At 47.0% G+C, this 115,659-nt stretch overlaps 25 pseudogenes; 8 read left to right on the forward strand and 17 right to left on the reverse strand.

Moving 5' to 3' along the window:
• Positions 1–11,304: 11,304 nt before the first annotated feature.
• On the reverse strand, positions 11,305–11,424 carry LOC143936999 (5S ribosomal RNA; annotated as a pseudogene).
• A 95-nt stretch (positions 11,425–11,519) lies between these two features.
• Positions 11,520–11,638, reverse strand: LOC143937200 (5S ribosomal RNA; annotated as a pseudogene).
• A 5,529-nt stretch (positions 11,639–17,167) lies between these two features.
• LOC143937104 (5S ribosomal RNA) lies at positions 17,168–17,286 on the reverse strand (annotated as a pseudogene).
• Positions 17,287–21,006: 3,720 nt separating this feature from the next.
• On the reverse strand, positions 21,007–21,125 carry LOC143936661 (5S ribosomal RNA; annotated as a pseudogene).
• A 101-nt stretch (positions 21,126–21,226) lies between these two features.
• LOC143936368 (5S ribosomal RNA) lies at positions 21,227–21,345 on the reverse strand (annotated as a pseudogene).
• Positions 21,346–21,666: 321 nt separating this feature from the next.
• Positions 21,667–21,785, reverse strand: LOC143936854 (5S ribosomal RNA; annotated as a pseudogene).
• Positions 21,786–23,557: 1,772 nt separating this feature from the next.
• On the forward strand, positions 23,558–23,676 carry LOC143936897 (5S ribosomal RNA; annotated as a pseudogene).
• Positions 23,677–27,494: 3,818 nt separating this feature from the next.
• LOC143936786 (5S ribosomal RNA) lies at positions 27,495–27,613 on the forward strand (annotated as a pseudogene).
• Positions 27,614–43,153: 15,540 nt separating this feature from the next.
• Positions 43,154–43,272, forward strand: LOC143937210 (5S ribosomal RNA; annotated as a pseudogene).
• A 3,545-nt stretch (positions 43,273–46,817) lies between these two features.
• Positions 46,818–46,936, forward strand: LOC143937505 (5S ribosomal RNA; annotated as a pseudogene).
• A 7,947-nt stretch (positions 46,937–54,883) lies between these two features.
• Positions 54,884–55,003, reverse strand: LOC143936751 (5S ribosomal RNA; annotated as a pseudogene).
• Positions 55,004–55,098: 95 nt separating this feature from the next.
• On the reverse strand, positions 55,099–55,217 carry LOC143936504 (5S ribosomal RNA; annotated as a pseudogene).
• A 3,728-nt stretch (positions 55,218–58,945) lies between these two features.
• On the reverse strand, positions 58,946–59,064 carry LOC143936404 (5S ribosomal RNA; annotated as a pseudogene).
• Positions 59,065–59,756: 692 nt separating this feature from the next.
• Positions 59,757–59,875, reverse strand: LOC143936837 (5S ribosomal RNA; annotated as a pseudogene).
• A 12,062-nt stretch (positions 59,876–71,937) lies between these two features.
• LOC143936591 (5S ribosomal RNA) lies at positions 71,938–72,057 on the reverse strand (annotated as a pseudogene).
• Positions 72,058–72,152: 95 nt separating this feature from the next.
• Positions 72,153–72,271, reverse strand: LOC143936505 (5S ribosomal RNA; annotated as a pseudogene).
• A 4,230-nt stretch (positions 72,272–76,501) lies between these two features.
• LOC143936506 (5S ribosomal RNA) lies at positions 76,502–76,620 on the forward strand (annotated as a pseudogene).
• A 4,438-nt stretch (positions 76,621–81,058) lies between these two features.
• On the reverse strand, positions 81,059–81,177 carry LOC143937027 (5S ribosomal RNA; annotated as a pseudogene).
• A 324-nt stretch (positions 81,178–81,501) lies between these two features.
• On the reverse strand, positions 81,502–81,620 carry LOC143936310 (5S ribosomal RNA; annotated as a pseudogene).
• Positions 81,621–84,967: 3,347 nt separating this feature from the next.
• Positions 84,968–85,086, forward strand: LOC143937403 (5S ribosomal RNA; annotated as a pseudogene).
• Positions 85,087–85,407: 321 nt separating this feature from the next.
• On the forward strand, positions 85,408–85,526 carry LOC143937756 (5S ribosomal RNA; annotated as a pseudogene).
• Positions 85,527–85,626: 100 nt separating this feature from the next.
• LOC143936680 (5S ribosomal RNA) lies at positions 85,627–85,745 on the forward strand (annotated as a pseudogene).
• Positions 85,746–98,043: 12,298 nt separating this feature from the next.
• Positions 98,044–98,162, reverse strand: LOC143936454 (5S ribosomal RNA; annotated as a pseudogene).
• A 323-nt stretch (positions 98,163–98,485) lies between these two features.
• Positions 98,486–98,604, reverse strand: LOC143936568 (5S ribosomal RNA; annotated as a pseudogene).
• Positions 98,605–101,540: 2,936 nt separating this feature from the next.
• LOC143936405 (5S ribosomal RNA) lies at positions 101,541–101,659 on the reverse strand (annotated as a pseudogene).
• Between the last annotated feature and the right edge of the window lie 14,000 nt (positions 101,660–115,659).

Consider the following 115,659-nt stretch of genomic DNA (forward strand, 5'->3'; position numbering starts at 1 on the left):
ATAAAACTATCATACATCAAAATAAACCATGTACTCTTTTGCTCTATTTTGCATATTTGTACCGGAACTGTGAGTATGTGACAGTCCTGACACACCATCCTGACTTATTTTTCTTTATTTCTTATTAGAAATGGAGAGTACTATCTCAAAATCCGCTTAAATCTATTCACTTCCATGAGTTCTACCGCTAATTGTACCTTAATGCAAAATGTTCACAAAACCATCCATTTGCTACCAGACATGCTGCACATACTAAGAGTAATGTAACTATCGCTCTCTAACGATGTAAACAGTTTTATTGCTTTTCTGACATTGACCGAGTATCTCTGACATTAACTGAGTATCTCTCTGCACTATGATCTTAATAATAATAATAATAATAGGATTGTGTAATGCAAAGATCAACTAGTCTAATATAAGCTTTCTCATTGGTACCGGCATATCCTTTAAATTTAGACTAACGCAACTATTTATCGGCCATTTTCAAGCTAAGCTTTCAATCTCTTACCTTTGAACTGCGATACTTCCTCCCTACAATATTAAGCCATTTAAATGTCCTATTGGTCGCCTATATTATACAACTCTCTGAAAAGCCTATATGTAGAGAATAAAACTAGTCTTACATCTTAATAAAACAGTTTTATTACTCAACCAGTATCAGCTGTCATGTACTGTATTACTTCTTTTTCTCCACCTTATCTGTCACAGTTAAAACACAGTGACAAAACATTTCTTTTTACCGCAGCAAAATGTGAGAAAAGCAGTGTAAGCCGTCTTTCTGCCATATGCAACCATCTCTCGCTACCTCTATGCAATAGGATTCTCTTTCCAGTGGAAACGGAAAACAGTCAGTGTAAGCCGTCTTCGTGCGTAACAAAATTAATGGAACGATTTACACGTTAGAATTTGCAAGCTACGTCAATTTACTATTAAATAGAGTACCTTTGCATTTATCCCTTGACTTTGCAACTATCCCTTGATCCCTTTTGTGTATTCACTTTATCTCGACCTATATATGCTGCCTCAATATTTTCCTAATTTGTTTTGCTATACTTATTATTATTATATTATAGAGATTACTAATTCTAAATCTTTGTAAACCTAACCATAAGTTATAATGTCTACAGCTAATTTTACGTTAAAGCAAAATTCACACAAAACCATCTTTTTAAAACCTTTTACACACTGCACATTAAGATTAATGCAACCATCTCTCGCTACCTCTATGCAATAGGATTCTCTTTCCAGTGGAAACGGAAAACAGTCAGTGTAAGCCGTCTTCGTGCGCAGCAAAATTAATGGAACGATTTACACGTTGAAATTTGCAAGCTACGTCAATTTACTGTTATATAGAGTACCTTTGCATTTATCCATTGACTTTGCTACTATCCCTTGATCCCTTTTGTGTATTCACTATATCTCGACCTATACATACTGCCTCAAAATTTTCCTAATTTGTTTTGCTATACTTATTATTATTATTTTATAGAGATTACTATCTCTAAATCATTGTAACAAATTATAATGTCTACAGCTAATTTTACGTTAAAGCAAAAGTCACACAAAACCATCTTTTTAAAACCTTTTACACACTGCACATTAAGATTAATGCAACCATCTTTCGCTACCTCTATGCAATAGGATTCTCTTTCTGACTCTATTTTGTGTATTACTTCTTCTCCACATTAACTGTCACACTGATAACCATTTGTAACACATAACACTTGCAACACATTTTTTAACAGCGGCAAGAAGTGGTTGCAGTAGCAAAGCAAAGCAATACAGTTTGATTACATTAATAACACATAATGCAACTATTTTACATTCATTTTACATTCACATCATGCATACATCCTAATGTAAGCTGTCTATCACTTTCAATGTTCATGGTTACTGATACATTATGCCGATGACCAGTGGAAACGGAAAACAGTCAGTGTAAGCCGTCTTCGTGCGTAGCATAATTAATGGAACGATTTACACGTTGGAATTTTCAAGCTACGTCAATTTACTCTTAAATACCCTTTAGCTGCTTAGCTCACACTTTGCTGTATGTAGCCGCGTTTACATGTAAGTAACCAATGGGGATTGACATTTCATGTCCATCTCACATCTCTAATGCAATTTGTCTCTTTGCCATGTCATACTTTGCCAGTTATTATACTTTCTCATCCGATAGAAACCTAGTCGTTGCTGATATTTCATGATTACAGCAATCATCTCATCTAATTGCTATTCCGACATTTTGCCTTGGTATTACTTTGCAACGCTCTATTGAACAATGTAAAGGTAAGCTAGATATTTTGTGTATTTCCACTTAAACTCTACCTGTATATACTGTCTCAATATTATCCTTTCTAATTTTGCTAAATTAGATTATAGAGTTTGCTATGTCTAAATCCAGGTTACCTACTCACCTTTATTACGTATACTGCTAATTTTAGGATAATACAAAACCATCTTATTGCTTCTTTACACGCTGCACATGTTAAGAGTAATGCAATGCTACCGTGAACAGTTTAATTACTCGTCTCACAGTAACTGGTATCTCTCTGCTATAGGAAACTGAATTTGTACTAGAACGATCACTCATCTAATATCAGTCCACTCAGTGCTACCGGGATAACTTTTAAATTTAGAGTAATGAAATGATTTCTCAGTCATTTTGGAGCTACTGCAACTAACGCTTCCGATCTCATTTCGACTGCAATACTTAATCTCTGCTATTGCAGAATATTTAGCTGCTTACATGTAATTAACTTGATTGATAAAAACCTACACACGTTGTTGCTGTTATTTCGTGTATTTCCACTTAAACCCGTTATAGTTATTTTGCTATATTTATTACTAGTATAAACAGATTACTATCTCTAAATCCTGGTAAACCAGCTCACACTAAACCATCTAATTTCTACCTTACACGCAGCACATATTAACATATTAACATTTAGCCGGTATAGTGACATAGTAAACGAAATGTGTAGATCACTCATCTAATATCGTCTTTTCAGTGCTACCGGAACAACTTTTAAATTTAGAGTAATGCAACGATATCTCAGTTTTATGAAGCTACTGCAACTAACGCTTTGGATCTCTTTCCTGATAAATTACGCTCTGCAATATTAAGCCATGTAAATTGTCCTATTGGTCTGCTAACAATGCTATGTATAATAATACAAATCTTTTAAAAGCAATATCGTCTCACTGCAATACTTACACTCTGCATAATATATATGAATAATGCGAATAATGCTAATAATAAAGTCGTCTAAAACTCGGCTATAAGTAGAGAATAAAACTATCTTACATCAAAATAAACCATGTACTGCCAAACCAATAACGGCCAATTACTTAACGTCTATCAGTCAATGACTTAACAAAATAAACTTAGCACTCTTTTGCTCTATTTTGAATAGTTGTAGTTCTCCACATTAACTGTCACATTGATATCACCACTGACAACACACCCACTTTTTAACAGCACCAAAATATGAAAAAAGCACTTTATATGTTTCAAAAGTAGTTGCATTAGCAAAAAATAAAGTCCTGTCTTCTTTACACGCTAGCTTTTCTGTATACATGAATCTCTCTGTGTACACTAGCCACTCAATATAGACTAGCCTCTCTGTCTTCTGTATACAGGTGCCCGTAATCTATATACACTAGCCTGCCTTCTTTTTATAATAGTCTCGGTGTCCCAGCCTCTCTGCATACACTAGCCTCACTGAATTCCCCAGACTGTCTTCTGTATACACAAGTCTATCTGTAAAAAAAATAGCCGGTCTTCTGCATACTCTAGCCTCTCTGTGTAACACAGTCTCTCTCTGGATTCCCTAGCCTACATCTCTGCATACCCAGGACCTTCCTCTGTATAATCTAGCCTATCTGTATACACTAGCCTGTCTTTTGTACAAATTAGCTTCTCTGTAGCCGGTCTTCTGTATACACGAGCCTCACTGTCTACTCTTGGTTGTCTTTTGTATACACTAGCATCTCTTTATACATGAGCTCTCTGTATACCCAAGCCTCTCTGTATACACTAGTCCACCGGTATACATTAGCAAGTCTGCATACACTAGCCTCTCTTTGTAACTCAACTTCTCTCTCTGTATACCTTAGCCTCCATCTCTGCATACCCAGGACGTTCTTCTCTATAATCTAGCCTATGTGTATACACTAGCCGGTCTTCTGTAGACATTAGCCTCTCTGTATAAACTAACCGGTCTTCTGTATACACTAGTCCGCCTGTATACACTAGCAAGTATGCATACTCTAGCATCTCTCTCTGTATACCCTAGCCTCCATCTCTGCATACCCAGGACGTTCTTCTGTATAATCTAGCCTATCTGTATACACTAGCCTGTCTTTTGTACACATTAGCCTCTCTGTGTAAACTAGCCGGTCTACTGTATACACTAGTCCATCTGTATACACTAGCAAGTCTGCATACTCCTGCCTCTCTGTGTAACCCAGCCTCGCTCTCTCTCTCTGTATACCCTAGCCTCCATCTCTGCATACCCAGGACGTTCTTCTGTATAATCTAGCCTATCTGTATAAACTATCCTGTCTTTTTTACACATCAACCTCTCTGTATAAACTAGCCGGTCCTCTGTATACACTAGTCCGTCGGTATACACTAGCATCTCTTTATACATTAGCTCTCTGTATACCCAAGCCTCTCTGTATACACTAGTCCACCGGTACACACTAGCAAGTCTGCATACACTAGCCTCTCTTTGTAACCCAACTTCTCTCTCTGCATACCCAGGACGTTCTTCTCTATAATATAGCCTATTTGTATACACTAGCCTGTCTTTTGTACACATTATCCTCTCTGTATAAACTAGCCGGTCCTCTGTATACACTAGTCCATCTGTATACACTAGCAAGTATGCGTACTCTAGCCACTCTCTCTGTATACCTTAGCCTCCATCTCTGCATACCCAGGACGTTCTTCTGTATAATCTACCCTATCTGTATAATCTAGCCTATCTGTATACACTAGCCATCCATCTCTGCATACCCAGGACGTTCTTCTCTATAATCTAGCCTATTTGTATACACTAGCCTGTCGTTTGTACACATTTGCCTCTCTGTATAAACTAACCGGTCTTCTGTATACACTAGTCCACCTGTATACACTAGCAAGTATGCATACTCTAGCCTCGCTCTCTGTATACCCTAGCAAGTCTGCATACTCCTGCCTCTCTGTGTAACCCAGCCTCACTCTCTCTCTGTATACCCTAGCCTCCATCTCTGCATACCCAGGACGTTCTTCTGTATAATCTAGCCTGTGTTTTGTACACTTTAGCCTCTCTGTATAAACTAGCCGGTCTTCTGCATACACGAGTCTCTCTGTATACCCTTGGATGTCTTTTGTATACACTAGCTGCTCTTTATACATTAGCTCTCTGTATACCCAAGCCTCTCTGTATACACTAGTCCGTCTGTATACACTAGCAAGTCTGCATACAGCAGCCTCTCTGTGTAAACCAGCCGCTCTCTCTGCATACCCAAGATGTTCTTCTCTATAATCTAGCCTATTTGTATACACTAGCCTGTCTTTTGCACACATTAGCCTCCCTATATAAACTAGCCGGTCTTCTGTATACACTAGTCCGTCTGTATACACTAGCAAGTATGCATACTCTAGCCTCTCTCTCTGCATACCCAGGACGTTCTTCTGTATAATCTAGCCTATCTGTATACACTAGTGTATACAGACAGACTAGTGTATACAGAGGACCGACTAATGTGTACAGATAGGCTAGATTATACAGAAGAACGTCCTGGGTATGCAGAGCGCTCAGCTTCAAGGTATGGCCAATGTGAGTAATATGAGGGACACTCCTCACCCCCGCCCCCACCTACCAGATCTGACTTTCATCCCCTTGCCCTCTCTGCCCCGGTCATCTGGTGGCAGTTTTATGCACTCCCTGGCCCCCACCCATTCATAATCCTTACCGACCTTTCTTTCCGCTGCTCACAGGAACACACTGGATGACTTGTCTAATTAACCAACTTGTACAAGACACAGCTATTCTCATGTCTGACACCGGCCCCCTTGGAGGCTTTACCCCTCACTGTTTGGGTGGTCCCTGCCTCTCCCTGGATGCTCCACATATACCACAACGACATTGTCAGAGGGGCACCACTTGACAGGACACAGGGCTTTCATTCCGGTGGCATCTCCCATTGGAGGAAGGGATGATGGCCCCAACCCCTTGGCAGCAGGTTCTTTCATGTACAGACCAGGGCGGCTCATCTTCCCTTCTGGAGTCTTGACCTTAGATGGGGGAGTTGCACTTTGGGGGGTCTGAGTGATACCTAATGCGCTGTACTGGAAGGGCTTGACATTCCCGCATATGTGTCCCCTCCCCCTGGATGCGCCCCTTGTCCCCCCCTCTGGCTCCCACCTACTCTTTGCCGACATTGCCTTCTGCAGCTTTCGGGGACCCTGGATGACTTATTTATTGAGCCTATTGGTACGAGACACTGCTTCCCTCCAGGGTGACTCTGGACCCCCCTGGAGGATTTACCCCTTACTGTTTGGGCGGTCCCAGCCTCCCTCTGGATGCTCTACACAGCCCCCGATGGCGATGCAGGAGAGACACTAATTGGCGGGCCCTAGGACTGCTGCTCGGGTGAAGTCTCCCATTGGATGGAGGGATGGTGGCCCCAGCCCCTTGCCTGCCGGATTTTCCATGCACCGACCAGGGCTGCTCCTCTTTCATCTTGATGTGGTGACCATGGAGGGGAGGAGTTGAAATTTATGGGGTCCGGGTGTTTGCTGGTGGGAGTGCGCTAAAGGACTTGACATTTCTGCATGTTTGTCCCCTCTCCCCTGTTTCCCCCCTCCCTTCCCCCCCTTCCCACCCTTCCCTTCCCTCCTTTCCCTCCCCCTTTCCCCCTTCCACTCCCCCTTTCCCCCCTTCTACTCCCCCTTTCCCCCCTTCCCTGCCCCTTTTCCCCCCGGGGCGTGGACAGGGGAGAGGGGGTAAGGAGAGGACAATCTGCCAAAGGGAGAAATGCATTTGTTCGGGGACTGCATGTACTTTAGGGGTATGGGATGGGGGGTGGTGGATCCCATTCTGTGATGCCTTTTCTGTTGTGACGGGCTCCCTCGTGCATGCCTATGTTTAGGGCGAGCCGAGGAGACCCCTCAGTGCTGACAGTTATATGCTCTACCTCTGTTTTGGTTATACTATTGTTTTTTGTTTCTTTGATGTTACTGATTGTCTTTTATTTGCATAGCGGTATCAGACGTGACATTTACCACTGCCGGGACTGGGGGGACTAGGATTCGGGGGCTCCCTCTCCGACCTGTCTACCCAATAACCCAAGTAGGACAGCGCTTTAAACCCAGTGTACATCTGGTAAGCGCTATAGCATAATTGTGCTGTTTTAGTATACCCTTCCTGTACTGTTGAGTGCGGACAACCCTTAATTTCCCTCTCCCCCTGGGGTTGGGGTGCCCGGCCTCTTTTTCCCTTTACCTTTCCTTCCATTTGCCCTTCCTTTCTCCCCCTTAGTTCCCGCCATGCATTACCCACCCAAAACCTACCTTGGTTCAACTTTCTTTGCTTTTCTCTGACGTCCCCCTCCCCCTCCCCGAGGAGCGATGGGAGACTCAGTCAAGGTCACCTCTCTAAACGTTAAGGGACTGAACTCCCCTGAAAAACGGTGGATCCTCCTGGGAAAACTGAACACATCCTGTACTGATGTGGCCTTTATACAAGAAACACATTTTAAAAATACTAGCCTCCCCTTTCTATGGTCGAGATCCTTCCCTAAGGTCTACCACTCTACTAACCCCTCCTCTCTATTCTGATCTCTAGCAGGCTCCCCTGGGTTCTCCAGGATTCTCTGGTGGACCCTGGGGGCCAATATCTTTTTCTTAGGGGCCACATTGGAGAGCGCCTTTTTACATTTGCCACTGTGTACGCTCCCAATGATCACCAAGACACGTTCCTCAGAACTACCCTGCACAGATTATGTGACTTTCGGGAGGGCCAATTGATATTAGGTGGGGACTTTAATGTCCCCTTTCGCCATCGGTTGACACTTCTGCCTCTTGCTCCTCGCTCCCTACCCCTCACCTAGGTCTCTATTCTGGCACCTTAATGAGAGCCTCATCCAGATACCGGAAGTTTTAGCAGATGTGACCAGGGAATTGGACCTTTATTTCCAAGAAAACTAAAGCAGGACTGTGACCCGGGGATAATTTGGGAGGCTCACAAGTCAGTACTCCGCAGGGTACTTATCAGGAACAGCTTGCTAATCTGTTTCGTGAACTTGCCTCTGTGGAAGCGAAACATAAACATACCCCCTTACGGACCTTAGAGATTGAATTAGGGACACTCCATACCCATATTGCTGTCCTTCTCCATTATAAAGCGAAAGCGGCACTCCAGTTCTGTCGTAAACTGACGTAGGAGTCAGAGGACAAATGCAGAAAAATCTTAGCCAGGTCGGTAAAGGAGTTGAAATCTTGCTCTTACATACCACAGTTGATAGATGAGAATGGCCAGAGGGCCTCTACCCCAACCCAAATAGTTGAAGTCTTTGAAAAATGTTACTCTGATCTCTACAACCTGCCCGATTCAGGGTCTGGACAGGACAATATAGACAGATATGTAACCGGTTCTGGTCTACCAACCCTCTCATCGGAATCACGGGAGTACTTGGAGGACCCGATCACACTGGAAGAAGTCCAGACGGCCGTGGGACCTCCGAAGGTGGGTAAGGCTCCGGGCCCTGACGGATATACGGCACAATACTTTAAGACCTTCCTCCCTATTCTCGGCCCGCGCTTGGTGAATTTATTTAATACTCTGAGCTCAAATGGGGATTTTCCTGAGGATACCCTTAGAGCCCACATCTCGTTGATACCTAAGGAGGGCAAAGACCCGGGCCTATGTGGGAGCTACAGACCCATTTCCCTCCAAAATTCGGTCCTAAAACTATTCTCTAACTCCTCGCCACGTGATTGGCACATCACTTGTAGTCCCTTATACATATTGACCAGTTAGGTTTTATTCCCACCAGGGAAGATAAGGACAACACCACTAAGGTGCTTACCCTGATCCGTAAAGCAAAGTCATCTGGGACCCCTTGTCTTTTCATGAGTACTGATGTCGAGAAGGCTTTTGATCGGGTCAAATGGACATTAATGTTCTCGGTCCTTTGCCATATAGGTCTGAGTGAACGGATGCTGGCATGGATAAGTAAGATATACTCACGTACTTACATTCCACCGGACATCGCGCGTACGTTTATGTTGAACTTCCCCCCACCCCTTGTCACTAAGATCCGCAGTTTGCTTCACGGGTGGCATTCTGGCCTCCATTCCTGGTTCAGCAGATGCAATCTCATTAAATTGAACATACTCCCTAAATTTACTTATCTTTTCCAAGCTCTCCCGATCCAGATTCCAGTCCTGTTTTTTAAGCAAGCTCAATCCTTGCTCACTCAATTTAACTGGGCCCACAAAAATCCCAGACTTAAGCGGTCACAGCTGACATTGTCTAAACAACAGGGAGGGTTGGTTCTCCCTAACTTGCGACGCTACTACCTGGCCTCCCATCTGGGCCGTGTATTGGACTGGAATCGAAACAAACTTTCTAAGCTCACTCCCGAATTCCGCTAAGAAGCGCCATGTAGTGCTATAAGTATTTACCAACAGAATTTATGTCACATCCCACTATAGGGGCTTAGTTGAAAGTCAGTCACCTGATCGCTACCCAAAACACACTCACGTCTTTGACTTCCCCCCTATTCCCTATACGTGGCCATCCAACCTTTGAACTGGGGACCCACTTAGAAATTCCAACCTAGACAATGCGTCTAAATTCGTCATTGATGGAAAATGGCCTTCTTTCTCAACCCTAACAGATCCGACAGGGCTTTTCCAACTGCCTTTTTGGAGAGCGGCGCAACGACATCATTTTCTCCATTCCATCCCCAATCCTCAAACGTTCGCCCGCCCTCAGACGGAGTTTGAGACTCTATGCAGGAGCGAAGGCCCTTTGGCCCACATTCTCTCTCAAACAGATTACCCACACTTAACCTGTCTGTCCAACTGGGAAAAGGACCTTAATTGCTAATTTTCCCCAGCACAGAGACAACGCATTATCACTTTGGCTCTCAAAATGTCGCTGTGCACGAAGATACAGGAGACGAATTTTAAACTTCTCACCAGGTGGTATTTGACACCATCAAAGCTGCAGAAATGTTTCTCCTCTTCCTCGAACATATGCTGGAGGTGTGGAGAAGAAGAGGGCACGTTGCTGCACATTTTTTGGTCCTGCCTCAGCTTGGTGGACTTCTGGACAGAGATCCGATGCATAACACAAAAATTCACAGACTTCTCCATCCAGGAAGAGGCTGCATTCTTTCTCTTGCACCATTCACAGATTCCCATTAAGAAGTACAAAAAAATCTATTTTACGTCATGTGATAAATGCGGCGAAATCCTGCATCCCTCTCTATTGGAAAAAATGTTCCCCCCCTTTCATTACTCACTGGCTTAAGAAAATAGAGGACATTAAAAAAAATGGAGGACTTGATCCTCACATCACAAGGTATACAAGAATTTTTTAAACAAACCTGAGACATCTGGAATACCTTTATATTCTCACTGGAAGGATGTCGCCTGCTATCGCCTTAGTGCTCTGAGCTTTCCTTGACTGGCCCCTTGGACAGTGGCTGCCATCGTGTCTCGTCCCCTCTTCTCCTTTTCTGATCTTTCAACCCTTCTCTTTTCTGCCTTCCTCCCCTATCTCTCACCCCCTCCACCCCCTCTCTCTTTTGGAAAGAGTGGAAAATTGGGAATGACGGCCCCACACCCCCCTCTGGATGGATTATGCCGGAGGGACCTGGGGGTTTGTGTGACCCTGGATCTTGGTACAGTACTTTATCCGTGCCTCGAATCATTGTGATTGATGGAAGGCAGACTCACAGTTGCGAATATACCTGTATCAAGTATTGTTCAGCTGCTTTTTGCTCTGTATTTCTCTGTTGCATTATGTACTCGGGGGACCGTCTTCCCCTATTTGGAGAAAAAATTATATTTGAAAAAAAAAAGAAGCCTACGACACCTGGTATTCCCAGGCGGTTTCCCATCCAGGCATTAACCAGGCCTGACCCTGCTTAGCCTCCAAGATCAGACGAGATGGAACAGATTCAGGGCGATGTGGCCGTAGCCGATATCTTCAGGCACTCTCAACTCTCTTGACAAACACCAAGATGGTCACCTTGGAAACAAGCGGAAAAAAATAGGTCAACGGCCACAACATAAAAAGAAGCCTACGGCATCTGGAAATCCCAGGCGGTCTCCCATCCAGGTACTAAACTGGTCCCAACCCTGCTTAGCCTCTGAGATCAGATGAGATTGGGCTCTTTTAGGGTGGTGTGGCCGTAGGAGATTTCTTCAGGCACTCTCAACCTTGACTAACGCCAATATGGTCACCTTGGGAAACAAACAAAAAAATCAAGTCAACGCCAACAACATGAGAAGAAGTCTACAGCACCTAGTATTCCCAGGTTGTCTCCCATCCAGGTATTAACAAGGCCCGACCCTGTTTAGTCTCTGAGATCAGACGAGATCTGGTGCTTTCAGGGTTATGTGGCCATAGGCGAGCTCTTCAAGCACTCTCAACCCTCTTGACAAACACCAAGATGGTCACCTTGGTAAACAAACAAAAAAAAAAAAACAAGTCAACGCCAACAACATAACAATAAGCCTTCAGCACCTAGTATTCCCAGGTGGTCTCCAATCCAGGTACTAGCAAGGCCCGACCCTGTTTAGCCTCTGAGATCAGAGGAGATCGGGCGCTTTCAGGCTTATGTGCCCATAGGCAATCTCTTTGGGCACTCTCAACCCTCTTGACAAATGCCAAGATGGTCACCTTGGGAAACAAGCGAAAAAAAAAAAAAACGAATCAAGGCCAACAACATAAAAAGAAGCCTACAATAACTGGTATTCCCAGGTGGTCTCCCATCCAGGTACTAACCAGGCCTGACTCTTCTTAGCCTCCAAGATCAGACGAGATTGGGTGCTTTCAGAGTGCTCGGACTCTTTCCCCATCACTAATGGGACGAGGCAGGGGTGCCCTCTGTCTCCCCTAATTTTTATTCTGACACTGGAACCACTTATGTGTCACGTTCGGAATGACCCGAATATTACTGGCATATCCAAACCCTCGGCACACCACAAAATTGCGGCGTACGCTGACGATCTAATTTTTTTCGTCTCCAATCCACACATTTCGCTTCCCAATATACTCGTGGCTCTCCGGCGATACGGCAGCCTATCAAACTATAAAATCAATTGCACCATTGGCTGTATTGAATATATCGGTCCCGGATGGTGAGGCCAAGAGGCTATGCTCCGCTTTTCCATTCTACTGAGCTGAAAAATCTATACGTTACCTGGGCGTTGACATCGCAGCGGATTTGGTGCAATTGTACCCGCTTAATTTTCTTCCTCTCCTGAATAGACTGAAATCTGATTTGGGAAACTGGCATGATTTAACACTGACCTGGTTCGGGCGCTGTAATGCATTCAAAATGATGGCCCTCCCGCGGATCTTATACTTGTTCCAGACATTATCGATCCGGTTACCCCCAATCTTTTTCAGACATCTGCAGGTGCTGCTCCGGGACTTTATTTGGGCGCGCAAACCGCCCAGAGCCCGTTTGCAATTGCTTGCCAGACCAAAGGACAAGGGGGGTCTGGGTCTCCCAGATCTGAGACAATACAACAGAGCGACTCTGCTAGCGAGAGTCGTTGATTGGCATTGTAATGGCCCACACAAGCAGTGGGTGGAGATGGAGATTGAGGATGGATCCATTCCCCTATTGACCTCCCCGTGGCTCCTGTCCTCCCTACCAAAAGACCTCAGAGATCACCCCGTAGTGGGAGCTACGTTGGCTGTTGTGCGGAGGTTGTTCCGCTGCACACACATTGCTCCCCTGCCGTCACCAATGACTCCGGTTATAGGTAATCCAGACTTCCCACCGGGATTTACCAACAATAAACTGCGACAGTTGACAGTGGTGGGGAAACAGCGTCTGGGAGAGGTGTGGTCCTCACGCAAACTGTCGCCGAGCTTTCTGACCCTCCGCTTGACTTGTTTAATGCTTATCAACTTCGTCACTTTCTTCTGGCCATACAAAGGGCCCCCTACACTCCTAGAGACCTGACGCCCTATGAATCCATCTGTCACAAAAAGGAACCTGTGCAACACACCCTCTCCCTCCTGTACAACCTATTAAGTAGTCAGGAGGAGGAGTCGACCCCACCATTTATCCACAAATGGGAGATTGCATTTGGCATCACATTTACCCCACAACAGATAGGGAAGATCCTGACATTAGTACATAAAGCTTCCATCGCAAACCAATATCAAGAATCAGGATACAAGATAGTCTCACGCTGGTATAGAGTCCCATACCTTCTGAATAAAATGAATAGATCGATTCCGGATGTTTGTTGGAGGTGCAATTCAGATACAGGGACCATGGGACACATTTTCTGGGCATGCCCGGCCTTGAGGAACTTTTGGGTGGAGGTGACCGGGACAATAAAAACAGCCTGTTCGAAAATACAAAAAAACCCTCACGATGCAACTCCTGAACGCCGCCCGGGCCTGCATTCCCACACTGTGGAGGCAGCCTCAGCCCCCATCCAAGGTGCTGTGGTATTCCAAAGTCAATCATATTCTCCGGATGGAAGAATTGACCGCCACCCTTCACAACACTGAAGAGGCATTTAGTGTTACATGGAGGCCCTGGAGGTATTTTACTGGTACTTGAGACTACATTTGGGAGGTGAGCAGCGCCCCTGTCCCAGAAAACGACTGAACATCTAACGTTTACCTACGTAGGCCAAGTCTGCCCTGGGTGGCATTCCCCCCCTTCCCTTTTTGTCTTTATTTTTCTTTTTTTCCCTGCCGCCATCCCCCCCCCCTCTTCTCTCTCCGTCTTTGCACTCTCTTCTTCCCCCGTCCTCCCTTTTGACTATGCCTTGTCTCCTTACTAGCCTTTGGGACCCAGAAGAACCCCAGGGTTCTGGACACGACCGGCTCATATTTTACTCTGGTTCACGTAGGTCATGATAAGCTGGCTCGCTGTGGTCCCAGTTGTTCTCCATGATTACATTTGTCCGAACGGAGCTGCATTAGTTATACTGTACTACATGTCGGAGGTGGGGTTTCTCTCTTTTCTGCATGAAACTCTAGGACTCCCCTCTGAGAACCCAGAGTTATTTGGCTGCCTATTTTTTGTTAGCATGTAATTGTGACCCTGGGTCATGCTGTATGGTTGACTGTTATATTTATGTTGTTCTACTTATACTTAATAAAAGAATAAAACAAAAAAAAAAAAATAAGTCAATGCCAACAACTTAAAAAAAAAGCCTATGGCATCGAGAAATCCCAGGCGGTCTCCCATCCCGGTACTAACCAGGTCCCAACCCTGCTTAGCCTCTGAGACAGGGCTGGTGCAAGGATCGTTGACACCCTAGGCGAAAACCTAATTTTGCCACCCCCCCCCCGGCTGCGCCCATGACTCCACCTTACCCTGCCCTTGCTACACATGACCTATCTGACCCCTACACTGACCCCCTGACACATAAACTAATCCACCTGACTCCTACTTCCTGCACTACTCACATCACATTGACCCCTACACTGACCCACCTGCTAATTACACCGACCCACCTGGCACCTACACCAACCCACCTGGCACCTACACTGCCAATTACACTGACCATCGCGCTGACACCTACACTGACCATCACGCTGACACCTACACTGACCATCACGCTGACACCTACACTGACCATCACGCTGACACCTACCCTGAAAACACATACCCTGAAAACACATACCCTGAAAACACATACCCTGACACATAAAATGGCACTGACGCATACACATACACTGACACGACACATACACTGACACATTACACTGACACGACACATACACTGACACGACACATCACACTGGCATGACACATACACTGACACATCACACTGGCATGACACATACACAGACACATCACACTGGCATGACACATACACAGACACATCACACTGACATGACACATACACTGACATGACACATACACAGACACATCACACTGACATGACACATACACTGACACATCACACTGACATGACACATACACTGACACATTACACTGACATGACACATACACTGACATGACACATACACTGACACATCACACTGGCATGACACATACACAGACACATCACAATGACATGACACATACACAGACACATCACACTGACATGACACATACTCAGACACATTACACTGACATGACACATACACTGACACATTACACTGACATGACACATACACTGACACGACACATACACTGACACATCACACTGGCATGACACATACACTGACACATTACACTGACATGACACATACACTGACACATTACACTGACATGACACATACACAGACACATCACACTGACATGACACATACACAGACACATCACACTGACATGACACATACACAGACACATCACACTGACATGACACATACACAGACACATCACACTGGCATGACACATACACAGACACATCACACTGACATGACACATACACAGACACATCACACTGACATGACACATACACAGACACACCACACTGGCATGACACTGACACACATCACACTGACCTACCTGACTCCTACTTCCTGCATTACTCACACACAAACCCCCTCCATACAGCTCAATGGATCCATCCTCCTCCTTACCTCTGCTCTTTGATGCTGCCTTCAGCGACCATCATCCCACCGGGCCTCTCCGACTCCTCCGCACTGCCAGCGCCGTCCACCCGCTCCGCCGGGGCCACGCCAGCGCCATCCATCCGCTCCGCCGGGGCCACACCAGCGCCGTCCACCCGCTCCGCCGGGGCCACACCAGCGCCATCCATCCGCTCCGCCTCCATCATATCCCCGCCGGGACCAGGCCAGCGCCGTCAACCCCGCTCCATGATGTCCCCGCCGGGCAGGAGGTCAGCTGACCGACCTCTCGAAGCTCCCATCTCCGCCGAGCCCCGCCCCTCCGCTGCACTCACACAGACACACAGCGCAGCTCCAGAGGGACAGGCTGGAGCAAAGGAGTCCCGGAGCGGCGCTGTGAGATGAGTACGGTGGGGCGCTCAGCGGGAAACATGGGGGATTGGTGGCGCCGGTGGAACACCACAGGGGGGGCGAGAGAGCAGAAGAGGAGCTCACACTGGGCAGAGGCCGTAGTTGCGCCCTAGGTGGTAGTGCGCCCTAGGCGGCTGCCTACTTCGCCTAGTGGTAGCGCCGGCCCTGCTCTGAGATCAAATGAGATTTGGCTCTTTCAGGGTGATGCAGCCATAGTAGATTTTTTCAGGCACGCTCAACCCTCTTGACAAATGCCAAGATGGTCACCTTAGGAAACAAACAAAAAAAACAAGTCAACACCAACAACATAAAAAGAAGCCTACCGCACCTAGTATTTCCAGGCGGTCTCCCATCCAGGTATTAACAAGGCGCGACCCTTTCTAGCCTCTGAGATCAGCAGAGATTGGGCGCTTTCAGGGGGATGTGCCCATAGGCAATCTCTTTGGGCACTCTCATCCCTCTTGAAAAATGCCAAGATAGTCACCCTGGGAAACAAGCGAAAAAAAACAGGTCAACGCCAACAACATAAAAAGAAGAATACGGCACCTGGTATTCCAAGGCCGTCTCCCATTCAAGTACTAACTAGGCCCAACCCTTCTTAGCCTCTGAGATCAGAAGAGATAGGGTGCTTTCAGGGTGATGTGGCTGTAAGCGATCTCTTTAGGCACTCTCAACCCTCTTGACAAATGCCAAGATGATCCCTTTGGGAAACAAGCGAAAAAAACAGGTCAACACCAACAACATAAAAAGAAGCCTGCGGCATCTGGAAAACCCAGGCGGTCTCCCATCCAGGTACAAACCAGGCCCAACCCTGCTTAGCCTCTGAGACCAAACGAGATTGGGCGCTTTCAGGGTGTTGTGCCCATAGGCAATTTCTTTGTGCACTCTCAACCCTCTTGACACATGCCAAGATGGTCACCTTGGGAAACAAGGGAAAAAAAACAGGTCAACGCGACAACATAATGAGAAGCCTACGGCACCTGGTATTCCCAAGCTTTCTCCCATCCAGGTACTAACCAGGCCCATCGCTGCTTAGCCTCCGAGATCAGATGAGATTAGGCTCTTTCAGGGTGATTTGGCTGTAGGCACTCTCTTTGGGCACTCTGAAGCCTCTTGACAAAGGCCAAGATGGTCACCTTGGGAAACAAGCTAAAAAAAACAGGTCAAAGCCAACAACATAAAAAGAAGCCTATGGCATCCAGTATTCCCAGGCGATCTCCCAATCAAGACACTAACCAGACCAGATCCTTCTATGGCACCTGGTCTTCCCAGGCAGTCTCCCATCCAGGTACTAACCAGGCCTGACGCTGCTTAGCCTCTGAAATCAGACGAGATCGGGTGCTTTCAGGTTGATGTGGCCGTAAGCGTTCTCTTCAAGACACGCCTAACCCTCTTGACAAACGCCAAGATGGTCGCCTTGAGAACAACAGACAAAGCCAACAACATAAAAGGAAGCCTATGGGCTTACAGCGGACCTTAAAAGATGGGACCCACTAGCTCTGTCATGGTTCGGACGCTGTAATGTGTTGAAGATGAACGCGTTGCCACGACTTCTGTATCTACTACAAGCCTTACCTATCAAAATACCCCAGACTTTCTTTCATTCGGTTCGCTCAATCTTTATCAAGTTCCTCTGGCGCGGAAAACATATGCGTATTGGTAGGGCAATGCTATTGCGACCGAAATTGCGGGGAGGTATTGGCTTCCCGGACCCTGCTCTATATTACACAGCGAGGCACATGACACCGGTGGTTGACTGGTGCCGGTGTTCTGCCATATACTGTCCGGCCATGATATAGTGTCCGCTGTGTACTCCGAAGCTGAACGGCTCCTGCGCGGTGAGTGGAGGTGGTAGCCCCACCATCCAAGCGGACATAGGGTTGTGAATATTAGCCACTTCCCGACCAGCGCACGACGATGTACGTCGACAGCATGGCACGGGCAGGCATATTGGCGTACATGTACGTCCAATATTCGTTGCCGCCGTGCCATCGGGAGCGCGCCGCCGGCGGCGCGCTCCCACGCTGGTCGGGACCCCCGTGAGTCCGGTCGCGGGACCCGCGGACTCGATCGCCGCGGGCATCCCCGCGATCGTCTCACGGAGCGTCGGAAGTGAGGAAATGCTGTATAAACAACATTTTCTCATTCTGCCTAGCAACTAGTGACGCTGATCTCTGCTCCATGTGATTGGAGCAGAGATCAGTGTACACTAAATGAAAGCCCAACCCCCCCACAGTTAGTAACACTCCCCTAGGAACACTTAACCCCTACACTGCCACCCACTGGTTAACCCTTTCACTGCCAGTGTCATTTACACAGGAATCACTGCATTTATATAGCAGTGATTACTGTATAAATGACAATGGTCCCAAAAATGTGTCAAAAATGTCCGATGGGTCCCCGACAATGTCGCAGTCACAATAAAAATCGCAGATCGCCGCCATTACTAGTAAAAATAAAATAATAAAAAATTATTAATAAAAATGCTATAAAACTATCCCTATTTTGTAAACGCTATAACTTTTGCGCAAACCAATCAATAATCGCTTATTGCGATTTTTTTTACCAAAAATATGTAGACGAATACGTATTGGCCTAAATTGAGGGAAAAAAATGTTTTTTTATATATTTTTGGGGGATATTTATTATAACAAAAAGTAAAAAAATAATGCGTTTTTTTCAAAATTGTCGCTCTATTTTTGTTTATAGCGCAAAAAATAAAAACCGCAGGGGTGATCAAATACCACCAAAAGAAAGCTCTATTTGTGGGAAAAAAAGGACGTTAATTTTGTTTGAGAGCCACGTCGCACGACCGCGCAATTGTCAGTTAAAGCGACGCAGTGCCGAATCGCAAAAAGTGGTCTGGTCTTTGACCAGCAAATTGGTCCGGTCTGAAAGTGGTTAGAGGGCCCCTCGCAGGCGAGCTTTGCTCGCCACGCTTCGGGCTTGGCTTCGCTGCGCTCGGCTCTTTTATATTCTTACTCTATGTCCACTTGGATAGTGGGGATAGAACCTGTACTCAGTGCGCAGGTGCCGTTCATGCTCGCAATTTTTGGAATCTGTGTTGCTGTGTACTGCGCATGCGCAGTACACAGCGGACACTATCCGATGGGGGACCATATGTGATAAGACACCGGCATGGGGAACTGAAGCTATGGGTCAAGCTAGAGCAGGAGATGGCGCGGGTTCCACTGGCTGGTCTGCCTTGGGCGGGGAGGCCATTGGAGCCCTGTGTGACTACTCACCCATTAATTGGCCCCTCGCTCGCCGAGATGGATAGTTTTTTTTACCTTTCCCACCTGACTAACTTCCCTTCTCCTATGACCCCAATTATTGGACATCCTAGATTCCCTCCGGGCCTGTCTGACCAGGCCTTTACCAGGCAAGCCCCGAAAGGGCTTCTGAGAGCAGCCCTATTTCTTGGACCCACGGGCTTGATTCCCATGGGAACCATACTGCTAGAGCAAGTACCTGTTGCATTGGATAGCTGGAGAGCTAGACAGCTAATCCATTTCCTCGGATCACTACCTAACCATTCGTTCTTCTCTAGACAATTCCACCCCTTCAAGGAACTTTGCCTGGATGATGGCCCAATTCATGGTTCCCTCTCTAGGTCCTACCTAATCCTGACAGATGCACAATCCTCCACGGATCCACCCTTCCTAGCTAAATGGAAAAGGGACTTACAAACTACATTCTCCAAACCACAGAAGGACAGAATACTCTTTTTCGCCCATAAGTCGTCACTCTGCAGTAAATATCAGGAGATCTCATATAAGCTGATCACATGCTGGTATCGTACACCGGTGGTGTTGGCCAAAATATTCCCCGGTCAATCTGACCGCTGCTGTCGCTGTGGGCAACAGGCTGGCACCATTCTCCACATTTTCTGGGAATGCCCTAAATTACAAACATTCGGGCAGCCTGTCCTGAGACTCATCCACAAGTTCACAGACATTTCCTTAGCCAATGATCCCGCAGCAGTTCTTCTCAATCTAACTCCTATGTCGATAAAGCGTTATCATAAGTCCTTACTTAAACATCTCCTCAAGGCAGCTAGGGCCTGCATCCCAAGTCAGTGGAAAGAGCAATCTGCTCCAATGGTGACCCAGTGGTTCGCAAGGGTTAATGATATTGAACGAATGGAAGACCTGACTGCCACAATGAGGGATAAAACGGAGGAGCATGGGAACAGATGGTTCTACTGGACCCAGTTTCGCTTTTCGGAAGAATACCTCCGCGAGACATAGTAAGCTCATGGTGATCGTTGGAGATCGCTGTTCCAAACGTTGGACAGCTGATGAGCTGGTGAGCCGAGGGCGTCTCTTGCTCCCTGGGAGGGGACCCCATCCTATCCACTCTACCCACGACACCCCCTTACCCCTTCTTTTCCTTTTCTGCCATTTCCTTCCCCAATCTTCTCTTTCCCCTTCTCCCTCCTTTCAGTTCTACTATTTCCCTTCTTAACTCAAAAAAGGGAAAAGAAAATGGTATGTTCCGACCCCATTTGACTACTACACAATACTCTTCCTCTATCTATGGATATCTAAACTCTTCGAAGGTAGCAGGGCTAGTATCAATAATATTTTAAGTGGTAGAGGATCCCAACGAGATGGAGCTTTAATCTCATCTTGATATGACCGCAAAGCTGTACACGTGCTATTCTCCTCGGACTTCTTACCATTGGCTCTGATATCCATGCAATATGATCGTTTGTTTGTAACTATTTGTATCACACATTCTGTGAAGTTGCCTTTGCATTGTATGTCGCATACTACTAAATAAAAAAAAAAAAAAAAAAAAAAAAAGCCTATGGCATCTGGTATTTCCAGGCGGTCTCCCATCCAGGTACTAACCAGGCCCGACACTGTTTAGCATCCGAGATCAGACGAGATTGGGCGCTTTCAGGGTGATGGGGCCGTAGGTGATCTCTTTGGGCACTCTCAACCCTCTTGACAAACGCCAAGATGGTCACCTTGGGAAACAAGTGAAAAAAAAACCAGGTCAAGGCCAACAACATAAAAAGAAGCCTACAGCACCTAGTATTCCCAGGTGGTCTCCAATCCAGGTACTAGCAAGGCCCAACCCTGTTTAGCTTCTGAGATCAGAGGAGATCGGGCGCTTTCAGGGTTATGTGCCCATAGGCAATCTCTTTGGGCATTCTCAACCCTCTTGACAAATGCCAAGATAGTCACCTTGAGATACAAGCGAAAAAAAACAGGTCAATGTCAACAACATAAAAAGAAGAATACGGCACCTGGTATTCCAACGCCATCTCCCATCCAGGTACTAACTAGGCCCAACCCTTCTTAGCCTCAGAGAAGAGAAGAGATAGGGCTCTTTCAGGGTGATGCTGCTGTAAGCGATCTCTTTGGGCACTCTCATCCCTCTTGACAAATGCCAAGATGGTCACCTTGGGAAACAAGCAAAAAAAAAAAAACGAATCAACGCCAACAACATAAAAAGAAGCCTACAATAACTGGTATTCCCAGGTGGTCTCCCATCCAGGTACTAACCAGGCCCGACTCTTCTTAGCCTCCAAGGTCAGACGAGATTGGGTGCTTTCAGAGTGATGTGGCCATAGGCAATCTCTTCAGGCACTCTCAACCCTCTTGACAAACACCAAGATGGTCACTTTGTGAAACAAGCGGAAAAAAAACAGGTCAACGCGAACAACATAAAAAGAAGTCTACGACACCTGGTATTCCCAGGCGGTCTCCCCTCCAGGTACTAACAAGGCCTGACTCTTCTTAGCTTCCAACATCAAACGTGATCGGGTGCTTTCAGGGTGATGTGCCTGTAGGCAATCTCTTCAGGCACTTTCAACCCTCTTGACAAACGCCAAGATGGTCACCTTGGGAAACAAGCAAAAAAATAAAAATAAGTCGGAAGCTAGAGACAATACGGCCCGAGTCCTCAATTTAATCCATGCGGCGCATGTACAGGGAAGGCCCTTGCTTATGTTGTCAACGGACGTGGAGAAGGCCTTTGACAGGGTGGCCTGGCACTTTATGCAGGCCACCCTGAAACATATAGGTCCAATATATATATATATATCCAATGCAACAGGTACTTGCTCTAGCAGTATGGTCCCCATGGGAATCAAGCCCGTGGGTCCAAGAAATAGGGCTTCTCTCAGAAGCCCTTTCGGGGCTTGCCTGGTAAAGGCCTGGTCAGACAGGCCCGGAGGGAATCTAGGATGTCCAATAATTGGGGTCATAGGAGAAGGGAAGTTAGTCAGGTGGGAAAGGTGAAAAAAACTATCCATCTCGGCGAGCGAGGGGCCAATTAACGGGTGAGTAGTCACACAGGGCTCCAATGGCCTCCCCGCCCAAGGCAGACCAGCCAGTGGAACCCGCACCATCTCCTGCTCTAGCTTGACCCATAGCTTCAGTTCCCCATGCCGGTGTCTTATCACATATGGTCCCCCATCGGATAGTGTCCGCTGTGTACTGCGCATGCGCAGCGAGGCCAAGCCCGAAGCGTGGCGAGCGAAGCTCGCCTGCGAGGGGCCCTCTAATATTCACAACCCTATGTCCACTTGGATGGTGGGGCTACCACCTCCACTCACCACGCATGAAAATCTCCGAAGCTTCGTCTGCTCCGTACTGCGCATGAGCAGTACGGCGCAGACACTATATCATGGCCGGACAGTATATGGCAGAACACCGGCACCAGTCAACACCGGTGTCATGTGCGTCGCTGTGTAATATAGAGCAGGGTCCGGGAAGCCAATACCTCCCCGCAATTTCGGTCGCAATAGCATTGCCCTACCAATACGCATATGTTTTCCACGCCAGAGGAACTTGATAAAGATTGAGCGAACCGCATGAAAGAAAGTCTGGGGTATTTTGATAGGTAAGGCTTGTAGTAGATACAGAAGTCGTGGCAACGCATTCATCTTCAACACATTACAGCGTCCGAACCATGACAGAGCTAGTGGGTCCCATCTTTTAGGGTCCACTGTAAGCCCATAGGCTTCTTTTAATGTTGTTGGCTTTGACCTGTTTTTTTTGCTTGTTTCTCAAGGCGACCATCTTGCCGTTTGTCAAGAGGGTTGGGCGTGTCTTGAAGAGAACGCTTACGGCCACATCAACCTGAAAGCACCCGATCTCGTCTGATTTCAGAGGCTAAGCAGCGTCAGGCCTGGTTAGTACCTGGATGGGAGACTGCCTGGGAAGACCAGGTGCCATAGAAGGATCTGGTCTGGTTAGTGTCTTGATTGGGAGATCGCCTGGGAATACTGGATGCCGTAGGCTTCTTTTTATGTTGTTGGCTTTGACCTGTTTTTTTTAGCTTGTTTCCCAAGGTGACCATCTTGGCCTTTGTCAAGAGGCTTCAGAGTGCCCAAAGAGAGTGCCTACGGCCAAATCACCCTGAAAGAGCCCAATCTCATCTGATCTCGAAGGCTAAGCAGCGATGGGCCTGGTTAGTTCCTGGATGGGAGACAGCTTGGGAATACCAGGTGCCATAGGCTTCTCATTATGTTGTCGGCGTTGACCTGTTTTATTTTCCCTTGTTTCCCAAGGTGACCATCTTGGCATGTGTCAAGAGGGTTGAGAGTGCACAAAGAAATTGCCTACGAGCACAACAACCTGAAAGCGCCCAATCTCGCTTGGTCTCAGAGGCTAAGCAGGGTTGGGCCTGGTTTGTACCTGGATGGGAGACCGCCTGGGTTTTCCAGATGCCGCAGGCTTCTTTTTATGTTGTTGGTGTTGACCTGTTTTTTTCGCTTGTTTCCCAAAGTGATCATCTTGCCATTTGTCAAGAGGGTTGAGAGTGCCTAAAGAGATCGCTTACAGCCACATCACCCTGAAAGCACCCTATCTCTTCTGATCTCAGAGGCTAAGAAGGGTTGGGCCTAGTTAGTACTTGAATGGGAGACGGCCTTGGAATACCAGGTGCCGTATTCTTCTTTTTATGTTGTTGGCGTTGACCTGTTTTTTTTCGCTTGTTTCCCAGGGTTTTGGCATTTTTCAAGAGGGATGAGAGTGCCCAAAGAGATTGCCTATGGACACATCACCCTGAAAGCGCCCAATCTCCGCTGATCTCAGAGGCTAGAAAGGGACGCGCCTTGTTAATACCTGGATGGGAGACCGCGTGGAAATACTAGGTGCGGTAGGCTTCTTTTTATGTTGTTGGCATTGACTTGTTTTTTTTGTTTGTTTCCCAAGGTGACCATCTTGGCGTTTGTCAAGAGGGTTGAGCGTGCCTGAAAAAATCTACTATGGCTGCATCACCCTGAAAGAGCCAAATCTCATTTGATCTCAGAGGCTAAGCAGGTTTGGGACCTGGTTAGTACGTGGATGGGAGACCGCCTGGGATTTCTCGATGCCATAGGCTTTTTTTTTAAGTTGTTGGCATTGACTTATTTTTTATTTTTTGTTTTATTCTTTTACTAAGTATAAGTAGAACAACACAAATGTAACAGTCAACCATACAGCATGACCCAGGGTCACAATTACATGGTAACAAAAAATAGGCAGCCAAATTACTCTGGGTTCTCAGAGGGGAGTCCTAGAGTTTCATGCAGAAAAGAGAGAAACCCCACCTCCGACATGTAGTACAGTATAACTAATGCAGCTCCGTTCGGACAAATGTAATCATGGAGAACAACTGGGACCACAGCGAGCCAGCTTATCATGACCTACGTGAACCAGAGTAAAATATGAGCCGGTCGTGTCCAGAACCCTGGGGTTCTTCTGGGTCCCAAAGGCTAGTAAGGAGACAAGGCATAGTCAAAAGGGAGGACGGGGGAAGAAGAGAGTGCAAAGACGGAGAGAGAGGAGGGGGGGGATGGCGGCGGGGAAAAATAGAAAAATAAAGACAGAAAATGAGGGGGGGGGGGGAATGCCACCCAGGGCAGACATGGCCTACGTAGGTAAACGTTAAATGTTCAGTCGTTTTCTGGGACAGGGGCGCTGCTCACCTCCCGAATGTAGTCTCAAGTACCAGTAAAATACCTCCAGGGCCTCCATGTAACACTAAATGCCTCTTCAGTGTTGTGAAGGGTGGCGGTCAATTCTTCCATCCGGAGAATATGATTGACTTTGGAATACCACAGCACCTTGGATGGGGGCTGAGGCTGCCTCCACAGTGTGGGAATGCAGACCCGGGCGGCGTTCAGGAGTTGCATCGTGAGGGTTTTTTTGTATTTTCGAACAGGCTGTTCGGTCAAGTGTAGAAGGCACGCTGCTGGGTTGTCTGCGATATCTACATTTCTGAGAGTTTTTATCGTCCCGGTCACCTCCACCCAAAAGTTCCTCAAGGCCGGGCATGCCCAGAAAATGTGTCCCATGGTCCCCGTATCTGAATTGCACCTCCAACAAACATCCGGGATCGATCTATTCATTTTATTCAGAAGGTATGGGACTCTATACCAGCGTGAGACTATCTTGTATCCTGATTCTTGATATTGGTTTGCGATGGAAGCTTTATGTACTAATGTCAGGATCTTCCCTAACTGTTGTGGGGTAAATGTGTTGCCAAATGCAATCTCCCATTTGTGGATAAATGGTGGGGTCGACTCTTCCTCCTGACTACTTAATATGTTGTACAGGAGGGAGAGGGTGTGTCGCACAGGTTCCTTTTTGTGACAGATGACTCATAGGGCGTCAGGTCTCTAGGAGTGTAGGGGGCCCTTTGTATGGCCAGAAGAAAGTGACGAAGTTGATAAGCATTAAACAATTCAAGCGGAGGGTCAGAAAGCTCGGCGACAGTTTGCGTGGTCGGGAGCCCTCCCGAGGACCACACCTCTCCCAGACGCTGTTTCCCCACCACTGTCAACTGTCGCAGTTTATTGTTGGTAAATCCCGGTGGGAAGTCTGGATTACCTATAACCGGAGTCATTGGTGACGGCAGGGGAGCAATGTGTGTGCAGCGGAACAACCTCCGCACAACAGCCAATGTAGCTCCCACTACGGGGTGATCTCTGAGGTCTTTTGGTAGGGAGGACAGGAGCCACGGGGAGGTCAATAGGGGAATGGATCCATCCTCAATCTCCATCTCCACCCACTGCTTGTGTGGGCCATTACAATGCCAATCAACGACTCTCGCTAGCAGAGTCGCTCTGTTGTATTGTCTCAGATCTGGGAGACCCAGACCCCCCTTGTCCTTTGGTCTGGCAAGCAATTGCAAACGGGCTCTGGGCGGTTTGCGTGCCCAAATAAAGTCCCGGAGCAGCAGCTGCAGTTGTCTGAAAAAAATTGGGGGTAACCGGATCGGTAATGTCTGGAACAAGTATAAGATCCGCGGGAGGGCCGTCATTTTGAATGCATTACAGCGCCCGAACCGGGTCAGTGTTAAAGCATGCCAGTTTCCCAAATCAGATTTCAGTCTATTCAGGAGAGGGACAAAATTAAGCGGGGACAATTGCGCCAAATCCGCTGCGATGTCAACGCCCAGGTAACGTATAGATTTTTCAGCTCAGTAGAATGGAAAAGCGGAGCGTAGCCTCCTGGCCTCACCATCCGGGACCGATATATTCAATACAGCCGACGGTGCAATTGATTTTATAGTTTGATAGGCTGCCGTATCGCCGGAGAGCCGCGAGTATATTGGGAAGTGAAATGTGTGGATTGGAGACGAAAAAAATTAGATCGTCAGCGCATGCCGCAATTTTGTGGTGTGCCGTTGGTTTGGATATGCCAGTAATATTCGGGTCATTCCGAACGTGAATGTGGTTCCAGTGTCAGAATAAAAATTAGGGGAGACAGAGTACACCCCTGCCTCATCCCATTAGTGATGGGGAAAGAGTCTGAGCACTCTGAAAGCACCCAATCTCATCTGATCTTGGAGGCTAAGAAGAGTCAGGCCTGGTTAGTACCTGGATGGGAGACCACCTGGGAATACCAGTTATTGTAGGCTTCTTTTTATGTTGTTGGCCTTGATTCGTTTTGTTTTTTTTCCGCTTGTTTCCCAAGGTGACCATCTTGGCATTTGTCAAGAGGGTTGAGAGTGCCCAAAGAGTTCGCTTACAGCAGCATCACCCTGAAAGAGCCCTATCTCTTCGCATCTCTGAGGCTAAGAAGGGTTGGGCCTAGTTAGTCCCTGGATGGGAGATGGCTTTGGAATACCAGGTGCCGTAGTCTTCTTTTTATGTTGTTGACATTGACCTGTTTTTTTTTCGCTTGTTTCCCAAGGTGACTATCTTGGCATTTGTCAAGAGGGTTGAGAGTGCCCAAAGAGTTCGCTTACAGCAGCATCACCCTGAAAACTTGTTTTTTTTTTTTTGTTTGTTTACCAAGGTGACCATCTTGGTGTTTGTCAAGAGGGTTGAGAGTGCTTGAAGAGCTCGCCTATGGCCACATAACCCTGAAAGCAACAGATCTCATCTGATCTCAGAGACTAAACAGGGTCGGGCCTTGTTAATACCTGGATGGGAGACCACCTGGGAATACTAGGTGCTGTAGACTTCTTCTCATGTTGTTGGCGTTGACTTGATTTTTTTGTTTGTTTCCCAAGGTGACCATATTGGCGTTAGTCAAGGTTGAGAGTGCCTGAAGAAATCTCCTACGGCCACACCACCCTAAAAGAGCCCAATCTCATCTGATCTCAGAGGCTCAGCAGGGTTGGGACCAGTTTAGTACCTGGATGGGAGACCGCCTGGGATTTCCAGATGCCGTAGGCATCTTTTTATGTTGTGGCCATTGACCTATTTTTTTCCGCTTGTTTCCAAGGTGACCATCTTGGTGTTTGTCAAGAGAGTTGAGAGTGACTGAAGATATCGGCTACGGCCACATCACCCTGAATCTGTTCCATCTCGTCTGATCTTGGAGGCTAAGCAGACCAGCAGGCCTGGTTAATGCCTGGATGGGAAACCGCCTGGGAATACCAGGTGTCGTAGGCTTCTTTTTTTTTTTCATATATAATTTTTTCTCCAAATAGGGGAAGACGGTCCCCCGAGTACATAATGCAACAGAGAAATACAGAGCAAAAAGCAGCTGAACAATACTTGATACAGGTATATTCGCAACTGTGAGTCTGCCTTCCATCAATCACAATGATTCGAGGCACGGATAAAGTACTGTACCAAGATCCAGGGTCACACAAACCCCCAGGTCCCTCCGGCATAATCCATCCAGAGGGGGGTGTGGGGCCGTCATTCCCAATTTTCCACTCTTTCCAAAAGAGAGAGGGGGTGGAGGGGGTGAGAGATAGGGGAGGTAGGCAGAAAAGAGAAGGGTTGAAAGATCAGAAAAGGAGAAGAGGGGACGAGACACGATGGCAGCCACTGTCCAAGGGGCCAGTCAAGGAAAGCTCAGAGCACTAAGGCGATAGCAGGCGACATCCTTCCAGCAAGAATATAAAGGTATTCCAGATGTCTCAGGTTTTTTTTAAAAATTCTTGTATACCTTGTGATGTGAGGATCAAGTCCTCCATTTTTTTTAATGTCCTCTATTTTCCTAAGCCAGTGGGTAATGAAAGGGGGGGAACATTTTTTCCAATAGAGAGGGATGCAGGATTTCGCCGCATTTATCACATGCCGTAAAATAGATTTTTTTGTACTTCTTAAAGGGGAGGGCCACCCTGAAAAACAAAAAAATGTTAAAAATTACAAAAAATCTAAAAAAAAAAAAAAATGAAAAAAATTTTTTTTTTTTACTTACCAGAAATGCCTGTTGCTAGGCACTTTCTCCTAATCTTCCTCTTCCTCCTCCGCGGAGATCTTCTGTCTTCTGTCTTCGTCGCGGCGTCTTCTGGGTAATGAGTCGCGCTGTGTTCTGGGAACTGTGTGTTCCAGAACACAGCGCGTCCCATTCAGAAAGCGCTGCGGGACTCGCGCATGCGCAGTAGCTGCGGGACTCGCGCATGCGCAGTAGGAAACGGGCAGTGAAGCCATAAGGCTCCGCTGCCTGTTTCCCTTACAAGGGATGGCGGCGCCGGGACCCGAGAGCCGAGGGACGGGTCGGCCTCGGGCGGCCGACATCGCGGGCGCCCTGGACAGGTGAGTGTGTTTATTAAGTCAGCAGCTACAGTGTTTGCAGCTGCTGACTTTTTTTTTTTTTTTATAACCGGCCCTCCACTTTAATGGGAATCTGTGAATGGTGCAAGAGAAAGAATGCAGCCTCTTCCTGGATGGAGAAGTCTGTGAATTTTTGTGTTATGCATCGGATCTCTGTCCAGAAGTCCACCAAGCTGAGGCAGGACCAAAAAATGTGCAGCAACGTGCCCTCTTCTTCTCCACACCTCCAGCATATGTTCGAGGAAGAGGAGAAACATTTCTGCAGCTTTGATGGTGTCAAATACCACCTGGTGAGAAGTTTAAAATTCGTCTCCTGTATCTTCGTGCACAGCGAAATTTTGACAGCCAAAGTGATAATGCGTTGTCTCTGTGCTGGGGAAAATTAGCAATTAAGGTCCTTTTCCCAGTTGGACAGACAGGTTAAGTGTGGGTAATCTGTTTGAGAGAGAATGTGGGCCAAAGGGCCTTCGCTCCTGCATAGAGTCTCAAACTCCGACTGAGGGCGGGCGAACGTTTGAGGATTGGGGATGGAATGGAGAAAATGATGTAGTTGCGCCGCTCTCCAAAAAGGCAGTTGGAAAAGCCCTGTCGGATCTGTTAGGGTTGAGAAAGAAGGCCATTTTCCATCAATGACGAATTTAGACGCATTGTCTAGGTTGGAATTTCTAAGTGGGTCCCCAGTTCAAAGGTTGGATGGCCACGTATAGGGAATAGGGGGGAAGTCAAAGACGTGAGTGTGTTTTGGGTAGCGATCAGGTGACTGACTTTCAACTAAGCCCCTATAGTGGAATGTGACATAAATTCTGTGGGGGAATACTTATAGCACCACATGGCGCTTCTTAGCGGAATTCGGGAGTGAGCTTAGAAAGTTTGTTTCGATTCCAGTCCAATACATGCCCCAGATGGGAGGCCAGGTAGTAGCGTCGCAAGTTAGGGAGAACAAACCCTCCCTGTTGTTTAGACAATGTCAGCTGTGACCGCTTAAGTCTGGGATTTTTGTGGGCCCAGTTAAATTGAGTGAGCAAGGATTGAGCTTGCTTAAAAAACAGGACTGGAATCTGGATCGGGAGAGCTTGGAAAAGATAAGTAAATTTAGGGAGTATGTTCATTTTAATGAGATTGCATCTGCTGAACCAGGAATGGAGGCCAGAATGCCACCCATGAAGCAAACTGCGGATCTTAGTGACAAAGGGTGGGGGGAAGTTCAACATAAACGTACGCGCGATGTCCAGTGGAATGTAAGTACGTGAGTATATCTTACTTATCCATGCCAGCATCCGTTCACTCAGACCTATATGGCGAAGGACCGAGAACATTAATGTCCATTTGACCCGATCAAAAGCCTTCTCGGCATCAGTACTCATGAAAAGACAAGGGGTCCCAGATGACTTTGCTTTACGGATCAGGGTAAGCACCTTAGTGGTGTTGTCCCTATCTTCCCTGGTGGGAATAAAACCTAACTGGTCAATATGTATAAGGGACTACAAGTGATGTGCCAATCACGTGGCGAGGAGTTAGAGAATAGTTTTAGGACCGAATTTTGGAGGGAAATGGGTCTGTAGCTCCCACATAGGCCTGGGTCCTTGCCCTCCTTAGTTATCAACGAGATGTGAGCTCTAAGGTTATCCTCAGGAAAATAAATTCACCAAGCGCAGGCCGAGAATAGGGAGGAAGGTCTTAAAGTATTGTGCGGTATATCCGTCAGGGCCCGGAGCCTTACCCACCTTCGGAGGTCCCACGGCCGTCTGGACTTCTTCCAGTGTGATCGGGTCCTCCAAGTACACCCGTGATTCCGATGAGAGGGTTGGTAGACCAGAACCGGTTACATATCTGTCTATATTGTCCTGTCCAGACCCTGAATCGGGCAGGTTGTAGAGATCAGAGTAACATTTTTCAAAGACTTCGACTATTTGGGTTGGGGTAGAGGCCCTCTGGCCATTCTCATCTATCAACTGTGGTATGTAAGAGCCAAATTTCAACTCCTTTACCGACCTGGCTAAGATTTTTCTGCATGTGTCCTCTGATTCCTACGTCAGTTTACGACAAAACTGGAGTGCCGCTTTCGCTTTATAATGGAGTAGGACAGCAATATGGGTATGGAGTGTCCCCAATTCAATCTCTAAGGTCCGTAAGGGGGTATGTTTATGTTTCGCTTACACAGAGGCAAGTTCACGAAACAGATTAGCAAGCTGTTCCTTCCGTGTTCGTTTGATGCGCGCCCCGTGCCTGATAAGTACCCTGCGGAGTACTGACTTGTGAGCCTCCCAAATTATCCCCGGGTCACAGTCCTGCTTTAGTTTTCTTGGAAATAAAGGTCCAATTCCCTGGTCACATCTGCTAAAACTTCCGGTATCTGGAGGAGGCTCTCATTAAGGTGCCAGAATAGAGACCTAGGTGAGGGGTAGGGAGCGAGGAGCAAGAGGCAGAAGTGTCAACCGATGGCGAAAGGGGACATTAAAGTCCCCACCTAATATCAATTGGCCCTCCCGAAAGTCACATAATCTGTGCAGGGTAGTTCTGAGGAACGTGTCTTGGTGATCATTGGGAGCGTACACAGTGGCAAATGTAAAAAGGCGCTCTCCAATGTGGCCCCTAAGAAAAAGATATTGGCCCCCAGGGTCCACCAGAGAATCCTGGAGAACCCAGGGGAGCCTGCTAGAGATCAGAATGGAGAGGAGGGGTTAGTAGAGTGGTAGACCTTAGGGAAGGATCTCGACCATAGAAAGGGGAGGCTAGTATTTTTAAAATGTGTTTCTTGTATAAAGGCCACATCAGTACAGGATGTGTTCAGTTCTCACAGGAGGATCCACCATTTTTCAGGGGAGTTCAGTCCCTTAACGTTTAGAGAGGTGACCTTGACTGAGTCTGCCATCGCTCCTCGGGGAGGGGGAGGGGGACATCAGAGAAAAGCAAAGAAAGTTGAACCAAGGTAGGTTTTGGGTAGGTAATGCATGGCGGGAACTAAGGGGGAGAAAGGAAGGGCAAATGGAAGGAAAGGTAAAGGGAAAAAGAGGCCGGGCACCTCAACCCCAGGGGGAGAGGGAAATTAAGGGTTGTCCGCACTCAACAGTACAGGAAGGGTATACTAAAACAGCACAATTATGCTATAGCGCTTACCAGATGTACACTGGGTTTAAAGCGCTGTCCTACTTGGGTTATTGGGTAGACAGGTCGGAGAGGGAGCCCCCGAATCCTAGTCCCCCCAATCCCGGCAGTGGTAAATGTCACGTCTGATACCGGTATGCAAATAAAAGACAATCAGTAACATCAAAGAAACAAAAAACAATAGTATAACCAAAACAGAGGTAGAGCATATAACTGTCAGCACTGAGGGGTCTCCTCGGCTCGCCCCAAAAATTGGCATGCACGAGGGAGCCCGTCACAACAGAAAAGGCATCACAGAATGGGATCCACCACCCCCCGTCCCATACCCCTAAAGTACATGCAGTCCCCGGACAAATGCATTTCTCCCTTTGGCAGATTGTCCTCTCCTTACCCCCCTCTCCCCCGTCCACGGCCCGGGGGGAAAAGGGGCAGGGAAGGGGGGAAAGGGGGAGTGGAAGGGGGGAAAGGGGGAGTGGAAGGGGGAAAGGGGGAGGGAAAGGAGGGAAGGGAAGGGTGGGAAGGGGGGGAAGGGAGGGGGGAAACGGGGGAGAGGGGACAAACATGCAGAAATGTCAAGTCCTTTAGCGCACTCCCACCAGCAAACACCCGGACCCCATAAATTTCAACTCCTCCCCTCCATGGTCACCACATCAAGATGAAAGAGGAGCAGCCCTGGTCGGTGCATGGAAAATCCGGCAGGCAAGGGGCTGGGGCCACCATCCCTCCATCCAACGGGAGACTTCACCCGAGCAGCAGTCCTAGGGCCCGCCAATTAGTGTCTCTCCTGCATCGCCATCGGGGGCTGTGTAGAGCATCCAGAGGGAGGCTGGGACCGCCCAAACAGTAAGGGGTAAATCCTCCAGGGGGGTCCAGAGTCACCCTGGAGGGAAGCAGTGTCTCGTACCAATAGGCTCAATAAATAAGTCATCCAGGGTCCCCGAAAGCTGCAGAAGGCAATGTCAGCAAAGAGTAGGTGGGAGTCAGAGGGGGGGACAAGGGGCGCATCCAGGGGGAGGGGACACATATGCGGGAATGTCAAGCCTTTCCAGTACAGCGCATTAGGTATCACTCAGTCCCCCCAAAGTGCAACTCCCCCATCTAAGGTCAAGACTCCAGAATGGAAGATGAGCCGCCCTGGTCTGTACATGAAAGAACCTGCTGCCAAGGGGTTGGGGCCATCATCCCTTCCTCCAATGGGAGATGCCACCGGAATGAAAGCCCCGTGTCCTGTCAAGTGGTGCCCCTCTGACAATGTCGTTGTGGTATATGTGGAGCATCCAGGGAGAGGCAGGGAACACCCAAACAGTGAGGGGTAAAGCCTCCAAGGGGGACCGGTGTCAGACAGGAGGATAGCGGTGTCTTGTACAAGTTGGTTAATTAGACAAGTCATTCAGTGTGTTCCTGTGAGCAGCGGAAAGAAAGGTCGGTAAGGATTATGAATGGGTGGGGGCCAGGGAGTGCATAAAACTGCCACCAGATGTATAGGGGCAAGGGGATGAAACTCAGATCTGGTAGGTGGGGGCGGGGGTGAGGAGTGTCCCTCATATTACTCACGTTGGCCATACCTTGAAGCTGAGCGCTCTGCATACCCAGGACGTTCTTCTGTATAATCTAGCCTATCTGTATACATTAGCCTGTCTTTTGTACACATTAGTCGGTCCGCTGTATACACTAGTCTGTCTGTATACACTAGTGTATACAGATAAGCTAGATTATACAGAAGAACGTCCTGGGTATGCAGAGATGGAGGCTAGAGTGTATACAGACGGACTAGTGTATACAGAAGACCGGCTAGTTTATATAGGGAGGCTAATGTGTGCAAAAGACAGGCTAGTGTATACAAATAGGCTAGATTATAGAGAAGAACATCTTGGGTATGCAGAGAGAGAGGCTGGGTTACACAGAGAGGCTGGTGTATGCAGACTTGCTAGTGTATACAGACGGACTAGTGTATAGAGAGGCTTGGGTATACAGAGAGCTAATGTATAAAGAGCAGCTAGTGTATACAAAAGACATCCAAGGGTATACAGAGAGACTCGTGTATGCAGAAGACCGGCTAGTTTATACAGAGAGGCTAAAGTGTACAAAACACAGGCTAGATTATACAGAAGAACGTCCTGGGTATGCAGAGATGGAGGCTAGGGTATACAGAGAGAGAGACTGTGATACACAGAGAGGAAGGAGTATGCAGACTTGCTAGTGTATACAGATGGACTAGTGTATACAGTAGACCGGCTAGTTTATACAGAGAGGCTAATGTGTACAAAAGACAGCCTAGTGTATACAGATAGGCTAGATTATACATAAGAAGGTCCTAGTTATGCAAGAGATGGAGGCTAGGGTATGCAGAGAGAGAGGCTTGGTTACACAGACTTGCTAATGTATACAGACGGACTAGTGTATACAGAGTACCGGCTAGTTTATACAGAGAGGTTAATGTGTACAAAAGACAGGCTAGTTTATACAGATAGGCTAGATTATACAGAAGAACGTCCTGGGTATGCAGAGATGGAAGCTAGGGTATACAGAGAGAGAGAGCGAGGCTGGGTTACACAGAGAGGCAGGAGTATGCAGACTTGCTAGTGTATACAGATGGACTAGTGTATACAGTAGACCGGCTAGTTTACACAGAGAGGCTAATCTGTACAAAAGACAGGCTAGTGTATACAGATAGGCTAGATTATACAGAAGAAGGTCCTGGTTTATGCAAGAGATGGAGGCTAGGGTATGCAGAGAGAGAGGCTTGGTTACACAGACTTGCTAGTGTATACAGACGGACTAGTGTATACAGAGGACCGGCTAGTTTATACAGAGAGTCTAATGTGTACAAAAGACAGGCAATTGTATACAGATAGGCTAGATTATACAGAAGAACGTCCTGGGTATGCAGAGATGGAGGCGAGGGTATACAGAGAGAGAGGCTAGAGTATGCATACAGGCTAGTGTATACAGATAGGCTAGATTATACAGAAGAAGGTCCTGGTTTATGCAAGAGATGGAGGCTAGGGTATGCAGAGAGAGAGGCTTGGTTACACAGACTTGCTAGTGTATACAGGCGGACTAGTGTATACAGAAGACCGGTTAGTTTATACAGAGAGGCAAATGTGTACAAAAGATAGGCTAGTGTATACAGATAGGCTAGATTAGACAGAAGAACGTCCTGGGTATGCAGAGATGGAGGCTAAGGTATACAGAGAGAGAGGCTAGAGTACGCATACTTGCTAGTGTATACAGATGGACTAGTGTATACAGAGGACCGGCTAGTTTATACAGAGAGGCTAATGTGTACAAAAGACAGGCTAGTGTATACAAATAGGCTAGATTATAGAGAAGAACGTCCTGGGTATGCAGAGATGGAGGCTGGGTTACACAGAGAGGCTAGTGTATGCAAGCTTGCTAGTGTATACAGACGGACTAGTGTATACAGTAGACCAGCTAGTTTATACAGGGAGGCTAATGTCTACAGAAGACCGGCTAGTGTATACACATAGGCTAGATTATAGAGAAGAACGTCCTGGGTATGCAGAGATGGAGGCTAAGGTATACAGAGAGAGAAGTTGAGTTACAAAGAGAGGCTAGTGTATGCAGACTTGCTAGTGTATACCGGTGGACTAGTGTATACAGAGAGGCTTGGGTATACAGAGAGCTAATGTATAAAGAGATGCTAGTGTATACAAAAGACAACCAAGAGTAGACAGTGAGGATCGTGTATACAGAAGACCGGCTACAGAGAAGCTAATTTGTACAAAAGACAGGCTAGTGTATACAGATAGGCTAGATTATACAGAGGAAGGTCCTGGGTATGCAGAGATGTAGGCTAGGGAATCCAGAGAGAGACTGTGTTACACAGAGAGGCTAGAGTATGCAGAAGACCGGCTATTTTTTTTACAGATAGACTTGTGTATACAGAAGACAGTCTGGGGAATTCAGTGAGGCTAGTGTATGCAGAGAGGCTGGGACACCGAGACTATTGTAAAAAGAAGGCAGGCTAGTGTATATAGATTACGGGCACCTGTATACAGAAGACAGAGAGGCTAGTCTATATTGAGTGGCTAGATTCATGTATACAGAAAAGCTAGCGTGTAAAGAAAACAGGACTTTATTTTTTGCTAATGCAACTACTTCTGAAACATGTAAAATGCTTTTTTCATATTTTGGTGCTGTTACAAAGTGGTGTGTTGTCAGTGGTGATATCAATGTGACAGTTAATGTGGAGAACTACAACTATTCAAAATAGAGCAAAAGAGTGCTAAAGTTTATTTTGTTAAGTCATTGACTGATAGACGTTGAGTAATTGGCCGTTATTGGTTTGGCAGGACATGGTTTATTTTGATGTAAGATAGTTTTATTCTCTACTTATAGCCGAGTTTTACACGACTTTATTATTCGCATTATTCGCATTATTCATATATATTATGCAGAGTGTAAGTATTGCAGTGAGACGATATTGCTTTTAAAAGATTTGTATTATTATACATAGCATTGTTAGCAGACCAATAGGACAATTTACATGGCTTAATATTGCAGAGCGTAATTTATCAGGAAAGAGATCCAAAGCGTTAGTTGCAGTAGTTTCATAAATCTGAGAAATCGTTGCATTACTCTAAATTTAAAAGTTGTTCCGGTAGCACTGAAAAGACGATATTAGATGAGTGATCTACACATTTCGTTTACTATTTCACTATACCGGCTAAATGTTAATATGTTAATATGTGCTGCGTGTAAGGTAGAAATTAGATGGTTTAGTGTGAGCTGGTTTACCAGGATTTAGAGATAGTAATCTGTTTATACTAGTAATAAATATAGCAAAATAACTATAACGAGTTTAAGTGGAAATACATGAAATAACAGCAACAACGTGTGTAGGTTTTTATCAATCAAGTTAATTACGTGTCAGCAGCTAAATATTCTGCAATAGCAGAGATTAAGTATTGCAGTCGAAATGAGATCGGAAGCGATAGTTGCAGTAGCTCCAAAAAAACTGAGAAATCATTTCATTACTCTAAATTTAAAAGTTATCCCGGTAGCACTGAGTGGACTGATATTAGATGAGTGATCGTTCTAGTACAAATTCAGTTTCCTATAGCAGAGAGATACCAGTTACTGTGAGACGAGTAATTAAACTGTTCACGGTAGCATTGCATTACTCTTAACATGTGCAGCGTGTAAAGAAGCAATAAGATGGTTTTGTATTATCCTAAAATTAGCAGTATACGTAATAAAGGTGAGTAGGTAACCTGGATTTAGACATAGCAAACTCTATAATCTAATTTAGCAAAATTAGAAAGGATAATATTGAGACAGTATATACAGGTCGAGTTTAACTGGAAATACACAAAATATCTAGCTTACCTTTACATTGTTCAATAGAGCATTGCAAAGTAATACCAAGGCAGAATGTCGGAATAGCAATTAGATGAGATGATTGCTGTAATCATGAAATATCAGCAACGCCTAGGTTTCTATCGGATGAGAAAGTATAATAACTGGCAAAGTATGACATGGCAAAGAGACAAATTGCATTAGAGATGTGAGATGGACATGAAATGTCAATCCCCATTGGTTACTTACATGTAAACGCGGCTACATACAGCAAAGTGTGAGCTAAGCAGCTAAAGGGTATTTAAGAGTAAATTGACGTAGCTTGAAAATTCCAACGTGTAAATCGTTCCATTAATTATGTTACGCACGAAGACGGCTTACACTGACTGTTTTCCGTTTCCACTGGTCATCGGCATAATGTATCAGTAACCATGAACATTAATAGTGATAGACAGCTTACATTAGGATGTGAATGTAAAATGAATGTAAAATAGTTGCATTATGTGTTATTAATGTAATCAAACTGTATTGCTTTGCTTTGCTACTGCAACCACTTCTCAATCAAGTAAACCGTCCCACTGCTTTTCTCACATTTTACCGCTGTTAAAAAATGTGTTGCAAGTGTTATGTGTTACAAATGGTTCTCAGTGTGACAGTTAATGTGGAGAAGAAGTAATACACAAAATAGAGTCAGAAAGAGAATCCATTGCATAGAGGTAGCGAGAGATGGTTGCATTAATCTTAATGTGTAAAAGGTTTTAAAAAGATGGTTTTGTGTGACTTTTGCTTTAACGTAAAATTAGCTGTAGACATTATAACTTGTTACAATGATTTAGAGATAGTAATCTCTATAAAATAATAATAATAAGTATAGCAAAACAAATTAGGAAAATTTTGAGGCAGTATGTATAGGTCGAGATATAGTGAATACACAAAAGGGATCAAGGGATAGTAGCAAAGTCAAGGGATAAATGCAAAGGTACTCTATTTAACAGTAAATTGACGTAGCTTGCAAATTCCAACGTGTAAATCGTTCCATTAATTTTGCTGCGCACGAAGACGGCTTACACTGACTGTTTTCCGTTTCCACTGGAAAGAGAATCCTATTGCATAGAGGTAGCGAGAGATGGTTGCATTACTCTTAATGTGTAAAGGTTTTAAAAAGATGGTTTTGTGTGAATTTTGCTTTAACGTAAAATTAGCTGTAGACATTATAACTATGGTTAGGTTTACAATGATTTAGAGTTAGTAACCTCTATAATATAATAATAAGTATAGCAAAACAAATTAGGAAAATATTGAGGCATTATATATAGGTCGAGATAAAGTGAATAAACAAAAGGGATCAAGGGATAGTTGCAAAGTCAAGGGATAAATGCAAAGGTACTCTATTTAACAGTAAATTGACGTAGCTTGCAAATTCCAACGTGTAATTTTGTTACGCACGAAGACGGCTTACACTGACTGTTTTCCGTTTCCACTGGAAAGAGAATCCTATTGCATAGAGGTAGCGAGAGATGGTTGCATATGGCAGAAAGACGGCTTATACTGCTTTTCTCACATTTTGCTGCGGTAAAAAGAAATGTTTTGTCACTGTGTTTTAACTGTGACAGATAAGGTGGAGAAAAAGAAGTAATACAGAAAATAGAGTCAAACAGTGGAAACGTTTATTTGTCATGACAGCTGATACTGGTTGAGCAATAAAACTGTTTTATTAAGATTTAAGACTAGTTTTATTCTCTACATATAGGCTTTTCAAAGAGTTGTATAATATAGGCGACCAATAGGACATTTAAATGGCTTAATATTGTAGGGTGGAAGAATCGCTGTTCAAAGGTAAGAGATTGAAAGCTTAGCTTGAAAATGGCCGAGAAATAGTTGCGTTAGTCTAAATTTAAAGGATATGCCGGTACCAATGAGAAAGCTTATATTAGACTAGTTGATCTTTGCATGACACAATCCTATTATTATTATTATTAATAAGATCATAGTGCAGAGAGATACTCAGTTAATGTCAGAGATACTCAGTTAATGTCAGAGATACTCGGTCAATGTCAGAAAAGCAATAAAACTGTTTACATCGTTAGAGAGCGACAGTTACATTACTCTTAGTATGTGCAGCATGTCTGGTAGCAAATGGATGGTTTTGTGAACATTTTGCATTAAGGTACAATTAGAGGTAGAACTCATGGAAGTGAATAGATTTAAGCGTATTTTGAGATAGTACTCTCCATTTCTAATAAGAAATAAAGAAAAATAAGTCAGGATGGTGTGTCAGGACTGTCACATACTCACAGTCCCGGTACAAATATGCAAAATAGAGCAAAAGAGTACATGGTTTATTTTGATGTATGATAGTTTTATTGCATGCTTGATGTGGATGATTAAAATCGTGTCGTGATCTATATTTAGCATAAGAATGAAAAGGCATAACATGGCAATGAGACAAACTCCATTAGAGATGTGAGCTAGATGAAATGATGAAATGTCTCTGTATAGCCCAGATTGTCTTCTGTTATCACTTAGCCTACCCTCTAAATTCACTAGCCTCTCTATATACACCAGCATGTTTACACTAGCCGGTCTTCTGCATACAATAGCCTGTCTTCGATATACACTAGCCTATGTTCTGAATACACTAGCCCGTCTTCTGTCTTCTGTATGCCCTAGCCTGTCTTCTGTATACATTAGTCTCTCTGTATAAACTAGCATCTCTGTATACCGAAACTGTCTTCTATAAAAACTTGTCTCTCTTTATAGCCTGTCTAGCCTTTCTTCTGTACACACTAGCTTCTCTATATACACTAACCAGGCTTCTATATACAATAGCTTCACTCTATGCACTAGCCTCTCTGTATAATCTAGCCTCTCTATATACCCTAGGTATTGTTCTGCATCTCCGTAGTGGTAGCCTCTCCGTAGAAGCCAGCCTTTATTCTGTATTCACTAGCCTTTCTTCTGTATGCTGTAGTCTTCTATATATACTAGCTTCTCTGTACACCCTTGCATCTCTGTAATACACTAAACCCTCTGTATACCACAGCCTGTCTTCTGTATACACTAGACTGTAAACACTAGATAGAATACACCAGCCTGTCTTCTGTACCCACTAGAATCTCTGTATACACTACCCAGTCTTCTGTATACACTGTCAGCTTGGATGTATACCCAAGCCTGTCTTCTGTATACACTAGTTTCTCTATATGCACTGTCCTTTCTGTATACTCTCGACCCTCTCTATACATTAACCTCTCTATATACACTAACATCTTTGTATATACTAGCCTCTCTTTAAATTAGCCTCTCTGTGTACCCCAGCCTCACTGTTTACTCTAGCATCTCTGTATACTCAAGCCTATCTACATACACGAGTCTTCTGTATTGTGTATTAACTAGCCTTTCTTCTGTATGCTGTAGTCTTCTATATATACCAGCTTCTCTGTACACCCTTGCATCTCTGTAAACACTGTGTAAACTAGCCAGTCTTATGTATACACTCGCCGACTGTATACACTAGACTCCCTGAATACACTAAACTCTCTGTATACCACAGCCTGTCTTCTGTATACACTAGACTGTAAAAACTAGCTAGAATACACCAGCCTGTCTTCTGTACCCACTAGACTCTCTGTATACACTACCCAGTCTTCTGTATAGAATGTCAGCTTTCATGTATACCCTTTCTGTATACACTAGCTTCTCTATATGCACTGTCCTTTCTGTATACACTCGACTCTCTCTATACACTAACCTCTCTATATACACTAACATCTTTGTATTTGTCTTTAAACTAGCCTCTCTGTGTACCCCAGCCTCAATGTTTACTCTAGCATCTCTGTATACTCAAGCCTCTCTACATACACGAAACCTGTATTCTGTATTCACTAGCCTTTCTTCTGTATGCTGTAGTCTTCTATATATACCAGCTTCTCTGTACACCCTAGCACTGTAACAGTACTAGGTTCCTGTATTACAGAAACAGAACACCAGCAATAAGGTGTATACTGTGCAGGAGGCACACAACACCGACTCTAACTTCTGCACTTGAGTATACAGAGATGCATGTATTGCAGAAATTGCAGAAATTGAACACCAGTAATAAAGGGTAGCTTCAGGTGTGTACTGTGCAGGAGGCACATAACACCCACTGTAACAGTGCTAGGTTCCCAAGCAGTAAAGAGCGTCCTCTTTCCCTGACCACCGCAACACACTATACAAGGCCGCCATGCTGGCGGCCTTATATAGTGTGGGGTGTGTACTAAACCCCCCTGAGCTATAATTGGCCACAGGAATCCTGCCTGTGGTGAATTGTGGCTCTCCTCACACAGGATGTCACATCTGTTCTTATTATATAGAACCTATTATGCTCCTCGTAAACTTTTTCAGTTTGGCCGAACGGCCGGACGCAAGTTGCCCCCGGTGCGGGAACATGGGGGGAGACATGATGCACATGTTTTGGAGATGCCCGAAGTTGATCCGCTACTGGACAGAGGTGACAGGAACCATTGATCGGGTGGTTGGAACCTCCACCAGGATGGAGGCGAAGTATTGTCTCCTGGGATTAGTTGAAGGAGTTGGAAACCCGGGAAGTAGCCAGATGGCAGTTCTGAGATGCCTATTTCAGGCAAGGAAACTGATTGCCCAACCCTGCTTAGCCTCCAATGTTGGCAATGACTTGTTTTTTTTCGCTTGTTTCCCAAGATGACCATGTTGGCGTTTGTCATGATGGTTGAGAGTGCCCGAAGAGATCGCCTATGGCCCCATCCCCTTGAAAGTGCCTGATCTTGTCTGATCTCGGAGGCTAAGCATTGTCGGGCCTGATGTAACTGGATGGGAGACCAACTGGGAATACCAGGTGCCGTAGCATTCTTTTTATGTTGTTGGCGTTGACATGGTTTTTTTTTTCCGCTTGTTTCCCAAGGTGATCATCTTGGCATTTGTCAAGAGGGCTGAGAGAGCCCAAAGAAATCTCCTACGGCCGCATCCCCCTGAAAGTGCTCGATCTCATCTGATCTCAGAGGCTAAGCAGGGTCCGGCCTGGATAGTACCTAATTAAAGGTGCCGTAGGAATCTTTTTATATTGTTGGCTTTGACCTGTTTTTCTTTCGCTTGTTTCCCAAGGTGACCATTTTAGCATCAGTCAAGACTTTTGAGTATGTCCCAAAGCGTTCGCCTGAGGTCACATCACCCTGAAAGCGCCCGATCTCAGAGGCTAAGCAGGGTCTGGGTCAGATGGGAGACCGCCAGGGTCTATGTTGTTGGCGTTGACCTTTTTTTTTTTCACTTGTTTCCCAAGATAACCATCTTGGTATTTGTCAAGAGGGTTGAGAGTGTCTAAATAGAACACCTATGGCCACATCACCCTGAAAGTGCACAATCTCATCTGATCTCGGAGGCCTAGCAGTGTACAGCCTGGTTAATACCTGTATGGGAGACCATCTGTGAATACCAGGTGCCGTAGGCTTCTTTTTATGTTGTTGGCTTTTACCTGTTTATTTTCGCTTGTTTCCCAAGGTGACCATCTTGGTGTTTAACAAGAGGGTTGAGAGTGCCCAAAGAGATCACCTACGGCCCCATCACCCTGAAAGCGCCCAATCTCATCTGATCTCAGAGGCTAAACAGTGTCGGTCCTGGTTAGTACCTGGATGGGAGACCGCCTGGAAATACCAGGTGCCATAGACTTCTTTTTTTGTTGTTGGCTTTGAACTGTTTTTTTCGCTTGTTTCTCAAGGCGACCATCTTGGCGTTTGTCAAGAGGGTTGGGCGTGTCTTGAAGAGAACGCTTACGGCCACATCACACTGAAAGCACCCGATCTCGTCTGATTTCAGAGGCTTAGGAGCATCAGGACTGGTTAGTACCTGGGTGGGAGACTGCCTGGAAAGACCAGGTGACATAGAAGGATCTGGTCTGGTTAGTGTCTTGATTGGGAGATCGCCTGGGAATACCGGATGCCGTAGGATTCTTTTTATGTTGTTGGCTTTGACCTGTTTTTTTTCCCTTGTTTCCCAAGGTGACCATCTTGGCATTTGTCAAGAGGGTTGAGAGTGCACAAAGAAATTGCCTACGGGCACAACACCCTGAAAGCGCCCAATCTCGTTTGGTCTCAGAGGCTAAGCAGGGTTGGGCCTGGTTTGTACCTGGATGGGAGACCGCCTGGGTTTTCCAGATGCCGCAGGCTTCTTTTTATGTTGTTGGCGTTGACTTGTTTTTTTTGTTTGTTTCCCAAGGTGACCATCTTGGCGTTTGTCAAGAGGGTTGAGCGTGCATTTGATCTCAGAGGCTAAGCAGGGTTGGGACATGGTTAGTACCTGGATGGGAGACCGCCTGGGATTTCTCGATGCCATAGGCTTTAGTTTTAAGTTGTTGGCATTGACTTATTTTCTTTATTTTTATTATTCTTTTATTAAGTAGAACAACATAAATATAACCATACAGCATGAGCCAGGGTCACAATTACATGCTAACAAAAAATAGGCAGCCAAATAACTCTGGGTTCTCAGAGGGGAGTCCTACAGTTTCATGCAGAAAATAGAGAAACCCCACCTCCGACATGTAGTACAGTATAACTAGTGCAGCTCCGTTCGGACAAATGTAATCATGGAGAACAACTGGGACCACAGCGAGCCAGCTTATCATGACCTACGTGAACCAGAGTAAAATATGAGCCGGTCATGTCCAGAACCCTGGGGTTCTTCTGGGTCCCGAAGGCTAGTAAGGAGACAAGGCATAGTCAAAAGGGAGGACGGGGGAAGAAGAGAGTGCAAAGACGGAGAGAGAGGAGGTGGGGGGATGGCGACGGGGAAAAAAAGAAAAATAAAGACAAAAAGGAGGGGGGGAATGCCACCCAGGGCAGACATGGCCTACGTAGGTAAACGTTAGATGTTCAGTCGTTTTCTGGGACGGAGGCACTGCTCACCTCCCGAATGTAGTCTCGAGTACCAGTAAAATACCTCCAGGGCCTTCATGTAACACTAAATGCCTCTTCAGTGTTGTGAAGGGTGGCGGTCAATTCTTCCATCCGGAGAATATGATTGACTTTGGAATACCACAGCACCTTGGATGGGGGCTGAGGCTGCCTCCACAGTGCGGGAATGCAGGCCCGGGCGGCATTCAGGAGTTGCATCGTGAGGGTTTTTTTGTATTTTCGAACAGGCTGTTCGGTCCAGTGTAGAAGGCACGCTACTGGGAACCCAAAAGTTCCTCAAGGTCGGGCATGCCCAGAAAAGGTGTCCCATGGTCCCCATATCTGAATTTCACCTCCAACAAACATCCGGGATCGATCTATCCATTTTATTCAGAAGGTATGGGACTCTATACCAGCGTGAGACTATCTTGTATCTTGATATTGGTTTGCGATGGAAGCTTTATGTACTAAGGTCAAGATCTTCCCTATCTGTTGTGGGGTAAATGTGATGCCTAAGTCCCTCTCCCATTTGTGGATAAATGGTGGGGGTCGACTCCTCCTCCTGACTACTCAATAGGTTGTACAGAAGGGAGAGGGTGTGTCGCACAGGTTCCCTTTTGTGACAGATGGATTTATAGGGTGTCAGGTCTCTAGGAGTGTAGGGGGCCCTTTGTAAGGCCAGAAGAAAGTGACGAAGTTGATAAGCACTAAACAAGTCAAGCGGAGGGTCAGAAAGCTCGGCGACAGTTTGCGTGGTCGGGAGCCTTCCCGTGGGCCACACCTCTCCCAGACGCTGTTTCCCCACCACTGTCAACTGTCGCAGTTTCTTGTTGGTAAATCCCGATGGGAAGTCTGGATTACCTATAACCGGAGTCATTGGTGATGGCAGGGGAGCAATGTGTGTGCAGCGGAACAACCTCCGCACAACAGCCAACGTAGCTCCCACTACGGGGTGACCTCTGAGGTCTTTTGGTAGGGAGGACAGGAGCCACGGGGAGGTCAATAGGGGAATGGATCCATCCTCAATCTCCATCTCCACCCACTGCTTGTGTGGGCCATTACAATGCCAATCAACGACTCTCGCTAGCAGAGTCACTCTGTAGTATTGTCTGAGATCTGGGAGACCCAGACCCCCTTGTCCTTTGGTCTGGCAAGCAATTGCAAACGGGCTCTGGGCGGTTTGCGAGCCAAAATAAAGTCCCGGAGCAGCACCTGCAGTTGTCTGAAAAAAATTGGGGGTAACCGGATCGGTAATGTCTGGAACATGTATAAGATCCGAGGGAGGGCCATCATTTTGAATGCATTACAGCGCCCGAACCAGGTCAGTGTTAAAGCATGCCAGTTTCCCAAATCAGATTTCAGTCTATCCAGGAGAGGGACAAAATCAAGCAGGTACAATTGCGCTAAATCCGCTGCGATGTCAACGCCCAGTTAACGTATAGATTTTTCAGCCCAGTAGAATGGAAAAGAGGAGCGGAGCCTCTTGGCCTCACCATCCGGGACCGATATATTCAATAAAGCCGACTTGGCGCAATTGTTTTTATAGTTTGATAGGCTGCCGTGTCGCTGTAGAGACGCAAGTATTTTGGGAAGCAAAATGTGTGGATTGGAGATGGAAAAAATTAGATCATCAGCGTACGCCGCAATTTTGTGCTGTGCCGAGGGTTTGGATATGCCAGTAATATTCGGGTCATTCCGAACGTGACACATAAGTGGTTCCAGTGTCAGAATAAAAATTAGGGGAGACAGAGGGCACCCCTGCCTCGTCCCATTAGTGATGGGGAAAGAGTCCGAGCACCACTCGGTCACCCGTACCGCTGCCGATGGCGTGGAGTAAAGCGACATTACCCAGCTCATCATGTTGGGGCCAAGACCTATATGTTCCAGGGTGGCCTGCATAAAGTGCCAGGCCACCTTGTCAAAGGCCTTCTCCGCATCCGTTGACAACATAAGCAAGGGCCTTCCCTGTACATGCGCCGCATGGATTAAATTGAGGACTCGGGCCGTATTGTCTCTAGCTTCCGACTTATTTTTATTTTTTTGCTTGTTTCCCAAGGTGACCATCTTGGCAATGTCAAGAGGGTTGAAAGTGCCTGAAGAGATTGCCTACGGGCACATCACCCTGAAAGCACCCGATCTCGTTTGATGTTGGAGGCTAATAGAGTCGGGCCTTGTTAGTACCTGGATGGGAGACCGCCTGGGAATACCAGGTGTCGTAGACTTTTTTTTATGTTGTTGGCGTTGACCTGTTTTTTTTTCGCTTATTTCCCAAAGTGACCATCTTGGTGTTTGTCAAGAGGGTTGAGAGTGCCTGAAGAGATTGCCTATGGCCACATCACTCTGAAAGCACCCAATCTCGTCTGATCTTGGAGGCTAAGAAGAGTCGGGCCTGGTTAGTACCTGGATGGGAGACCACCTGGGATTACCAGTTATTGTAGGCTTCTTTTTATGTTGTTGGCGTTGATTCGTTTTCTTTTTTTTTGCTTGTTTCCCAAGGTGACCATCTTGGCATTTGTCAAGAGGGTTGAGAGTGCCCAAAGAGATCGCTTACAGCAGCATCACCCTGAAAGAGCCCTATCTCTTCTCTTTTCTGAGGCTAAGAAGGGTAGGCATGCGCAGTACACAGCAACACAGATTCCGAAAATTGCCGAGCATGAACGGCGCCTGCGCACTGAGTCCAGGTTCTATCCCCACTATCCAAGTGGACATAGAGTAAGAATATAAAAGATCCGAGCGCAGCGAGGCCGAGCCCGAAGCGTGGCGAGCGAAGCTCGCCTGCGAGGGGCCCTCTAATATTCACAACCCTATGTCCGCTTGGATGGTGGGGCTACCACCTCCACTCACCGCGCAGGCGCCGTTCAGCTTCGGAGATTTTCCGAAGCTTCGTCTGCTCCGTACTGCGCATGCGCAGTACGGCGCGGACACTATATCATGGCCGGACAGTATATGGCAGAACACCGGCACCAGTCAACCACCGGTGTCATGTGCGTCGCTGTGTAATATAGAGCAGGGTCCGGGAAGCCAATACCTCCCCGCAATTTCGGTCGCAATAGCATTGCCCTACCAATACGCATATGTTTTCCGCGCCAGAGGAACTTGATAAAGATTGAGCGAACCGCATGAAAGAAAGTCTGGGGTATTTTGATAGGTAAGGCTTGTAGTAGATACAGAAGTCGTGGCATCGCGTTCATCTTCAACACATTACAGCGTCCGAACCATGACAGAGCTAGTGGGTCCCATCTTTTAAGGTCCGCTGTAAGCCCATAGGCTTCTTTTTATGTTGTTGGCTTTGACCTGTTTTTTTTTGCTTGTTTCTCAAGGTGAGCATCTTGGCGTTTGTCAAGAGGGTTGGGTGTGTCTTGAGGAGAACACTTACGGCCACATCAACCTGAAAGCACCCGATCTCGTCTGATTTCAGAGGCTAAGCAGCGTCAGGCCTGGTTAGTACCTGGATGGGAGACTCCCTGGGAAGACCAGGTGCCATAGAAGGATCTGGTCTGGTTAGTGTCTTGATTGGGAGATCGCCTGGGAATACTGGATGCCGTAGGCTTCTTTTTATGTTGTTGGCTTTGACCTGTTTTTTTTAGCTTGCTTCCCAAGGTGACCATCTTGGCCTTTGTCAAGAGGCTTCAGAGTGCCCAAAGAGAGTGCCTACGACCAAATCACTATACTATATATCTATATCTATAATAATAAATAATATTTTTAGTTATTATATATAAGATACTATATAGGTGATTTGGCCGTAGGCACTCTCTTCGGGCACTCTGAAGCCTCTTGACAAAGGCCAAGATGGTCACCTTGGGAAACAAGCTAAAAAAAAAACAGGTCAAAGCCAACAACATAAAAAGAAGCCTACGGCATCCAGTATTCCCAGGCGATCTCCCAATCAAGACACTAACCAGGGGGGCGTGGCCTAGGCATGAAGGAGTGAGGACACTCTTTTCCGGAGCTCCCGGTCCGTGACCCCTCCGCACCCCTTTACCACAGTCTGGTCGCATATTTCGGCATCGCCGACATCCCCGCGCTTCGGCGGAACACAGCCAGCCGAGCGGGGTCCGCCGCTGCTGCCACGGACAGGTACTTGGTCCCGCTGCAGCCTCCGGCCTCCACGCCGGATCCAGCCAAGATGGCGCCCGCGGCCTCCGGCGCTCCAGGACACGCGGCACAGAGGGAAGGTGAGCAGACTGCTATGCAGGGACACGACATGCCCCCGTTCTCCCCGCCTAGTGACTTGTCCCCGTGTCTCCCCCGCTCACTGTCCATGGCCTCGCTTGACAGCCCGGACCATAGCGGCCTGCCACCCTGGTTCCCTCACAACTCCCAACTGTCCCAGAGACCCTCCCGCAGTGGAAGCCTCATCCCAGGACCGAATGGCCAGTCTGCTCTCGCCTCAGACACACAGGGGGACCCACCGCTGCCACCAGCACCGGCATTATTGGGGGACAAGGCCATCCTAGCTTTACTCCAAAACCTTCCCACTAAAGCAGACTTTAGCTGTATGGCAGCCAGGATTGAAACAACCTTGCGACATGAAATCGCAGGGGTCAAACGTGACGTGTCGGCTACGAACGAGCGGGTGACCACCCTGGCATCGGATGTGACCTCCCTGACCACTGATGTTTCTGGCCTGCAAGCCGCACATGATACCCTTGCTGACAGAGTGGCACAGTTGCAACTCCTAGTGGATGACCTTGAGAATCGCAACCGCAGACGCAACATCAGGATCAGAGACTTGCCCGAAGCCACTGGCCAGGCAGACCTCAAAGCCACAGTTACAGCTATATTTAACGCCTGTCTGGACCGCGCTGCTGACACAGTAATAGCCATTGATAGAGTCCACAGGACCCTGGGCCCCAGGAGCCCCACAGAGAACCGGCCACGTGACGTTTTATGCTGTCTCCACAATTACTCAGTTAGGGAGGATGTCCTGCAAGCGTCGTGGCGCAAAGGCAGCATTGATTTTGACGGGGCCCAAGTCACCCTTCTGCCAGATGTATCCCGCAAGACCTTCCAGATGAGACGCTGTCTGCGACCCCTTCTGGAACACCTAACTGAACGGAGGATTCCATACAAGTGGGGCCATCCGTTTCACCTTATAGTGCGCAAAAATGGGAGGCCCCTTGCGCTACGACACCCTTCGGAGGTCCCGTCCTTTCTGGAGGCTTTGGGCCTGCCCTCGGTTCAGGTCCCCGACTGGTTGGCTCCTGTTGTCCCCCAGGGAGCAGTGGCCCCGACGAACAACCCCTCAACCAGGCCACAGAGAGTGAGACGCCACCGTCGATCCCAACGTCAGAGATCGCAGGCCCCTCAAGATCGTGAACCCTGAGAGAGTACAGTAATTTTCCGTTATTCCTGTGTTATACCCTTTTTTTTTTTGTTTTCTTTTTCTCTACCAACATAGACGGCTGGAGTATCCAGCTTTGTGTTGTTTACCATGCCACGGGCCATTGTTCCCAGCGCCCCCGCTAGGGGAGAGGAAGGACATTGGAAGAACAGAGTTGGACACTGCGCTTCCTGGACGAAGCCCTGAGTTATTGGCGGTACTGTTCACCATTCTCGTTACTGTTTATCTACAGGTGCCCTAGTCTTGGCGCTCTTTGTGTTTTTGGACTGCCTGGTGGTGCCCCCCGGGTGCCCCTGGGCGGCGTTCCCGCTCCCTCCCCCTCTCCTCCCCCCCCCTTTTTCCATTTTTTTTTTGGGGGGGGGGAGGGGCGGGTGCCTGGGTGGTATAAAGTTATCTATACTCTGTGTTGAAAAGTTTAATATGTTGGTCTAATTATGCACTGTTCTACTGTTGTTAACTGCCCGATACCTGCTGCAGTGATGTTCTATAATGCGTTTGATGTCGTAGTTAAGATGCCAAAGAAGCTCCGTGCACGCCCGATTGCGACTGCATGGACCATGGGATGCTGGAGGGGTACTGCACCGACGAGTTCCTCCCTCTGCAGTGCCTTACCTCTTCCCCCACTAGGCCCCTCTGCCCTAACCGGCAGGTTCTCTCCGATAGGAGCTTTAGCAATTCCCCGATCTATCCCCACCCCTCCTACCCTCCTCCTCCCTACTAACTCCGGACCTTCTCCGCTTCGTTACTGCTTTTCCTTTTTCTCCTCCTCTTCCTCTGTGCTTGAACTCTATATCTACTACTGACTCTGGTGGGGACCGCCGGCCGGGTACCACTGCCGTCATGGCCCTGAAGCTGGTTTCCTGGAATGTGAAAGGGCTGAATGTACCTGAAAAAAGGTCCAGCTGCCTGACAGAATTGTGGCGGATGAAGCCCCAAATAGTTTTCCTCCAGGAGACCCATTTCAGGACAGACCAAATACCACGGCTTTATAGTAAGCACTTCCCCCTGGCCCACCACAGCACGTCCCCTACTTCCAAATCGAGAGGAGTGTGTGTTCTTGCTAAAAACTTGCCGTGGCGCCTGTTAGCTGTCCAAGCCGATAGTGAAGGGAGATATCTCTTCATTAAGGGAACTCTCCACTCGCAAACTTTTACTCTTGCCAACCTATACATGCCGAATGTGGACCAGCTGCCGGCCTTAGAAGCATGCTTGGATGCCCTGGCTGCATTCTCGGAGGGTACTTTGATCGTTGGGGGGGACTTTAACCTCACCTTGGACCCCCGCAGAGACTCATCATCGGGCACCTCTGCGATTTCTGCGAGAACGCGTTCACACATAAGAGACCTGCTACACTCCCACCGACTGATCGATGTGTGGCGTACGCTTCACCCACAGGATAGGGACTATACGTTCTTTTTCACCGCTCATGGTTCTTACTCACGTATAGATATGTTTTTAGTCACCCACAATGCTATCCCGGCGGTCACAGACGCTCAGATAGGCCACATAGCCCTGTCTGACCATGCCCCGATTTCTTTGATGCTGAAGCTACAACAGGAGTCGCGTGGTCAGTCCTGGTGGAGACTGAACGAGTCTCTCCTGAAGGACCCTGAGACCCACGCAGACCTGCTTAGGGAATTAGAAAGTTACTTTGATCATAACCGTGATTCTGTTTCCAACCCCCTCATGTTATGGGCGGCTCATAAATGCTACATTAGGGGCATTCTTATTAAACATGGTCATAGACTCAAAGTGGCCAAAACTGAGGCTCTCTCCAAACTTATTGCCAAGTTGCATGCGTGTGAACAACGACACAAATCCCAGCCGACTGCTGCGCTGGAGGTGGAGGTGAGAGATCTTAGAGAACAAATCAGAGATTTCTCTCTCTTTCAGGCTAGAACCAGACTCATGTGGGTCCGCAGGACGTATTATGAATATGGAGACAAGTGTAGTAGGTCCCTAGCGAACTCCCTGCGTGCCCAACGCAACGCGTCCTTCATTCCAACCATAACCTCCCCTTCGGGTGCCAAGCTTCATGATTCACGGGAGATAGCGGAGTGTTTCCGATCTTTCTATGAAGCCCTTTATAACTTGCACCCCCGGGACTCAGGAGACGCCCTCCAGGCCGGCACAGCGGCCATTGACGAGTACCTAGCTTCGGCAAACCTCCCGTCGCTGACACAGGAAGAGATAGAGCTTCTCTCGCAACCTATCTCCCCGGAGGAATTGTCGGCAGCGTTAAGAGACTCACCCAAGGGCAAGGCACCAGGCCCAGATGGGTTTACGGTCCCTTATTATAAGGCCTTCCTCTCCCTGTTGTCCACGCCGTTTGTGTCAGCTTTTAACGCCCTATTGGAGGGCCAGACCTTTCCACCGGAGCTGTTGCAGGCAAGCATCTCGGTCATACTCAAGCCGGAGAAGGATCCGCTTCTCTGTGCGAACTACAGGCCCATCTCCTTATTAAACAGCGACCTTAAGCTCTTCACTAAGATACTGGCGGAGCGGTTGGCGCCCATTCTCCAACGCCTGATACCTCTGGATCAGGTGGGGTTTATTCGTAACAGGGAAGCCCGAGACAACACTACCAGGGCAATCAATGTTATAGAACGCGCCAGACGCCTTAAACTACCGATTATGTTGCTCTCTGTGGACGCAGAAAAAGCGTTTGACAGGGTGAGCTGGCCTTTTTTGCTAGCCACCCTGCGAAGCTTGGGTGTACCCCCCCATGCTTTCATGGGTTACAGCTCTTTACTCGTCACCGACGGCGATGGTTAGGGTCAATGGGTTTGCCTCGTCGCGTTTCACTATTGGCAATGGAACGAGGCAGGGATGCCCGTTGTCCCCCCTTTTGTTTGTCCTATCGCTTGAACCCTTGCTGCACCACATCAGGCAGAACATAGACATCAAGGGACTGGACACCCCCTCACACCACCATAAGGTCGCAGCCTTTGCAGATGACCTCTTGTTCTATGTCTCGGAGCCTCACATTACATTGCCGAATCTCTTAGCGGAAATAAGACGATATGGCACCCTGTCAAATTTTAAAATTAACTTACAGAAATCTACATCTCTGCATACCCAGGACCTTCCTCTGTATAATCTAGCCTATCTGTATACACTAGCCTGTCTTTTGTACAAATTAGCTTCTCTGTAGCCGGTCTTCTGTATACACGAGCCTCACTGTCTACTATTGGTAACTGGGCCCACAAAAATCCCAGACTTAAGCGGTCACAGCTGACATTGTCTAAACAACAGGGAGGGTTGGTTCTCCCTAACTTGCGACGCTACTACCTGGCCTCCCATCTGGGGCGTGTATTGGACTGGAATCGAAACTAATTTTCTAAGCTCACTCCCGAATCCTGAATAAGAAGCGCCATGTGGTGCTATAAGTATTTACCCACAGAATTTATGTCACATCCCACTATAGGGGCTTAGTTGAAAGTCAGTCACCTGATCGCTACCCAAAACACACTCACGTCTTTGACTTCCCCCCATTCCCTATATGTGGCCATCCAACCTTTGAACTGGGGACCCACTTAGAAATTCCAACCTAGACAATGCGTCTAAATTCGTCATTGATGGAAAATGGCCTTCTTTCTCAACCCTAACAGATCCGACAGGGCTTTCCAACTGCCTTTTTGGAGAGCGGCGCAACGACATCATTTTCTCCATTCCATCCCCAATCCTCAAACGTTCGCCCGCCCTCAGACGGAGTTCGAGACTCTATGCAGGAGCGAAGGCCCTTTGGCCCACATTCTCTCTCAAACAGATTACCCACACTTAACCTGTCTGGCCAACTGGGAAAAGGACCTTAATTGCTAATTTTCCCCAGCACAGAGACAACGCATTATCACTTTGGCTCTCAAAATGTCGCTGTGCACGAAGATACAGGAGACGAATTTTAAACTTCTCACCAGGTGGTATTTGACACCATCAAAGCTGCAGAAATGTTTCCCCTCTTCCTCGAACATATGCTGGAGGTGTGGAGAAGAAGAGGGCACGTTGCTGCACATTTTTTGGTCCTGCCTCAGCTTGGTGGACTTCTGGACAGAGATCCGATGCATGACACAAAAATTCACAGACTTCTCCATCCAGGAAGAGGCTGCATTCTTTCTCTTGTACCATTCACAGATTCCCATTAAGAAGTACAAAAAAATCTATTTTATGGCATGTGATAAATGCGGCGAAATCCTGCATCCCTCTCTATTGGAAAAAATGTTCCCCCCCTTTCGTAAGGGGGGGAACTTTCGTAAGGGGGGGAACTGGCTTAGGAAAATAGAAAACATTAAAAAAAATGGAGGACTTGATCCTCACATCACAAGGTAAACAAGAATTTTTTAAACAAACCTGAGACATCTGGAATACCTTTATATTCTCGCTGGAAGGATGTCGCCTGCTATCGCCTTAGTGCTCTGAGCTTTCCTTGACTGGCCCCTTGGACAGTGGCTGCCATCGTGTCTTGTCCCCTCTTCTCCTTTTCTGATCTTTCAACCCTTCTCTTTTCGGCCTTCCTCCCCTATCTCTCACCCCCTCCACCCCCTCTCTCTTTTGGAAAGAGTGGAAAATTGGGAATGACGGCCCCACACCCCCCTCTGGATGGATTATGCCGGAGGGACCTGGGGTTTGTGTGACCCTGGATCTTGGTACAGTACTTTATCCGTGCCTCGAATCATTGTGATTGATGGAAGGCAGACTCACAGTTGAGAATATACCTGTATCAAGTATTGTTCAGCTGCTTTTTGCTCTGTATTTCTCTGTTGCATTATGTACTCGGGGGACCGTCTTCCCCTATTTGGAGAAAAAATTTTATTTGAAAAAAAAAGAAGCCTACGACACCTGGTATTCCCAGGCGGTCTCCCATCCAGGCATTAACCAGGCCGGACCCTGCTTAGCCTCCAAGATCAGATGAGATGGAACAGATTCAGGGTGATGTGACCGTAGCCAATATCTTCAGGCACTCTCAACTCTCTTGACAAACACCAAGATGGTCACCTTGGAAACAAGTGGAAAAAAATAGGTCAATGGCCACAACATAAAAAGAAGCCTACGGCATCTGGAAATCCCAGGCGGTCTCCCATCCAGGTACTAAACTGGTCCCAACCCTGCTTAGCCGCTGAGATCAGATGAGATTGGGCTCTTTCAGGGTGGTGTGGCCGTAGGAGATTTCTTCAGGCACTCTCAACCTTGACTAACGCCAATATGGTCACCTTGGGAAACAAACAAAAAAATCAAGTCAACGCCAACAACATGAGAAGAAGTCTACAGCACCTAGTATTCCCAGGTGGTCTCCCATCCAGGTATTAACAAGGCCCGACCCTGTTTAGTCTCTGAGATCAGACGAGATCTGGTGCTTTCAGGGTTATGTGGCCATAGGCGAGCTCTTCAAGCACTCTCAACCCTCTTGACAAACACCAAGATGGTCACCTTGGTAAACAAAAAAACAAAAAAACAAATCAACGCCAACAACATAAAAATAAGCCTCCAGCACCTAGTATTCCCAGGTGGTCTCCAATCCAGGTACTAGCAAGGCCCGACCCTGTTTAGCCTCTGAGATCAGAGGAGATCGGGCGCTTTCAGGCTTATGTGCCCATAGGCAATCTCTTTGGGCACTCTCAACCCTCTTGACAAATGCCAAGATAGTCACCTTGGGAAACAAGCGAAAAAAAAACAGGTCAATGTCAACAACATAAAAAGAAGACTACGGCACCTGGTATTCCAAAGCCATCTCCCATCCAGGGACTAACTAGGCCCAACCCTTCTTAGCCTCAGAGATGAGAAGAGATAGGGCTCTTTCAGGGTGATGCTGCTGTAAGCGAACTCTTTGGGCACTCTCAACCCTCTTGACAAATGCCAAGATGGTCACCTTGGGAAACAAGCGAAAAAAAAACAAAACGAATCAAGGCCAACAACATAAAAAGAAGCCTACAATAACTGGTATTCCCAGGTGGTCTCCCATCCAGGTACTAACCAGGCCTGACTCTTCTTAGCCTCCAAGATCAGACGAGATTGGGTGCTTTCAGAGTGCTCGGACTCTTTCCCCATCACTAATGGGACGAGGCAGGGGTGCCCTCTGTCTCCCCTAATTTTTATTCTGACACTGCAACCACTTATGTGTCACGTTCGGAATGACCCGAATATTACTGGCATATCCAAACCCTCGGCACAACACAAAATTGCGCCGTACGCTAACGATCTAATTTCTTTCGTCTCCAATCCACACATTTCGCTTCCCAATATACTCGCGGCTCTCCGGCGATACGGCAGCCTATCAAACTATAAAATCAATTGCACCTTTGGCTGTATTGAATATATCGGTCCCGGATGGTGAGGCCAAGAGGCTACGCTCCGCTTTTCCATTCTACTGAGCTGAAAAATCTATACGTTACCTGGGCGTTGACATCGCAGCGGATTTGGCGCAATTGTACCCGCTTAATTTTGTCCCTCTCCTGAATAGACTGAAATCTGATTCGGGAAACTGGCATGCTTTAACACTGACCTGGTTCAGGCGCTGTAATGCATTCAAAATGACGGCCCTCCCGCGGATTTTATACTTGTTCCAGACATTACCGATCCGGTTACCCCCAATTTTTTTCAGACAACTGCAGGTGCTGCTCCGGGACTTTATTTGGCCGCGCAAACCGCCCAGAGCCCGTTTGCAATTGCTTGCCAGACCAAAGGACAAGGGGGGTCTGGGTCTCCCAGATCTGAGACAATACTACAGAGTGACTCTGCTAGTGAGAGTCGTTGATTGGCATTGTAATGGCCCACACAAGCAGTGGGTGGAGATGGAGATTGAGGATGGATCCATTCCCCTATTGACCTCCCCGTGGCTCCTGTCCTCCCTACCAAAAGACCTCAGAGATCACCCCCGTAGTGGGAGCTACGTTGGCTGTTGTGCGGAGGTTGTTCCGCTGCACACACATTGCTCCCTTGCCGTCACCATAACTCCGGTTATAGGTAATCCAGACTTCCCACCGGGATTTACCAACAAGAAACTGCGACAGTTGACAGTGGTGGGGAGACAGCGTCTGGGAGAGGTGTGGCCCTTGGGAGGGCTCCCGACCACGCAAACTGTTGCCAAGCTTTCTGACCCTCCGCTTGACTTGTTTAGTGCTTATCAACTTCATCACTTTCTTCTGGCCATACAAAGGGCCCCCTACACTCCTAGAGACCTGACACCCTATGAATCCATCTGTCACAAAAAGGAACCTGTGCGACACACCCTCTCCCTCCTGTACAACCTATTAAGTAGTCAGGAGGAGGAGTCGACCCCACCATTTATCCACAAATGGGAGAGGGACTTTGGCATCACATTTACCCCACAACAGATAGGCAAGATCCTGACATTAGTACATAAAGCTTCCATCGCAAACCAATATCAAGAATCAGGATACAAGATAGTCTCACGCTGGTATAGAGTCCCATACCTTCTGAATAAAATGAATAGATCGATCCCGGATGTTTGTTGGAGGTGCAATTCAGATACGGGGACCATGGGACACATTTTCTGGGCATGCCCGGCCTTGAGGAACTTTTGGGTGGAGGTGACCGAGACGATAAAAACTCTCAGAAATGTAGATATCGCAGACAACCCAGCAGCGTGCCTTCTACACTTGACCGAATAGCCTGTTCGAAAATACAAAAAAACCCTCCCGATGCAACTCCTGAACGCCGCCCGGGCCTGCATTCCCACACTGTGGAGGCAGCCTCAGCCCCCCATCCAAGGTGCTGTGGTATTCCAAAGTCAATCATATTCTCTGGATGGAAGAATTGACCGCCACCCTTCACAACACTGAAGAGGCATTTAGTGTTACATGGAGGCCCTGGAGGTATTTTTCTGGTACTTGAGACTACATTCGGGAGGTGAGCAGCGCCCCTGTCCCAGAAAAAGACTGAACATCTAACGTTTACCTACGTAGGCCATGTCTGCCCTCGGTGGCATCCCCCCCCCTCCCTTTTTGTCTTTATTTTTCTATTTTTCCCCGCCGCCATCCCCCCCCCTCCTCTCTCTCCGTCTTTGCACTCTCTTCTTCCCCCGTCCTCCCTTTTGACTGTGCCTTGTCTCCTTACTAGCCTTTGGGACCCAGAAGAGCCCCAGGGTTCTGGACACGACCGGCTCATATTTTACTCTGGTTCACATAGGTCATGATAAGCTGGCTCGCTGTGGTCCCAGTTGCTCTCCATGATTACATTTGTCCGAACAGGGCTGCATTAGTTATACTGTACTACATGTCCGAGGTGGGGTTTCTCTCATTTCTGCATGAAACTCTAGGACTCCCCTCTGAGAACCCAGAGTTATTTGGCTGCCTATTTTTTGTTAGCATGTAATTGTGACCCTGGGTCATGCTGTATGGTTGACTGTTATATTTATGTTGTTCTACTTAATAAAAGAATAAAAAAAATAAAAAAAATATGTCAATGCCAACAGCTTAAATCTAAAGCCTATGGCATCGAGAAATCCCAGGCGGTCTCCCATCCAGGTACTAACCATGTCCCAACCCTGCTTAGCCTCTGAGATCAAATGCACGCTCAACCCTCTTGACAAACGCCAAGATGGTCACCTTGGGAAACAAACAAAAAAAACAAGTCAACGCCAACAACATAAAAAGAAGCCTGCGGCATCTGGAAAACCCAGGCGGTCTCCCATCCAGGTACAAACCAGGCCCAACCCTGCTTAGCCTCTGAGACCAAACGAGATTGGGCGCTTGAAAGGGTGAAGGGTGTTGTGCCCGTAAGCAATTTCTTTGTGCACTCTCAACCCTCTTGACAAATGCCAAGATGGTCACCTTGGGAAACAAGGGAAAAAAAACAGGTCAAAGCCAACAACATAAAAAGAATCCTACGGTATCCGGTATTCCCAGGCGATCTCCCAATCAAGACACTAACCAGACCAGATCCTTCTATGTCACCTGGTCTTCCCAGGCAGTCTCCCATCCAGGTACTAACCAGGCCTGATGCTGCTAAGCCTCTGAAATCAGATGAGATCGGGTGCTTTCAGGGTGATGTGGCCGTAAGTGTTCTCTTCAAGACACGCCCAACCCTCTTGACAAACGCCAAGATGGTCGCCTTGAGAAACAAGTTCAAAGCCAACAACAAAAAAAGAAACCTATGGCACCTGGTATTTCCAGGCGGTCTCCCATCCAGGTACTAACCAGGCCCGACACTGTTTAGCCTCTGAGATCAGATGAGATTGGGCACTTTCAGGGTGATGGGGCCGTAGGTGATCTCTTTGGGCACTCTCAACCCTCTTGTTAAGCGCCAAGATGGTCACCTTGGGAAACAAGCGAAAATAAACAGGTAAACGCCAACAACATAAAAAGAAGCCTACGGCACCTGGTATTCACAGATAGTCTCCCATACAGGTATTAACCAGGCCGTACACTGCTAGGTCTCCGAGATCAATGAGATTGTGCGCTTTCAGGGTGATGTGGCCATATGTGTTCTATTTAGACACTCTCAACCCTCTTGACAAATACCAAGATGGTTATCTTGGGAAACAAGTGAAAAAAAAGGTCAACGCCAACAACATAGACCCTGGCGGTCTCCCATCTGACCCAGACCCTGCTTAGCCTCTGAGATTTGGCGCTTTCAGGGTGATGTGACCTCAGACGAACGCTTTGGGACATACTCAAAACTCTTGACTGATGCTAAAATGGTCACCTTGGGAAACAAGCGAAAGAAAAACAGGTCAAAGCCAACAATATAAAAAGATTCCTACGGCACCTTTAATTAGGTACTATCCAGGCCGGACCCTGCTTAGCATCTGAGATCAGATGAGATTGGGCGCTTTCAGGGGGATGTGGCCGTAGGAGATTTCTTTGGGCTCTCTCAGCCCTCTTGACAAATGCCAAGATGATCACCTTGGGAAACAAGCGGAAAAAAAAAACCATGTCAACGCCAACAACATAGAAAGAATCCTACGGCACCTGGTATTCCCAGTTGGTCTCCCATCCAGTTACTAATCAGGCCCGACAATGCTTAGCCTCCGAGATCAGACAAGATCAGGCACTTTCAAGGTGATGGGGCCATAGGCGATCTCTTCGGGCACTCTCAACCATCTTGACAAACGCCAACATGGTCATCTTGGGAAACAAGCGAAAAAAAACAAGTCATTGCCAACATTGGAGGCTAAGCAGGGTTGAGCAATCAGTTTCCTTGCCTGAAATAGGCATCTCAGAACTGCCATCTGGCTACTTCCCGGGTTTCCAACTCCTTCAACTAATCCCAGGAGACAATACTTCGCCTCCATCCTGGTGGAGGTTCCAACCACCCGATCAATGGTTCCTGTCACCTCTGTCCAGTAGCGGATCAACTTCGGGCATCTCCAAAACATGTGCATCATGTCTCCCCCCATGTTCCCGCACCGGGGGCAACTTGCGTCCGGCCGTTCGGCCAAACTGAAAAAGTTTACGAGGAGCATAATAGGTTCTATATAATAAGAACAGATGTGACATCCTCTGTGAGGAGAGCCACAATTCACCACAGGCAGGATTCCTGTGGCCAATTATAGCTCAAGGGGGTTTAGTACACACCCCACACTATATAAGGCCGCCAGCACGGCGGCCTTGTATAGTGTGTTGCGGTGGTCAGGGAAAGAGGACGATAGGCAGGGACAGTGTCTTTACTGCTTGGGAACCTAGCACTGTTACAGTGGGTGTTATGTGCCTCCTGCACAGTACACACCTGAAGCTACCCTTTATTACTGGTGTTCAATTTCTGCAATACATGCATCTGCAGTGCAGAAGTTAGAGTCGGTGTTGTGTGCCTCCTGCACAGTATACACCTTATTGCTGGTGTTCTGTTTCTGTAATACAGGAACCTAGCACTGTTACAGTGCTAGGGTGTACAGAGAAGCTGGTATATATAGAAGACTACAGCATACAGAAGCATACCAGAATACAGAATACAGGTTTCGTGTATGTAGATAGGCTTGAGTATACAGAGATGCTAGAGTAAACAGTGAGGCTGGGGTACACAGAGAGGCTAGTTTAAAGACAAATACAAAGATGTTAGTGTATATAGAGAGGTTAGTGTATAGAGAGAGTCGAGTGTATACAGAAAGGACAGTGCATATAGAGAAGCTAGTGTATACAGAAAGGGTATACATGAAAGCTGACATTCTATACAGAAGACTGGGTAGTGTATACAGAGAGCCTAGTGGGTACAGAAGACAGGCTGGTGTATTCTAGCTAGTTTTTACAGTCTAGTGTATACAGAAGACAGGCTGTGGTATACAGAGAGTTTAGTGTATTCAGAGAGTCTAGTGTATACAGTCGGCGAGTGTATACATAAGACTGGCTAGTTTACACAGTGTTTACAGAGATGCAAGGGTGTACAGAGAAGCTGGTATATATAGAAGACTACAGCATACAGAAGAAAGGCTAGTTAATACACAATACAGAAGACTCGTGTATGTAGATAGGCTTGAGTATACAGAGATGCTAGAGTAAACAGTGAGGCTGGGGTACACAGAGAGGCTAATTTAAAGAGAGGCTAGTATATACAAAGATGTTAGTGTATATAGAGAGGTTAATGTATAGAGAGGGTCGAGAGTATACAGAAAGGACAGTGCATATAGAGAAACTAGTGTATACAGAAGACAGGCTTGGGTATACATCAAAGCTGACAGTGTATACAGAAGACTGGGTAGTGCATACAGAGAGTCTATTGGGTAAAGAAGACAGGCTGGTGTATTCTAGCTAGTTTTTACAGTCTAATGTATACAGAAGACAGGCTGTGGTATACTTGAGGGTTTAGTGTATTCAGAGAGTCTAGTGTACAGAGATGCAAGGGTGTACAGAGAAGCGAGAAGCTAGTATATATAAGGCTAGTGAATACAGGCTAGTGAATACAGAATACAGACTCGTGTATGCAGATAGGCTTGAGTATACAGAGATGCTAGAGTAAACAATGAGGCTGGGGTACACAGAGATGCTAATTTAAAGAGAGGCTAGTATATACAAAGATGTACGGCACCTGGTATTCACAGATAGTCTCCCATACACGTTTAGTGTATTACAGAGATGCAAGGGTGTACAGAGAAGCTAGTATATATAGAAGACTACAGCATACAGAAGAAAGGCTAGTGAATACAGAATAAAGTCTGGCTTCTACGGAGAGGCTACCACTACGGAGATGCAGAACACTATCTAGGGTATATAGAGAGGCTAGATTATACAGAGAGGCTAGTGCATAGAGTGAAGCTATTGTATATATAGAAGCCTGGTTAGTGTATACAGAGAAGCTAGTGTGTACAGAAGAAAGGCTAGACAGGCTATAAAGAGAGACAAGTTTTTACAGAAGACAGTTTGGGGTATACAGAGATGCTAGTTTATACAGAGGATACAGAAGACAGAAGACGGGCTAGTGTATTCAGAACATAGGCTAGTGTATATCGAAGACAGGCTATTGTATGCAGAAGACCGGCTAGTGTAAACATACTGGTGTATATAGAGAGGCTAGTGAATTTAGAGGGTAGGCTAAGTGATAACAGAAGACAATCTGGGCTATACAGAGAATCTCATCATTTCATCTAGCTCACATCTCTAATGGAGTTTGTCTCATTGCCATGATATGCCTTTTCATTCTTATGCTAAATATAGATCACTACACGATTTTAATCATCCACATCAAGCATGCAATAAAACTATCATACATCAAAATAAACCATGTACGCTTTTGCTCTATTTTGCATATTTGTACCGGGACTGTGAGTATGTGACAGTCCTGACACACCATCCTGACTTATTTTTCTTTATTTCTTATTAGAAATGGAGAGTACTATCTCAAAATCCGCTTAAATCTATTCACTTCCATGAGTTCTACCGCTAATTGTACCTTAATGCAAAATGTTCACAAAACCATCCATTTGCTACCAGACATGCTGCACATACTAAGAGTAATGTAACCATCGCTCTCTAACGATGTAAACAGTTTTATTGCTTTTCTGATATTGACCGAGTATCTCTGACATTAACTGAGTATCTCTCTGCACTATGATCTTATTAATAATAATAATAATAATAATAATAATAATAATAGGATTGTGTAATGCAAAGATCAACTAGTCTAATATAAGCTTTCTCATTGGTACCGGCATATCCTTTAAATTTAGACTAACGCAACTATTTCTCGGCCATTTTCAAGCTAAGCTTTCAATCTCTTACCATTGAACAGCGATACTTCCTCCCTACAATATTAAGCCATTTAAATGTCCTATTGGTCGTCTATATTATACAACTCTCTGAAAAGCCTATATGTAGAGAATAAAACTAGTCTTACATCTTAATAAAACAGTTTTATTACTCAACCAGTATCAGCTGTCATGTACTGTATTACTTCTTTTTCTCCACCTTATCTGTCACAGTTAAAACACAGTGACAAAACATTTCTTTTTACCGCAGCAAAATGTGAGAAAAGCAGTGTAAGCCGTCTTTCTGCCATATGCAACCATCTCTCGCTACCTCTATGCAATGGGATTCTCTTTCCAGTGGAAACGGAAAACAGTCAGTGTAAGCCGTCTTCGTGCGTAACAAAATTAATGGAACGATTTACACGTTAGAATTTGCAAGCTACGTCAATTTACTATTAAATAGAGTACCTTTGCATTTATCCCTTGACTTTGCAACTATCCCTTGATCCCTTTTGTGTATTCACTTTATCTCGACCTATATATACTGCCTCAATATTTTCCTAATTTGTTTTGCTATACTTATTATTATTATATTATAGAGATTACTAACTCTAAATCTTTGTAAACCTAACCATAGTTATAATGTCTACAGCTAATTTTACGTTAAAGCAAAATTCACACAAAACCATCTATTTAAAACCTTTTACACACTGCACATTAAGATTAATCCAACCATCTCTCGCTACCTCTATGCAATAGGTTTCTCTTTCCAGTGGAAACGGAAAACAGTCAGTGTAAGCCGTCTTCGTGCGCCGCAAAATTAATGGAACGATTTACACATTGGAATTTGCAAGCTACGTCAATTTACTGTTAAATAGAGTACCTTTGCATTTATCCCTTGACTTTGCTACTATCCCTTGATCTTTTGTGTATTCACTATATCTCGACCTATACATACTGCCTCAAAATTTTCCTAATTTGTTTTGCTATACTTATTATTATTATTTTATAGAGATTACTATCTCTAAATCATTGTAACAAGTTATAATGTCTACAGCTAAATTTACGTTAAATCAAAAGTCACACAAAACCATCTTTTTAAAACCTTTTACACACTGCACATTAAGATTAATCTCTCGCTACCTCTATGCAATAGGATTCTCTTTCTGACTCTATTTTGTTTATTACTTCTTCTCCACATTAACTGTCACAATGATAACCATTTGTAACACATAACACTTGCAACACATTTTTTAACAGCGGCAAAATGTGAGAAAAGCAGTGCACGCTGCACATATTAAGAGTAATGCAATGCTACCGTGAACAGTTTAATTGCTCGTCTCACATTTAGCTGGTATCTCTCTGCTATAGGAAACTGAATTTGTACTAGAACGATCACTCATCTAATATCAGTCCACTCAGTGCTACCGGAATAACTTTTACATTTAGAGTAATGAAATGATTTCTCAGTCATTTTGGAGCTACTGCAACTAACGCTTCCGATCTCATTTCGACTGCAATACTTAATCTCTGCTATTGCAGAATATTTAGCTGCTTACATGTAATTAACTTGATTGATAAAAACCTACACACGTTGTTGCTGTTATTTCGTGTATTTCCACTTAAACCCGTTATAGTTATTTTGCTATATTTATTACTAGTATAAACAGATTACTATCTCTAAATCCTGGTAAACCAGCTCACACTAAACCATCTAATTTCTACCTTACACGCAGCACATATTAACATATTAACATTTAGCCGGTATAGTGAAATAGTAAACGAAATGTGTAGATCACTCATCTAATATCGTCTTTTCAGTGCTACCGGAACAACTTTTAAATTTAGAGTAATGCAACGATTTCTCAGTTTTATGAAGCTACTGCAACTAACGCTTTGGATCTCTTTCCTGATAAATTACGCTCTGCAATATTAAGCCATGTAAATTGTCCTATTGGTCTGCTAACAATGCTATGTATAATAATACAAATCTTTTAAAAGCAATATCGTCTCACTGTAATACTTACACTCTGCATAATATATATGAATAATGCGAATAATGCTAATAATAAAGTCGTCTAAAACTCGGCTATAAGTAGAGAATAAAACTATCTTAGATCAAAATAAACCATGTACTGCCAAACCCATAACGGACAATTACTTAACGTCTATCAGTCAATGACTTAACAAAATAAACTTTAGCACTCTTTTGCTCTATTTTGAATAGTTGTAGTTCTCCACATTAACTGTCACATTGATATCACCACTGACAACACACCACTTTTTAACAGCACCAAAATATGAAAAAAGCACTTTATATGTTTCAAAAGTAGTTGCATTAGCAAAAAATAAAGTCCTGTCTTCTTTACACGCTAGCTTTTCTGTATACATTAATCTCTCTGTGTACACCAGCCACTCAATATAGACTAGCCTCTCTGTCTTCTGTATACAGGTGCCCGTAATCTATATACACTAGCCTGCCTTCTTTTTACAATAGTCTCGGTGTCCCAGCCTCTCTGCATACACTAGCCTCACTGAATTCCCCAGACTGTCTTCTGTATACACAAGCCTATCTGTAAAAAAAAATAGCCGGTCTTCTGCATACTCTAGCCTCTCTGTGTAACACAGTCTCTCTCTGGATTCCCTAGCCTACATCTCTGCATACCCAGGACCTTCCTCTGTATAATCTAGCCTATCTGTATACACTAGCCTGTCTTTTGTACAAATTAGCTTCTCTGTAGCCTGTCTTCTGTATACACGAGCCTCACTGTCTACTCTTTGTTGTCTTTTGTATACACTAGCATCTCTTTATACATTAGCTCTCTGTATACCCAAGCCTCTCTGTATACACTAGTCCACCGGTATACACTAGCAAGTCTGCATACACTAGCCTCTCTTTGTAACTCAACTTCTCTCTCTGTATACCTTAGCCTCCATCTCTGCATACCCAGGACGTTCTTCTCTATAATCTAGCCTATGTGTATACACTAGCCGGTCTTCTGTAGACATTAGCCTCTCTGTATAAACTAACCAGTCTTCTGTATACACTAGTCCGCCTGTATACACTAGCAAGTATGCATACTCTAGCCTCTCTCTCTGTATACCCTAGCCTCCATCTCTGCATACCCAGGACGTTCTTCTGTATAATCTAGCCTATCTGTATACACTAGCCTCTCTTTTGTACACATTAGCCTCTCTGTATAAACGAGCCGGTCCTCTGTAGACACTAGTCCGTCTGTATACACTAGTAAGTCTGTGTAACCAAGCCTCTCCCTCTGCATACCCTAGCCTCCATCTCTTGCATAAACCAGGACCTTCTTCTGTATAATCTAGCCTATCTGTATAAACTAGCCTGTCTTTTGTACACATTAACCTCTCTGTATAAACTAGCCGGTCCTCTGTATACACTAGTCCGTCGATATACACTAGCATCTCTTTATACATTAGCTCTCTGTATACCCAAGCCTCTCTGTATACACTAGTCCACCGGTATACACTAGCAAGTCTGCATACACTAGCCTCTCTTTGTAACCCAACTTCTCTCTCTGCATACCCAGGACGTTCTTCTCTATAATCTAGCCTATTTGTATACACTAGCCTGTCTTTTGTACACATTAGCCTCTCTGTATAAACTAGCCGATCCTCTGTATACACTAGTCCATCTGTATACACTAGCAAGTATGCGTACTCTAGCGTCTCTCTCTGTATACCTTAGCCTCCATCTCTGCATACCCAGGACGTTCTTCTGTATAATCTAGCCTATCTGTATACACTAGCCATCCATCTCTGCATACCCAGGACGTTCTTCTCTATAATCTAGCCTATTTGTATACACTAGCCTGTCTTTTGTACACATTTGCCTCTCTGTATAAACTAACCGGTCTTCTGTATACACTAGTCCACCTGTATACACTAGCAAGTATGCATACTCTAGCCTCTCTCTCTGTATACCCTAGCAAGTCTGCATACTCCTGCCTCTCTGTGTAACCCAGCCTCACTCTCTCTCTGTATACCCTAGCCTTCATCTCTGCATACCCAGGACGTTCTTTTGTATAATCTAGCCTATCTGTATAAACTAGCCTGTCTTTTGTACACATTAGCCTCTCTGTATAAACTAGCCGGTCTACTGTATACACTAGTCCATCTGTATACACTAGCAAGTCTGCATACTCCTGCCTCTCTGTGTAACACCGTCTCTCTCTCTGTATACCCTAGCCTCCATCTCTGCATACCCAGGACGTTCTTCTGTATAATCTAGCCTGTGTTTTGTACACTTTGCCTCTCTGTATAAACTAGCCGGTCTTCTGCATACACGAGTCTCTCTGTATAACCTTGGATGTCTTTTGTATACACTAGCTGCTCTTTATACATTAGCTCTCTGTATACCCAAGCCTCTCTCCTCTCTGTATACAGAGGACCGACTAATGTGTACAGATAGGCTAGATTATACAGAGGAACGTCCTGGGTATGCAGAGCGCTCAGCTTCAAGGTATGGCCAACGCGAGTAATATGAGGGACACTCCTCACCCCCGCCCCCACCTACCAGATCTGACTTTCATCCCCTTGCCCTCTCTGCCCCGGTCATCTGGTGGCAGTTTTATGCACTCCCTGGCCCCCACCCATTCATAATCCTTACCGACCTTTCTTTCCGCTGCTCACAGAAACACACTGGATGACTTGTCTAATTAACCAACTTGTACAAGACACCGCTATCCTCCTGTCTGACACCGGTCCCCCTTGGAGGCTTTACCCCTCACTGTTTGGGTAGTCCCTGCCTCTCCCTGGATGCTCCACATATACCACAACGACATTGTCAGAGGGGCACCACTTGACAGGACACGGGGCTGTCATGCCGGTGGCATCTCCCATTGGAGGAAGGGATGATGGCCCCAACCCCTTGGCAGCAGGTTCTTTCATATACAGACCAGGGCGGCTCATCTTCCCTTCTGGAGTCTTGACCTTAGATGGGGGATTTGCACTTTGGGGGGTCTGAGTGATACCTAATGCGCTGTACTGGAAGGGCTTGACATTCCCGCATATGTGTCCCCTCCCCCTGGATGCGCCCCTTGTCCCCCCCTCTGGCTCCCACCTACTCTTTGCCGACATTGCCTTCTGCAGCTTTCGGGGACCCTGGATGACTTATTTATTGAGCCTATTGGTACGAGACACTGCTTCCCTCCAGGGTGACTCTGGACCCCCCTGGAGGATTTACCCCTTACTGTTTGGGCAGTCCCAGCCTCCCTCTGGATGCTCTACACAGCCCCCGATGGCGATGCAGGAGAGACACTAATTGGCGGGCCCCAGGACTGCTGCTCGGGTGAAGTCTCCCATTGGATGGAGGGATGGTGGTCCCAGCCCCTTGCCTGCCGGATTTTCCATGCACCGACCAGGGCTGCTTCTCTTTCATCTTGATGTGGTGACCATGGAGGGGAGGAGTTGAAATTTATGGGGTCCGGGTGTTTGCTGGTGGGAGTGCGCTAAAGGACTTGACATTTTTGCATGTTTGTCCCCTCTCCCCTGTTTCCCCCCTCCCTTCCCCCCCTTCCCATCCTTCCCTTCCCTCCTTTCCCTCCCCCTTTCCCCCTTCCACTCCCCATTTCCCCCCTTCCACTCCCCCTTTCCCCCCTTCCCTGCCCCTTTTCCCCCCCGGGGCGTGGACGGGGGAGAGGGGGTAAGGAGAGGACAATCTGCCAAAGGGAGAAATGCATTTGTTCGGGGACTGCATGTACTTTAGGGGTATGGGACGGGGGGTGGTGGATCCCATTCTGTGATGCCTTTTCTGTTGTGACGGACTCCCTCGTGCATGCCTACGTTTAGGGCGAGCCGAGGAGACCCCTCAGTGCTAACAGTTATATGCTCTACCTCTGTTTTGGTTATACTATTGTTTTTTGTTTCTTTGATGTTACTGATTGTCTTTTATTTGCATACCGGTATCAGACGTGACATTTACCACTGCCGGGACTGGGGGGACTAGGATTCGGGGGCTCCCTCTCCAACCTGTCTACCCAATTACCCAAGTAGGACAGCGCGTTAAACCCAGTGTACATCTGGTAAGCGCTATAGCATAATTGTGCTGTTTTAGTATACCCTTCCTGTACTGTACTGTACAAATGCAGAAAAATCTTAGCCAGGTCGGTAAAGGAGTTGAAATCTGGCTCTTACATACCACAGTTGATAGATGAGAATGGCCAGAGGGCCTCTACCCCAACCCAAATAGTCGAAGTCTTTGAAAAATGTTACTCTGATCTCTACAACCTGCCCGATTCAGGGTCTGGACAGGACAATATAGACAGATATGTAACCGGTTCTGGTCTACCAACCCTCTCATCGGAATCACGGGAGTACTTGGAGGACCCGATCACACTGGAAGAAGTCCAGACGGCCGTGGGACCTCCGAAGGTGGGTAAGGCTCCGGGCCCTGACGGATATACCGCACAATACTTTAAGACCTTCCTCCCTATTCTCGGCCCGCGCTTGGTGAATTTATTTAATACTCTGAGCTCGAATGGGGATTTTCCTGAGGATACCCTTAGAGCCCACATCTCGTTGATACCTAAGGAGGGCAAAGACCCGGGCCTATGTGGGAGCTACAGACCCATTTCCCTCCAAAATTCGGTCCTAAAACTATTCTCTAACTCCTCGCCACGTGATTGGCACATCACTTGTAGTCCCTTATACATATTGACCAGTTAGGTTTTATTCCCACCAGGGAAGATAGGGACAACACCACTAAGGTGCTTACCCTGATCCGTAAAGCAAAGTCATCTGGGACCCCTTGTCTTTTCATGAGTACTGATGCTGAGAAGGCTTTTGATCGGGTCAAATGGACATTAATGTTCTCGGTCCTTCGCCATATAGGTCTGAGTGAACGGATGCTGGCATGGATAAGTAAGATATACTCACGTACTTACATTCCACCGGACATCGCGCGTACGTTTATGTTGAACTTCCCCCCACCCCTTGTCACTAAGATCCGCAGTTTGCTTCACGGGTGGCATTCTGGCCTCCATTCCTGGTTCAGCAGATGCAATCTCATTAAAATGAACATACTCCCTAAATTTACTTATCTTTTCCAAGCTCTCCCGATCCAGATTCCAGTCCTGTTTTTTAAGCAAGCTCAATCCTTGCTCACTCAATTTAACTGGGCCCACAAAAATCCCAGACTTAAGCGGTCACAGCTGACATTGTCTAAACAACAGGGAGGGTTGGTTCTCCCTAACTTGCGACGCTACTACCTGGCCTCCCATCTGGGGCGTGTATTGGACTGGAATCGAAACAAACTTTCTAAGCTCACTCCCGAATTCCGCTAAGAAGCGCCATGTGGTGCTATAAGTATTTACCCACAGAATTTATGTCACATCTCACTATAGGGGCTTAGTTGAAAGTCAGTCACCTGATCGCTACCCAAAACACACTCATGTCTTTGACTTCCCCCCTATTCCCTATACGTGGCCATCCAACCTTTGAACTGGGGACCCACTTAGAAATTCCAACCTAGACAATGCGTCTAAATTCGTCATTGATGGAAAATGGCCTTCTTTCTCAACCCTAACAGATCCGACAGGGCTTTTCCAACTGCCTTTTTGGAGAGCGGCGCAACTACATCATTTTCTCCATTCCATCCCCAATCCTCAAACGTTCGCCCGCCCTCAGACGGAGTTTGAGACTCTATGCAGGAGCGAAGGCCCTTTGGCCCACATTCTCTCTCAAACAGATTACCCACACTTAACCTGTCTGGCCAACTGGGAAAAGGACCTTAATTGCTAATTTTCCCCAGCACAGAGACAACGCATTATCACTTTGGCTCTCAAAATGTCGCTGTGCACGAAGATACAGGAGACGAATTTTAAACTTCTCACCAGGTGGTATTTGACACCATCAAAGCTGCAGAAATGTTTCCCCTCTTCCTCGAACATATGCTGGAGGTGTGGAGAAGAAGAGGGCACGTTGCTGCATATTTTTTGGTCCTGCCTCAGTTTGGTGGACTTCTGGACAGAGATCCGATGCATGACACAAAAATTCACAGACTTCTCCATCCAGGAAGAGGCTGCATTCTTTCTCTTGCACCATTCACAGATTCCCATTAAGAAGTACAAAAAAATCTATTTTACGGCATGTGATAAATGCGGCAAAATCCTGCATCCCTCTCTATTGGAAAAAATGTTCCCCCCCTTTCATTACTCACTGGCTTAGGAAAATAGAGGACATTAAAAAAAATGGAGGACTTGATCCTCACATCACAAGGTAAACAAGAATTTTTTAAACAAACCTGAGACATCTGGAATACCTTTATATTCTCGCTGGAAGGATGTCGCCTGCTATCGCCTTAGTGCTCTGAGCTTTCCTTGACTGGCCCCTTGGACAGTGGCTGCCATCGTGTCTCGTCCCCTCTTCTCCTTTTCTGATGTTTCAACCCTTCTCTTTTCGGCCTTCCTCCCCTATCTCTCACCCCCTCCACCCCCTCTCTCTTTTGGAAAGAGTGGAAAATTGGGAATGACGGCCCCACACCCCCCTCTGGATGGATTATGCCGGAGGGACATGGGGTTTGTGTGACCCTGGATCTTGGTACAGTACTTTATCCGTGCCTCGAATCATTGTGATTGATGGAAGGCAGACTCACAGTTGCGAATATACCTGTATCAAGTATTGTTCAGCTGCTTTTTGCTCTGTATTTCTCTGTTGCATTATGTACTCGGGGGACCGTCTTCCCCTATTTGGAGAAAAAATTATATTTGAAAAAAAAAGAAGCCTACGACACCTGGTATTCCCAGGCGGTCTCCCATCCAGGCATTAACCAGGCCAGACTCTGCTTAGCCTCCAAGATCAGATGAGATGGAACAGATTCAGGGTGATGTGGCCGTAGCCAATATCTTCAGGCACTCTCAACTCTCTTGACAAACACCAAGATGGTCACCTTGGAAACAAGCAGAAAAAAATAGGTCAATGGCCACAACATAAAAAGAAGCCTACGGCATCTGGAAATCCCAGGCGGTCTCCCATCCAGGTACTAAACTGGTCCCAACCCTGCTTAGCCTCTGAGATCAGATGAGATTGGGCTCTTTCAGGGTGGTGTGGCCGTAGGAGATTTCTTCAGGCACTCTCAACCTTGACTAACGCCAATATGGTCACCTTGGGAAACAAACAAAAAAATCAAGTCAACGCCAACAACATGAGAAGAAGTCTACAGCACCTAGTATTCCCAGGTGGTCTCCCATCCAGGTATTAACAAGGCCCGACCCTGTTTAGTCTCTGAGATCAGACGAGATCTGGTGCTTTCAGGGTTATGTGGCCATAGGCGAGCTCTTCAAGCACTCTCAACCCTCTTGACAAACACCAAGATGGTCACCTTGGTAAACAAAAAAAAAAAAAACAAGTCAACGCCAACAACATAAAAATAAGCCTCCAGCACCTAGTATTCCCAGTTGGTCTCCAATCCAGGTACTAGCAAGGCCCGACCCTGTTTAGCCTCTGAGATCAGAGGAGATCGGGCGCTTTCAGGCTTATGTGCCCATAGGCAATCTCTTTGGGCACTCTCAACCCTCTTGACAAATGCCAAGATAGTCACCTTGGGAAACAAGCGAAAAAAAAACAGGTCAATGTCAACAACATAAAAAGAAGACTACGGCACCTGGTATTCCAAAGCCATCTCCCATCCAGGGACTAACTAGGCCCAACCCTTCTTAGCCTCAGAGATGAGAAGAGATAGGGCTCTTTCAGGGTGATGCTGCTGTAAGCGAACTCTTTGGGCACTCTCAACCCTCTTGACAAATGCCCAGATGGTCACCTTGGGAAACAAGCGAAAAAAAACAAAAACGAATCAAGGCCAACAACATAAAAAGAAGCCTACAATAACTGGTATTCCCAGGTGGTCTCCCATCCAGGTACTAACCAGGCCTGACTCTTCTTAGCCTCCAAGATCAGACGAGATTGGGTGCTTTCAGAGTGCTCGGACTCTTTCCCCATCACTAATGGGACGAGGCAGGGGTGCCCTCTGTCTCCCCTAATTTTTATTCTGACACTGGAACCACTTATGTGTCACGTTCGGAATGACCCGAATATTACTGGCATATCCAAACCCTCGGCACACCACAAAATTGCGGCGTACGCTGACGATCTAATTTCTTTCGTCTTCAATCCACACATATCGCTTCCCAATATACTCGCGACTCTCCAGCGATACGGCAGCCTATCAAACTATAAAATCAATTGCACCTTTGTCTGTATTGAATATATCGGTCCCGGATGGTGAGGCCAAGAGGCTACGCTCCGCTTTTCCATTCTACTGAGCTGAAAAATCTATACGTTACCTGGGCGTTGACATCGCAGCGGATTTGGCGCAATTGTACCCGCTTAATTTTGTCCCTCTCCTGAATAGACTGAAATCTGATTTGGGAAACTGGCATGCTTTAACACTGACCTGGTTCAGGCGCTGTAATGCATTCAAAATGACGGCCCTCCCGCGGATTTTATACTTGTTCCAGACATTACCGATCCGGTTACCCCCAATTTTTTTCAGACAACTGCAGGTGCTGCTCCGGGACTTTATTTGACCGCGCAAACCGCCCAGAGCCCATTTGCAATTGCTTGCCAGACCAAAGGACAAGGGGGTCTGGGTCTCCCAGATCTGAGACAATACTACAGAGTGACTCTGCTAGCGAGAGTCGTTGATTGGCATTGTAATGGCCCACACAAGCAGTGGGTGGAGATGGAGATTGAGGATGGATCCATTCCCCTATTGACCTCCCCGTGGCTCCTGTCCTCCCTACCAAAAGACCTCAGAGGTCACCCCGTAGTGGGAGCTACGTTGGCTGTTGTGCGGAGGTTGTTACGCTGCACACACATTGCTCCCCTGCCGTCACCAATGACTCCGGTTATAGGTAATCCAGACTTCCCATCGGGATTTACCAACAAGAAACTGCGACAGTTGACAGTGGTGGGGAAACAGCGTCTGGGAGAGGTGTGGCCCTCGGGAGGGCTCCCGACCACGCAAACTGTCGCCAAGCTTTCTGACCCTCTGCTTGACTTGTTTAGTGCTTATCAACTTCATCACTTTCTTCTGGCCATACAAAGGGCCCCCTACACTCCTAGAGACCTGACGCCCTATGAATCCATCTGTCACAAAAAGGAACCTGTGCGACACACCCTCTCCCTCCTGTACAACCTATTAAGTAGTCAGGAGGAGGAGTCGACCCCCACCATTTATCCACAAATGGGAGAGGGATCTTATACTTGTTCCAGACATTACCGATCCGGTTACCCCCAATCTTTTTCAGACATCTGCAGGTGCTGCTCCGGGACTTTATTTGGGCGTGCAAACCGCCCAGAGCCCGTTTGCAATTGCTTGCCAGACCAAAGGACAAGGGGGGTCTGGGTCTCCCAGATCTGAGACAATACAACAGAGCGACTCTGCTAGCGAGAGTCGTTGATTGGCATTGTAATGGCCCACACAAGCAGTGGGTGGAGATGGAGATTGAGGATGGATCCATTCCCCTATTGACCTCCCCGTGGCTCCTGTCCTCCCTACCAAAAGACCTCAGAGATCACCCCGTAGTGGGAGCTACGTTGGCTGTTGTGCGGAGGTTGTTCCGCTGCACACACATTGCTCCCCTGCCGTCACCAATGACTCCGGTTATAGGTAATCCAGACTTCCCACCGGGATTTACCAACAAGAAACTGCGACAGTTGACAGTGGTGGGGAAAAAGCGTCTGGGAGAGGTGTGGTCCTCGGGAGGGCTCCCGACCACGCAAACTGTCGCGGAGCTTTCTGACCCTCCGCTTGACTTGTTTAATGCTTATCAACTTCGTCACTTTCTTCTGGCCATACAAAGGGCCCCATACACTCCTAGAGACCTGACGCCCTATGAATCCATCTGTCACAAAAAGGAACCTGTGCAACACACCCTCTCCCTCCTGTACAACCTATTAAGTAGTCAGGAGGAGGAGTCGACCCCACCATTTATCCACAAATGGGAGATTGCATTTGGCATCACATTTACCCCACAACAGATAGGGAAGATCCTGACATTAGTACATAAAGCTTCCATCGCAAACCAATATCAAGAATCAGGATACAAGATAGTCTCACGCTGGTATAGAGTCCCATACCTTCTGAATAAAATGAATAGATCGATTCCGGATGTTTGTTGGAGGTGCAATTCAGATACGGGGACCATGGGACACATTTTCTGGGCATGCCCGGCCTTGAGGAACTTTTGGGTGGAGGTGACCGGGACGATAAAAACTCTCAGAAATGTAGATATCGCAGACAACCCAGCAGCGTGCCTTCTACACTTGACCGAACAGCCTGTTCGAAAATACAAAAAAACCCTCGCGATGCAACTCCTGAACGCCGCCCGGGCCTGCATTCCCACACTGTGGAGGCAGCCTCAGCCCCCATCCAAGGTGCTGTGGTATTCCAAAGTCAATCATATTCTCCGGATGGAAGAATTGACCGCCACCCTTCACAACACTGAAGAGGCATTTAGTGTTACATGGAGGCCCTGGAGGTATTTTACTGGTACTTGAGACTACATTTGGGAGGTGAGCAGCGCCCCTGTCCCAGAAAACGACTGAACATCTAACGTTTACCTACGTAGGCCAAGTCTGCCCTGGGTGGCATTCCCCCCCTTCCCTTTTTGTCTTTATTTTCTTTTTTTCCCCGCCGCCATCCCCTCCCCCCCTCTTCTCTCTCCGTCTTTGCACTCTCTTCTTCCCCCGTCCTCACTTTTCACTATGCCTTGTCTCCTTACTAGCCTTTGGGACCCAGAAGAACCCCAGGGTTCTGGACACGACCGGCTCATATTTTACTCTGGTTCACATAGGTATTCAATACAGCCGATGGTGCAATTGATTTTATAGTTTGATATAATGCCGTATCGCCGGAGAGCCACGAGTATATTGGGAAGCGAAATGTGTGGATTGGAGACGAAAAAAATTAGATCGTCAGCGTACGCCGCAATTTTGTGGTGTGCCGAGGGTTTGGATATGCCAGTAATATTCGGGTCATTCCGAACGTGACACATAAGTGGTTCCAGTGTCAGAATAAAAATTAGGGGAGACAGAGGGCACCCCTGCCTCGTCCCATTAGTGATGGGGAAAGAGTCCGAGCACTCTGAAAGCACCCAATCTCGTCTGATCTTGGAGGCTAAGAAGAGTCAGGCCTGGATGGGAGACCACCTGGGAATACCAGTTATTGTAGGCTTCTTTTTATGTTGTTGGCCTTGATTCGTTTTGTTTTTTTTCCGCTTGTTTCCCAAGGTGACCATCTTGGCATTTGTCAAGAGGGTTGAGAGTGCCCAAAGAGATTGCCTATGGGCACATAAGCCTGAAAGCGCCCGATCTCCTCTGATCTCAGAGGCTAAACAGGGTCGGGCCTTGCTAGTACCTGGATTGGAGACCACCTGGGAATACTAGGTGCTGAAGGCTTATTTTTATGTTGTTGGCGTTGACTTGTTTTTTTTTTTTGTTTGTTTACCAAGGTGACCATCTTGGTGTTTGTCAAGAGGGTTGAGAGTGCTTGAAGAGCTCGCCTATGGCCACATAACCCTGAAAGCACCAGATCTCGTCTGATCTCAGAGACTAAACAGGGTCGGGCCTTGTTAATACCTGGATGGGAGACCACCTGGGAATACTAGGTGCTGTAGACTTCTTCTCATGTTGTTGGCGTTGACTTGATTTTTTTGTTTGTTTCCCAAGGTGACCATATTGGCGTTAGTCAAGGTTGAGAGTGCCTGAAGAAATCTCCTACGGCCACACCACCCTAAAAGAACCCAATCTCATCTGATCTCAGAGGCTACGCAGGGTTGGGACCAGTTTAGTACCTGGATGGGAGACCGCCTGGGATTTCCAGATGCCGTAGGCTTCTTTTTATGTTGTGGCCGTTTACCTATTTTTTTCCGCTTGTTTCCAAGGTGACCATCTTGGTGTTTGTCAAGAGAGTTGAGAGTGCCTGAAGATATCGGCTATGGCCACATCACCCTGAATCTGTTCCATCTCGTCTGATCTTGGAGGCTAAGCAGGGTCAGGCCTGGTTAATGCCTGGATGGGAAACCACCTGGGAATACCAGGTGTCGTAGGCTTCTTTTTTTTTTCAAATATAATTTTTTCTCCAAATAGGGGAAGACGGTCCCCAGAGTACATAATGCAACAGAGAAATACAGAGCAAAAAGCAGCTGAACAATACTTGATACAGGTATATTCGCAACTGTGAGTCTGCCTTCCATCAATCACAATGATTCGAGGCACGGATAAAGTACTGTACCAAGATCCAGGGTCACACAAACCCCAGGTCCCTCCGGCATAATCCATCCAGAGGGGGGTGTGGGGCCGTCATTCCCAATTTTCCACTCTTTCCAAAAGAGAGAGGGGGTGGAGGGGGTGAGAGATAGGGGAGGAAGGCCGAAAAGAGAAGGGTTGAAAGATCAGAAAAGGAGAAGAGGGGACGAGACACGATGGCAGCCACTGTCCAAGGGGCCAGTCAAGGAAAGCTCAGAGCACTAAGGCGGTAGCAGGCGACATCCTTCTAGCGAGAATATAAAGGTATTCCAGATGTCTCAGGTTTGTTTAAAAAATTCTTGTTTACCTTGTGATGTGAGGATCAAGTCCTCCATTTTTTTTAATGTCCTCTATTTTCCTAAGCCAGTGAGTAATGAAAGGGGGGGAACATTTTTTCCAATAGAGAGGGATGCAGGATTTCGCCACATTAATCACATGCCGTAAAATAGATTTTTTTGTACTTCTTAATGGGAATCTGTGAATGGTACAAGAGAAAGAATGCAGCCTCTTCCTGGATGGAGAAGTCTGTGAATTTTTGTGTCATGCATCGGATCTCTGTCCAGAAGTCCACCAAGCTGAGGCAGGACCAAAAAATGTGCAGCAACGTGCCCTCTTCTTCTCCACACCTCCAGCATATGTTCGAGGAAGAGGGGAAACATTTCTGCAGCTTTGATGGTGTCAAATACCACCTGGTGAGAAGTTTAAAATTCGTCTCCTGTATCTTCGTGCACAGCGACATTTTGAGAGCCAAAGTGATAATGCGTTGTCTCTGTGCTGGGGAAAATTAGCAATTAAGGTCCTTTTCCCAGTTGGCCAGACAGGTTAAGTGTGGGTAATCTGTTTGAGAGAGAATGTGGGCCAAAGGGCCTTCGCTCCTGCATAGAGTCTCAAACTCCGTCTGAGGGCGGGCGAACGTTTGAGGATTGGGGATGGAATGGAGAAAATGATGTCGTTGCGCCGCTCTCCAAAAAGGCAGTTGGAAAAGCCCTGTCGGATCTGTTAGGGTTGAGAAAGAAGGCCATTTTCCATCAATGACGAATTTAGACGCATTGTCTAGGTTGGAATTTCTAAGTGGGTCCCCAGTTCAAAGGTTGGATGGCCACGTATAGGGAATAGGGGGGAAGTCAAAGACGTGAGTGTGTTTTGGGTAGCGATCAGGTGACTGACTTTCAACTAAGCCCCTATAGTGGGATGTGACATAAATTCTGTGGGTAAATACTTATAGCACCACATGGCGCTTCTTAGCGGGATTCGGGAGTGAGCTTAGAAAATTTATTTCGATTCCAGTCCAATACACGCCCCAGATGGGAGGCCAGGTAGTAGCGTCGCAAGTTAGGGAGAACCAACCCTCCCTGTTGTTTAGACAATGTCAGCTGTGACCGCTTAAGTCTGGGATTTTTGTGGGCCCAGTTAAATTGAGTGAGCAAGGATTGAGCTTGCTTAAAAAACAGGACTGGAATCTGGATCGGGAGAGCTTGGAAAAGATAAGTAAATTTAGGGAGTATGTTCATTTTAATGAGATTGCATCTGCTGAACCAGGAATGGAGGCCAGAATGCCACCCGTGAAGCAAACTGCGGATCTTAGTGACAAGGGGTGGGGGGAAGTTCAACATAAACGTACGCGCGATGTCCGGTGGAATGTAAGTACGTGAGTATATCTTACTTATCCATGCCAGCATCCGTTCACTCAGACCTATATGGCGAAGGACCGAGAACATTAATGTCCATTTGATCCGATCAAAAGCCTTCTCGGCATCAGTACTCATGAAAAGACAAGGGGTCCCAGATGACTTTGCTTTACGGATCAGGGTAAGCACCTTAGTGGTGTTGTCCCTATCTTCCCTGGTGGGAATAAAACCTAACTGGTCAATATCAGTACTCATGAAAAGACAAGGGGTCCCAGATGACTTTGCTTTACGGATCAGGGTAAGCACCTTAGTGGTGTTGTCCCTATCTTCCCTGGTGGGAATAAAACCTAACTGGTCAATATGTATAAGGGACTACAAGTGATGTGCCAATCACGTGGCGAGGAGTTAGAGAATAGTTTTAGGACCGAATTTTGGAGGGAAATGGGTCTGTAGCTCCCACATAGGCCTGGGTCTTTGCCCTCCTTAGGTATCAACGAGATGTGGGCTCTAAGGGTATCCTCAGGAAAATCCCCATTCGAGCTCAGAGTATTAAATAAATTCACCAAGCGCGGGCCGAGAATAGGGAGGAAGGTCTTAAAGTATTGTGCGGTATATCCGTCAGGGCCCGGAGCCTTACCCACCTTCGGAGGTCCCACGGCCGTCTGGACTTCTTCCAGTGTGATCGGGTCCTCCAAGTACTCCCGTGATTCCGATGAGAGGGTTGGTAGACCAGAACCGGTTACATATCTGTCTATATTGTCCTGTCCAGACCCTGAATCGGGCAGGTTGTAGAGATCAGAGTAACATTTTTCAAAGACTTCGACTATTTGGGTTGGGGTAGAGGCCCTCTGGCCATTCTCATCTATCAACTGTGGTATGTAAGAGCCAGATTTCAACTCCTTTACCGACCTGGCTAAGATTTTTCTGCATTTGTCCTCTGACTCCTACGTCAGTTTACGACAAAACTGGAGTGCCGCTTTCGCTTTATAATGGAGTAGGACAGCAATATGGGTATGGAGTGTCCCCAATTCAATCTCTAAGGTCCGTAAGGGGGTATGTTTATGTTTCGCTTCCACAGAGGCAAGTTCAGGAAACAGATTAGCAAGCTGTTCCTTCCGTGCTCGTTTGATGCGCGCCCCGTGCCTGATAAGTACCCTGCGGAGTACTGACTTGTGAGCCTCCCAAATTATCCCCGGGTCACAGTCCTGCTTTAGTTTTCTTGGAAATAAAGGTCCAATTCCCTGGTCACATCTGCTAAAACTTCCGGTATCTGGAGCAGGCTCTCATTAAGGTGCCAGAATAGAGACCTAGGTGAGGGGTAGGGAGCGAGGAGCAAGAGGCAGAAGTGTCAACCGATGGCGAAAGGGGACATTAAAGTCCCCACCTAATATCAATTGGCCCTCCCGAAAGTCACATCATCTGTGCAGGGTAGTTCTGAGGAACGTGTCTTGGTGATCATTGGGAGCGTACACAGTGGCAAATGTAAAAAGGCGCTCTCCAATGTGGCCCCTAAGAAAAAGATATTGGCCCCCAGGGTCCACCAGAGAATCCTGGAGAACCCAGGGGAGCCTGCTAGAGATCAGAATGGAGAGGAGGGGTTAGTAGAGTGGTAGACCTTAGGGAAGGATCTCGACCATAGAAAGGGGAGGCTAGTATTTTTAAAATGTGTTTCTTGTATAAAGGCCACATCAGTACAGGATGTGTTCAGTTCTCACAGGAGGATCCACCGTTTTTCAGGGGAGTTCAGTCCCTTAACGTTTAGAGAGGTGACCTTGACTGAGTCTGCCATCGCTCCTCGGGGAGGGACATCAGAGAAAAGCAAAGAAAGTTGAACCAAGGTAGGTTTTGGGTAGGTAATGCATGGTGGGAACTAAGGGGGAGAAAGGAAGGGCAAATGCAAGGAAAGGTAAAGGGAAAAAGAGGCCGGGCACCTCAACCCCAGGGGGAGAGGGAAATTAAGGGTTGTCCGCACTCAACAGTACAGGAAGGGTATACTAAAACAGCACAATTATGCTATAGCGCTTACCAGATGTACACTGTGTTTAACGCGCTGTCCTACTTGGGTAATTGGGTAGACATGCAATATGATCGTTTGTTTGTAACTATTTGTATCACACATTCTGTGAAGTTGCCTTTGCATTGTATGTCGCATACTACTAAATAAAAAAACAAAAAAAACAGAAGCCTATGGCACCTGGTATTCCCAGGCGGTCTCCCATCCAGGTACTAACCAGGCCCGACACTGTTTAGCATCCGAGATCAGATGAGATTGGGCGCTTTCAGGGTGATGGGGCCGTAGGTGATCTCTTCGGGCACTCTCAACCCTCTTGACAAATGCCAAGATGGTCACCTTGGGAAACAAGTGAAAAAAAAACAGGTCAATGTCAACAACATAAAAAGAAGAATACGGCACCTGGTATTCCAACGCCATCTCCCATCCAGGTACTAACAAGGCCCAACCCTTCTTAGCCTCAGAAAAGAGAAGAGATAGGGCTCTTTCAGGGTGATGCTGCTGTAAGCGATCTCTTTGGGCACTCTCAACCCTCTTGACAAATGCCAAGATGGTCACCTTGGGAAACAAGCAAAAAAAAAAAAAAACGAATCAACGCCAACAACATAAAAAGAAGCCTACAATAACTGGTAATCCCAGGTGGTCTCCCATCCAGGTACTAACCAGGCCCGACTCTTCTTAACCTCCAAGATCAGACAAGATTGGGTGCTTTCAGAGTGATGTGGCCATAGGCAATCTCTTCAGGCACTCTCAACCCTCTTGACAAACACCAAGATGGTCACTTTGGGAAATAAGCGAAAAAAAAACAGGTCAACGCCAACAACATAAAAAGAAGTCTACGACACCTGGTATTCCCAGGCGGTCTCCCATCCAGGTACTAACAAGGCCCGACTCTATTAGCCTCCAACATCAAACGAGATCGGGTGCTTTCAGGGTGATGTGCCCGTAGGCAATCTCTTCAGGCACTTTCAACCCTCTTGACAAACGCCAAGATGGTCACCTTGGGAAACAAGCAAAAAAATAAAAATAAGTCGGAAGCTAGAGACAATACGGCCCGAGTCCTCAATTTAATCCATGCGGCGCATGTACAGGGAAGGCCCTTGCTTATGTTGTCAACGGACACGGAGAAGGCCTTTGACAGGGTGGCCTGGCACTTTATGCAGGCCACCCTGGAACATATAGGTCTTGGCCCCAACATGATGAGCTGGGTAATGTCGCTTTACTCCACGCCATCGGCAGCGGTACGGGTGACCGAGTGGTGCTCGGACTCTTTCCCCATCACTAATGGGACGAGGCAGGGGTGCCCTCTGTCTCCCCTAATTTTAATTCTGACACTGGAACCACTTATGTGTCACGTTCGGAATGACCCGAATATTACTGGCATATCCAAACCCTCGGCACACCACAAAATTGCGGCGTACGCTGACGATCTAATTTTTTCCGTCTCCAATCCACACATTTTGCTTCCCAAAATACTTGCGTCTCTACAGCGACACGGCAGCCTATATGTATTGAATATATCGGTTCCGGATGGTGAGGCCAAGAGGCTCCGCTCCTCTTTTCCATTCTACTGGGCTGAAAAATCTATACATTAACTGGGCGTTGACATCGCAGCGGATTTAGCGCAATTGTACCTGCTTAATTTTGTCCCTCTCCTGGATAGACTGAAATCTGATTTGGGAAACTGGAATGCTTTAACACTGACCTGGTTCGGGCGCTGTAATGCATTCAAAATGATGGCCCTCCCTCGGATCTTATACATGTTCCAGACATTACCGATCCGGTTACCCCCAATTTTTTTCAGACAACTGCAGGTGCTGCTCCGGGACTTTATTTGGGCGCGCAAACCGCCCAGAGCCCGTTTGCAATTGCTTGCCAGACCAAAGGACAAGGGGGGTCTGGGTCTCCCAGATCTCAGACAATACTACAGAGTGACTCTGCTAGCGAGAGTCGTTGATTGGCATTGTAATGGCCCACACAAGCAGTGGGTGGAGATGGAGATTGAGGATGGATCCATTCCCCTATTGACCTCCCCGTGGCTCCTGTCCTCCCTACCAAAAGACCTCAGAGGTCACCCCGTAGTGGGAGCTACGTTGGCTGTTGTGCGGAGGTTGTTCCGCTGCACACACATTGCTCCCCTGCCATCACCAATGACTCCGGTTATAGGTAATCCAGACTTCCCATCGGGATTTACCAACAAGAAACTGCGACAGTTGACAGTGGTGGGGAAACAGCGTCTGGGAGAGGTGTGGCCCACGGGAGGGCTCCCGACCACGTAAACTGTCGCCGAGCTTTCTGACCCTCCGCTTGACTTGTTTAGTGCTTATCAACTTCGTCACTTTCTTCTGGCCATACAAAGGGCCCCCTACACTCCTAGAGACCTGACACCCTATAAATCCATCTGTCACAAAAGGGAACCTGTGCGACACACCCTCTCCCTCCTGTACAACCTATTGAGTAGTCAGGAGGAGGAGTCGACCCCCACCATTTATCCACAAATGGGAGAGGGACTTAGGCATCACATTTACCCCACAACAGATAGGGAAGATCCTGACCTTAGTACATAAAGCTTCCATCGCAAACCAATATCAAGATACAAGATAGTCTCACGCTGGTATAGAGTCCCATACCTTCTGAATAAAATGGATAGATCGATCCCGGATGTTTGTTGGAGGTGAAATTCAGATATGGGGACCATGGGACACCTTTTCTGGGCATGCCCGACCTTGAGGAACTTTTGGGTTCCCAGTAGCGTGCCTTCTACACTTGACCGAACAGCCTGTTCGAAAATATAAAAAAACCCTCACGATGCAACTCCTGAATGCCGCCCGGGCCTTCATTCCCGCACTGTGGAGGCAGCCTCAGCCCCCATCCAAGGTGCTGTGGTATTCCAAAGTCAATCATATTCTCCGGATGGAAGAATTGACCGCCACCCTTCACGCGCCCAAATAAAGTCCCGGAGCAGCACCTGCAGTTGTCTGAAAAACAATTGGGGGTAACCGGATCGGTAATGTCTGGAACATGTATAAGATCCGAGGGAGGGCCATCATTTTGAATGCATTACAGCGCCCGAACCAGGTCAGTGTTAAAGCATGCCAGTTTCCCAAATCAGATTTCAGTCTATCCAGGAGAGGGACAAAATTAAGCAGGTAAAATTGCGCTAAATCCGCTGCGATGTCAACGCCCAGTTAACGTATAGATTTTTCAGCCCAGTAGAATGGAAAAGAGGAGCGGAGCCTCTTGGCCTCACCATCCGGGACCGATATATTCAATACAGCCGACTTGGCGCAATTGTTTTTATAGTTTGATAGGCTGCCGTGTCGCTGTAGAGACGCAAGTATTTTGGGAAGCAAAATGTGTGGATTGGAGACGGAAAAAATTAGATCGTCAGCGTACGCCGCAATTTTGTGGTGTGCCGAGGGTTTGGATATGCCAGTAATATTCAGGTCATTCCGAACGTGACACATAAGTGGTTCCAGTGTCAGAATTAAAATTAGGGGAGACAGAGAGCACCCCTGCCTCGTCCCATTAGTGATGGGGAAAGAGTCCGAGCACCACTCGGTCACCCGTACCGCTGCCGATGGCGTGGAGTAAAGCGACATTACCCAGCTCATCATGTTGGGGCCAAGACCTATATGTTCCAGGGTGGCCTGCATAAAGTGCCAGGCCACCTTGTCAAAGGCCTTCTCCGCATCCGTTGACAACATAAGCAAGGGCCTTCCCTGTACATGCGCCGCATGGATTAAATTGAGGACTCGGGCCGTATTGTCTCTAGCTTCCGACTTATTTTTATTTTTTTGCTTGTTTCCCAAGGTGACCATCTTGGCGTTTGTCAAGAGGGTTGAAAGTGCCTGAAGAGATTGCCTACGGGCACATCACCCTGAAAGCACCCGATCTCGTTTGATGTTGGAGGCTAATAGAGTCGGGCCTTGTTAGTACCTGGATGGGAGACCGCCTGGGAAAACCAGGTGTCGTAGACTTCTTTTTATGTTGTTGGCGTTGACCTGTTTTTTTTTTGCTTATTTCCCAAAGTGACCATCTTGGTGTTTGTCAAGAGGGTTGAGAGTGCCTGAAGAGATTGCCTATGGCCACATCACTCTGAAAGCACCCAATCTCATCTGATCTTGGAGGCTAAGAAGAGTCGGGCCTGGTTAGTACCTGGATGGGAGACCACCTGGGATTACCAGTTATTGTAGGCTTCTTTTTATGTTGTTGGCGTTGATTCGTTTTCTTTTTTTTGCTTGTTTCCCAAGGTGACCATCTTGGCATTTGTCAAGAGGGTTGAGAGTGCCCAAAGAGATCGCTTACAGCAGCATCACCCTGAAAGAGCCCTATCTCTTCTCTTTTCTGAGGCTAAGAAGGGTTGGGCCTAGTTAGTACCTGGATGGGAGATGGCGTTGGAATACCAGGTGCCGTATTCTTCTTTTTATGTTGTTGACATTGACCTGTTTTTTATCGCTTGTATCTCAAGGTGACTATCTTGGCATTTGTCAAGAGGGTTGAGAATGCCCAAAGAGATTGCCTATGGGCACATAACCCTGAAAGCACCCGATCTCCTCTGATCTCAGAAGCTAAACAGGGTTGGGCCTTGCTAGTACCTGGATTGGAGACCACCTGGGAATACTAGGTGCTGTAGGCTTCTTTTTATGTTGTTGGCCTTGACCTGTTTTTTTTTCACTTGTTTCCCAAGGTGACCATCTTGGCGTATGTCAAGAGGGTTGAGAGTGCCCGAAGAGATTACCTACGGCCCCATCACCCTGAAAGCACCCAATCTCGTCTGATCTCGGATGCTAAACAGTGTCGGGCCTGGTTAGTACCTGGATGGGAGACCGCCTGGGAATACCAGGTGCCATAGGCTTCTTTTTTTTTATTTATTTTTATTTAGTAGTATGCAACATACAATGCAAAGGCAACTTCACAGAATGTGTGATACAAATAGTTACAAACAAACGATCATATTGTATGGATATCAGAGCCAATGGTAAGAAGTCCGAGGAGAATAGCATGTGTACAGCTTTGCGGTCATATCAAGATGAGATTAAAGCTCCATCTCGTTGGGATCCTCTACCACGTAAAATATTATTGATACTAGCCCTGCTATCCTCGAAGAGTTTAGATATCCATAGATAGGGGAAGAGTATTGTGTAGTAGTCAAATGGGGTCGGAACATACCATTTTCTTTTCCCTTTTTTGAGTTAAGAAGGGAAATAGTAGAACTGAAAGGAGGGAGAAGGGGAAAGAGAAGATTGGGGAAGGAAATGGCAGAAAAGGAAAAGAAGGGGTAAGGGGGTGTCGTGGGTAGAGTGGATAGGATGGGGTCCCCTCCCAGGGAGCAAGAGACGCCCTCGGCTCACCAGCTCATCAGCTGTCCAACGTTTGGAACAGCGATCTCCAACGATCACCATGAGCTTACTATGTCTCGCGGAGGTATTCTTCCGAAAAGCGAAACTGGGTCCAGTAGAACCATCTGTTCCCATGCTCCTCCGTTTTATCCCTCATTGTGGCAGTCAGGTCTGCCATTCGTTCAATATCATTTACCCTTGCGAACCACTGGGTCACCATTGGAGCAGATTGCTCTTTCCACTGACTTGGGATGCAGGCCCTAGCTGCATTGAGGAGATGTTTAAGTAAGGACTTATGATAACGCTTTCTCGACATAGGAGTTAGATTGAGAAGAACTGCTGCGGGATCATTGGCTAAGGAAATGTCTGTGAACTTGTGGATGAGTCTCAGGACAGGCTGCCCAAATGTTTGTAATTTAGGGCATTCCCTGAAAATGTGGAGAATGGTGCCAGTCTGTTGCCCACAGCGACAGCAGCGGTCAGATTGACCGGGGAATATTTTGGCCAACACCACCGGTGTACGATACCAGCGTGTGATCAGCTTATATGAGATCTCCTGATATTTACTGCAGAGTGACGACTTATGGGCGAAAAAGAGTATTCTGTCCTTCTGTGGTTTGGAGAATGTAGTTTGTTAGTCCCTTTTCCATTTAGCTAGGAAGGGTGGATCCGTGGAGGATTGTGCGTCTGTCAGGATTTGGTAGGACCTAGAGAGGGAACCACGAATTGGGCCATCATCCAGGCAAAGTTCCTCGAAGGGGTGGAATTGGCTAGAGAAGAACGAATGGTTAGGTAGTGATCTGAGGAAATGGATTAGCTGTCTAGCTCTCCAGCTATCCAATGCAACAGGTACTTGCTCTAGCAGTATGGTCCCCATGGGAATCAAGCCCGTGGGTCCAAGAAATAGGGCTGCTCTCAGAAGCCCTTTCGGGGCTTGCCTGGTAAAGGCCTGGTCAGACAGGCCCGGAGGGAATCTAGGATGTCCAATAATTGGGGTCATAGGAGAAGGGAAGTTAGTCAGGTGGGAAAGATAAAAAAAAACTATCCATCTCGGCGAGCGAGGGGCCAATTAACGGGTGAGTAGTCACACAGGGCTCCAATGGCCTCCCCGCCCAAGGCAGACCAGCCAGTGGAACCCGCGCCTTCTCCTGCTCTTGCTTGACCCATAGCTTCAGTTCCCCATGCCGGTGTCTTATCACATATGGTCCCCCATCGGATAGTGTCCGCTGTGTACTGCGCATGCGCAGTACACAGCAACACAGATTCCGAAAATTGCCGAGCATGAACAGCGCCTGCGCACTGAGTCCAGGTTCTATCCCCACTATCCAAGTGGACATAGAGTAAGAATATAAAAGAGCCGAGCGCAGCGAGGCCGAGCCCGAAGCGTGGCGAGCGAAGCTCGCCTGCGAGGGGCCCTCTAATATTCACAACCCTATGTCCGCTTGGATGGTGGGGCTACCACCTCCACTCACCGCGCAGGCGCCGTTCAGCTTCGGAGATTTTCCGAAGCTTCGTCTGCTCCGTACTGCGCATGCGCAGTACGGTGCTGACACTATATCATGGCCGGACAGTATATGGCAGAACACCGGCACCAGTCAACCACCGGTGTCATGTGCGTTGCTGTGTAATATAGAGCAGGGTCCGGGCAGCCAATACCTCCCCGCAATTTCGGTCGCAATAGCATTGCCCTACCAATACGCATATGTTTCCCGCGCCAGAGGAACTTGATAAAGATTGAGCGAACCGCATGAAAGAAAGTCTGGGGTATTTTGATAGGTAAGGCTTGTAGTAGATAGAGAAGTCGTGGCATCGCGTTCATCTTCAACACATTACAGCGTCCGAACCATGACAGAGCTAGTGGGTCCCATCTTTTAAGGTCCGCTGTAAGCCCATGGGCTTCTTTTTTTGTTGTTGGCTTTGACCTGTTTTTTTTGCTTGTTTCTCAAGGCGACCATCTTGGCGTTTGTCAAGAGGGTTGGGCGTGTCTTGAAGAGAACGCTTACGGCCACATCAACCTGAAAGCACCCAATGTCGTCTGATTTCAGAGGCTAAGCAGCGTCAGGCCTGGTTAGTACCTGGATGGGAGACTCCCTGGGAAGACCAGGTGCCATAGAAGGATCTGGTCTGGTTAGTGTCTTTTTTTTTTTTTATTCTTTATTTACGGATTGCAGGTAATACAGAGACAAACTGTAAAAGACATAGATCCCTCAGTTTTCCAGGTTAACAAAAATACATAGTTAATACTTCGTGGGGGACCGGGGGAAACCTAACAACTTATGTCAGCAGCAGCCCCAGCCGTGGCTAGGCCACCACATTATCCCACTCTAATGATCTGGCACCCTAGTGTCTACTTATAAACCAGGGCAGTCCGCGGGGCGATCCCCCTCAAGGCCCAGACTGAGGGGCCTCTAACATCGGTCACCTTCATTCTATTGGTCAAAGAGCTCAGCCGGGACCACCCCGAGGGCCGCCAACCCCTGGCTGGGAAATCGAGGGAACAAAACGAAAAGATCCTTGCAATCACCATGTATTTTAATTATACTTGGGAGTTAGGGGGTAGGGAAAGAGGGGGGAGCAAATGGGCAGGAGAAGGGGATGGGGTAGAAAGAATGAAAGTTATAGGGGGCTAACAGTGCTACGAGGCAGACGGGGGAGAGAGTGAACCAGGGTGGTATACGAGAAGGGAGAGAAAGAAAGAGGACTCCGATGGGTTCCCACGGCCGGACCCTTCCCTCTATACACGTGCCAGAGCCTACAGATAGGATCTGTATGCGTCGGAAAACCTGAACAGGCTCCAAGACAACCAACAAGCAGTGTGCTCTTCCTCCCTGTCGCCTAACGCTGATGTGAGCTGTTCCATACGGTAGATGTCGCAAACTCTTGCAAACCAGTGAGACACCAGTGGAGCGGCCTGCTGTTTCCACATGCTAGGTATACATGCCCTGGCCCCACTCAGAAGATGTTTTAAGAGAGATTTATGGTACTTCTTGCTCGAGAGTGGGGTCAGATTGAGGAAGATCGCAGCTGGGTTGTTCTGGAGATCAATAGCCGTGAGGTCATAAATGATATTGAGAACCTGTCTCCAGAAATGGGCCAGTTGAGGGCATTCCCAGAAGATATGTAGTAACGTGCCGGCTTGTTCACCGCATCTCCAGCACAAAGGGCTGTGACCGGGAAACATAGCCGCCAGGACAGTGGGGGTCCTGTACCATCGGGTCAAAATTTTATAAGCTATTTCCTGGTATTTACTACATAGGGATGACTTGTGCGCAAAAAGAAGCGCGTGGTTCTTCTGGTCTGGCGAGAGCCGGACATGCAGGTCTCGCTCCCATTTTTCCACGAACACCAGGTTACCCTGGGAGAGTTGGTCCAGTAGGATGCGATATGACAGGGAAGGAGACCTTCGGGTCGGTCCCTCTCCTGAGAATACCTCCTCAAACGATGTTAGGGGTCTGCGGAATTCGCCACTGTTTGGCAAAGATTTCAAGAAGTGGGAGAGTTGGGAAAGCTTCCACTGTCCCAGGGCCGTGGTTGCTAACGCCTCGTACATAGTGGAGACCGCTGTCCACGTCCTAGGGCCAAGAAAAGAAGAGGCCCGCACAAGGTCCCAGTCAGGGTCGAGGCGGAAAGACTTTTCCGTCATGCCGGGTTCAAAGCGTGGGTGTCCAATAATAGGAGTCATGGGCGAAGGGAAACTGGGCACGCCCGTCAGGGTAAAATATCTGTCTAGCTCTTGTAACGTTGGCTCAATGTGTGGGTGTGCCCGCGTCGCTCCCGACCAGCCCGGTCCACTCCAGGGCAAACCCTCAAGTGGAAATGGTACGGATTCATGCTCCAGACGAACCCACAGCTTATCCTTCAGGTGTCTGCACCAGTCAACTACTCTGTTCATGTGCACCGCCGTATAGTACCATGCCGGATCTGGGAGGCCAATCCCTCCCTTGTCTTTTGGTCTGAGCAGTAATGTTCGGCTGAGTCTTGGAGGCCTGCCCTGCCATACGTATCGAATAAAGATGGAGCGCATGGCTTTAAAAAATGATTGGGGGATTTTTATCGGTAAGGCTTGTAATAGGTACAAGAGTCTGGGCATTACATTCATTTTGAGCACATTGCATCTCCCAAACCAAGAGGTCGCCAACTTTGACCACCTCTCTAGATCTACGGCAAATTTTTTTAGAAGCGGCTGGAAATTCAATTGGAAAATCAGATGTGGGTCCGGGGGAACCTTGGTACCCAGATATTGTATAGCCCCAGTTGCCCAACGAAAGGGAAAATTAGTGCTTAGACTCGTCTGGGCATTGGTAGACAGGGAGACGTTGAGTGCTTCCGATTTCTGTAAGTTAATTTTAAAATTTGACAGGGTGCCATATCGTCTTATTTCCGCTAAGAGATTCGGCAATGTAATGTGAGGCTCTGAGACATAGAACAAGAGGTCATCTGCAAAGGCTGCGACCTTATGGTGGTGTGAGGGGGTGTCCAGTCCCTTGATGTCTATGTTCTGCCTGATGTGGTGCAGCAAGGGTTCAAGCGATAGGACAAACAAAAGGGGGGACAACGGGCATCCCTGCCTCGTTCCATTGCCAATAGTGAAACGCGACGAGGCAAACCCATTGACCCTAACCATCGCCGTCGGTGACGAGTAAAGAGCTGTAACCCATGAAAGCATGGGGGGGGGTACACCCAGGCTTCGCAGGGTGGCTAGCAAAAAAGGCCAGCTCACCCTGTCAAACGCTTTTTCTGTGTCCACAGAGAGCAACATAATCGGTAGTTTAAGGCGTCTGGCGCGTTCTATAACATTGGTAGTGTTGTCTCGGGCTTCCCTGTTACGAATAAACCCCACCTGATCCAGAGGTATCAGGCGTTGGAGAATGGGCACCAACCGCTCCGCCAGTATCTTAGTGAAGAGCTTAAGGTCGCTGTTTAATAAGGAGATGGGCCTGTAGTTCGCACAGAGAAGCGGATCCTTCTCCGGCTTGGGTATGACCGAGATGCTTGCCTGCAACAGCTCCGGTGGAAAGGTCTGGCCCTCCAATAGGGCGTTAAAAGCTGACACAAACGGCGTGGACAACAGGGAGAGGAAGGCCTTATAATAAGGGACCGTAAACCCATCTGGGCCTGGTGCCTTGCCCTTGGGTGAGTCTCTTAATGCTGCCGACAATTCCTCCGGGGAGATAGGTTGCGAGAGAAGCTCTATCTCTTCCTGTGTAAGCGACGGGAGGTTTGCCGAAGCTAGGTACTCATCAATGGCTGCTGCATCTCCTGAGTCCCGGGGGTGCAAGTTATAAAGGGCTTCATAGAAAGATCGGAAACACTCCGCTATCTCCCGTGAATCATGAAGCTTGGCACCCGAAGGGGAGGTTATGGTTGGAATGAAGGACGCGTTGCGTTGGGCACGCAGGGAGTTCGCTAGGGACCTACTACACTTGTCTCCATATTCATAATACGTCCTGCGGACCCACATGAGTCTGATTCTAGCCTGAAAGAGAGAGAAATCTCTGATTTGTTCTCTAAGATCTCTCACCTCCAGCGCAGCAGTCGGCTGGGATTTGTGTCGTTGTTCACACGCATGCAACTTGGCAATACGTTTGGAGAGAGCCTCAGTTTTGGCCACTTTGAGTCTATGACCATGTTTAATAAGAATGCCCCTAATGTAGCATTTATGAGCCGCCCATAACATGAGGGGGTTGGAAACAGAATCACGGTTATGATCAAAGTAACTTTCTAATTCCCTAAGCAGGTCTGCGTGGGTCTCAGGGTCCTTCAGGAGAGACTCGTTCAGTCTCCACCAGGACTGACCACGCGACTCCTGTTGTAGCTTCAGCATCAAAGAAATCGGGGCATGGTCAGACAGGGCTATGTGGCCTATCTGAGTGTCTGTGACCGCCGGGATAGCATTGTGGGTCGACTAAAAACATATCTATACGTGAGTAAGAACCATGAGCGGTGGAAAAGAACGTATAGTCCCTATCCTGTGGGTGAAGCGTACGCCACACATCGATCAGTCGGTGGGAGTGTAGCAGGTCTCTTATGTGTGAACGCGTTCTCGCAGAAATCGCAGAGGTGCCCGATGATGAGTCTCTGCGGGGGTCCAAGGTGAGGTTAAAGTCCCCCCCAACGATCAAAGTACCCTCCGAGAATGCAGCCAGGGCATCCAAGCATGCTTCTAAGGCCGGCAGCTGGTCCACATTCGGCATGTATAGGTTGGCAAGAGTAAAAGTTTGCGAGTGGAGAGTTCCCTTAATGAAGAGATATCTCCCTTCACTATCGGCTTGGACAGCTAACAGGCTCCACGGCAAGTTTTTAGCAAGAAGAACACACACTCCTCTCGATTTGGAAGTAGGGGACGTGCTGTGGTGGGCCAGGGGGAAGTGCTTACTATAAAGCCGTGGTATTTGGTCTGTCCTGAAATGGGTCTCCTGGAGGAAAACTATTTGGGGCTTCATCCGCCACAATTCTGTTAGGCAGCTGGACCTTTTTTCAGGTACATTCAGCCCTTTCACATTTCAGGAAACCAGCTTCAGGGCCATGACGGCAGTGGTACCCGGCCGGCGGTCCCCACCAGAGTCAGTAGTAGATATAGAGTTCAAGCACAGAGGAAGAGGAGGAGAAAAAGGAAAAGCAGTAACGAAGCGGAGAAGGTCCGGAGTTAGTAGGGAGGAGGAGGGTAGGAGGGGTGGGGATAGATCGGGGAATTGCTAAAGCTCCTATCGGAGAGAACCTGCCGGTTAGGGCAGAGGGGCCTAGTGGGGGAAGAGGTAAGGCACTGCAGAGGGAGGAACTCGTCGGTGCAGTACCCCTCCAGCATCCCATGGTCCATGCAGTCGCAATCGGGCGTGCACGGAGCTTCTTTGGCATCTTAACTACGACATCAAATGCATTATAGAACATCACTGCAGCAGGTATCGGGCAGTTAACAACAGTAGAACAGTGCATAATTAGACCAACATATTAAACTTTTCAACACAGAGTATAGATAAATTTATACCACCCAGGCACCCGCCCCTCCCCCCCCCCAAAAAAAATGGAAAAAAGGGGGGGGGGGGGAGAGGGGGAGGGAGCGGGAACGCCGCCCAGGGGCACCCGGGGGGCACCACCAGGCAGTCCAAAAACACAAAGAGCGCCGAGACTAGGGCACCTGTAGATAAACAGTAACGAGAATGGTGAACAGTACCGCCAATGACTCAGGGCTTCGTCCAGGAAGCGCAGTGTCCAACTCTGTTCTTCCAATGTCCTTCCTCTCCCCTAGCGGGGGCACTGGGAACAATGGCCCGTGGCATGGTAAACAACACAAAGCTGGATACTCCAGCCGTCTATGTTGGTAGAGAAAAAGAAAACAAAAAAAAAAGGGTATAACACAGGAATAACGGAAAATTACTGTACTCTCTCAGGGTTCACGATCTTGGGGGGCCTGCGATCTCTGACGTTGGGATCGACGGTGGCGTCTCACTCTCTGTGGCCTGGTTGAGGGGTTGTTCGTCGGGGCCACTGCTCCCTGGGGGACAACAGGAGCCAACCAGTCGGGGACCTGAACCGAGGGCAGGCCCAAAGCCTCCAGAAAGGACGGGACCTCCGAAGGGTGTCGTAGCGCAAGGGGCCTCCCATTTTTGCGCACTATAAGGTGAAACGGATGGCCCCACTTGTATGGAATCCTCCGTTCAGTTAGGTGTTCCAGAAGGGGTCGCAGACAGCGTCTCATCTGGAAGGTCTTGCGGGATACATCTGGCAGAAGGGTGACTTGGGCCCCGTCAAAATCAATGCTGCCTTTGCGCCACGACGCTTGCAGGACATCCTCCCTAACTGAGTAATTGTGGAGACAGCATAAAACGTCACGTGGCCAGTTCTCTGTGGGGCTCCTGGGGCCCAGGGTCCTGTGGTCTCTATCAATGGCTGTGTCAGCAGCGCAGTCCAGACAGGCGTTAAATATAGCTGTAACTGTGGCTTTGAGGTCTGCCTGGCCAGTGGCTTCGGGCAAGTCTCTGATCCTGATGTTGCATCTGCGGTTGCGATTCTCAAGGTCATCCACTAGGAGTTGCAACTGTGCCACTCTGTCAGCAAGGGTATCATGTGCGGCTTGCAGGCCAGAAACATCAGTGGTCAGGGAGGTCACATCCGATGCCAGGGTGGTCACCCGCTCGTTCGTAGCCGACACGTCACGTTTGACCCCTGCGATTTCATGTCGCAAGGTCGTTTCAATCCTGGCTGCCATACAGCTAAAGTCTGCTTTAGTGGGAAGGTTTTGGAGTAAAGCTAGGATGGCCTTGTCCCCCAATAATGCTGGTGCTGGTGGCAGCGGTGGGTCCCCCTGTGTGTCTGAGGCGAGAGCAGCCTCGCCATTCCGTCCTGGGATGAGGCTTCCACTGCGGGAGGGTCTCTGGGACAGTTGGGAGTTGTGAGGGAACCAGGGTGGCAGGCCGCTATGGTCCGGGCTGTCAAGCGAGGCCATGGACAGTGAGCGGGGGAGACACGGGGACAAGTCACTAGGCGGGGAGAACGGGGGCATGTCGTGTCCCTGCATAGCAGTCTGCTCACCTTCCCTCTGTGCCGCGTGTCCTGGAGCGCCGGAGGCCGCGGGCGCCATCTTGGCTGGATCCGGCGTGGAGGCCGGAGGCTGCAGCGGGACCAAGTACCTGTCCATGGCAGCAGCGGCGGACCCCGCTCGGCTGGCTGTGTTCCGCCGAAGCGCGGAGATGTCGGCGATGCCGAAATATGCGACCAAACTGTGGTAAAGGGGTGCGGAGGGGTCACGGACCGGGAGCTCCGGAAAAGAGCGTCCTCACTCCTTCATGCCTAGGCCACGCCCCCCCTGGTTAGTGTCTTGATTGGGAGATCGCCTGGGAATACTGGATGCCGTAGGCTTCTTTTTATGTTGTTGGCTTTGACCTGTTTTTTTTAGCTTGTTTCCCAAGGTGACCATCTTGGCCTTTGTCAAGAGGCTTCAGAGTGCCCAAAGAGAGTGCCTACGGCCAAATCCCCTATATAGTATCTTATATATAATAACTAAAAATATTATTTATTATTATAGATATAGATATATAGTATAGTGATTTGGCCGTAGGCACTCTCTTTGGGCACTCTGAAGCCTCTTGACAAAGGCCAAGATGGTCACCTTGGGAAACAAGCTAAAAAAAACAGGTCAAAGCCAACAACATAAAAAGAAGCCTACGGCATCCAGTATTCCCAGGCGATCTCCCAATCAAGACACTAACCAGACCAGATCCTTCTATGGCACCTGGTCTTCCCAAGGAGTCTCCCATCCAGGTACTAACCAGGCCTGACGCTGCTTAGCCTCTGAAATCAGACGAGATCGGGTTCTTTCAGGTGTATGTGGCCGTAAGCGTTCTCTTCAAGACACGCCCAACCCTCTTGACAAACGCCAAGATGGTCGCCTTGAGAAACAAGCAAAAAAAACAGGTCAAAGCCAACAACATAAAAAGAAGCCTATGGGCTTACAGCGGACCTTAAAAGATGGGACCCACTAGCTCTGTCATGGTTCGGACGCTGTAATGTGTTGAAGATGAACGCGATGCCACGACTTCTGTATCTACTACAAGCCTTACCTATCAAAATACCCCAGACTTTCTTTCATGCGGTTCGCTCAATCTTTATCAAGTTCCTCTGGTGCGGAAAACATATGCGTATTGGTAGGGCAATGCTATTGCGACCGAAATTGCGGGGAGGTATTGGCTTCCCGGACCCTGCTCTATATTACACAGCGACGCACATGACACCGGTGGTTGACTGGTGCCGGTGTTCTGCCATATACTGTCCGGCCATGATATAGTGTCCGCGCCGTACTGCGCATGCGCAGTACGGAGCAGACGAAGCTTCGGAAAATTTCCGAAGCTGAACGGCGCCTGCGCGGTGAGTGGAGGTGGTAGCCCCACCATCCAAGCGGACATAGGGTTGTGAATATTAGAGGGTCCCTCGCAGGCGAGCTTTGCTCGCCACGCTTCGGGCTCGGCCTCGCTGCGCTCGGCTCTTTTATATTCTTACTCTATGTCCACTTGGATAGCGGGGATAGAACCTGGACTCGGTGTGCAGGCGCCGTTCATGCTCGGCAATTTTCGGAATCTGTGTTGCTGTGTACTGCGCATGCGCAGTACACAGCGGACACTATCCGATGGGGAACCATATGTGATAAGACACCGGCATGGGGAACTGAAGCTATGGGTCAAGCTAGAGCAGGAGATGGCGCGGGTTCCACTGGCTGGTCTGCCTTGGGCGGGGAGGCCATTGGAGCCCTGTGTGACTACTCACCCGTTAATTGGCCCCTCGCTCGCCGAGATGGATAGTTTTTTTCACCTTTCCCACCTGACTAACTTCCCTTCTCCTATGACCCCAATTATTGGACATCCTAGATTCCCTCCGGGCCTGTCTGACCAGGCCTTTACCAGGCAAGCCCCGAAAGGGCTTCTGAGAGCAGCCCTATTTCTTGGACCCACGGGCTTGATTCCCACGGGGACCATACTGCTAGAGCAAGTACCTGTTGCATTGGATAGCTGGAGAGCTAGACAGCTAATCCATTTCCTCGGACCACTACCTAACCATTCGTTCTTCTCTAGACAATTCCACCCCTTCGAGGAACTTTGCCTGGATGATGGCCCAATTCGTGGTTCCCTCTCTAGGTCCTACCAAATCCTGACAGACGCACAATCCTCCACGGATCCACCCTTCCTAGCTAAATGGAAAAGGGACTTACAAACTACATTCTCCAAACCACAGAAGGACAGAATACTCTTTTTCGCCCATAAGTCGTCACTCTGCAGTAAATATCAGGAGATCTCATATAAGCTGATCACACGCTGGTATCGTACACCGGTGGTGTTGGCCAAAATATTCCCCGGTCAATCTGACCGCTGCTGTCACTGTGGGCAACAGACTGGCACCATTCTCCACATTTTCTGGGAATGCCCTAAATTACAAACATTCTGGCAGCCTGTCCTGAGACTCATCCACAAGTTCGCAGACATTTCCTTAGCCAATGATCCCGCAGCAGTTCTTCTCAATCTAACTCCTATGTCGAGAAAGCGTTATCATAAGTCCTTACTTAAACATCTCCTCAATGCAGCTAGGGCCTGCATCCCAAGTCAGTGGAAAGAGCAATCTGCTCCAATGGTGACCCAGTGGTTCGCAAGGGTAAATGATATTGAACGAATGGAAGACCTGACTGCCACAATGAGGGATAAAACGGAGGAGCATGGGAACAGATGGTTCTACTGGACCCAGTTTCGCTTTTCGGAAGAATACCTCCGCGAGACATAGTAAGCTCATGGTGATTGTTGGAGATCGCTGTTCCAAACGTTGGACAGCTGATGAGCTGGTGAGCCGAGGGCGTCTCTTGCTCCCTGGGAGGGGACCCCACCCTATCCACTCTACCCACGACACCCCCTTACCCCTTCTTTTCCTTTTCTGCCATTTCCTTCCCCAATCTTCTCTTTCCCCTTCTCCCTCCTTTCAGTTCTACTATTTCCCTTCTTAACTCAAAAAAGGGAAAAGAAAATGGTATGTTCCGACCCCATTTGACTACTACACAATACTCTTCCCCTATCTATGGATATCTAAACTCTTCGAGGGTAGCAGGGCTAGTATCAATAATATTTTAAGTGGTAGAGGATCCCAACGAGATGGAGCTTTAATCTCATCTTGATATGAACGCAAAGCTGTACACGTGCTATTCTCCTCAGACTTCTTACCATTGGCTCTGATATCCATGCAATATGATCATTTGATTGTAACTATTTGTATCACACATTCTGTGAAGTTGCCTTTACATTGTATGTCGCATACTACTAAATAAAAAATAAAAAAAACAGAAGCCTATGGCACCTGGTATTCCCAGGCGGTCTCCCATCCAGGTACTAACCAGGCCCGACACTGTTTAGCATCCGAGATCAGACGAGATTGGGCGCTTTCAGGGTGATGGGGCCATAGGTGATCTCTTCGGGCACTCTCAACCCTCTTGACAAATGCCAAGATGGTCACCTTGGGAAACAAGTGAAAAAAAAAAACAGGTCAATGTCAACAACATAAAAAGAAGAATACGGCACCTGGTTTTCCAACGCCATCTCCCATCCAGGTACTAACTAGGCCCAACCCTTCTTAGCCTCAGAGAAGAGAAGAGATAGGGCTCTTTCAGGGTGATGCTGCTGTATGCGATCTCTTTGGGCACTCTCAACCCTCTTGACAAATGCCAAGATGGTCACCTTGGGAAACAAGAAAGAAAAAAAAACGAATCAACGCCAACAACATAAAAAGAAGCCTATAATAACTGGTAATCCCAGGTGGTCTCCCATCCAGGTACTAACCAGGCCAGACTCTTCTTAGCCTCCAAGATCAGACGAGATTGGGTGCTTTCAGAGTGATGTGGCCATAGGCAATCTCTTCAGGCACTCTCAACCCTCTTGACAAACACCAAGATGGTCACTTTGGGAAATAAGCGAAAAAAAAAACAGGTCAACGCCAACAACATAAAAAGAAGTCTACGACACCTGGTATTCCCAGGCGGTCTCCCATCCAGGTACTAACAAGGCCCGACTCTATTAGCCTCCAACATCAAACGAGATCGGGTGCTTTCAGGGTGATGTGCCCGTAGGCAATCTCTTCAGGCACTTTCAACCCTCTTGACAAACGCCAAGATGGTCACCTTGGGAAACAAGCAAAAAAATATAAATAAGTCGGAAGCTAGAGACAATACGGCCCGAGTCCTCAATTTAATCCATGCGGCGCATTAACAGGGAAGGCCCTTGCTTATGTTGTCAACGGACGCGGAGAAGGACTTTGACAGGGTGGCCTGGCACTTTATGCAGGCCACCCTGGAACATATAGGTCTTGGCCCCAACATGATGAGCTGGGTAATGTCGCTTTACTCCACGCCGTCGGCAGCGGTACGGGTGACCGAGGGGTGCTCGGACTCTTTCCCCATCACTAATGGGACGAGGCAGGGGTGCCCTCTGTCTCCCCTAATTTTAATTCTGACACTGGAACCACTTATGTGTCACGTTCGGAATGATATATTACTGGCATATCCAAACCCTCGGCACACCACAAAATTGCGGCGTACGCTGACGATCTAATTTTTTCCGTCTCCAATCCACACATTTTGCTTCCCAAAATACTTGCGTCTCTACAGCGACACGGCAGCCTATCAAACTATAAAAACAATTGCGCCAAGTCGGCTGTATTGAATATATCGGTCCCGGATGGTGAGGCCAAGAGGCTCCGGTCCGCTTTTCCATTCTACTGGGCTGAAAAATCTATACGTTAACTGGGCGTTGACATCGCAGCGGATTTAGCGCAATTGTACCTGCTTAATTTTGTCCCTCTCCTGGATAGACTGAAATCTGATTTGGGAAACTGGCATGCTTTAACACTGACCTGGTTCGGGCGCTGTAATGCATTCAAAATGATGGCCCTCCCTCGGATCTTATACATGTTCCAGACATTACCGATCTGGTTACCCCCAATTTTTTTCAGACAACTGCAGGTGCTGCTCCGGGACTTTATTTGAGCGCGCAAACCGCCCAGAGCCCGTTTGCAATTGCTTGCCAGACCAAAGGACAAGGGGGGTCTGGGTCTCCCAGATCTCAGACAATACTACAGAGTGACTCTGCTAGCGAGAGTCGTTGATTGGCATTGTAATGGCCCACACAAGCAGTGGGTGGAGATGGAGATTGAGGATGGATCCATTCCCCTATTGACCTCCCCGTGGCTCCTGTCCTCCCTACCAAAAGACCTCAGAGGTCACCCCGTAGTGGGAGCTACGTTGGCTGTTGTGCGGAGGTTGTTCCGCTGCACACACATTGCTCCCCTGCCATCACCAATGACTCCGGTTATAGGTAATCCAGACTTCCCACCGGGATTTACCAACAAGAAACTGCGACAGTTGACAGTGGTGGGGAAACAGCGTCTGGGAGAGGTGTGGCCCACGGGAGGGCTCCCGACCACGCAAACTGACGCCGAGCTTTCTGACCCTCCGCTTGACTTGTTTAGTGCTTATCAACTTCGTCCCTTTCTTCTGGCCATACAAAGGGCCCCCAAAACTCCTAGAGACCTGACACCCTATAAATCCATCTGTCACAAAAGGGAACCTGTGCGACACACCCTCTCCCTCCTGTACAACCTATTGAGTAGTCAGGAGGAGGAGTAGACCCCACCATTTATCCACAAATGGGAGAGGGACTTTATTTTTCTTTTTTTCCCCGCCGATATCCCCCCACCTCCTCTCTCTCCGTCTTTGCACTCTCTTCTTCCCCCGTCCTCCCTTTTGACTATGCCTTGTCTCCTTACTAGCCTTTGGGACCCAGAAGAGCCCCAGGGTTCTGGACACGACCGGCTCATATTTTACTCTGGTTCACATAGGTCATGATAAGCTGGCTCGCTGTGGTCCCAGTTGCTCTCCATGATTACATTTGTCCGAACAGGGCTGCATTAGTTATACTGTACTACATGTCCGAGGTGGGGTTTCTCTATTTTCTGCATGAAACTGTAGGACTCCCCTCTGAGAACCCAGAGTTATTTGGCTGCCTATTTTTTGTTAGCATGTAATTGTGACCCTGGGTCATGCTGTATGGTTGACTGTTATATTTATGTTGTTCTACTTAATAAAAGAATAAAAAAAATAAAAAAAATAAGTCAATGCCAACAGCTTAAATCTAAAGCCTATGGCATCGAGAAATCCCAGGCGGTCTCCCATCCAGGTACTAACCATGTCCCAACCCTGCTTAGCCTCTGAGATCAAATGCACGCTCAACCCTCTTGACAAACGCCAAGATGGTCACCTTGGGAAACAAACAAAAAAAACAAGTCAACGCCAACAACATAAAAAGAAGCCTGCGGCATCTGGAAAACCCAGGCGGTCTCCCATCCAGGTACAAACCAGGCCCAACCCTGCTTAGCCTCTGAGACCAAACGAGATTGGGCGCTTTCAGGGTGTTGTGCCCGTAAGCAATTTCTTTGTGCACTCTCAACCCTCTTGACAAATGCCAAGATGGTCACCTTGGGAAACAAGGGAAAAAAAACAGGTCAAAGTCAACAACATAAAAAGAATCCTACGGTATCCGGTATTCCCAGGCGATCTCCCAATCAAGACACTAACCAGACCAGATCCTTCTATGTCACCTGGTCTTCCCAGGCAGTCTCCCATCCAGGTACTAACCAGGCCTGATGCTGCTAAGCCTCTGAAATCAGATGAGATCGGGTGCTTTCAGGGTGATGTGGCCGTAAGTGTTCTCTTCAAGACACGCCCAACCCTCTTGACAAACGCCAAGATGGTCGCCTTGAGAAACAAGTTCAAAGCCAACAACAAAAAAAGAAACCTATGGCACCTGGTATTTCCAGGCGGTCTCCCATCCAGGTACTAACCAGGCCCGACACTGTTTAGCCTCTGAGATCAGATGAGATTGGGCACTTTCAGGGTGATGGGGCCGTAGGTGATCTCTTTGGGCACTCTCAACCCTCTTGTTAAGCGCCAAGATGGTCACCTTGGGAAACAAGCGAAAATAAACAGGTAAACGCCAACAACATAAAAAGAAGCCTACGGCACCTGGTATTCACAGATAGTCTCCCATACAGGTATTAACCAGGCCGTACACTGCTAGGTCTCCGAGATCAATGAGATTGTGCGCTTTCAGGGTGATGTGGCCATATGTGTTCTATTTAGACACTCTCAACCCTCTTGACAAATACCAAGATGGTTATCTTGGGAAACAAGTGAAAAAAAAGGTCAACGCCAACAACATAGACCCTGGCGGTCTCCCATCTGACCCAGACCCTGCTTAGCCTCTGAGATTTGGCGCTTTCAGGGTGATGTGACCTCAGACGAACGCTTTGGGACATACTCAAAACTCTTGACTGATGCTAAAATGGTCACCTTGGGAAACAAGCGAAAGAAAAACAGGTCAAAGCCAACAATATAAAAAGATTCCTACGGCACCTTTAATTAGGTACTATCCAGGCCGGACCCTGCTTAGCCTCTGAGATCAGATGAGATTGGGCGCTTTCAGGGGGATGTGGCCGTAGGAGATTTCTTTGGGCTCTCTCAGCCCTCTTGACAAATGCCAAGATGATCACCTTGGGAAACAAGCGGAAAAAAAAAACCATGTCAACGCCAACAACATAGAAAGAATCCTACGGCACCTGGTATTCCCAGTTGGTCTCCCATCCAGTTACTAATCAGGCCCGATAATGCTTAGCCTCCGAGATCAGACAAGATCAGGCACTTTCAAGGTGATGGGGCCATAGGCGATCTCTTCGGGCACTCTCAACCATCTTGACAAACGCCAACATGGTCATCTTGGGAAACAAGCGAAAAAAAACAAGTCATTGCCAACATTGGAGGCTAAGCAGGGTTGAGCAATCAGTTTCCTTGCCTGAAATAGGCATCTCAGAACTGCCATCTGGCTACTTCCCGGGTTTCCAACTCCTTCAACTAATCCCAGGAGACAATACTTCGCCTCCATCCTGGTGGAGGTTCCAACCACCCGATCAATGGTTCCTGTCACCTCTGTCCAGTAGCGGATCAACTTCGGGCATCTCCAAAACATGTGCATCATGTCTCCCCCCATGTTCCCGCACCAGGGGCAACTTGCGTCCGGCCGTTCGGCCAAACTGAAAAAGTTTACGAGGAGCATAATAGGTTCTATATAATAAGAACAGATGTGACATCCTCTGTGAGGAGAGCCACAATTCACCACAGGCAGGATTCCTGTGGCCAATTATAGCTCAGGGGGGTTTAGTACACACCCCACACTATATAAGGCCGCCAGCACGGCGGCCTTGTATAGTGTGTTGCGGTGGTCAGGGAAAGAGGACGATAGGCAGGGACAGTGTCTTTACTGCTTGGGAACCTAGCACTGTTACAGTGGGTGTTATGTGCCTCCTGCACAGTACACACCTGAAGCTACCCTTTATTACTGGTGTTCAATTTCTGCAATACATGCATCTGCAGTGCAGAAGTTAGAGTCGGTGTTGTGTGCCTCCTGCACAGTATACACCTTATTGCTGGTGTTCTGTTTCTGTAATACAGGAACCTAGCACTGTTACAGTGCTAGGGTGTACAGAGAAGCTGGTATATATAGAAGACTACAGCATACAGAAGCATACCAGAATACAGAATACAGGTTTCGTGTATGTAGATAGGCTTGAGTATACAGAGATGCTAGAGTAAACAGTGAGGCTGGGGTACACAGAGAGGCTAGTTTAAAGACAAATACAAAGATGTTAGTGTATATAGAGAGGTTAGTGTATAGAGAGAGTCGAGTGTATACAGAAAGGACAGTGCATATAGAGAAGCTAGTGTATACAGAAAGGGTATACATGAAAGCTGACATTCTATACAGAAGACTGGGTAGTGTATACAGAGAGCCTAGTGGGTACAGAAGACAGGCTGGTGTATTCTAGCTAGTTTTTACAGTCTAGTGTATACAGAAGACAGGCTGTGGTATACAGAGAGTTTAGTGTATTCAGAGAGTCTAGTGTATACAGTCGGCGAGTGTATACATAAGACTGGCTAGTTTACACAGTGTTTACAGAGATGCAAGGGTGTACAGAGAAGCTGGTATATATAGAAGACTACAGCATACAGAAGAAAGGCTAGTTAATACACAATACAGAAGACTCGTGTATGTAGATAGGCTTGAGTATACAGAGATGCTAGAGTAAACAGTGAGGCTGGGGTACACAGAGAGGCTAATTTAAAGAGAGGCTAGTATATACAAAGATGTTAGTGTATATAGAGAGGTTAATGTATAGAGAGGGTCGAGAGTATACAGAAAGGACAGTGCATATAGAGAAACTAGTGTATACAGAAGACAGGCTTGGGTATACATCAAAGCTGACAGTGTATACAGAAGACTGGGTAGTGCATACAGAGAGTCTATTGGGTAAAGAAGACAGGCTGGTGTATTCTAGCTAGTTTTTACAGTCTAATGTATACAGAAGACAGGCTGTGGTATACTTGAGGGTTTAGTGTATTCAGAGAGTCTAGTGTACAGAGATGCAAGGGTGTACAGAGAAGCGAGAAGCTAGTATATATAAGGCTAGTGAATACAGGCTAGTGAATACAGAATACAGACTCGTGTATGCAGATAGGCTTGAGTATACAGAGATGCTAGAGTAAACAATGAGGCTGGGGTACACAGAGAGGCTAATTTAAAGAGAGGCTAGTATATACAAAGATGTACGGCACCTGGTATTCACAGATAGTCTCCCATACACGTTTAGTGTATTACAGAGATGCAAGGGTGTACAGAGAAGCTAGTATATATAGAAGACTACAGCATACAGAAGAAAGGCTAGTGAATACAGAATAAAGTCTGGCTTCTACGGAGAGGCTACCACTACGGAGATGCAGAACACTATCTAGGGTATATAGAGAGGCTAGATTATACAGAGAGGCTAGTGCATAGAGTGAAGCTATTGTATATATAGAAGCCTGGTTAGTGTATACAGAGAAGCTAGTGTGTACAGAAGAAAGGCTAGACAGGCTATAAAGAGAGACAAGTTTTTACAGAAGACAGTTTGGGGTATACAGAGATGCTAGTTTATACAGAGGATACAGAAGACAGAAGACGGGCTAGTGTATTCAGAACATAGGCTAGTGTATATCGAAGACAGGCTATTGTATGCAGAAGACCGGCTAGTGTAAACATACTGGTGTATATAGAGAGGCTAGTGAATTTAGAGGGTAGGCTAAGTGATAACAGAAGACAATCTGGGCTATACAGAGAATCTCATCATTTCATCTAGCTCACATCTCTAATGGAGTTTGTCTCATTGCCATGATATGCCTTTTCATTCTTATGCTAAATATAGATCACTACACGATTTTAATCATCCACATCAAGCATGCAATAAAACTATCATACATCAAAATAAACCATGTACGCTTTTGCTCTATTTTGCATATTTGTACCGGGACTGTGAGTATGTGACAGTCCTGACACACCATCCTGACTTATTTTTCTTTATTTCTTATTAGAAATGGAGAGTACTATCTCAAAATCCGCTTAAATCTATTCACTTCCATGAGTTCTACCGCTAATTGTACCTTAATGCAAAATGTTCACAAAACCATCCATTTGCTACCAGACATGCTGCACATCAGGGGTCAAGTGCTGGGGAAAAAAGTGTGGGAACTCTCACCCAAGTTCCACTCCCCCACCAAAAAAAATAAAAATAAATAAAGGTACGCTCATATGCATATATATTTCACAGAAAATACAGTACATTTATTGTAAAGTGCCAGTTTACAAATACAAAATAAGTTAACTTGTCAAACAGAATAATCAACACAATGGGTGATGATCTTTCCCTCGCAGGGAATTTCTAACACAAATACACCCTGTTCCAAGTTCAAATACAGCAAATTAGAAAATATCACACAAACTGGAATAACGTTGCCCTTGCCGTGCAAGATTATCGGCAACGGATCAAAAAACTCACGGATCGGATCATTCCTTGGATCTGAGTCACAGATCGGATCTTTTTTCGGATCAGCAAATAATAATTGAATTTGCAAAAACCTGTGAAAAATGTCACCACCATATAGTCCCCACTGCAATATACATCTCCCCTACTGTAATATCCACGTCATCTCCCCCAATAATATTTTGGCTGAGCATGGATGGGTATGGCTGGGTATTAGCAGAATATGTATTGGCAGGGTAAGTATTGGCAGGGTATTGCAGAATATTGGCAGGATAAGTATTGGCAGGGTATTGCAGAGTATTGGCAGGGTATGGCAGATTATTGCTGGGTATTGCAGATTATTGGCAGGGCATTGCAGGGTAAGTATTGCAGAGTCTTGGCAGGGTAAGTATTGCAGAGTAAGTATCGGCAGGGTATGTATTGCAGAGTATTGGCGGGGTATAGCAGAGTATTGGTGGAGTAATGCAGAGTATTGGCGGAGTATTGGTGGAGTAATGCAGAGTATTGGTGGAGTAATGCAGAGTATTGGTGGAGTAATGCAGAGTATTGGTGGAGTAATGCAGAGTATTGGCGGAGTATTGGTGGAGTAATGCAGAGTATTGGTGGAGTAATGCAGAGTATTGGCGGAGTAATGCAGAGTATTGGCGGAGTATTGGTGGAGTAATGCAGAGTATTGGTGGAGTAATGCAGAGTATTGGTAGAGTAATGCGGAGTAATGCAGAGTATTGGTGGAGTAATGCAGAGTATTGGTGGAGTAATGCAGAGTATTGGTGGAGTAATGCAGAGTATTGGCGGAGTATTGGTGGAGTAATGCAGAGTATTGGTGGAGTAATGCAGAGTATTGGTGGAGTAATGCAAAGTATTGGTGGAGTAATGCAGAGTATTGGTGGAGTAATGCAGAGTATTGGCGGAGTAATGCAGAGTATTGGCGGAGTATTGGTGGAGTAATGCAGAGTATTGGTGGAGTAATGCAGAGTATTGGTGGAGTAATGCAGAGTATTGGTAGAGTAATGCAGAGTATTGGTGGAGTAATGCAGAGTATTGGTGGAGTAATGCAGAGTATTGGCGGAGTAATGCAGAGTATTGGCGGAGTAATGCAGAGTATTGGCGGAGTATTGGTGGAGTAATGCAGAGTATTGGTGGAGTAATGCAGAGTATTGGTGGAGTAATGCAGAGTATTGGCGGAGTATTGTTGGAGTAATGCAGAGTATTGGTGGAGTAATGCAGAGTAATGCAGAGTATTGGTAGAGTAATGCAGAGCATTGGCGGAGTAATGCAGAGTATAGGCGGAGTAATGCAGAGTATGGGCGGAGTAATGCAGAGTATGGGCGGAGTAATGCAGAGTATGGGCGGAGTAATGCAGAGTATGGGCGGAGTAATGCAGAGTATTGGCAGAGTAATGCAGAGTATTGGCAGAGTAATTCAGAGTATTGGCAGAGTAATGCAGAGTATTGGCAGGGGAAATGCAGAGTATTGGCGGGGTAATGCAGAGTATTTGCGGGGTAATGTAGAGTATTGGTGGAGTAATGCAGAGTATTGGCGGGGTATTGCAGAGTATTGAGTAATGCAGAGTATTGGCAGGGTAATGCAGAGTGCTAGTGACTAACCTGGTTTACTTCTCGGGAGAGCACTGGGTAGAGGGGAGGGAGGAGACAGTCCGTATGCCAGCGGCGTGTGTCTGCCGCTGGCTGCGCTGGAAGCCGCATGCGCACTGCCCACTGACTCCAGTGCGTGCCCACGTGTACGGCCGATGTCATGTGACCGGTTGCTAGACGCGGAGCGGCCCTAGCCTAGCAACCAGTCACTGACTCGGGCTGCAGAGGAGCGGCGGGCTACGCACGAGCGGCGGGCTATTCGGGCTGCTAATGGGAACGGCGTTCCCGTTGTGGAAATAGTACAGGAACGCCGTTCCCATGCGTTCCCGCAGGACTCGAGCCCTGCTGCACATACTAAGAGTAATGTAACCATCGCTCTCTAACGATGTAAACAGTTTTATTGCTTTTCTGATATTGACCGAGTATCTCTGACATTAACTGAGTATCTCTCTGCACTATGATCTTATTAATAATAATAATAATAATAATAATAATAGGATTGTGTAATGCAAAGATCAAGTAGTCTAATATAAGCTTTCTCATTGGTACCGGCATATCCTTTAAATTTAGACTAACGCAACTATTTCTCGGCCATTTTCAAGCTAAGCTTTCAATCTCTTACCATTGAACAGCGATACTTCCTCCCTACAATATTAAGCCATTTAAATGTCCTATTGGTCGTCTATATTATACAACTCTCTGAAAAGCCTATATGTAGAGAATAAAACTAGTCTTACATCTTAATAAAACAGTTTTATTACTCAACCAGTATCAGCTGTCATGTACTGTATTACTTCTTTTTCTCCACCTTATCTGTCACAGTTAAAACACAGTGACAAAACATTTCTTTTTACCGCAGCAAAATGTGAGAAAAGCAGTGTAAGCCGTCTTTCTGCCATATGCAACCATCTCTCGCTACCTCTATGCAATGGGATTCTCTTTCCAGTGGAAACGGAAAACAGTCAGTGTAAGCCGTCTTCGTGCGTAACAAAATTAATGGAACGATTTACACGTTAGAATTTGCAAGCTACGTCAATTTACTATTAAATAGAGTACCTTTGCATTTATCCCTTGACTTTGCAACTATCCCTTGATCCCTTTTGTGTATTCACTTTATCTCGACCTATATATACTGCCTCAATATTTTCCTAATTTGTTTTGCTATACTTATTATTATTATATTATAGAGATTACTAACTCTAAATCTTTGTAAACCTAACCATAGTTATAATGTCTACAGCTAATTTTACGTTAAAGCAAAATTCACACAAAACCATCTATTTAAAACCTTTTACACACTGCACATTAAGATTAATCCAACCATCTCTCGCTACCTCTATGCAATAGGTTTCTCTTTCCAGTGGAAACGGAAAACAGTCAGTGTAAGCCGTCTTCGTGCGCCGCAAAATTAATGGAACGATTTACACATTGGAATTTGCAAGCTACGTCAATTTACTGTTAAATAGAGTACCTTTGCATTTATCCCTTGACTTTGCTACTATCCCTTGATCTTTTGTGTATTCACTATATCTCGACCTATACATACTGCCTCAAAATTTTCCTAATTTGTTTTGCTATACTTATTATTATTATTTTATAGAGATTACTATCTCTAAATCATTGTAACAAGTTATAATGTCTACAGCTAAATTTACGTTAAATCAAAAGTCACACAAAACCATCTTTTTAAAACCTTTTACACACTGCACATTAAGATTAATCTCTCGCTACCTCTATGCAATAGGATTCTCTTTCTGACTCTATTTTGTTTATTACTTCTTCTCCACATTAACTGTCACACTGATAACCATTTGTAACACATAACACTTGCAACACATTTTTTAACAGCGGCAAAATGTGAGAAAAGCAGTGCACGCTGCACATATTAAGAGTAATGCAATGCTACCGTGAACAGTTTAATTGCTCGTCTCACATTTAGCTGGTATCTCTCTGCTATAGGAAACTGAATTTGTACTAGAACGATCACTCATCTAATATCAGTCCACTCAGTGCTACCGGAATAACTTTTACATTTAGAGTAATGAAATGATTTCTCAGTCATTTTGGAGCTACTGCAACTAACGCTTCCGATCTCATTTCGACTGCAATACTTAATCTCTGCTATTGCAGAATATTTAGCTGCTTACATGTAATTAACTTGATTGATAAAAACCTACACACGTTGTTGCTGTTATTTCGTGTATTTCCACTTAAACCCGTTATAGTTATTTTGCTATATTTATTACTAGTATAAACAGATTACTATCTCTAAATCCTGGTAAACCAGCTCACACTAAACCATCTAATTTCTACCTTACACGCAGCACATATTAACATATTAACATTTAGCCGGTATAGTGAAATAGTAAACGAAATGTGTAGATCACTCATCTAATATCGTCTTTTCAGTGCTACCGGAACAACTTTTAAATTTAGAGTAATGCAACGATTTCTCAGTTTTATGAAGCTACTGCAACTAACGCTTTGGATCTCTTTCCTGATAAATTACGCTCTGCAATATTAAGCCATGTAAATTGTCCTATTGGTCTGCTAACAATGCTATGTATAATAATACAAATCTTTTAAAAGCAATATCGTCTCACTGTAATACTTACACTCTGCATAATATATATGAATAATGCGAATAATGCTAATAATAAAGTCGTCTAAAACTCGGCTATAAGTAGAGAATAAAACTATCTTAGATCAAAATAAACCATGTACTGCCAAACCCATAACGGACAATTACTTAACGTCTATCAGTCAATGACTTAACAAAATAAACTTTAGCACTCTTTTGCTCTATTTTGAATAGTTGTAGTTCTCCACATTAACTGTCACATTGATATCACCACTGACAACACACCACTTTTTAACAGCACCAAAATATGAAAAAAGCACTTTATATGTTTCAAAAGTAGTTGCATTAGCAAAAAATAAAGTCCTGTCTTCTTTACACGCTAGCTTTTCTGTATACATTAATCTCTCTGTGTACACCAGCCACTCAATATAGACTAGCCTCTCTGTCTTCTGTATACAGGTGCCCGTAATCTATATACACTAGCCTGCCTTCTTTTTACAATAGTCTCGGTGTCCCAGCCTCTCTGCATACACTAGCCTCACTGAATTCCCCAGACTGTCTTCTGTATACACAAGCCTATCTGTAAAAAAAAATAGCCGGTCTTCTGCATACTCTAGCCTCTCTGTGTAACACAGTCTCTCTCTGGATTCCCTAGCCTACATCTCTGCATACCCAGGACCTTCCTCTGTATAATCTAGCCTATCTGTATACACTAGCCTGTCTTTTGTACAAATTAGCTTCTCTGTAGCCTGTCTTCTGTATACACGAGCCTCACTGTCTACTCTTTGTTGTCTTTTGTATACACTAGCATCTCTTTATACATTAGCTCTCTGTATACCCAAGCCTCTCTGTATACACTAGTCCACCGGTATACACTAGCAAGTCTGCATACACTAGCCTCTCTTTGTAACTCAACTTCTCTCTCTGTATACCTTAGCCTCCATCTCTGCATACCCAGGACGTTCTTCTCTATAATCTAGCCTATGTGTATACACTAGCCGGTCTTCTGTAGACATTAGCCTCTCTGTATAAACTAACCAGTCTTCTGTATACACTAGTCCGCCTGTATACACTAGCAAGTATGCATACTCTAGCCTCTCTCTCTGTATACCCTAGCCTCCATCTCTGCATACCCAGGACGTTCTTCTGTATAATCTAGCCTATCTGTATACACTAGCCTCTCTTTTGTACACATTAGCCTCTCTGTATAAACGAGCCGGTCCTCTGTATACACTAGTCCGTCTGTATACACTAGTAAGTCTGTGTAACCAAGCCTCTCCCTCTGCATACCCTAGCCTCCATCTCTTGCATAAACCAGGACCTTCTTCTGTATAATCTAGCCTATCTGTATAAACTAGCCTGTCTTTTGTACACATTAACCTCTCTGTATAAACTAGCCGGTCCTCTGTATACACTAGTCCGTCGATATACACTAGCATCTCTTTATACATTAGCTCTCTGTATACCCAAGCCTCTCTGTATACACTAGTCCACCGGTATACACTAGCAAGTCTGCATACACTAGCCTCTCTTTGTAACCCAACTTCTCTCTCTGCATACCCAGGACGTTCTTCTCTATAATCTAGCCTATTTGTATACACTAGCCTGTCTTTTGTACACATTAGCCTCTCTGTATAAACTAGCCGATCCTCTGTATACACTAGTCCATCTGTATACACTAGCAAGTATGCGTACTCTAGCGTCTCTCTCTGTATACCTTAGCCTCCATCTCTGCATACCCAGGACGTTCTTCTGTATAATCTAGCCTATCTGTATACACTAGCCATCCATCTCTGCATACCCAGGACGTTCTTCTCTATAATCTAGCCTATTTGTATACACTAGCCTGTCTTTTGTACACATTTGCCTCTCTGTATAAACTAACCGGTCTTCTGTATACACTAGTCCGCCTGTATACACTAGCAAGTATGCATACTCTAGCCTCTCTCTCTGTATACCCTAGCAAGTCTGCATACTCCTGCCTCTCTGTGTAACCCAGCCTCACTCTCTCTCTGTATACCCTAGCCTTCATCTCTGCATACCCAGGACGTTCTTTTGTATAATCTAGCCTATCTGTATAAACTAGCCTGTCTTTTGTACACATTAGCCTCTCTGTATAAACTAGCCGGTCTACTGTATACACTAGTCCATCTGTATACACTAGCAAGTCTGCATACTCCTGCCTCTCTGTGTAACACCGTCTCTCTCTCTGTATACCCTAGCCTCCATCCCTGCATACCCAGGACGTTCTTCTGTATAATCTAGCCTGTGTTTTGTACACTTTGCCTCTCTGTATAAACTAGCCGGTCTTCTGCATACACGAGTCTCTCTGTATAACCTTGGATGTCTTTTGTATACACTAGCTGCTCTTTATACATTAGCTCTCTGTATACCCAAGCCTCTCTCCTCTCTGTATACAGAGGACTGACTAATGTGTACAGATAGGCTAGATTATACAGAAGAACGTCCTGGGTATGCAGAGCACTCAGCTTCAAGGTATGGCCAACGCGAGTAATATGAGGGACACTCCTCACCCCCGCCCCCACCTACCAGATCTGACTTTCATCCCCTTGCCCTCTCTGCCCCGGTCATCTGGTGGCAGTTTTATGCACTCCCTGGCCCCCACCCATTCATAATCCTTACCGACCTTTCTTTCCGCTGCTCACAGAAACACACTGGATGACTTGTCTAATTAACCAACTTGTACAAGACACCGCTATCCTCCTGTCTGACACCGGTCCCCCTTGGAGGCTTTACCCCTCACTGTTTGGGTAGTCCCTGCCTCTCCCTGGATGCTCCACATATACCACAACGACATTGTCAGAGGGGCACCACTTGACAGGACACGGGGCTGTCATGCCGGTGGCATCTCCCATTGGAGGAAGGGATGATGGCCCCAACCCCTTGGCAGCAGGTTCTTTCATATACAGACCAGGGCGGCTCATCTTCCCTTCTGGAGTCTTGACCTTAGATGGGGGATTTGCACTTTGGGGGGTCTGAGTGATACCTAATGCGCTGTACTGGAAGGGCTTGACATTCCCGCATATGTGTCCCCTCCCCCTGGATGCGCCCCTTGTCCCCCCCTCTGGCTCCCACCTACTCTTTGCCGACATTGCCTTCTGCAGCTTTCGGGGACCCTGGATGACTTATTTATTGAGCCTATTGGTACGAGACACTGCTTCCCTCCAGGGTGACTCTGGACCCCCCTGGAGGATTTACCCCTTACTGTTTGGGCAGTCCCAGCCTCCCTCTGGATGCTCTACACAGCCCCCGATGGCGATGCAGGAGAGACACTAATTGGCGGGCCCCAGGACTGCTGCTCGGGTGAAGTCTCCCATTGGATGGAGGGATGGTGGCCCCAGCCCCTTGCCTGCCAGATTTTCCATGCACCGACCAGGGCTGCTTCTCTTTCATCTTGATGTGGTGACCATGGAGGGGAGGAGTTGAAATTTATGGGGTCCGGGTGTTTGCTGGTGGGAGTGCGCTAAAGGACTTGACATTTTTGCATGTTTGTCCCCTCTCCCCTGTTTCCCCCCTCCCTTCCCCCCCTTCCCATCCTTCCCTTCCCTCCTTTCCCTCCCCCTTTCCCCCTTCCACTCCCCATTTCCCCCCTTCCACTCCCCCTTTCCCCTCTTCCCTGCCCCTTTTCCCCCCCGGGGCGTGGACGGGGGAGAGGGGGTAAGGAGAGGACAATCTGCCAAAGGGAGAAATGCATTTGTTCGGGGACTGCATGTACTTTAGGGGTATGGGACGGGGGGTGGTGGATCCCATTCTGTGATGCCTTTTCTGTTGTGACGGACTCCCTCGTGCATGCCTACGTTTAGGGCGAGCCGAGGAGACCCCTCAGTGCTAACAGTTATATGCTCTACCTCTGTTTTGGTTATACTATTGTTTTTTGTTTCTTTGATGTTACTGATTGTCTTTTATTTGCATACCGGTATCAGACGTGACATTTACCACTGCCGGGACTGGGGGGACTAGGATTCGGGGGCTCCCTCTCCAACCTGTCTACCCAATTACCCAAGTAGGACAGCGCGTTAAACCCAGTGTACATCTGGTAAGCGCTATAGCATAATTGTGCTGTTTTAGTATACCCTTCCTGTACTGTACTGTACAAATGCAGAAAAATCTTAGCCAGGTCGGTAAAGGAGTTGAAATCTGGCTCTTACATACCACAGTTGATAGATGAGAATGGCCAGAGGGCCTCTACCCCAGCCCAAATAGTCGAAGTCTTTGAAAAATGTTACTCTGATCTCTACAACCTGCCCGATTCAGGGTCTGGACAGGACAATATAGACAGATATGTAACCGGTTCTGGTCTACCAACCCTCTCATCGGAATCACGGGAGTACTTGGAGGACCCGATCACACTGGAAGAAGTCCAGACGGCCGTGGGACCTCCGAAGGTGGGTAAGGCTCCGGGCCCTGACGGATATACCGCACAATACTTTAAGACCTTCCTCCCTATTCTCGGCCCGCGCTTGGTGAATTTATTTAATACTCTGAGCTCGAATGGGGATTTTCCTGAGGATACCCTTAGAGCCCACATCTCGTTGATACCTAAGGAGGGCAAAGACCCGGGCCTATGTGGGAGCTACAGACCCATTTCCCTCCAAAATTCGGTCCTAAAACTATTCTCTAACTCCTCGCCACGTGATTGGCACATCACTTGTAGTCCCTTATACATATTGACCAGTTAGGTTTTATTCCCACCAGGGAAGATAGGGACAACACCACTAAGGTGCTTACCCTGATCCGTAAAGCAAAGTCATCTGGGACCCCTTGTCTTTTCATGAGTACTGATGCTGAGAAGGCTTTTGATCGGGTCAAATGGACATTAATGTTCTCGGTCCTTCGCCATATAGGTCTGAGTGAACGGATGCTGGCATGGATAAGTAAGATATACTCACGTACTTACATTCCACCGGACATCGCGCGTACGTTTATGTTGAACTTCCCCCCACCCCTTGTCACTAAGATCCGCAGTTTGCTTCACGGGTGGCATTCTGGCCTCCATTCCTGGTTCAGCAGATGCAATCTCATTAAAATGAACATACTCCCTAAATTTACTTATCTTTTCCAAGCTCTCCCGATCCAGATTCCAGTCCTGTTTTTTAAGCAAGCTCAATCCTTGCTCACTCAATTTAACTGGGCCCACAAAAATCCCAGACTTAAGCGGTCACAGCTGACATTGTCTAAACAACAGGGAGGGTTGGTTCTCCCTAACTTGCGACGCTACTACCTGGCCTCCCATCTGGGGCGTGTATTGGACTGGAATCGAAACAAACTTTCTAAGCTCACTCCCGAATTCCGCTAAGAAACGCCATGTGGTGCTATAAGTATTTACCCACAGAATTTATGTCACATCTCACTATAGGGGCTTAGTTGAAAGTCAGTCACCTGATCGCTACCCAAAACACACTCACGTCTTTGACTTCCCCCCTATTCCCTATACGTGGCCATCCAACCTTTGAACTGGGGACCCACTTAGAAATTCCAACCTAGACAATGCGTCTAAATTCGTCATTGATGGAAAATGGCCTTCTTTCTCAACCCTAACAGATCCGACAGGGCTTTTCCAACTGCCTTTTTGGAGAGCGGCGCAACTACATCATTTTCTCCATTCCATCCCCAATCCTCAAACGTTCGCCCGCCCTCAGACGGAGTTTGAGACTCTATGCAGGAGCGAAGGCCCTTTGGCCCACATTCTCTCTCAAACAGATTACCCACACTTAACCTGTCTGGCCAACTGGGAAAAGGACCTTAATTGCTAATTTTCCCCAGCACAGAGACAACGCATTATCACTTTGGCTCTCAAAATGTCGCTGT

The sequence above is a fragment of the Lithobates pipiens genome, unplaced genomic scaffold (assembly GCF_037356315.1).
Source record: "Lithobates pipiens isolate NorthernLeopardFrog02 unplaced genomic scaffold, aLitPip1_a1.2 Scaffold_28, whole genome shotgun sequence".
Taxonomy (NCBI): domain Eukaryota; kingdom Metazoa; phylum Chordata; class Amphibia; order Anura; family Ranidae; genus Lithobates; species Lithobates pipiens.